The 141674-nt window shown below is 41.8% G+C and overlaps 1 protein-coding gene across 1 annotated transcript; it reads left to right on the top strand.

Annotated features, from left to right (window-relative positions):
• Positions 1-65259: 65259 nt before the first annotated feature.
• Positions 65260-135546, top strand: LOC145338794 (AT-rich interactive domain-containing protein 1B-like). The gene is made up of 6 exons (XM_080183186.1): positions 65260-66586; positions 109217-109423; positions 121894-122007; positions 122818-122931; positions 128858-128864; positions 135299-135546. Exons 1-6 carry the CDS (start codon positions 65588-65590, stop codon positions 135544-135546), a joined length of 1689 nt encoding a protein of 562 aa, XP_080039312.1. The 5' UTR covers positions 65260-65587.
• The last annotated feature ends 6128 nt before the right edge of the window (positions 135547-141674 follow it).

The raw sequence follows: 141674 nt of genomic DNA, 5'->3' as shown, positions 1-141674 counted from the left end.
GGAACTATAGCAAGCTGTGTACAACCAGAAAGGACGCTTTCTATGATGCATCTGTAAAAGTTGGTGAGATTCCGAAATGAAATTTTGCAGGTTCCACCTGTTAGACATACCTCAGCCATGTGTTCCAGAGTCAATTAGACAGATTTAGAGTGATTCAGCAAGACAGATTCAGATTCCTACAAGATGCTGTCTTGAGTTGGACGGGATTGAATGGTGGATGGCTGAGGTCATCTGCAGCCTTAGCATCTTGCAGAAGGAGCTATTTCAGGGACCAGCTCCAGGGGTCCCAGACTTGTGATAACAAGGTGTTGGAAGCTCCTTCATGTGGCGGGATTGATGCAAACTAAATGAATAAATCTGGGGAGAGACGGTGATATTTGTGTCATCTTGCAATTCCCTGTGCATGGCACTGGCTATGTAGGTATAGGTACTGAAAGTGTGATGTTCAGGCAAATCCCCAGGATCACCAGTAAGTGCCACCTGGGAGCCATCAATGTCTTTAGTAGTTGTTATTGGTGTCTTGATATCACAGAGATCTCCTACAATATCACAGGATAATGGACTCCTATTTATTCATCATATTAATTATAGTCCACACAACTTCCACATGAGATTACTGATTATGATGGATGACATACCCTAGTGGTTTAAGTGCTAGATCCATAATCTAGTGTTGTGAGTTCAAATCCCATAATGGGAAATTAGATTTATTAAATCTGAGACTTGGCACTAAATTAATTAAACCTTGGTATCAATATTCCTCAAGGAAGGAATTGGTCCACATTTGCCCAAACATTCAGTTGTATCTTTGGATAGAAGAAGAACAAAATAGTTCATGGTGCTGTTCCACAGACCGCTCACCTCAAAGTACCTGACGAATCCAAGCTTGCAGCTAATATGGATTGAAATATGTGCTTTATTGGTAAACAACTTCTCTTGGGTACCGACTGAATCAGGAACCCTGGCATGTTGTAAACAAATAAGCTGGAATTTTCTGGCCGTTCTCATGGGCAGGATCTCCTGGTCTTGCTGATGATGCACCCCCACCATGGATTTCCCAGTGGGAGAGGTTGGATAGAATTGGAAAGCCAGTTGACAGCCACTGGCCAATGATGGGCTGTCTACATCGCTGTGAAGCATGCCACAGAGGGCGTGTGAAAAATCCTGCCCTTTGATGTAGGATTTTTAAAAAATTTATTCATGGGACATGGGTGTTGTTGGATGGCCAGAATTTATTACCCATCTCTAGTTGCCCTTGAACTTAGTGGCTTGATAGGTCATTTCAAAGGTCAGCTGAGAGTCAACCACATTGCTGTAACATGAAGGCCAGAGCAGGTAAGGACAGCAGATTTCCTTCCCTAAAATACATTAGTGAACCAGACAGGTTTTCCAACAACTGACAGTAGTCAATTGGTCATGGTGTTCAGTAGATTCCTAATTCCAGATATTTTTTATTGAATTCAAATTCCACCATCTGCTGTGGCAGGATTCATAAGAACTAGGAGCAGGAGTAAGTCATCTGGCCCCTCAAGCCTGTTCTACCATTCAAATAAGATCATGGTTGATCTTTTTGTGGACTCAGTTCCACTTCCCCGACTGCTCACTATAACTCTTAATTTCTTTACTGTTCAAAAATTTATCTATTCTTGCCTTAAAAGCATTCAATGAGGCAGCCTCAACTGCTTCGCTGGGCAGGGAATTCCACAAATTTACAACCCTTTGTGCAAAGAAGTTCCTCCTCAAGCCAGTTCCCCAGATCATTAGCTGAGTTTCTGGATTAAAAGTCTAGTGATAATACCACAAGGCCATCGCTTCCCCTAATGATGAATAATAAGTTTTCAAGGTGTGTGCTGCCTCAGTGGGAAAGTTGTCTATCAGGTTTGTCGTGTGAAGCAGAATTGCCTCAGGCTCAAAAGAGGCTTAGAATAGGGGTAATTAAAGTTCCATGAAAATAATTTAAAAAGGTTAATGGAACATTGGCCTTTATATCTAGGCAAATCAAACACAAGAGGGTAGAAGCCATGCTTCAGCTATATGATGCCCAGACTAGACCTCAACTGGAGTAGTATGATCAATTCTGGGCACCACAGCCATCTCACTCTTCTAGACTCCAGAGAATAAAAACCCAGTCAATTTATTCTTTCCTCACTGAACAATCCTTTCATCTCAGCAATTAATTTGGTGAACCTTTGTTGCACTCCCTCAATGGTAAATATATCTTTTCTTTGGTAAGGAGACCAAAACTGCAAACAAAACCCCAGGTACAGCCCCACCAAAGCTCTATATAATTGCAGTAAGACATATTTACTTAAATCCTCACCACTTAAGGAATACTATCAGAGCAATCTTACCGGTTGACTGGTGCGGCAAGCCGGTAAGATTGCGAGTAAGACAAAAAACCGATTCATGCCTGGTTTCTCACCTCTTCGTGATCTTACCGGCCCCTGAATTCCAGCTTAATTTAATATTTAAATCTTTACATTTAAACCTTATTATTAGTGAGCCCAGGCCGGAATCATCTGGGCTCACTTGTCTTAATGACTTCTCACCAGCGAGGATCACATATGGTCCTCAACAACAGGGACTGACATGCTGGCCTCGCCAGTTGGGCCAGAGGCCATTTAGGGCCTCAGGTGATCGGACACAGGAGGGGCAGTGCCCACTGGGCCCCTGGCACTGGTCACTGGGAACTGGGCAGTGCCAAGGGGCAAGGCCATGATAGGGGCAGAGTCTGAGGGGAGGGGTGGGGCTATGACGGGACAGGGCCTAAGGGGAAACAGGCCAATGGGGGAGCAGCACACTCTGCAATCAGCCGGGGTGGGGGACAGCTGCATACTCTGCAACCGGGATCCGCTGGGGCAGTGATCGACTGGGCCAGGGGTGGTGGGGGCGACTGACAGGGACGGTGATCAGCTGTGGGTGGGGGCTATCGGGCGATATCCAAGCGAGTGTGGGGGTGATCAGCTGGAGAGGCCAGCAATCAGGAGGCCAATTCCAGAGGTGTGGGGTACTGACAGATCTCTGTTCTGTTGCACGGAACAGAGAGCTGTGCATGTGCAATAGACCCTCTAGTGTGAGCAGCTGGCCTTCCAGCAAGAATAGACTCTGTCCACTCCCCCTACTGGCATGAATCACACAGTGCAAAAAAAGGAAAAGGTGCCATAAGATTGTGCCTGAAAGCTTGCTGAAAAAATGAGAATGATTTTCTCCCATTTTCACGCTTGTTTAACACTTAGAATTTTTTTGGTAAGATTTATATTTCTGTTTTTCTGACCAAAATGGATAACCTTACATTTCCCCACATTGTATTCCATGGACAAATTTTCCATGGCTTGTGACAACTTTGGACTCACCATCAATATTAAAAAGACCGAAGTCATGCACCAGCCTGCTCCTCATGCACCGCACACAGAGCCCATAATCACAATCAAAGGGCAGAAACTATTGGCAGTGGACCAGTTCACTTATCTTGGCAGCACCATCTCCCATGCAGTGACTATTGATACACAAGTTAACTGCAGAATAGCAAAGGCAAGTTCTGCTTTCGGTAGATTGCGCTCCACTGTATGGGAACATCGAGGAATCAGCCCAGCAGCAAAACTGAAGGTCTACAGCGCCGTGGTACTCACTACCCTCCTGTATGCCTGTGAAATGTGGACTGTGTATTGAAGGCTTGCAAGACAACTCGATCATTTCCACATGACTTGCCTTCGCAGAATATTACGCACCAGTTGGCATGACGAAGTACCGGACACTGAAGTTCTCTCTTGAGCAAGTCTACCATCAGTCCACACACTGCTGATGAGAGTGCAGACCCGGTGGGCAGGTCATCTCATCCATATGTCAGATGAGCGCACACCCAAGCAGCTCTTTTTTGGGGAACTCTCTGCTGGAAGATGCTCACATGGAGAGCAGAAGAAACGTTACAAAGACACACTCAAGGCCTCCCTGAAGTCACTTGACATTGACACGACCACCTGGGAAACGCTGACACAAAACTGCCCTACCTGGCGCTGCCTCATCCACAAGGGCTGTCAAGCTTACGAAGCAAGGTGCATTGTTGAAACACAACTTAAGCGCGAGCTGCGCAAGTCATAAGAACATAAGAACATAAGAAATAGGAGCAGGAGTAGGCCATCTAACCCTTCGAGCCTGCCCCGCCATTCAATAAGATCATGGCTGATCTGTCGTGGCTCAGTTCCACATTCCCACCCTCTCCCCATAACCCTTAATCCCCTCTCTTATCAAAAACCCATCAACCCGTGTCTTAAAAATATTTAGCGAGGTAGCCTCCACCACTTCAACGGGCAGAGAATTCCAGAGATTCACCACCCTTTGAGTGAAGAAGTTCCTCCTCAACTCCGTTCTAAACCGCACCCCCCCCCTTTATCTTGAGGCTGTGCCCCCTCGTCCTACTGTCCTTTCTGAGCGGGAAAAGTCTCTCCACCTCTATCCTATCCATCCCATTCATCATCTTATACATCTCAATGAGATCTCCCCTCATTCTTCTAAACTCTAACGAGTACAAGCCTAGTTTATTCAGCCTCTCCTCATAGTTCAACCCCCTCAACTCCGGAATCAGCCTAGTAAACCTCCTCTGCACTCCCTCCAAGGCCAAAATATCCTTGCGTAAGTGCGGTGACCAAAAGCCACCACGCAACAACTACTGTGCCAGGACATTCCATGCCTGAATTGGCCTGACCAGTCATCTTCGGACATACCGCATCCAGCCTCAAAATGACAAATAGTGTCAAGGTCCCTGTTGACAATAATGGACGAATAACAACAATTCCATCTGGCAAATGTTTGCCCACTCACTTAACTTCTCCAAATCTCCCTAAAACGCCTTTGTTGTGTCCTTCCCATGACTCGTACTTCTACTTAGTTTTGTGTTATCTGCAAACTTGGAAATGTAAAATGATCACAGCAGGACACATGAGAGCAGACATTTTTTAACTCTTTCATTAGTGTTTACCATTTGCATTCCCTGCAGAATATTTCCTTCAATGGTTGGTAATGTTGAAGACAATATATATATATAAATGTAGATATAGATAGAGCCACAATGGACTCTGTTTTTTTGACCAAAATGGATAACTTTACATTTCCCCACATTGTATTCCATGGACAAATTTTCCATGGCTTGTGACAACTTTGGACGTTATTCATAGGCTGATCATGGTATCCTTGTATAAATCTAGTCATGTTTTCGAAGTGAACAAAGCAACAGAAGGAGGTCAATCAGCCCCTCGATTAATTCATTGAAATCGTGATTGATTGGTATTTTCAACTCCATCTACTTGTCTTGGTTCAATGGCTCTCAATGCCTCACAAAAATCCATCGATTTCAGTGTTGAGTTTTCAACTGATGGCACCTTCACCCACCATACATATCACAACCTTTTAGGGGGAAAGAGTTTTTCTGAAGAAGCTCTTGCTGATTTCACCTTGGAACGATCTAATTCTAACTTAATGACTATGTCCTTTTAGAATCATAGAAACCCTACAGTGCAGAAGGAGGCTATTCGGCCCATCAAGTCTGCACCAACCGCAATCACACTCAGGCTCCATCCCCATGGATTTACCCTAGCTAGAAACCTGACACTAAGGGGCATTTAGCATGGCTAATCCACCTAACCCGCACATCTTTGGAGAGTGGGAGGAAACCCATGCAGACATGAGGAGAATGTGCAGACTCCACACAGACAGTGACACAAACCAGGAATCAAACCCAGTCCCTGGCCCTGTGAGGCAGCAGTGCTAATCACTGGGCCACTCTGCTGCCCCTTTGTTCTGAAATCTTTCTCCAACAGTGGAAGTATTTTTTCTAACAACTCCTGTTATCATCTTAAACAGCGCAATTAGATCACTCCTTGATTTTCAATACTCGGGAATATAAAGCCATTGTATGCAGTTGGTCCTCAGAACTTAACCCCGTTGACCCTAGTGTGGTGGTTATGCGCTGCATTCCCTCCAAGGTCAGTACATCCTTGTTGACGTACAGTGCTGAGAACTGAACACAAGTACTCTAAATGGAGAGTAAACAGTGCTTGATGTACTGATCTATAGTTTTCATCCCTCTGTATTGCAACCCTCTTAAGGTAAAGGGTAATATTCCATTAACCTTTTAAATTAATATTTTAAAAAGTTGAGATTTGTTCATTTTGTGCTGGGCAGCTATTAAATAGAATATGTAAATGGTGACATCTACTGGTGGATAACTGCATAACCATTTTAAAAGAATCACTGATATGAAAGATTTGTATCACAATGTCTTATATCTAACACCATTCACATTCTCAGTGAGACAAGACAGAAATATGCCATAAACTGCATTGAGATGAATGGTCAGTTAATCTGTTGGTAACATTAGTCAGGAAAACTCTCCAGTCTTTTTCAAATAGTGCCACTTCTCAGGAGCATTATCAAACAAAGCTTTGTGTTTCTAGGTGTCCAGATCACCAGCCATCTATCCTTGTCCCTACATGCTGACACTATAGTTAAGAAAGCCCACCAACACCTCTATATTCTCAAAAGGCTAAGGAAATCTGACATGTCCACTATGACTCTCACCAATTTTTACAGATGCACCATAGAAAGCATCCTTTCTGGTTATATCACAGCTTGACCAAACCACAAGAAACTAAAAACGGTTGTGAATATAGCCCAGTCCATCACAAAAACCAGCCTCCCATCCATTGACTCTATCTACACTTCCCACTGCCTCAGATAAACAGCCAGCATAATCAAGGACCTCACACACTGGATATACTCTCTTCCACCTTCTTCCATCGGGAGAAAGGTACAAAAGTTTGAAAACACATACCAACTGATTCAGGAACAGCTTCTTCCCTGCTACCATCAGACAATGAATGGTGCTATCACATATTAAGCTGATCTTTCTCCTTATCCTACTGGTAACTGCAACACTACCCTATCCTTTCCTTCTCCCCTATGTATTCTACAAATGATATGTTTTGTCTGTATAACATGCAAGAAACAGTACTTTTCACTGTATACCAATACATGTGACACTAATAAATCAAATCAATTTAAAAACTGACATTGAGCCACTTTCAGGAGACATGAGGACAGATGACCTTTGATGAAAAGGTGGGTTTTAAAGAGTGTTTTAAATGAGGAATGAGATGGAGAAAGGCGGAGAAGTTTAGAAAGGAATTCTAGAGCTTAAAGCTGAGGCAGCTGAAGGCACCATGCAAAAGAAGAGTAATTAAAACAAAGGATGTGCAAGAGGCCAGGAGATTGTGGAGAATCACGGGCTGGGAGAAGTTGTATAAATAGGAAAAAGCAAAGCTATGAAGGGATTTGAAAAGAAGGATGAAGATTTTAAAACTGAACCATTGCAATGGGAGCCAAAGCAAGTGAGGGAGAACAAAGATACCGGATGAATGAGACCCGGTGCAAATTCAGATCCAGGCAACAATGGTTTGGATGATCTCAAGTTTATGGAGAGTAGAAGATAGGAGGCCTTGCAGGACTGCATTGGACTAGTCAGGTTTAGAGATAACAAAAGTAGGGATGAGAGTTTCAGCAGCAGCTGAGCTGAGACAAGAGCAGAATGATGCAAAGTCCTAAAGGTGGAAGAAGTGGCTTTGTGAAGGAGCAGATATATTACAGTTTTTAAATTTATTGTTGTTATTCTTGGTGATATCTGATAAATCTCCTGTAAAGCACTGTGGGATATTTTACTGTCAGGGCTCCATATAGATGCAAGTTATTATTATTATTCTTACCATTGTTGTCATTATTTTTGTTGTTGTTACTGTTTGGAAACATTGCTATTTTAAATTTCTCATTCATGTTTTCAAATTTCACCATAGTCTCGCTCCTCCTCCAGCTCCACTCCTCCAGTTTCAGCCTCTTTCACATCTTTGATCTTCATCCATGACTCCCTAAATTATTCCATCTCCTTATCCCTCTTCTAAGATGTTTCTTAAAACCTGTCTTTCTGTCCTAATACCTCCTATGTGTCTTGACGCAAATTTTATTTGATAATTTTCCTGCGAATCGCAGGTCATTTTACTAAGATAAAGATATTATATAAATGCAAGTGCTTGTTCTGCAGTCATTTTTTTTTCAATTTCTTTCCCTCTCAGAGTCGTGAGTCCTGGAACTCTCTTCCTCAAAAGGCAGTGTAAGCAGAGCCTTTAAATGGCTTTAAGGCAGAGGTACATAGATTCTTGATAAACAAGGGGGTGAAATGTTATCAGAGCAGACAGGAATATGGAGTTGAGGTTACGATCAGATCAGCCATGATCTTGATCTTGAGGGGCCAAAAGGCCTATCCCTGCTCCAAGTTCATATCTTCATTATTATTGTTCCTGTTTTTGACGTTGCTGTTATTGTTAGTTATCGTTCACTGTTTTCAGATATGAGCAGGTATTGTAAGAACTATGAGCAGGCTAAACTAGATCCACAATTCAATTCTCCCTCTCCCCTAAAAAAAATCCTCAGTTTTAAATCTGTAAATTCAGGCAACACTGCAATGTGTAGATAATGGCTGTGAAAAGTTGTGCTTGTGATTTTCTACCTGTGTGTTCGCAAACATCTACAAGAAAATTAGAGAGTTTTGATCCAGTGGGTGTGTAAATCAGTCACCATCTGTCATTTCCCCTCCTGCTGTTAAGTCTTTCTCCTGCTACCTCATTGACATCAGCCTCCAAACTTTCCACCTCCTCCCCCTCCACTCTCAAAAGCTGCAACAGCTGCTGCATGATTGTGTGAACAGATTGTTGCATCCAATGTTCTGACAATGTTGCTTTAAGAAAGCTCTGGGATTGTTTCACAAGGTCTATCAGCAGTCTACGCATTTTCCCCTCCTTTCATTGCACGGTCCTCAAGCTATAACAGATCTATATTTTTTGAAACTTGGCCCTGACCTTCTTCCTCTTTTGCACTCTCTCTATCATCTTCATCCTTACAAAGTTGGAGTTTTCATTTTAGTTTCCTGGCCTTTTTTCTTCATTTCTTTCCCTGTTTTCATATCTTCCTCTTTTTTTTCCCTTTCTAATTCCTTCTTTCCCTCTCTAGCTCTCGTATGCATTCCTTTTCCATTTTGGTGTATTATTGCTATTCTTGCATTACCCTCCAGGTGTCACCACTGAGCCATGTTTCTCGATTCGTCCTTCTCACCAGGTCAGCTCATGTCCTCCACACTCAATATCAGAAAATACAAGAGCAGCAAACACTGCAGCTCACCTAAGCAGATCCGCTAGCAATGTCTCACAAACAGCTAGCCCTCTTACATTTCCCCATTCCCTGCCCTTCCCCTGTGCCCACTCTCCACTTCCTGCCCCATTTATGCCCCACTTTTGCCCTAATCCATGTTGCCACACCTGCCCGCAATACCCAACATTGGACCTTCCATCCAATAAACAATCCCAGGCCCCTCCCCCCCATAAATAATTTCAAGCCTCTTCCCAGTACTCAATCTCAGGCACTACCTCACTCCCCCAGGACAATCGTGGATGTTATACTTGGACCAGAGTTATACTCAAAAGCAGCAGCTGCCCGAGTGCCTGTACAGACACATTTTGCTCTTTCTGTCTGATTGCACTTCTTAAGGCATGGTTTGTTTCCTACCAGCTGTTGGCAGTGTACCATTGGTACTAGTAACTTTTATTAAAAGAATCTGGACTTCACTGGCAAGGCCAAGTTTAACGCCTGTTCCCAGGTCGTCCTGAAAAGCTGATGGGCCTTCTTGAACTGCTTTGATTCAATGGAATTGTTTGCCACTAATGGGCCACTTCTAAGGGCAATTAAAAGCCAATCATGTTGGTGTAGCGCTGAAGTGACATGGAGGCCAACCACGCCATGTAAGGACTGCAATGTCCCCTTCCCTAAAGGACCGTAGGGAACCAGGTGGACTTTTACAACATCACAAAAACTTTATGGTCACCTTAACTAAGACCATCTTTTTACTTATAGATTTTTCTTTTAAACTTCTGACTCCATTTAAATTCCAATCCTCCAATTGCCAGTCTGACAGTCTGAACCTAAAGGGCAGCTTCCTCCTCCAGATCCACTGGGTATTGGACCCTTTCTCCCCCAGGCCCCATTGCTCAGTGCTTTCGATGAGGTTCTGACCAAGTTTTGTACAACTGAAGCATTGCTTCTTTGTGGTCAGGTTCTAGTTCCCTTGAGATGAAGACTGAGACTCCATTACCAGTCTGGTTCTGTCACTTGTTTTTGGTCTGCGGACCTGGATCAGTAAATGCTGCCCTTACATCTCTTGACAATGTTGAACTGCAATTCCAGGGTAATGTAGTTTGAGAGTTTTTCACATACCCATGTTGCTGCCAATGCTTCTTTTTCGATTGACATATCTTTGCTCTGTTTCTGCTTAATATGCTTGAAGCATATTAAACCAGTCCATGCTTGCCATCACTCTGCATTTGAAATAATACTGCCCTCACATTCACAAGGGAAGCTCATGACCACAGAGTCAGATCAGTGCTAAGAGGATGCAGGCCGAACTTAGAATGAAATATATGAATTCACCAAACTTATGATCAAATTTCTAGGTATCAGCTCAGACATATAGGCTGGAATTTTACCACCTTGCCAGTCCCAGAATTGGGGCGGGTGAGACTCACAGAACAGAATTCTCCGTTGGCATCAGGTGGGATTTTACAAATCTCACCCGAGCGAGTTTGGGTACTCACCCTTTAGTTTCCCTAGAGCTGTAAATAATTTTGGAAATTCATTCTTGAGTGTATTACTACAATGCTTATTAGCAACTTCATCCAATTTATAGGTCAGCTTCAATTTTACACATGTCTTTCTGCTTATTAGAAAATATCCTTGATGACATAAAGAAGTTTGAAGATTTCTTAATCTTTATACCGCAGACAAGTTAGCCATTGGCTTTCAATGTAACCCCACCAAGACCCTGTAATTTGATAGATCAGCGTTGCAATGTAATCTGCTTTAGCCATTTGACTTCATCTGATAAAACAGAAACTCCTACTCCTGTGTCTAATTTTTAAAAAACTCTGTGGCGTGTCCATCCATTTCAAGTTTAATGAACATTCACTATATATTTTCTCACTGTCTACTGCCACTTAGTTTTACTGTGTGGTCAGGGTCTAGATGGGGTTCTTTGGGACTTATCTTTCTTAAACCATTATTCTTTTTAATTTACATCTACTATATATTGCACAAAGTTGGAACCTTGGCTCCTTCCAGATTTTTACGTCTAAGTCATTTGAAGTTACATCATCATTACCTCAGCCTCATGTGCTTCCAATGTTGACCTTTTACTCTACAACCTTGAACTCCATTTGCCACAGCTTCTGCAATTTATTTAATCTGTCCATGTTTCTTTGTAACTCCCTGCTCCTAATGATACAAAGCATAAAATAACATAAAAAGTAGGAATAGGCCACATGGGCCTGTAACCTGCTGTACCATTCAGTAAGATCATAGCTGAACTTTAACTTCAGCTCAGTTTTTCCCACCTGATCCTTATATCCGTTAATTACTTTAGAGTCCAAACATCTATTGATCTCAGCATTAAATATATTCGATTACTGAGCTGTAAATTCTCAGATAGAGAATTCCAAAGATTCGCAACCTTCTGAGCAAAGACATTTCTCCTCATCTCAGTCAGGAGTGTAATGGAATATCCTCCATTTGCCCTGCTGAATGCAGCTCCAACAACACTCAGGAATCTCAGCACCATTTTAAAAGTAGCCTGTTAAACATTCACTCCCAGTACATCTTGACCGCACTCTATATCTACCATCTACAGGATGCACGCAGCAACTTGCCAAGCACCTTTCTTGACAGCACCTTCCAAAGCTATGACGTCAAACACCTAGGGGAACATCTAGAAGAGCATCAGGTGCATCACCCTCAAGTACCCTTCCAAGTTGGGCAAATGAGTGCAGCTAAGGAACTGAGTGTATAGCTAAGGGTTTGATGAGTGGATGAGTTAAGAGAGATGGGGAAAGGGATGTTCCTTTCTTTTTATTTTTCTTTCTACCTTTCTCCCTGTTTTTAATTGGTTCTTACCCTACTATAGAGAAAGGAGCCAACTGTTTGGTAAATACCTGGTAAATGGTAAATTGAATAATTCAATTAAGTGATTAATTAAGCGCATTAAGGATGGCAGGACAGTTGATGAACCAAGGTTGCAACACATGGGAACTCCTGGGTGCCAGTGTGATCCAGGGCAAACACAACTGCAGTAGGTGTTTGTGGCTTGAAGAGTTTCAGCTCAGAGTCATTGAGCTGGAGGCTGAACTGCAGACACCGTGACACCTCGGGGATGTATTTGTACTGGGAGGCAGTCATGCCACTTCTGATTTGGTTCTTGGTCAGGGACAGAAGGGTGTGCCTGCGGGTGAGGCAGGTAAGAGGACCAAGTGGGCAGGAGTGCTGGCCTTTGTAATTGCCCAAAGGTCTGAGGTTCTCTGAGCTTGATTGGATGAGAGTGAAATTTACTAGGTGGATGAGAAAACTGACCATGGCACCATTGAAGTGGGAGGAGCAAAAAGGAGTGCAGTGGTATTGCAGCAAAGTGTAAGAGTTCAGACAGCTCTATTGTCGGCCCAGTGCCAGGGTTCAGGAGATCTGCTCAGGACTAGAGTGGGAATGGGAGAGAGAGGATCCTACATGGTCCATGTAGGTCTTATGACATAGGTAGAACTAGGAAAGAGGTTCTGCACAAAGAGAATGAGGAGCTAGGCACCATATTAAGAGGCTTATTAAAGGTTATAATCTCTGGATTATTGCCTGAGCCATGTGCAAATTGGAAGAAGGTATATGAAATTAGAGAGATGAAAATGTGGCTCAAAGACAGATGTGAGAGAAGTGGGTTCCAATTTACGGGGTACAAGTGGTAGGGAAAGTTGGGATTGTACTGTTGGGATGGTCCACACCTGAACTATGCTGGGACCAGTGTTCTTGTGAATCGCATAACTAGGGAAGTAGAAAGGGCTTTAAACAAAATAGTGAGGCCAAGGGACCAAATGTGGGAAGATGTGTTATATCACAGAGTAAAGACAATGGGAGGGAGAAAAATATTAACATGGGAAAGGATATACAGACTGTGATAGGAAGAGACAGAGAGTACAAATCTAAAAGTAAATCAACGCATAAGGCTGGAGGTTACAAAAGTGATAAAAGGACAAAATTTAAGGCTTTGTATCTAAATGCACATAGCATTCAAAACAAAACAGATGAACTTATAGTACAAATAGAGATTAACAAGTACGATCCAATAGCCATTACAGGGACATGGCTGCAGGATGGCATAGACCAGGACCTGAATATTAAAGGGTGTGTGACTTTTAAATAGGATAGGAGTTAGGGAAATATAGAAGGGTGGTTCTGTTAATTAAAGATGATATTAGCACAATGGTGAGGGTTGACCTAAATTCAGGAAACCAGTATATAGAAGCAGTTTGGGTGAAGATGAGGAACAATGAAGGCAAGAGGTCACTTGTGGGAGTGGTTTACAGGCCCCCTAACAGTAATCACATTGGTTGAACAGGGTATCAAAAAGGAAATAGTGGGAATGTGTCAGAAAGGTATGGTGATTATCATGAGGGATTTTAATCTACATATAGACTGGGATAATCAGTTGGACAAAGGTAGCATAGATGACAAAGTCATGGAATGTTTTGGGGATAATTTCTTAGGGCAGCACAGCTCTTTCAATACAGTTATGACATAAGAATCTATTCAACAATGTGGAAAATTGCCCAGGTATGTCCTGTAGACAAAAAGCAGGAGAAACCAACCTGGCCAATTACCACCCCATCAGTCTACTCTTGATCATCGGTAATGTGATGGAAGGGATTATTAACAGTGCTATCAAGTAGCATCTGCTCAACAATAACCTGCTTAGTAATGCCCAGTTTGGGTTTTGCCAGAAGCACTCAGCTCCTGACCTTATTACAGCCTTGGTTCAAACATGGACAAAAGATCTGAAATCCAGAGGTAAGATGAGAATGATTTCCCTTGACATCAAGACAGCATTTGACTGAGTATGGCATCAAGGAGTCCTAGCAAGACTGGAATCAATGGGTATCGGGGGTAAGCTCTCATGGTTGGACTCATGCCTGGCACATAGGAAGATGGTTGTGTTTGCGAGGGGTCAGTCATCTCAGTTCCAGTACCTATCTACAGGAGTCCCTCAGGGTAATGTCCTAGGCCCAACCATCTTCAGTTGGTTTGTCAATGGCCTTCCCATCATAAGGTCAGAAATCTGGATGTTCACCAATGATTGCACAATGTTCAGCACTATTCACAACTCCTTAGATACTGAAGCAGTCCATATTCAAATACAACAAGATCTGGACAATATTCAGGCTTGGGCTGACAAGTGGCAAGTAATATTCACGCCACATAAATACCAGGCAATAATCATCACCAATAAGAGACAATCTAATCACTGGCCCTTGACACTTGATGGTATTACCATTACTGAATCCCCCACTGTCAACATCCTTGGGGTTACAATTGACCAGAAACTCAACTGGATTTGCTACATGAACACAGTGGCTACAACAGCAGTTCAAAGACTAGGAAAACTGCAACAAGTAATTCATCTCCTGACTCCCCAAAGCCTGCGGACCATCTACAAGGCACAAGACAGAAGTGTGATATAATACTCCCACTTGCTGGTTGAATGCATCTCCAACAATACTCAAGAAGCTTTACGTTGTGACGTTACTGTGCCTTTAAGAAATGCATTTTAATCATGTTTCTCTACAGATTTTTCAAGCAGGTCCTAGCATTTTATTGGTGCTGTGATGTCTGTAATCAGTGTCCTCTAATTGTTGCTGAAGCAATATAATGGACATGATTTTAATCTGGACTAATGTAGTGTTCTATGGTTTAATGATCTTTTGCAGATTGCTGAGTTGAGCCTAATTTGGGGATGATGTGGATGTAGGAGACATTCCACCAATAAAACAAAATCTTTACCTGCTCAGCCACAACAAACTGGCTCAGGTCAGACAGGAAATCCAGTACATGCTGGATAATGATATAATTGAGCCTAGCCAGAGTAGCTGAAGCTTTTCCACTGCACAGGTCCCGAAGCTGGATGGATCAAAACTGCTCTGCAGTGACAACTGGAAAGTAAATGCAGTAAACAGGACCAACTTATATCCAATCCAATGCATCGAGGATTGTACAGAGAGGAGGGCCACTCAGCCTTACTCAGCAAAATCAATATTTTAAATGAGTAGTTGCAAGCTCCCATGACTTCCAGAGCAAGAGAAACCTCAGCCTTTGTCACCTGGGATAGTTTACACCAATGTAATATCATGCTTTTTGGCCTTAAAAATGCCCTAGCGATCTTTCAGAAGTTGAAAAATCAGGTTGTATCTGAACTTAGCAATTGCGCAATCTACCTTGATGACTTGGTAATTTATAGTAGGCAGTGTTCCAGGGTCTGAAAAAGGCAAACCTGGTCCTGAATGTGGCAAAAAGTGAGTTTGCAAAGGTCAAAATGACTTAACTGGGGCATGTAGTTTGACAGGGAAATGTGCTACCCACTAGTCATTTTCCCTACTCTGAAAAACCCAAGAGAAATCAAATGGTTTCTAGGGATGTGTGAGTTCTATAGCACCCCACCCCCCCCCCCAACTAACACTAAAAAAACCCAAAGGTGATGCAGAAGAAAGGGGTGCCAAGAGTCTTCTGCAAAAAGCCACTCTGGTAAATGAGCACATAATAGCTGCCCCAGACTTCAGTAAACTTTGTAGAGTGGCCATCACGCCAGCAATCTAGAGGTGGGGTCCATTTTACTCTAGGAAAATAATTTCAGGCTTGACTGTCCATAACATCTATAATTTCTCCTGTCTCAGTCTCTAAAGGGCCCATCGTCATTTTTGCTACTCTCCCTTTTCACATACTTGTAGAAGCTCTTATAGTCTACCTTTATTTTAAATTGGATAGGACTAGTTTATTCCCATGTTTATTTTCCCCCTCTTTATCACTTTTTTTGGTTATCTTTTGCTCGTTTCTAAAACTCTCCCAATCATCAGAATTAATATTCTTGGCAATATTTTAGGCCTCTGCTTTTAATTTAGTACTATCCATAACCTCCTTAGTTAGGCACAGAGAGATTTCTTCCCTGTGGTGCTCTTATTTCTCAGTGGAATATAGATTCATTTTGAACTATAAAATATTTATATGAATATTCACCATGGCTCATCTACCATCGTACTGTTTAATTTAATTTTAAAATCAACCTTAGCCTACTTGTTCCTCATACTTGCGTAATTGGCTTTATTTAAGTTCAATACTGTAATTTCTCTCTATGTACTTCATTCTCAAACTCAATTTGGATGTACAGCTCTTCTATTCCTTCATCCCGGTTACATGGTGAAAGCAGTGAAGCATCAGCACTAATCCCTGGGAAACATCTTTTGCCATATTCTGCCAATCAGAGAACAATCACTTTAGCCTAATTCTCTATCTCCTCTTTCTAACTATCAACCCACGTCACAAGGTTCTCTCCAATTCCACGTGCTCTCATTTTTACTGATAATTCTTTGTGCGGAACATCATTAAATTCCTCTGGACCTCCACATACATGTTGCCTCTTGTCACAAGTATAAAGTATTTAAACCTCCCCCAACAAAAGGCTGGTGTTAGGCCATGTTTTGTACAGCAATTATATACAGAGGGAGGCGCCACTGCAGTTTCACCATGTCAGTTGCTAGGGGGAAGCATGTTGCTAGGCCACCAGCTCACAGACAAACTCGACTTGTCTGCATTGAGTCAGCACACAGAACATGCTGTACTTGCCTTGTTTCTTGTACAGTGTTCCTAGTTATACCTCCTGACAAGCTTTTATTCCTTATTCGTTTTCTCGCAAATACTATCGGTCTCATGCACTGAGGAGGGCGAGAGACAAACAGCATGGCTGAACTGAGAATATTCTAATGCATGCGGCAGAATTAAAAATATCTCCTTATTAGTTAGGGCTCTGAGTATGATAACCACGTTTGCTGCTTGTTCTTAAACCCATTCTACATCTACTATACCAGCACCAAGAAAACAGCACACAGAACCAATCTCTACAAAGATTAACATTATTGCACAGCTCTGGGTCAGCTGAAATTTACAGAGGCAGGATAATAGTCTCTCTCTATACCTGGTGCCACATTCTCTGATTTTGTGGCCTATATCTCTCTTCCTGACTGGTGCCTCGGTTTCTCCAATCCTGTAGTTTCTCTCTCTCTCTCTACTCCTCCTTTCTCCCCCCCTTCTCCTTGTGTGAATCTCTGTATTCATGGTGTCTCCACTCCTGGTGGTGTCTCTACTTCTAGTCTCTCTCTCTTTTACTCCTGTTGTCTGTTTCTTCTCCTGGTGTCTCTTCTGGGGGCTCTGTGTCCTGATATCTCTCTATACTCCCAATATCTCTCTGCATTCCTGGTACCTCTGTTTTCTGTGCTTTAGCCTCACTTTGTTGTTTACTCATTGTTACATTTTTGATCTATGGAAATTGAGACATTTTCTTGTCTGATCTTTTAGGCAACCAAATTAAAATTATAAAATGTGTAAATTCAGTTGCACAAAGTCATGTTTTGGGTCTTAACTTAAAGTTCTAAATATGACCGGCAATAAACTTGTTGTCTGCAATAATGCACATATTAAAGGTTTGGGAAAAGCTAGCAGAGGCACTGCTACATATATACAAAAATTTATTCGGAAAGGGAATAGTTCCAGGTGACTCTTAGCAACTAATGTGAGTCTTACATTTAAAAAAAAGATAAAGCAAATACACTGTTGGAAGGTGTTAGGCATAGTTCAGTATGTCTTAACATATTTGTAATCTTTGGTAGTTCAAAATAAATATTTATTAACTACTAGATACTATAGACATAGGTCCTGTAAAAGGTCCATGATAGGAGGTGTATCCATGCTTGATTCTACATACAGCCCTTTCCAACATTATACTGATACCTAGGTGCAGGTCATGTCTTCTAATACATCACTGGGGGTGGTACTGCTCAGTCCCACACTCACTCTTTATGTGCAAGCCCCTTATACTATACTTCACCAAAGTCTTTATCTAATATCCCAGTTTACCTCATGATGATTTACATTATCATGACTTCCCCCCTCTGGTCTCTGAGTTCAAAGGTTCAGGCCATCTGGAGATTTCATAGCCCTTCCCTATCTTATCCTCACTACTGTCAGAGGAATGGTAGGCTGTTTCGCTGCACTAGAATTTTGTCAAATTGGAGGTAGTTCTGGCATTTGGGTGTCTTTCTATCTTCTTTTTCCATTCCTTGGCACTGAATCAATCTATGTTGATTTCCCATTTTTTTGTTATGGATGGTCATTGGTTTATCTCATTCTTTACAGGGAGAATGAACACTCAGCTCAGCATATTTTCTTTGCCTTCCTTTGTGTGGCTCAGTGCAATGCACATTGAGATTGGCATTTCAAAATTGGGACCTTCACTCCAATTTGTTTCATGATTGCACCCAAACCTTTGATTACTCTCTTGTTTTCCAGTTGTTTTTCGAGCTTACTGGTCTTTTCATTCATTTCTGAAACTATTCTGGTAAGTTTAGTCGTCTTTTTTTTCAGAATTATCAGTGGATCTCTTATATGAGTTTAAGAATTTCACCTGTGTATTCAGTTTCTTTTGGAATCTTTCTTCCATGGTCACTGACTGCTTCTTAGACTCTTTCAATTCATTTATCAAATCTTCAATTTGTTCCCTGGAATTTTCCTTTTCTGCTTTTAATGTCTGGATCTGTTCTTCCATGCAGCTTATCTCATCCTGCATGTTGCTCTGATTGGATCAAAGTTTAAGAATTTCATCAGAGTTGGTTAGTAATTCTGCTTTCAAGCAACTGTTCTGATGCAACAACAATCCTTTCTCCTACTCCAGGCATTTTCCATCATGCTTATTAGAGACTTATTAGAGACCTTGAAGTTCATCAGGTTTTAACTGAAGATCTATCTTTGCTGAATTTGTTTTGACCACTTAGACATTTCAAGTCCTCTTTCAATGTTCTACTTCCTGTGAGTAACATTCCACTATTCGCTTCAGTTCTCATTTTTTATCAAACTCATGTTTTGTACATGTAAGCAATTCTCATATATGTATCAATTTATCCCATCAGAGTATAATTCCTCTACACTACCTTTCAAGTTCACATTCTATAACTGCTCATCTGCCAATTGTTTCTGAGACTTCAAAAGTTCTTTTGAGAGAACATATACTTTCGCTTGCCATTCTAGGTTTTCTTTTCTTCAAAAACCTCTTTGGAAATGTATTGTTTATCTAAGTTTTCTTCCAAATGTCTAACTTTTTTTTCCAGATCTTCCATCTCTTGTACCTCCTGGCTTCCTCCTGAAGCAGAATGTTTTGGCAAAGTTCCATTTCATTTGGGAAAAGTGGAGAGTAGCCCACTGGCAGTGTTGTTGGGTTTTCCCACCATATTTTTAAACTGATTGCCAAAATAATTAAAGATGCAGGTCCCATTAGATCATGTTAGTGGGCCAGACTCTGATTGAGCTTGTTCCATCAGCAACTTCATGAAAGGGATGAAGGGATGTAAAAAAAAATTGAAACACACTCACCGCCCCATGAAACTACCACCCCCTCCTCCCCACCAACATGAAACTCCTTTTCACCCCCACAGAATTCCCTCCATGATATCTCTCTCATGGAATTCCATGCCCTCCCTCCACCACCTTGGAGCCCTCCCCCACGGAAACAGAAGCCACTTCCACACGTGCAACATCATTCCCACAGTAACTCCCCCCGGCACTGTCCAGGCAGTGCCAGGTACTGCCCAGACATAACCCCTGCCCCCTGAGGGCTTTACTCACCTGAGCAGCTCTGATGGGTTCTGCTTGCCAGGAGCACATCGTGGGAGATCTGACATTATTCACATCAATCTGCCCTTATGCCAACGTGAATGGACAATTTAACATGGGGCGGCTATCAGGCACCAAATGTGCTGACATTTTCAAAAAGATTTATCTTAAAAATTTCTGGAAGTTTCCCTGTCTCTCTGGCATCCTCATGTGGTTTGCTTAGGTCATGTATTCCTCTTTTGTAACTTCACTGGAGGTTTTTATCTCTTTTTTATGCTTGGCAAGATTTCCAACTTGAAGATTAAAGTATTTGCCAAAGGCTTTTAATATTTTATCAAAGCTGGCTAAGGTTTCATCAATGCATTGCATTAGAATTACTTCACTAGCCGATTCATCGAATCAGTATAAAATTATATTAATCTGGATTTCTGCTTATTTTCTAATTAGACCTAATGTACTCCAGTAATTTAAATATTTTATTCTGCAGGATATCCAGTTTTGTGTCTAGTTTGGCTTTTGCCTGAGTCCAAAATGACCTGGAAGAGTGAATTTCTGATCCATGGGTAAATTTCTTTAATTGCAGTTTCAGCTTTAACAGGCTTCAAAAAATCCAAGACGGCAGAGCCATTTGCTTTTTTTGCAAAGGGTTTTCATGCTTCCCAGTTTTGATCATGATTACATTGATGGGACAGTAATCTGATAATATTCAAGTTGATGAAAATGGGGATCCTGACTTTTAAAGTCAGGTTCTCGTTATTTCATTGGGTGGGGCAGGAATAATCAATTGCAGAAATTCCACCAGCCTAAAAGCCGGATTGAAACTCCTACATGATTCACCACCATTCCCACCCCCCAAAACAAGAGCAGAAAATCTCCACCTCGAATATATCTGTGTCTACTCTGCCAACCGGTACTTCAGTTCTTTCAATGTGACATTAAATTGATTTTGCTTTTCTTCATAATTTTCCAGAGGAACAAAATTTGGACCTGAGGGATCCTTGTAGCTTGTGAATGTCTTTCAAAAGACTTTCCTTTCTTTTGTGAAGCTCAATTGCTTCAAATTCAGTTTTCTTATAATTCAACAGAGTTTCATTGAGTTCATTCTGCTGTTGGTCTATTCAGCTGTTCAAAGCATTCTTAGTTTCTTCGTGTTGTTTAAGAGTTCGGTATTCCTTTGCATTTCATCTTGGAGGACTTTTGATTCAATGTTCTTTCAACTATTTATTTCCTTGTTGACTTCTTGCCAACTCATGTTCTGCTTCAGTGCATTATTTTCTTCCTACTGTTAGTTCCAATGCAGTTTTTTCTGAAGTTGTTTTTAACTTCATTTTTAACTCCTCATATTTTCCAGGGGCATTGACTCTTCAAAGAATCTTTCAGGGCAATAACTTCCTTGAGTGCATTTTCTGTTTGTGAATCTTACTTATACCTTTCTTTCTCTGCCTGCCACAGAGCTTTATCCTTATCATTCACTTCAGCCTCAGTGTTAGCCAGGTCAGCCCCCAGTGAATACTTAACTTGTTCCAGTTCTGTAATGGTGCTGCATATGATATCATTTTTCCTGGTGGCAGGGAACTATCCACAGCTTACCCCCAACCATAGTCAGCTGGCTCAGTGCTGCCACTTGTTGTTGCAGTTCAGGAAATGTGTTGACATTTTCAAAAAGATTTATCCTGAAAATTTTTGGAAGTTTCCCTGTCTCTCTGGCACCCTCATGTGGTTTGCTTAGATCATGTATTCCTCTTTTGTAACTTCACCGGAGGTTTTTATCTCTTTTTTATGCTCTGCAAGATCTCCAACTTGAAGATTAAAGTATTTGTCAAAGGCTTTTAATATTTTATCAAAGCTGGCTAAGGCTTCATCAATACATTGCATTAGAATTACTTCAAATCAGTATAAAAGTGTATTAATCTGAATTTCTGCTTATTTTCTAATTATACCTAATGTACTCCAGTAACTTAAATATTTATTTTCCAGGAGATCCAATTTTGTGTCTAGTTTGGCTCTTGCCTGAGTCCAAAATGATCTGAAAGAGTGAATTTCTGATCTATGGGTAATTTTTTTAAATTGCAGATTCTACTTTAAGAGGCTTCAAAAAAATCCAAGATGGCAGAGCCATTTGCTTTTTAGCAAAGGGTTTTCCATGCTTGCCAGTTTTGACTAGCTTCCACGGGAATGGCATTCATGTTCTCAACTTTTAAATGTTCCAACAATGGCTATTAACAATGGCTGCCTGAACTGATTTTGGTAGAACCCAAACTGAACATCAATCAGCAGGTTATTGCTGAGCGAGTACTGCTTGATAGCACTGTTGATGACTCCTTCCATCACTTTACTGATGATCAAGATTACATCGATGGGACAGTAATTGGCCAGGTTGGATTTGCCCTTTTTCTTGTGTACGGAACATACCTAGACAATTTTCCACATTGCAAGGTAGATGACAGTATCATAACTGTACTAGAACAGTTTGGCTAGGGGCATGGCAAGTTCTGAAGCACGTCTCCAGTAGTATTGCGGGATATTGTAAAGGCCCATAGACTTTTTAGTATCCAATGCCTGCAGCTGTTTGTTGACATTATGTGGAGTGAATCAAATTGTATCCAGTGCACAAAAAGCAGGATAAATCCAACCCAGCAAATTACTGTCCCATTAATTTGACAGAGGTCATCAGCAAACTGATAGAAAGGGTTATCAACAGGGTTATCAAGCGTCACTTACTCAGGTATGACCTGCTCACTGATACTGTGTTTGGATTCCACCAGAGCCACTCAGCTCCTGACCTCATTACAGCATTGGTCCAAACATGAACAAAAGTGCTGAACTCAAGAGGTGAGGTGAGGGTGACTGCCCTCGACTTTAACACAGCATTTGACCGAGTGTGGCATCAAGCAACCCTAGCAAAAGTGCTGTCTATGGGAATCAGGAGAAGGGTAATACCATCCTGAATCCCCACTGTCAACTTTGCAGAGAGTAACTCACCTCCTGACTCCAGAAAGCCTTTCCACTATCTACAAGGCACATGTCAAAGGAATTCCTTCTACTTGCCTTGATCAGTGTAGCCTCAACAACACTACAGAAGCTTGGCACCATCCAGGACAAAGCAGCCCACTTAAGTGGCACCTCATCCGCCTCTTTCAACATCCATTCACTTCACCACTGACATGCGGCGATAGTGTGTATGATCTACAAGATACACTGCAGGAACTCATCAAGGCTCCTTCAACAATACCTTTTGAATCTGTGACCTCTATTACCTAGAACATGGGTAGCAGATGCATGGGAACACCACTACTTGAAAGTTTCCCTCCAAGCCACACACCATCTTGACTTGGAACTATATCGCCATTCCTTCATGGTAGCGGGGTCAAAATCCCTCCCTAACAGCACTGTGAACTGCAGCAGTTCAAGAGGGCAGCTCATCACCACCTTCTCAAGGGCAGTTAATGAAGGACGATAAAGGCTGGCCTAGCCATCAATGGCCTCATCCTGTGAAAGAATATAAAAGGCAAGTTTCTAGCTCATCCTGAATTTGGTTCTTTACAGGAAACACCAAAGTACCATCCTATCTATTTGTCTGATTTCAACAGAAGCAACGACTTCAATGCCTGGGCTAGGGGAGCAATCAGCCTTGGGTTCTGCTCTCTGGGATTTTTTTTTCTGCCAATTTTACTGAGTGCAGAAATGAGTATACGGGGTTGGAGAGTAAATGCATAGACAACTGATCAGAACAGATTGGGCCTATGATGCCTCCAACAGTCAAATATCCTGAAAACAATCATTGCCCGGTTTCATAGCAGCCACTTGTGAGATCACAGTAAGGAGATGGTGCTGATTTCCAGTGCACACGGATTCGGTGCACACAGGAAAGGAGGAAAAAATTCTGCCATCCCTTGTACCCAAGCAGGTGGTGGTACATTGCCTTCTTGAACTGGTGTTTGTCTATCCCTAGTAGCAGTTTAATAGCATTGAATATCTTCCTGGGCCACTCCAGTGTTAGAAGTCAATCACATTGGAATGAAACTGGTGTCGGATAGAAGCCAGATTGACTAATGACAGCAAGTTTCTTTCTTTAAAGGATGGTAGTGAATTGGTTGAATTTTTACAAAATCTGAAAGCTTCATGATCATTTTTATTGACACAAATTTTTAATAACAAATTTTGTCAAAATAAATTTAAATTCCCAAACTGTGACAATGGGATCTGAATCATTAGTCCAGGCCTCTGATTAAGAAAATCACCCTGTTACCCTATCCTGATAGATGTCTGTGCTCGAGACTGAAATAAATTAAATCAGATTGTAAGTTTACAGCAGTCACTGTGGCAAGAACGTGTTTCTCCGTGGGTCCTTCAATCTTGTTGATGCCATGCTCAGCTAGTGGGCTAGCTAGCTAGCAGGAAGACTTTTTAAAATGTGAATCAAGTGTTTTCAAACAATTATAAGCATTTCCCTAACTCCTTTAAGACTTCTAGGGCAGCATTGCTCAGATCCAATGTTACTCCTGAGTTGAAAAGAGAAGCAGATTTCACACTCTGGCAATGTTATCAAATAAGTAACTGCACCCCCCACCTTCCCATCAGATCAGTGCATGTTTAGAAGTATGGTCAATGACCAGTTCAAAGAGCTGCCTTGAGGACTGTGCAGCATCGTTGCAGGCAGGTTGTTCCACATATTCCACGAAATGTTTCCATAGTGATGTCCTTGGTTGCTCCCAACTGTTCTGACAACAACATTGACCCCCACAAGAACCAGTATTTAACTCAGCTTCTACTAAACAGATTGTTGATGTCATAGCCCATTCTCAAACCTAGGATGGCTTATTAATGATATCAAAACACCAAACAGCTTTTTGTGACAAATGCTCACTTCTTGTATTCTGTATGTAGAACAATAATTGACCTCAACTGTGGGTTCACTGGACCTGGGGACCCAGAGCTGCCTGACAGCTCATATTGACAAACTATTGCCCAGCAGAGAGTATCATAGGGCAATTCCATTCTGTCCTCAATTACAATCTATAGATGTACATGATGGTCATACTTATGTACTGTGAATTTACATTCTATGTACAGTATATTTACACACTGTGTATAGTATATTTACACTGGATATAATATACATGTGTATATAATATATTTACACTGTACAGTGTATCTGTTTTTAAAGTTTATTTATTAGTGTCACAAGTAGGTTTACAATGAAGATACTGTGAAAATCCCTAATCATCACACTGAATATAGAAGATTATGAGGTGATCCAATTGAGGTGTTTAATATAATGAGGATGATAAATAACTCACATAACTCTAAAATTAGAACAAGGCTATTCAGGGGATGACCTGAAGAAACCCTTCTTCATATAAATGATAATGAAAATCTGGAACTCTCTCCCACAAATGGTTGTTGAGGCTGGGAGGGGGAGTCAACTGAAAATTTTGAAACTGAGATTGACAGATTTTTGTGATCAAGAATAAACATATTAAGGGTCAAAGGTTATGGAACAAAGGCAGGTACAGACCTACCATGGGATAATTGATAAACCTTCTCCTGCTCCTACTGGACCCTCAATACATATACTGCATCCACACGGATATTTTAGCAGATTCTCAATGTCTGATAGTCAAAGTCTTCTAGGCCAACTAGAGAGCAGGCTATTCTAGGCCTGGTAATGTGCAAAGAGACAGGATTAATTAATTTTGTCTTAATGACCTCATGGTGAAGGCGACAGTGATCTAGGTAGCAGTAATTATAACATGATTGAATTTCACATTTGGTTTGAGGATGAGAAGAGTGAGTCTATGACTAGTGTTTTAAACTTAAATAAAGGCTATTTCAAGAGTATGAAGACAAAGCTGGCTAAAGTAAACTGTGAAATTAGATTAAAGAACAAGGCACTAGAAATGTAGTGGCACACATTTCAGGAGATATTTCATAACACTCAGCAAAGACTCATGCCATTGAGAAAGAAAGACTTGAGGAGCAAGATGCACGATCTGTGGCTAACTAAGGAAGTTAGTGTCAAAATGAAAGAGAAAGCATACAATTTGGTGAAGGTTAGTAGTAGTTCAGAAGATTGGACAGAATTTAAAATCAAGTAAGGAATGAGTGGAAGAAATGAGGATGAAATTAGAGAATGAGGGAAAGCCAGCTAGAAATAGAAAGTCAAGCAAGAGCTTCTACAAGTATTTAAAAAGAAATAGAATAACAAAAGAGAGCATTGGTCCACTGGAGAGTGAGAATAATGAATTAATAATAGGAAATGAGGAAGTAGCAGAAACATTGAACAGATATTTTGTATTTTCACTGTAGAGAACACATGTAACATCCCAGAAATGCTTGTAAATCAATAGCTTAAAGAGAGGGAGGAACCTAAAACAATTACAATCACTAATAAAAGGGTATTGAGAAAGCCATTAGAATTAAAGTCTGATGAATCCTAAGGACCTGATGGTCTTTACCCAAGGGCCTTTAAAAGAAGTGGCTGCCAAGAAAGTAGCTGCATTGATTGTAATTTTCCAAAATTCCATATATTCCAGAAAGGTCCCATCAGATTGAAAAATCACAAATGTAACTCTTCTATTCAAGAAAGGAGGGAATAGAATGTAGGAAACTATAGGCCAGTTAACCTAACATCGATCATAGAGGAAGTGCTAGACTCTATTGTTAAGAAGGTTATAGCAGGTCACTGAGAAAATCTTAATGAAATCAGGCAGAATCAACATGATTTTGTGAAAGGGAAATCATATTTGGCTAATTTATTAGCGCCTTTTGAGAAATTTTGGATTTGACCTGCCACCTTCCCCTGCATCCCATGAAATCTCAATTTTATGACCAGTCTGCCATGTGGGATTTTATCAAATGCCTTACCATGTAGACAACATGCACTGCGTTACCTTCTTCAATCCTTGTTGTTACTTCCTCAAAAAATTCTACTAGGTTAGTAAGACCTAGCCCTAATAAACCCTTTCTAAGTGATAGTTTATTCAGAAATGTTTCCAAAAATTTGCCCACCATCCAAATCAGACTAACCAGCCTATGATTTTCAGGCATATCCCTAGCACTCTTTTAAATATTGGTAGCCTGTATCTGGTGAGCATTGGAAAATCATCCTCAGAGCATCCAGTATTTCTTCCCTGGTCTGCTTCAATAGCATGGGATACAATCCACCTGGCCCTGGTGATTTATCCACCTTCAAGTCCTTCCACTCTCACTATGCTTATTGTATTTAATATTTCACTCTCGCCCTCTTTAACTAGAATGTCTGCATCATCCCTCTTCTCAGTGAAAACAGAGTTGGAATCCTCATTGAAAACCAACCCCCATCTTCTGCATCAACCCACAAATTACCACGTACATTTCTAATAAGCCCAACCTTTTCCTTAGTTATTCTCTTGCTCTTAATGTATTCATTAAACATCTTAGGATTTTCTTTGATTTTCCCTGCCAATACTTTTTCACATTCTCTTTTATTTTTCTAATTTCCATTTTTACTTGACATAGAATCCCTACAGTACAGAAGGAGGTCACACTCCACTTAAGATAATTTTTTGTTTAAAGCTTGGCACCAAGAATTTGAAATTGAGTTCAGTTGGAGGACTGCACTGGAAGCTCTGTGAAACTGGTCTTGGTATTGTGGCCAGTTTATATAGTGTTGAACTGACCTAATCCCATGAGGTTTAGGTTGCAGTGGTATTTGTCAACTCTTGTTTTGCATGGGTACCGAGACTTCAGTATTTTATAGATCTGGTAATTAGGTCCCTTGATGAGACGTTAAACTGGGCCTCTCTTGTATTCTTTGTTGGTGTTTGTTATTTCAAGCGCTTCAAACATTGAGTGACTCATGGAATAGATACCAAGATGTCCTGTACTTGATGGGTTTCCATAAACTGCAGACCTGCACCTATACAGTCTATGAACTCTGGCATTGTGACCCAAAGACCTAGATGGTTCTTTGTGCTTCCATTTGTTGGCTTGTCTATTTCATTCCAACACTAAATGTTCAGAAATAACTTAATATCTCATAGGTGGATAAATCCACGATAGAAATGTCAGGATCTTTTTAGTGTTGGCAATATGAGCTGCATGCAAAGTAATAGAAAGTCATTTTTAACATTTTCAGCTTGCCAGTCTTCGTGGACCAGGATGGTGCACATTGGGTAAAATGTTCTTTCGGAGAGTCGGTGCAGATTTGGTGGACCGAATGACCTCTCATCCCTGTACTTTCGATGCTCTTCTAATCTTTCTATAGTGTGATAGTTACGTCTGTCATAAATTTTCTTTTTTTACTTTATCATGGTCTCTATGCTTCTAGATAACCTTCAAGATTTGGTAGCACCATCCTTTTTCTTTGTGAGGACGTTTACATTTGTGTCTATAGATTCTTGCCATTGAATGTCTCCTACTATTTGACATAATATTTGCTTCTAATAGCTATATTCAGTTCACTGTCACCAGCTCATGTCTCAGCTTTGTAAAATATGTCTCCCCACCAATTTAGCACTGTTATGGCAAATACCAGAATGGCCCCAAGGAGGGAGAATCCCATAGCTCTGAAGTTTACAAACACTGGTGACACTCCTCCAGGCAATGACAGACCAGCGGGAAATGCTTTTCTATTAGAAGCAAATACTGTGTCAAATAGTAGGAGACATTCAATGGCAAGAATCTATAGACACAAATGTAAACCTGTCCCCACAAAGAAGAAGGATGGTGCTACCAAATCTTGAAGGTTATCCAGGAGCATAGAGACTAAGATAAAGTAAAAAAAAACTTATGACAGTTTAGGAAGAAGATGAATGATCTCATCCATTCCATTAGAGTAAGATGACCTTTTTTTCACTCTCAACTCACACTCTCACAAGGTCATCAGGCATTTGGAGGATTATAGTCCACAGGAGTCACACACACGACCAGCACAAGGGACATCACCATTGATTCTCTCAAATACACTTATACATCTTCATCTCTTTTCATATTTTGCACAAGTAAGTCATTAGCCCTGACACAAGTCCATTCATAAAGCTGGTGTGCATATCATCTGTTTCGGCATCCATCCTGCTCACAGTATATCCATCTGTTTTTATGCAAGAAAAGATTGCCCACAATGGGGAGAAATCCAGACAGGTTGGGGGATGCTGGAACCCAGGCCACTCAGCCCCTTTGAGAAGCAGGGTGCAGACAAGGTGAGGACAAGGACCATGCCCAGGTCTGCCAACAAGCCAAAGAAGCCCTATCAACACTAATTGTCCATGGCCAAAACTGAGCTTGCTGTTTAATGTTGATGACTATGCAGCCAGTCACTAATTGTCTCTTCTCTCTATAACAAGCACCAGCAAAAGGAAGGTGCCCATCAGCAGCCTGCTCTGCCAGCCTATCCTGGATCACCTCGGATGAGGATCCTGAGGACCCACTAGACACAGACTCTTCACAGCATTCTTCAAATCTTGCACCAGTACAGAGGCACAGACTTTGTTGAAATCTAGTTTTATCACAGGCTTGAGGTCACCATCTGATGAGCACAGCAGAAGTAGTGACAGTCAAGGTTACCAGTATTCAAAGAGCTGCTGGAGGCTAGGCTGCTGCTGAATTGAGTCCATGATGAACCTCTGGACACAGCCCTTCAAGAGATGTTGGAGATTCAAAGACAGAAAGGGGCACATCAGGCACCGTTGTAAGAGGCAGTCACCAGGTTAGAACGGAGGATGGATGAGTCGATCCATGTTCAACTTAATATTCTAGCACTAACATGCCAGCGCATCAAGGTCACCGATGAAAGGGTTGCACCTGCTCTACCCAGCAGGTTGTGCTCAATATACATGAGATTCAGCACACATTACTTCAGCAATGAGAACGTTCCAGCAGTAGTTGTGTGAGAGGGAACAGTGCACCTCAATCTCTGTCTAGGAGTCCCTTCTCCTTAGGACTTCAGAGGGGTTCACGGACATGCAGAGTAATGTGGCAGCTGGACACCCTAAATCCATTCATCCAGAACTTTCCTGGCCTAATCATTACTCCAAGTCCTTTCCACCTGTAACGGTCTGTAGCTCCTCAGGTTAAGGAAGATGTACCTGCCCCCAGCAGGAGATCCAATGCCAGCCAGGTCTCTCCAGGCCTTAGCCCTCCAGGGGCCCACATAAAGTCAACCAGGATTGGCAGTCAGCAAGCTGCCTCCACCCCTGCTGCGGATGTCAGGAATGCAGTTAGATATAATGATAAATTAGGAAAAACTAATAAATTTTGAGAGCAGAAAGATGACACAGGTGCTTACACAATTTATATACTTTGCACATGCATAAATATACCTTGTTTCTGTGAACTTTTCATTGAATGAATGGTTCTTCTATCTGATACAATGTTCCGAGATCATGCAAGTTTAGCAGATGACCCCCTCCTCACATATCCCCGTTGTATGCTTCCCGTCAATGGTGTCTTGCACCATCCTTTTTAAAATTCATTTATGGGATGTGGGCATTGCTGGCTAGGCCAGCATTTATTGTCTATCTCTGTCTGCCCTTGATAAGCTGGTGGTACGCTGCTTTCTTGGAACATTGCCATCCCTGGGATGTAGTTATATTACAGTTCATTGCCTTTTTTTTGTGTACAGCAGGGACATGAGCAAGGTCTCTACCTCAGGAAAATGGTTGTTTGACAATGCATACCTGAGACCTGCATCAGAGGATCATGTTGTGTGGTCTGAGTATAGATGTTACAGTCTGGGTTTGAGTATAGATATTGCATTCTGCACTGAAGAATGGTCAATGTGGACCTTAATGGCGAGCACATTGGAGTCAATCTCACTTAGTGCATCTTTTAATGGGCTCCGTGTGGCTGTCATGCTTGAACATGGATTACCTATCCATCAATATTTGGGGATGTTAGGCACTCATATCCCTATAGTTGCCCCCAGTTTTCTATTAGCATAATGCAAAGCCATGGACCTAGCTAACACTCAATGACTCATGAAATGCCTCCTAGAGGGCAACAACAATGAGATCAGAGGTGTGTGTCAAGGCCTCAAATGCCAGACTATTCCGTGGGAGGATGATCCACTGGACCTTGGACTGGCTAGCATGACTTGCCCAAATCCCTGAGGCTATTCTCTGAAGGACAACCATGGTTTTCTGATCATGAGAATGTTGTCAGTGTGCCTGCTTTCCTTATGAGTGTCTATCACTTCTGAAATGGAAATGTGGAGGCCTCAAATGGGATTAAAGCTAAGTTCTACTAGATGATATGTGTTCTTTATTATCAGCAAATTAACTAATTGATGACTAAATATAGTGTCGACATTCTCAGACCCACAAATGCAAAAGCAAGCTGCATGGAAATTGGGATACTTCAAACTTGGGCATAGTCAGGAGCAATTGTTTGTGATCAGACATTGCTGCTGTTGAAACTCTCACATTGCACACAAAGCTAATCTGACTCACTGGTTCACATCCATGACTGAGAGTGACATTGTTTCCTGAAGAATTATCTAATTTTGTGGACTCAGTATGATGACGAGGCCTGAACAGTAATCTTGCATGAGGAATTGCCTGTGGAGAAATACCACAGCCTAGGTTCATATCAGACCTCAGACATCAAAGCAAGAACCAATGAATGATGATTGTCCTTCCTGAGGCACCTTGCAACACTCCAGATATGTTGCCAAGTGCCTCAAGAAGGCATAACAGCCATGAATACCTGTCATGGGAGTTCCCAGGGTATCTTGCATAGATCTGCATCATCTGTTTCTGGTGCAGCTCCAATAATCGAGAAGCTTGACACCTTCCAAGACAGATAACCTGTTGGATGCATTGATGGGCTTGGGATATGCCATAGAAGTCCCCATTGGAGTCCTGGAACAAACCACTCACAAAAAAGTTCATTGCAGTGTCACCTTTAGAACTACTGGTAATGGATGGTATTCCAGCCTCAGCGGAGTCATCTCCTCTTGAAGAACGTTTCAGATGTGAGCCACCACGTCTTGACAAGCAAAGGCATCTATAGGATTGTCTTTCACGCATCCATAGGTATGAGAAACGTGTTCAGCACAACCTTGGTCATGCTATATGCCTCCGTGGAATGGGTCTGTCAGCCTCAGCTTTGGGTCTTCATGGTCACCCATGTTCATCAAAGCGAGCGAGGATCTCCCCTTTGCCTTGCCTGATGGTGATAGGTCCTTCTCCTTGTCAGTTGTCTGATTGCGAGGAAAAAGGCAGCATTGCTTGCTGCATTCATTCTCCACTCTGCCTCCTCTCCGCGGAAAAACTGAACGAATACATGATTGAACATAAACCTGTAATGATCACCTTCTGCTCACAAACTTGGGAGTCATTGTGAATCCCTTGTTCTCATTCCAGGCATTCCATCTTCAGATTATCCTTTGCAGCTGTAACACAGCATTGAGTATCAATGGAAGGGTCCCCCTCCCCCAAAGGCCCCAGGCATCTCAGCATTTTAAGAATGGGGGTGGATCTGGATGACTGCAGCCAGGTGCTAATGGTCTAAGTTCAGGACTCTGTCAGGCTGGCTCCTTTGGATTACACTTGAGCCCAACCTTGCACTGATGCAATAACACTAATCGGGGAGGCATGAAAAGCTTGGACCTGTCATCTCCCAGGTGTGATGGTCTTTGGGGCATTAGGCATACACACTTTACAACTGAATCCTTCCGAGGATTGGGCATTTCTGGAAGTGACAAATGGTCATTGGAACACAATCAAAATATGGCCCCAGGGCAAGGGTTTCTTGCAAGGATGCACACCATCAGTTAAAGAGCCCAAATCCTTCAACTAGTATGAGCTTTCCTAACATGTCTTAGCTGTTCAGTGATCTCCATTTGGTAAAGTGCAAATTAGTAGGATGTCCCTTCACCTGGTCCAAAAATGCACTATTTGATTTTTCCCACAGCTCTTCGACCTCTACACTGGCGATTATTTTTGTACTACACCAGTGGGTTGGCTTGCAAAACTGCATTATTATGAGACCAACCCTCCTACCTCCATCAACATTGAAGTTGCTCTATCATACCAGAAGATCATTTGTACAGGTTTCTCTCCTTTGATCGCTCTCCTTCCTCCCCCTCTAATCCTGGGTACTATCATGATTGTTGTTGATATCCTTGTCCTCTCCCCAAAATGTTTGATGTTGATGCACCAAAACCCCATTTTGACCTGGTCCCTCCCCATCTTGAGGCTACTTTGCACAATGTCTACTGACACCCCTCTTCTTGCCAGGACATTATCAAGTGCCCCCAACTGTCCTATGTGGTCCCCATCTATAGGCTGCTGATGCCTCCCTGACTGTGACAGTGTCATGTGCGGCCCACTACCAACTGCCAGGACCATATGTGTGAGAGATTGACCATGCCGGAACACCAATCTCGCATGTCTGACACAGGAAGGCTAGGCCTTTCCCTCTCTGGACTGGTCCCAGGACTATCTACACTTTCTATCCCAGACTACTTATTGTATTGCTACCCAGGACAATCTGCTTTGTGGTCACGATTAACTTTCCCTGCCCCCTCCCCCAGGTTATGTGTTTCCATCCACCCCCTTTCCGGGGTTCAGTCACTGCCAAGCCTTTGCCTTCCGGCCCTTTCCCTTCCTCTGTCAGGTCTCATGTCCCCCGCCACCAAGTCACTGCTTTGCCTTTGAGCCTCTCTCACTTGGCCTCCCTGCTGGTCTTGCCTGAGCAAATTTAGCATGCAGTCAGAGCAGCACTGAGTGCAGGATGGTGAAAAGTAGGTGAGTGCTGCACACTCAAACCTCGAGGCTGTGAGTGGTCATGATTCATGCCGGTCTAATTTGCTCCTGGAAAGTGGGTGTGATTCAGCCAAGCTGAGTTTTTAATGAGTATTCATGATATTCAAATGCATGCAAACACATTTCCTGAGAGTGGGCTACAGGAACAGAAAATTTCCAACTATTTTCACACTGGCGGGAAATTCACTTTTGGTTGTACTCGTAAATTTTTCCATACTGCCTGCCATGTCTGTCACTGGCATGACTGGAAAGTACTGCTCGTTAACATGGGTAGATGACTGGTTAGCTAACAGGAAGAGTAGGGGTGAGTAGCTCATTTCTGAATTTGCAAGTTGTGACTAGTGGATGCCAAAGGGCTGTGCTGGGCTTCAACTATTTACAATCTCTGTCAAAAACTTGGATGAAGTTTTTTTTTTAGTTTATTTATTAGTGTCACAGCTAGGCTGACATTAACACTACAATGAAGTTACCGTGAAAATCCCCCAGTCACCACACTCCGGCGCCTGTTCGGGTACACTGAAGGAGAATTTAGCATGGCCAATGCACCTAACCAGCACGTCTTTCAGACTGTGGGAGGAAAACGGAGCACCCAGAGGAAACCCACGCAGACATGGGGAAAGCACGATAACACAGTAGTTAGCACTGCTGCCTCACAGTGCCAGGGAACCGGGTTCAGTCCCAGCTTGGGTCACTGTCTTTGTGGAATTTGCACATTCTCCTCATGTCTGCATGGATTTTCTCCAGGTGCTCTGGTTTCCTCCCATAGTCTGAGAGATGAACTAGTTAGATGCACCGGAGTATGGCGACTAGGGGAATTTCACAGTAGCTTCATTGCAGTGTTAATTACAAATGCCTTACTTGTGACTAATAAATATAAATAAATAAATAAAAACATGCAGACCCAAGCTGGGAATTGAACCTGGGTCCCTGACACTGTGAGGCAGCAGGGCTAACCACTGTGCCACCATGCTACTCACTGATTCCCTGATGAAGGGAATGAAGGAGATGATTGTTAAGTGTGCTGATGACACAAAGATAGGTTGAAGAGTAAGTTTTAAAGAGAAATAAGGAACCTGCAAAGGGATAGAGATAGGTTAATTGAATGGGCAAAAATTTGGCAGATGGAGTTTAATGTGGAAAATGTGAACTTATTCGTTTTGTCAGGAAAAACAGAAAAGCAGTATACTATTTAAATGGAAAGAGATTGCAGAACTCCATGGTACAGTGGGATCTGGAAGCCCTGATACATGAATCAAAAAACAGTGGCATGCAGGTACAGGAAATGATTAGGAAAGCAACTAGAATGTTTGTGTTTATTGCAAGGGGAATTGATAATAATGTAGGGGAGTTTTGTTACAGTTGTACAGAGCTTTGGTGAGACCATAAATGGAGTACTTTTGATTGTTTCCGTCTCCTTACTTAAGAAAGGATATAATTGCATTAGAAACAGTTCAGAGAAGGTTCTCTCGATTGATTCTTGAGATGAAGGGGTTATCCTATGAGGAAAGCCGTATCTATTAGAGTTTAGGAAAATGAGAGATGACATTATTAAAATATAAGATCCTGGGGGAATTTGACAGGGTGGATGCCAGGAGGATGTTTCCCTGTGTGGGAGAGTAGAACAAGGAGACACAGTTTAGAACTAAGAGGTCTCCCGTTTAAAACAGAGATGACTGGAATTGTTCTTCTCTCAGAGTTGTGAGTGTGTGGAATTACCTTCCCCAGAGAGAAGTGGAGGCAGGGTCATTGAATATTTTTAAGGCTGAATAAAACAGATTATTGATTAACAAGAAAATCAAAGATTACAGGGGGTAGACAGGAAAATAAAGTGGCCGCAATCAGATCAGCTGTGATCTTATCAAACAGTGGAGTAAGCTTGAGGGGCTGAATGGCCTACTCTTGTTCCTAATTTGTAGGTTTGTAAGTATGTTTGTAAAAGTTTTGCTCTTCACATGTCATTCTTTTTTCTCCAGTCTTTCCTTTTGAGTTGAAAATTTTAGAATAACTGTTGTTGAAGTGCAGTTTGCTAAGTGCATCTGAATGGAAGGAGGTCCCACACATTGGCGGCTGAAATACAAAAGTACTAGGCTGAATTTTACACCTCTCCGCTGGGCATGTTTTTGGTGGGGAAGGGGTATGTAAAATATATCGGGGCTAACTCAACAACATCCTGCCCACACCCGACCTAACCCCTATAATATACCTGGAGGGTGGGCACTGACAGTGGCAGCCCATCTGCCACAGTTAAATAAATAATTCATGGTCAATTAGGCTTATTAGCAAACCTATTGACCAAGATAATACCTGCTTATGCCATAACATGGTTGCTATGGGCAGGTCGCTTTTTTATGGCCTAAATGAAAACATCCCCCTTGCCTTGTACACAGTGAGTGTATACCTCCCAGGATTTCACTCCCCTTCCTTCTACATGCCAAAAACCCAACCTCTTTCCCTCACTGGGCTCTCAGCTGTCTTCGCCCTAAAAGCCCAGGATTTACCGTTCTGCAGCAGCCATCACTCTCCTTCCTGCAGCTCCGGCAAACCCCACTACCTTGCTGCCAGCAGCTCTCGAGGTGGGACTTCCTCCTACTGAGAGATAGAATTAAGCTCTCGAGGTGGGACTTCCTCCTACTGAGAGATAGAATTAAGTGGGGTTTAAGTCCCACTCTCAGCTAGTTAAGCTCACCCCCCAGCATGTTAAGGCTGTGATGTAGACTTCTTTCTGGTGTGCTGACTCTCCTTTCATTTTCTAAACCTGATGGACTCACTGTCACTGCTCAGTTACTGCTACTGAGGAAGGATCATCTGCAACAGTGCTGGAAACCTAATTTGAGTGGCCTGTCATTCATACGCCTTTCAATTCTCCACATAGGCTGTTGACTCAGTACTAGTCTTATCCCTGACGTTATCCCTTCATGGTAATTTACAGGGTCTGTCAGCACCAGAACTCAACTAAATCATTGCCCTCCCTTCCTGGTTGGAAAACAATCATTTAACAAGCAGTGTGAGAGTAGAAATATTGACTTCAATTTACAACAGTAAAGAAGCAGTCATGCAGTCTCCCAACACAATGTCACCCGTCACTCAGGTGAGGTCAGTTCCCACATTCAGCTGTCAACACTCCATACATAATAACCGATTGGCTCAATAACTCATCCAAGCACCTTCAGGTGACCATGGAAACTATTTAATTCCAGGTGAAAACTGTTGCTTTGCATGGTCCCTAAGTAAATCTGATGAGCGTGAAACTGGAAGACACAATGATGGATGAATCGGATCTGAAAATTAAGTACAAAGCAGAAATCTGTTGTATTAAACCACAAATTAGAGAGCTTTGTGAAAAGAGCAGGGAGAGTGGGACTAATTAGATAGTACTTTCAAAGAACTGGCACAGACATCATGGGCAGAAAGCCCTCCTTCTGTACTGTATGATTATGTGATACAAACTGAGAAGTTGAAACAGTAATATTAAGCATCAGATCAGGTAGTCATGGCTTTACATGTTCTTATAACTGAGCCCCATCTCACCCTCCTAGTTTGCGATGCCTACCAATCAATCTTCACCAATACTCTATAAGTCAAGACAACGGATCAAGTCAACTTATCAGAGCAGACTCTGCTCTTCCCTACCACTCAGATTGGTAGACATTGGGGGTGAAATTGAAGGACGTTGCAAAGGCAGCAGGCTGCAGTGCTGTCTGCCTCGGTAACATTATGCAAGTCTGTGTAGTGTACTTAAACAAGCTCCCCCCATTATGTTTCTGAATCCATACATGTAAACAGTCAGTACTCACCACTGTTCCCTGAGACATCCTACTCAGCACATCACCGAGCAAAATCTTTTCACACCCACTCAGTATTTCTCCCAGCATTGACTGCTGAGACACCCTTTTCAGTACATTTCTCCCGCTGGTATTAATCCCTGAGACACTACGCTCAGTCTCCCAGAAGGTCAAAAGATAAAAGCAAATTACTGCAGATGTTGGAATCTGAAACCAAAAGAGAAAATGCTGGAAAATCTCAGCAGGTCTGGCAGCACCCGTAAGGAGAGAAAAGAGCTGATGTAACAAGTCCAGACGACCCATTGTCAAAGCTTTAATTCCAGGTGAAAACTGTTGCTTTGCGTGGTCCCTAAGTTTTGACAAAGGGTCATGTAAACTCAAAACGTCAACTCTTTTCTTTCCTTCCAGATGCTGCCAGACCTGCTGAGATTTTCCAGCATTTTCACTTTTGGTCCCTGGGACACACCACTCAGTAAATCACCCAGCACCAATCCCTTTGTACCTGCTCAGCACATCTCCCCCAGCATCAATCCAAAATCATTACAAAAGTGACTTTGTGATGCTCATGTTGTACAGAGTCCTGGTCAGACTCCATCTGGACTTTTGCATTTAGTTCTGATCACATCACAGGAAAGATATACTGACCTTGGGAGGGACACGTTACATATTCACCATGATACAGGGGTTGAAAGGATTGAATAATGAACATATTTTCAAGAAGTGGTTTCAATTCTTCTGAATGCTGATAGTTAAGTAAAGTTTATTTATTAGTCACAAGTAGATTTACATTTACTGTGAAAATCCTCTAGTCGCCACACTCTGGCACCTGTTTGTGTACACTGAGGGAGAGTTTAGCATGGCCAATGCACTTAACCAGCACATCTTCTGGACTGTGGGAGGAAACTGGAGCACCTGGAGGAAACCCGCACAGACATGGGGAGAATGTGCAAACTCTGCACAGACAATGACCCAAGCCAGGAATCGAACCTGGGTCCCTGGTGTTGTGAGGCAGCAATGCTAATCACTCTGTCATCGTGCCTGTTAAGGGTTGTCAGATTTCAGCAAGGTTTTTAAAATGATACAAGTACTTTGATAAGCTAGATAAAGAGAAACTACTTTGTTTGTGGAATCTAGAAAAGGGGAGCATAACCTTAAAATTAGAGCCAGTCTGTTGTAGAGTGAAATCAGGACACACGAAGGGTAGAGGAAATCTGGAACTTTCTTCCTGCAAAAGTCTGTGGATGCTGAAGGTCAATTGAGATGTTCAAGAGTGAGACTGATTGATTTGTGATGGGAAAGGGATTAAGAAATATGGTGGGTGGGTTAAAATACAGATAGAATCCTGTTGCTATTGTCCCCAATGTGTCAAGCTTCTATTAACAGCCTATGAGTTTTACAAAAGGTGTTTTGGAAATTTATGTCCATTACATTATTGGGCATCTCAAAATTCACACAGGATGTCACTTCCCCAAAGAAAGCTGAAGGAAATGTCTTCGCCTTCTAACAGCATATTGTCCACCTGTCCAAAATAAACAGCTGAAGCATTTTGAGCAGCTTATATGCAATTAGCAAAGTCTAATTAACTTCATCCCCTAGTTTCTTCTTGTCTACCAAAAATCACTTTTTATCTGGTCTAACTCTTACCTTTAATCCACCACCTACTCTTTCTTCATCTCTTTCCTTCCATGAACTCACTATTTCCTCTGACCTTCAGTACAACTTCTGTGTCTCCTTGCTCTTGTTCTAATCTAATTTACTTTGTATTTCCTGTATGGTTTGTGCTGTGGTTTTCTGGTTACTCTGCATATTTACTCTGTGCTGTCTCTGTAATTTATCTTTATTCTCTAGTTTTGTTTCTCCAATTTTCTCTGTGTCGGACTGTTGCGTTTTCTGATTTCTCAACTCTTCATGGTTTTTGTTCTTCCATTTGTTTATTTCCTATTCTCTTTGCAATTGATATTCTTTCCCTGCTTCTTCTGCACTAGTTTTCTCATGTTCACAATTCAGTTTGAATTCATTCTTCTGTTTTTAGTATTAGCTTGCTGTGTTCTCTGTTTCTGTTCTTTCTCTGTTATTCCACTTTATTTAACTGTTTGTTCATTCTTCAGTTTGTGTTCATCCTCCATGTAATTTCTCTGCTATCGCTTCTTCTGTGTCCTCATTTTGTTATTTATCTGTTCTGCTTTGTTATTTGTACAATTGTGTTAATTCTATTGTTTCTCTGCATTTATTTTCTCTATATTTCTTCTGCCATCTGTTTTCTTTGTCAGCTCTAACTTCCAGTAGATTCTCCATAGTTTGTATTCTTTTTGTGCTCTCTCTTCAGTTTGTGTACTGGGTCTTTTGCAGTTTGCTCTGTTTTCTCTAGAATATTATGTTTATTGCTATTGTGTGTTCTCTCTATTGTTCATATTCCTTCTCTGTCCTAGTTTGCTCTGTATCCTATTTGTTTGTAATCTGCCCTGGTTTGCTCTGCAGCTTCCCTACAGACCTTGGTTGCAAAATTTGGCTCTGTAGTGCCATTCATCTCAGTGTTATCGAAGCTTGCGCCATTGTCATACTAGGGGCAATAAAGCAGGCATCCCATGTGTGTGCAAGGAGCACACAGGAAGGGAAGAAAATGACCTCAGTCAACCTTTAATACTGATTTGACTCACAGGTCCTCACACACCAGTCTCGTGTACACCTTCAGTAAATACACAAACAAAATATTTAAAGGCATCAGTATTTAACTTCCAAGTGAAGGATTTTAACTTTTTTTTATGAATGCAAAGTTTGTGGAAGTAATGTGCTGCTGGAGGGGTTGACAGAAATTATTCTGGTCAGAAGGGTCTGGTGCTGGAACCTTTGGAAAGGGTGTTGTGAATTTGAAAGATCTCTGAGCATAACACTTGCTCTCACTCATAGGTGCTGTGGTTGCAGTTCCTCTTGAGCTGCAGCATGACAGACAGCAGGTGAAGCTGTTAGCAGAGGGAGGAGGATAGAACTGTAAGTAGGTGACCTTACCATCTAGGATTCTCTCTCCACCCCCTCAAACTGGGGCTGCAGCCACAGAGACAGCACTGCCAAGGTTACTATGGACATCAATTTCTACGTCAGCAGATCCTTCCAGCCAGAAGCTGATAAGATTGCCAACATTTCTCAATTTACTGTGCATAACTGTATCTGGGAGGTCGCTGGGGCCTTGTATGCACGGAGAGGGAATATCATTGTTATCTCTCTTAACAGAGAGAAGGAGGAGTCGTCCATGGCTTTGTAGTTGTAGTTGGCTTCCCAATGGTGCAGAGAGCCATCAATTACATGCAAGCAGCTCTGCAAGTGTCGAACAAGAAGAGATATCACAACCACAAAGAGTCCCAATCCCTGTACTTGGTGTTCAACCACACACACATCATCATGTTGCTGAATTCCCACTATTGTAGCAGATGTCACAACGCTTCCATCCTGCACCATCTGGGGAGGGGATGGGGGAGGAAGGGTGCAATGGCAAAATGGTAATGCTACTGGATTAATATTAAAGGCCCTGACTAATATTTCAAAGGCATTAATAATAAAATCTGATATAAAATACTAGTCTCACTAAAAATAGTTATAAACCTCCAAGATTCAGCAAGGCATTCGATAAGGTCCCCCATGCAAGACTTCTTGAGGAAGTGAGAGGGCATGGGATCCAAGGGGCTGATGCCTTGTGGATCCAGAACTAGCTTGCCCGTAGAAGGCAGAGAGTGATTGTAGATGAGTCTTTTTCTGCATGGAGGTCGGTCACTAGTGGAGTGCCCCAGAGATCTGTTCTGGGACTCTTGCTGTTTGTAATTTTTATAAATGACCTGGATGAGGAAGTGGGGGGATGGGTTAGTAAGTTTGCTGATGACACGAAGGTTGGTGGTATTGTGGATAGTCTGGAGGGATGTCAGAAGTTGCAGCGTGACATAGATAGGATGCAAGACTGGGCGGAGAATTGGCAAATGGACTTCAACCCGGATAAATGTGTAGTGGTCCATTTTGGCAGGTCAAATGGGATGAAGGAGTATAATATCAAGGGTAAGACTCTTAGCAGTGTGGAGGATCAGAAGGGCCTTGGGGTCGGGTCCATAGGAGTCTTAAATCGGCTTTGCAGATAGAGGATATGGGCAAGAAGGCGTATGGTGTACTGGCCTTCATCAATCGAGGGATTGAGTTTAGGAGTCAGGAGATAATGCTGCAGCTTTACAAGACCCAAGTCAGACCCCACTTGGAGTACTGTGCTCAGTTCTGGTCGCCTCATTACAGGAGGGATGTGGAAGCTATTGAAAGGCTGCAGAGGAGATTTACAAGGATGTTGCCTAGATTGGGTGGCATGCCTTATGAGGATAGGTTGAGGGAGCTCGGTCTTTTCTCCCTGGAGAGACGAAGGATGAGAGGTGACCTGATAGAGGTTTATAAGATGTTGAGAGGTATAGATGGGGTGAATTCTCAGAGGCTATTTCCCAGGGCTGAAATGGTCGCTACGAGAGGACACAGGTTTAAGGTGCTGGGGAGTAGGTACAGAGGAGATGTCAGGGGTAAGATTTTCATTCAGAAGGTGGTGGGTGAGTGGAATCAGCTGCCGTCGGTGGTGGTGGAGGCAAATTCGATAGGGTCTTTTAAGATACTTCTGGATGAGTACATGAGACTTAATAGGATTGAGGGTTATAGGTAGGCCTAGTACGGAGAGATATGATCAGTGCAACTTGTGGGCCAAAGGGCCTGTTTGTGCTGTAGTTTTTCTATGTTCTATGTTCTAAGATTATCATAAAAATCCATTGATTTACTAATGTCCACAGGGGAACTGCTGTCCTATCCCAGTCTAGGCTACATGTGACTCCAGACCCACGGCTGGTTCACACTTAATTGCCCCGACTAATCCATCAGATGTACTGCTACAAAAAAGTTAAATAAGAATAAAACCAGATGGACCATCCAGCATCAACATAGTCAATGGAACTGACAAGGACACACCCTGTCCACTCAACCCTAAAAAGTAATCCTCATTAGCATCTGGGGACTTCTGCCAAATTTAGATAGTTGTTTCTCAGACTAGACAAGCTACAGCCTAACACAGTCATATTCATATAACCATACCTTACATATTTAATGTCCTAGACTACTCCATACTATCCCTAGGAATATCCTGCCTCATTGGAGATGGTGCCACAGTGGTGTACAATGAGGAGGGAGCGGTTGTGGAAGTCCTCAAAATTGATTCTATTCCCCATTAAGTCTCAATTAAGTTTCATGGCATCAGGTCAAACATGTCAAGGAAACCTCCCACTGATTACCACCTACTGCCCTTCCTCAGCTGATGAATCAGACACACTACTGAACCCATGTCTAGGAGCAAGTGATTTGTGAAGAATCAGGACAAAGTTCTGCAGCATGTGCCACACCACATCAGTAAACTTAATCAGCTCTGGAAACAACCAAACACTTCTAAAATCATACTAAAAGACATTAGAACTCAATCAAAAACTAAACTGAAAGTAGTTGATGACCCCTTAAAATAACACAAGTGTGGATCCTTCTTACCACTAAACATGTATTCAGCTATATAATGTTAAGAGAGGGCATTAGCTGGAGTGTTAAGCTCCACAATAGCAATGCTGGCATCAAATCTATGTTACATGATGATTAACTTCATGATCTGCCTAATCCACATTCTTGCAGTGGACACTCCCTGAACACTCACTTAACACCCTCACCAAATGGTGTTGAATGACTACCACCTAATAGAGCACTCGCACTGCAGGTGCCATTTTGGACATAAAACAGCACTCAATAGTGTCAAAAAAGTAGGTGCTCCGCAGACAAATTTCAAGGCCCTTGTTATTTTCCTGATTTAGTTGGCTTAGCTATGATTACATAGGATATATGGCAAAGGAACAGGCCATTTGACCCAACCTGTTCAATTGGCATTTATGCTCGACCCAAGCCTCCTCCAATCTTTTTAATCATCTAAATCTATTATTGTAACCCTTTATCCATTTCTCCCACATTTGTTTGTCTAGCTTCCTCTTAAATGCATTACATTATTCACTCCAACCACTCTCTGTGGTTGCAATTTTCACATTCTCACTATTCTTAGGTTAAAGATATTTCTTCTGAACTCCCTATTGGCTAATTGGTGATTATCTTGCATTGATGGCCTCTAGTTAAGCTCTTCTTCCTATGTGGAAACATTCTCTCTATATCCACTCTATCAAAACCATTCATAATTTTAAATACCTCAACACCCCCAGCCTTTGTTTCTCATGAGAAAAGAGATCCAGTCTATCCATTCTTTCCTGATATGTATACTCATCCATTTCTGATATTATCCTTGAAATCTCCTTCGCACCCTCACCATTGCAACTATATTAATTTTATGATATGGCAATCAGAACTGCATGCAGTATTCGAAGTGTGGTCTAACCAAGGTTTGATATAGGTTTAGAATCATTTCCCTGCTTTACAATCCCATCCCTACATAAACAAAACCTAGATCAAAATTCACCATTGTTCATGCCAGCAGGATTTTCCCACCCCGCTGCAGTGAACAGAGTGGGTGGGTGCCAAATTCACCCACCTTGCTGCAGCGGCAGCGTAGTGTGAACGGCCAGTAAGATCGCGTCCCCAGTGTTTAAACTGCTCTTTTTACAGCCTTGCTAACCTGTGATGCACTTCTAATGATTTTGTATTTGTAGTTTGAGATCTCTTTTTTCCTCTACCCAACCTAGACATACACCTTCCAAGTAACAAGCCATTCCCTATTCTTTCTACCAAAATGTACGACTTTATTAATCTTTTTTAACTTTATTTGCTGATTATTTGCCTATTGTGAAACTGTATGAGTATAATTTGTTTAAGTCCTCTTTAGTACTGAATATCTCTACATTTTGGTGTCATCTACAAATTTAGAAAATGTGGTTTTGATTCCAAGACCAAATCATTAATGTAAATTGTGAACATCAGTGGTCCCAGCAAGGTTGCTGATGGAATACACATCCCACCCTTTACCACTCTGAATAATAACTCTTTGCTCCCACTCTCTGCTTTCCGTCTTAAAGCCAACTAGTAAACCACACTGGCCCTTGTCCCCTGATTCTGATTTTATTCATTAGTCTATTCTTTTAAATCTATATTTCTTCCTTCACCTCTATATTTCTTCCTTCACATTAATACATGGATTACACGTATTAATGTGACAGATCCTTAAAAATCTTTTACCTCTATCCATATAGATTCTATTTCTGTCTTGCTAATAGCTGTGTTATTTTTCTACTGCCATTATTGTATCCCTAATACACAGGGCTACTCTACCTCCCTTTTTTCCCCGTTTTTTAAATGTTATGCTCGGCAATGTTTTGTTCCCTTTTTTTGTCATCTCAGAAATCCCTACGACGTCTGGTTCCTCCCACTGCATAGTGGCCTTGAGTTCTTCTATTTTATTACAAACACTGCATTTTTGTATTTTTAAATTATTTTTAATAATCAAGCATAATAATCAGCATAATCAAGAACGACCCCCCCCTTGTCATTTTCTCTTCCATCTTAATCCATCGGTTCGAGAACACATACCAACTAATTTAAGAACAGCTTCTTATTTGCTGCCATCAAATTTTTGAATGGATCTATTATATATTAGGCTGATCTTCCTCTTCACCCTATCTGTAACTGCAACACTATACTGTGCACCCTCTCCTTTCCTTCTCCCCTATATACTCTATGAACCTATGCACTCACCTGGGGAAGGAGCAGCGCTCTGAAAGTTCATTATTCCAAATAAATCTGTTGGATTGACTTTAATCTGGTGATGTGAGACTTCTTACTGTACTCTATGAACGGTATGTTTTGTCTGTGTCGTGTACGAGAAACATTACTTTTCACGGCATCCTAATACATGTGATAATAATAAATCAAATCAAATAATAAATCAAATGGGATATCCTCTCACTTTATGCTTAGACATCTTCTCAGACATATTCTATAATTCTATTCATTCCCTTGCCAATAAACACCTTCCTTTATCTTATTCGTTCCTGTGTGCTACTTCCCCGTTTTGTTCAGACTGCTTACATTTCTTGTTGATTCCTCATACCATCTTACTAGTGTATAGCCTTGCCACTTCCATACATACCATTTCCACTAGAATACGGAGCCCATCCCTCTTCTGATGGAGCCTGGCCCATCAGTATAACTCCTTCCAGTCCCAGGACTGGTATCAGTCCCTTGAAAAGGAATGAACAGGAACACCTCTTTCTCCCACCAGCCTTTTAGCCTCATGTTCATTCTCTTTATCTGTCTGCTCCCATGCCAATTTGCATGTGGTTTAGGCAATGATCCAGAGATCTCTCCCCTTGAGGTTCTGCTTTTTAATTTTGAACCTCTTTCTGCATGTCCTCCTCCCTGTCCCTATCTATTTTTGTTCCAATATGACAAGTGAATTTGCCCATCCCTTTCCAAGTTCCTCTCCAGCTATCATGAGTTAGTCCAGACCCTGACACTGAGTAGGCAACACACCCTTTCAGATTCTTGTTCTTGGCTGCAGGGAATGCAATCTATCTCCCTTTACAGAGTGCCCTGTTACTACCATGGATGAATTTTACAGCTCCTACCACCAGTGAGATCCTCTAGTCCTGAAAAGTCAATGGAGTTTCTAATAGCTCACTGCATTTTTCTGGACCCTTCATCTTGCACTTCTATTCTACTCTTTTCCCCCCACCCCACCCTCACCTCAACTTTAGACAGCTTTCTGGTCATGGTGCCTTGGTCTGCATTGTGGCAGTCCTTTCTTTTATCTTTCTCCTTGTCTTCACACTGAGTACATTGGACCTGTTGGATAGAACAAGTGTCTATAGGGCTTCCTTCTCGAACATTCCTAAACTGCTACTGTCTTACTCTCTATCAGTCACCGCCCCACTTTCCTGGACCAGTGCTTTTTCCTAGGGTGTGACTATATTCTGGATAAAAAAAATTCCAGAAATTGTTCCCCCCCCCTCTTGTGTTGGAGTCTTTCCAACTTGCACACCAGCCAGGGGGATTTGAGATAAAGACATATCCTGCAGACGTGTTTGCTCAGGAAAGTCCCACCATTCAAATATTCTCAATTCTTCAGTGCAAGACACAGAACCTGTTCTGCCATATCTGAGACTAACATTATTTTATTTATTTATTGGCTAAAGATTTTATTCAACAATTATTTGCAGCTATATTAAGTAGTTTAACTAGTTAAGTTATAAATTTAGCACAGTATTTATATTTTCCCAATACTACTTTAAAATACTGCCCTTTTTGAAAATAAGCCTTAAAGCTCAGCAACCAATCACCTACCTAGCCACCTATTGCCCCTAGACTTCAGGTCTCGCTGTCTCTTCATTCTTCTCTCAGACCATTCCTTGATTTGTAGAAACCAGATCTGCACTTCTTTGCTCACTGCACCGAATTCTCTCATTCACCAAATTTCCCAAGTACTCGATCAAAACCGTACCACATCAAGCTGGAGCTCTTGCTTCTTACTTTGTACATAGCAAAAGCCTTCCACCTTTGTGTTTCTTTGTATTATGCACTTTCTATCAAACTGGTTTTTCTGCTCTAGTTTGCTCTATGTCCTCTCCATAGTTCTGATTTTTTTCTCCACTTTAGTTTGCACTGTGTTCTCACAGCAATTTTGGGTTATTTTGCTGCATTATTTTTCTAGGTCTACCACGGAGCTTGTGTTCCTTTCTTGCTCTAATTTCCTGTGTCCTCTCTACAGTGCATCCATTTTTTTCTACTCTAGTTTACTGTTTTGTATCCAGAGTGTGTTCTTTCCTGCAGATGTTTTCTTTGTGTTCCCCCTATAGATCCCGCTTTTTCTCTGTTCTAGTTTTCTGTATCCTCGCTACAATTTATATTGTTTCTTTGCTCTAGTTTGCTGTGTCCTCTCCACAAATTTGTGTTCTTTCTCTGCCCCAGTTTGTTGTGTTCTCTCTACAGGTCTTGTTGTTTCTCTACTCTAATTTAATCAGTGCAATTTGTAATCATACTTTGCTTATGTGCTTGATATCTTCTTTGCAATTTTCATTCATTACTGTAGTTTGCTTTGTGTCCTCTATACAGTTCTTGTTGTCTCTCTGTTCTATATGTGTATTCTATTCAGATCTTGTTCTTTACCATTCCAGTTTTCTGTGTAACCTCTCTTACCATTTTGTTGTTCTCTGCTTTAGTTTGCTCGGTCTCTCTCTACATTTTGTGTTCTTTCACTGCTCTAATTTCTTCTGTCACCTCTACAGATCTTGTTATTCTTCTACTCCAATTTGATCGGTGTTCCCTCTGCAATCTGTGTTCTTTATCTGCACCCTCTCAAAAGATTGTGTTCCTTTGCTCCTCTAGTTTACTCTGTGTCCTCTCTACACTTCTGGATGTCACCTTTTCTCTACTTTACTCTGTGTCCTCTACAGATCTTATTTCTCTGTTCCAGTTATGTGTGTTCACTCAACGCATCTTGTTTCTCTACTTCAATTTGCTTTGCATTCTCTTTAAAGGTCTTCTTGTTTATTTGCTCTAATTTGGTCTGTATCCTGTGGTTTGTATTCTTCCTTGGCTTTAGTTTTCTTTCTGTGTCCTCTCTACAGTTTGTGTTCCTTCGTTGCTCTAGTGCATTCATCCTTTCTCCAATCCTTAATCTTTCTCTTGCTGTGGGTTGTCCATACAGACCTTGTTCTTTCAGTTTTAGTTGGGTGTGTTCTCTTTACACATATGGACATTTCACTCTTCAGAGCAGGTTTGCTGTCTTCCCTCCAATTTCTGTTATATCTCTGCTCGAATTTGCTCTATGTTTTTCTTCAGGTCTTGTTGTTTCTCTTCTCTAATTTGGTCTGTGTCCTATCCCCACTTTCTGTTCTTTCTCTGCTTTAGTTATCTACGTCTTCTCCACAGTTTGTGTCCCATTGCTGCTCTAGTGCAGTGTCTTCTATGTGGTTCTTGTTGTTTCTATGCTGCAGTTTGCTGTGACCTCTCTGCAGTACTTCACTTTTTCTTCTGTAGATTGATGTGGGCCTTCTACAAATCTTGTTTTCTGTTCTCCAGACATGTCCTGACTACTTTTTGTTGTTACTCTGCTCTAGTTTGCTATGTAACCTATACAGATTTTGTTTTATCCACAGTTTGCTGTTAACTTTCTATCGTGTTGTAGCTTCCTTGATTTGTGTCCTCTCTACGTATCTTGTTGATTTTCTGTCTAGTTTGCTCTAATTTATCTCTACCAATCATGCTGTTGGTCCTCTCTGGTTTGCTCTGTATGTGTATTGTTCTTTCTCCACTATAGTTTTGTGTTCTCTCCAGTTATATTATTTCTCTGATCTAGTTTGTCTGTGATTTTTCTGAATTGTTACTTTTTTCTGCTCTAATTTGCTGTGTTCTCTCCACAGCTTCTATTCTTTATGCCCTGTGACTTTCCTAACAGATCTTGTTGTTTTCCTATTCTAGTTTTCTTTTTATATCCTCTCTACATTCTCTGCTCTCTCTCCTCTACAGATCTTGTTGCTTCTCTGCTCCCTTTCCCCTCCAGAGATGTTTTTCTGCTCTGGTTTATTCTGTGTCCTCTGTACAGTTTATGTGTTTCCACTCTGCTGAGACTTAGTTTTATTTTACTATTCTTGTTGTTTCTTTGCTCCCTTTCCCCTCTACAGATTTTGTTGCTTTTCAGCTCCCTTTCTCCTCTAAAGATCTTGTTTCTCTGCCTCCGTTCCCTTCTACGGTTCATGTTGTTTCTCTGCTCTCTCTCCCCGCTACAGATCTTATGTTTTGACAAAGGGTCACCTGGATTTGAAATGTCAGCTCTTTTCTCTCCTTACAGATGCTGTCAGACATGCTGAGATTTTCCAACATTTTCGCTTTTGGTTGTTGTTTTTCTGCTCTTTTTTATCCTCTCCACAATTCTTGTTGTTTCTCTGCTCTCTCCCCATTACAGATCACGTTGTTTCTCTGCTGTTTTCTTTATACCTGCTACAGTTCTTGTTGTTTCTCTGCTCTTTTTTAACTTCTCTATGGTTTTTGTTATCTGCTCTTTTTTATCCTCTACAGTTCTTGTTCTCTGCTTTATCCCCTCTACAGTTCTTGTTATTTCTGTTTTTTATCCCCTCTACGGCTCTTGTTGTTTCTCTGCTCTCTCGCTCCTCTCTACAGTTCTCGTTCTCTTCTTTTTTCTATCCCCGCTACAGATCTTGTTTTTTCTGCCTTTTTTATCCCGTCTACAGATCTTATTGTTTCTTTACTCTCTCCTCCTATCTCCCCTCGACGGATCTTGTTGTTTCTTTGCTCTCTCCTCCTACAGATCTTGTTATTTGCTGTATTTTAATCCCCTCTACAGATCTTATTGTTTCTTTGCTCTCGCCTCCTCTCTCCCCTCTACACATCTTGTTGTTTCTCTGCTGTTTTTTTTATCCCCTCTACAGATCTTGTTTCTTTTCTCTCTCCTCCTCTCTCCCTCTAAAGATCTTGTTGTTTCTCTGCTTCTTTTTTAATCCCCTCTACAGATTTTGTTGTTTCTTTGCTCTCGCCTCCTCTCTCCCCTCTACAGACCTTGTTGTTTCTCTGCTTCTTTTTTAATCCCCTCTACAGATTTTGTTGTTTCTTTGCTCTCTCCTCCTCTCTCCCCTCTACAGATCTTGTTGTTTCTCTGCTTTTTTTTTAATTCCCCTCTACAGATCTTGTTGTCTCTTTTCTCTCTCCACTACAGATCATGTTGGTTCTCTGCTCTGGTCTGTTCTGTGTCCCCTGTGCAGTCTGTGTGTTTCCAGTCTGCTGTGACTTAGTTCTCTTTTGCTGCTCTTGTTGTTTCTCTGGTTTCTCTGCTTTGGGCGGGAGTTTCCAGGAAGAGCGAGAGACAGGGCGCTGCGCAGTAACACAGGAATGTGCCAAAAGGACAGCTTGACAAAAGAGTGCGCCGCTGTCCCACAGGCCGAGGCCGGCGAGCAGCCGCCGGGAGCAGTGGGGGCTGGGCGGGTTGCGGGGTGCCGGCAGGCGGGCGGCGGGCCAGCCGGGGCCGGGCGGGGCGGCGGGGCTGTTTGCGGGGGCTGGGTGGGAGCCAGGGGAGGGTGGAAGGAGCGGCGGCTGCCAGTGAGTGCTGCAGCCCTGAGTACACTGAAGAGGGGAAACCGGCTTAAAACCCGGACTGGATTCCGAGAGGCTGCGGCTGCAAAAGCTGCAAAAAAACAAGCTAACCGCACTCGGTGCGGGGCAGAAACGGCGGCAGGCTGCTCCCCGGGGTGTGCTGCCTCCCTGTGCACCCGGCAGCAGTGGGTGTCGGTGCGGGAATGGGGATTGTGGAGGGTTTGGAGTAAATGGAATCCATCTCCCAGGGGAGCTGCAAGCCTGCTCTCTCTGACCTGCACACAGCCTGCATTAAAACAGGAGCATTTCACACAACTCGCAGCCTACTCCACTGAAACAAAAGAAACTGCGCAGCAAACCAGCATTTTAATCAATAAAACATTTAATGGACTTCTTATTGTGCAATGGGATCCATTAGTAGAAAGTTGGGCTGGTTTTAAATGCAAACGAGGGGGGGGGGGGGGGTTGGTGTAGAGAGTGAGAGAGCCCAGCCCGATAGTCAGTCACACAAAATAATCAGCCTCCATGAGCAGCAGTGTTTAAAAATAGAGCCTTGCCTGCAACACACAGTCCCAGGATTGCAATGGAGTTGTGGTGAGACTCACTCACTGCTGGCAATGTGATCATGCTGACAGCTGGGAGAGAAACAGCAACACACAACACTGGGGCCGCAATGCCAAGTGTACTCAATTCTCGAGGAATAAAATACTGGATGTTATTATTTTTTTAAGTGACCTACTTTACAAAAAAATGCACACAAAAAAAAATTGGGACGATTAAAGGGATTCAAAGTGTGTGGTTTGTGTACATGTTCTGCAGGCGAATGTTGGAGTTTAAAATGATTGTAGTTTACATTTACATTTCTTTTACATCCAGTATGAAGACTGTGAACGTTACAAATTTATTTTTTTTTAAGATTTAATTGTGGTAAATCTGATAGAATCAGTCAGAAATGGAAAATTCCACTCGGGTAAAATGGCCTTAAGCAGAAAAGCCTTGCTTCAGAAGTGGTGACAATGATTAGTTTTGGGACAGAGACAGAAGAAAACTGTCTTAATTTTGAATCCCAGAAATTCAATGTGAACTAAATTATATCAAGACATTTTCTGTATATTCTGTACAATATTTCTGCCTTGTTTCTCTCTTCCTGCTCCTCCCTTCTTTCTCATTCTCTCTCCCTTGCTTCCTTTCTCTCGCTCATCCCCCTCTCGTGTTTTTATCAAGATCCTGCACGTCTCTTCTCATGGTTAAGGACACATTAAAGCTTTATCACACTCAGTCAGCAGAGAATTTCATAGAGCAGAAACAGGCCATTCAACCCATCAAATCTACACCAGCACTTTTCCCTGTCTTTCAGCTGAGATATAAAATGGAGGCCCCACATTCTCAGATCTCATAAAGGATTTCATGGTACTATTTCAAAGAAGGTAGGGGAATTATCCCCAGCATCCTGGCCAATATTTATCCTTCAATCAACATCACAAAAACATAATCTGTCACATTGCTGTTTTGTGGGAGCTTACTATGTGCAATTTGGCTACTGTGTATCCTACAGTACAACACTGACTACACTTGAGTAAGCTTTTAATTGGTAGTAATATGTTTTGAGACATCTGGTGATCATGAAAAATGCTGCACTCATGCTGCCCAGAAGAAAAAAACAGTTCGGACCAGTATTCTTATTTCCCCGTTTTACTGGTGTTCCATTTTAAAATATAAGACCAGTTCAGACCAGTACTTTTATTTCCCCATTTTGTTTTTTTTCCTTCTGGGAAGACTTCCTTTCTAGTCTACTCTGTTCTCTTACTTCTTATATTCTTTAAGATTTATCTTTTACAAGCAGCTATATTGAATTTTCTTCTGAAAGAATTAATTGGCTCTGTTCCAGCAAAGATTTGTGGCAGAGAATTCTACACTCTAACCATTCATTGTGTAAATAATTTTTTCTAACCTCCGCTTTAATTCTTTCTTCATTAACTTTTGCTATCTTGTTACCATCTCACTGACTAGTAGAAACTATCTGCCACTGTTCATTTTATCATAATCTTGAGGACTACCTTCAGGCTACCCGTTAATTTTATCATCTTCAGTTAAAAGATGCCTAGCTTCCTTGTCTGTCTTTGTAACTGGGACCCCTTATTTCTGGTAACATCCCAGTAAATCTACACCTGTCCCATATTTTTATGTATATATAATAATGGGGTTCCCAAAATTCACAACACTCCACTTGTGGCTAAAATAAAGCCTTGCACAAATCCAACATTACCTTATTGCTTTGTGATCTGTCCTCTACTCCTTTTAAAATCTGAACATTTTTATTCCCCTGTTCTTATTTCATAGAAATCATAGAAACTCTACAGTACGGAAAGAGGCCATTTGGCCATTGAGTCTGCACCGACCACAATCCCACCCAGGCCCCTCCCCCCATATCGCTACATATTTACCCACTAATCCATGCGTCTCAGGACACTAAGGGCAATTTTAGCATGGCCAATGAACCTAACCCACACATCTTTGGATTGTGGGAGGAAACCAGAGCACTTGGAGGAAATCCACGCAGACATGAGGAGAATGTGCAAACTCCAAATAGACAGTGAGCCAAGCTGGGATTCAAACCCAGATCCCTGGAGCTGTGAAGCAGCAGTGCTAACCACTGCGCTACCATGCCACCCATTTCTACAATGTACCACTTCGCTTTTTCTAACATTGAACTGCAACTATTTCCAAACTGCCCATCTTGCTCATCTAGTCTGTCCATCTTACCCTGCTGCCCATCCCTCTCATCCAATCTAAATCCTCCTGAGACTTCACAGCCATCATAGCAATTTGCCATTTGGTGTTATTAACATACTTTAATGTTGTTCCTCCAGTTCCTGTACTGATCATTTGTATATACGTAAACAGTAGCAGTCTAATGCAGAGACTATGGAACATCACTCGCCACCAAGAAGTGTGAAAATAATCAATAAAATCCATGCTCAGAGGACCAGCTCAGTTTTTGAAACATGTGAGTTTAAAGTGGGAATTTTTGGCAGTGTGCTTGTTATCTACCTTTTTGTTCTATTTATTTAACTCCATTTTTGTTTCATTTTCCTTCCTAAAATATCTTTTGCTTCCCATGCATCTTAGACATTCTTCCATCTCACATTTCATGTTAGTTTTCTCTCTTTGTTGCAATTTGTTTCTGGCTATTTGTTTATTTGGGTTTCTGCTTTGTTCTTCTCTCACACACTTTCTCTCTCTCTCTCTTTGTATCTCAGTACCACTCATTCAGCACTTCCATGTCCTTTGTTCTCTATTTCCCTCTATATTCTTTTCTTTCCCTATTACACTCACTCCCTCTGTCTGTCTCGCTCTCTCTATTCGTGTCACCTCTGAATTTTCTGCTGGCTTAGCGCTCCCTCACTCACTTTTCCCAATGTTTAAAAATGTATCCTGCGACATTTTCCTATGCCATTAATTAAATATTGTTTCCAACTCCCTTCCCACCCCAATATTTTCACCTAAGTTAAGGCAATTGACAATTAAAAATAACAGAGGCAAAATTAGGGATTGGAAAGCACTAACTGATGGTAGATAAAAAAATTAATGATATCCATCAAAAGGGAATTAGATAAGTATTTGAAAGACAAAAAGTTGAAGTAATAAGGGTAAACAGTGGAGAATGTGACAAACTGCATTATCCTTTATGGCCACTGGAAACTTGGTGAAACCAATGGACCAGTGACTGTACTATTCTATGATTCAGTGTTGTTTGCTCCCCTTCCCAGTCTTTTCTATATGCTCCTATATTGTTTTCCTCTACCTTAATCTCTGCCAAGTCTATCCTCCACTATTCACTACTTTTCTGCTTTTATCCCTTCTCTTGTTCCTTTTTTCCTCATTCCATTCTTTCTCTCTCAACTGTTCCTTCTTTTTCTTTCTTGTCCTCATCCTTTCTTCCTTGTTTCCTTTCTGCCTTAATTTTAGGATTCTCGTTCCTGTTTTATGGTTTTGCCCCTACCTGCCTGTAATCTTCTCAAGTCCCACAGGTCACAAATATCTACCCTCCTTCAATTCTGGCCTATTCAGCATCCAAGAATTTGAAGGCTGTGTCTTCAATTGCCTAGATCCAAAGGTCTGGAAGCTTTTGACGATCTACACTAAATCTCCTTGTATGGTTCAGTGTAAATTTTTGTTTTCTACCACACCTATGAATTACCTTTGGATGTTATTTAATTAAAAGTGCTGTATAATTTCAAGTAGTTTTACCTCCACTCTCATCTTCACTTTTTTCCTTCATGTTCTTATTCTTGATTTTCTTTTTTTGACCCTCTCTATTTTGGGATGATATGAGAAAGCAGGTTTTGTAGTGAAAGTCTGGAAATATCTCCCCCAAAAATCTACGAATACTGGGGGACAATTGGAGCTTTCATAACCAAAATCAGGAGATTTTTGTTGGGTAAGAATATTAAGGGATATGGATATTTTTTAAGAAAGCGCATAAATGCTGATGAGGTACAGATTAGCCATAACTATTGGAACTCAATCATTTCAGTCTCAGGATATCACTATAGGAGTTCCATAGGGTAGTGTCCTAGGCTGAACCATCTTGAGCTGCTTCATCAACAACCTTCCTTCCATCATAAGGTCAGAAGTGGGGATGTTCGCTGATGATTGCACAACATTCTGCACCATTCCCGATATCTCAGATACTGTAGCAATCAGTCTGTATCCATTTGCAGGCTTTGATAAGTGGCAAATAGAGTTTGTGCCAGGCAATGACCATCTCCAACAAGAGAGAATCCAACCATATCACCTTGACATTCAGTGGCATTACCACAGCTGAATCCCTCACTATCAACACCGTAAGGGTTGCCATTGACCAGAAACTGAACTAGACTAGCCATGTAAATTCTGTGGCTATAAGAGCAGGTAATTCTGAATGGGTAACTCAGTTTCTGACACAAGGCAGGACTATGATGGAATACTCTCCACTTATCTGGATAAATGCAGCTCCAACAACACAATGGAAGCTCAACACCATCCAGGACAAAGCAGCCTACTTGATTGGCACCCAATCCACCACCTTCAACATTCATTGTCTCCACCACTAATGCACAATGGCAGCAGTGTGTACCATCTATCAGATTCACTGGAGCAATTCACTAAGGCTCTTTTGAAAACACTTTCAAAACCTGCAATCTCTACCACTTAGAAGCACAAGGGCAGCAGATACATGGAAACTACACCACCTGGTAGTTCCCTAAGTCACTCATCATCCATTCCTTCACTGTCACTCAGTCAAAAGCCGGGAGTTCTGTTTATAACAGCACTATTGATGTACCTACACCACAAGGACTGCAGCAGTTCAAAAAGCTGGCTCACCACCATCTTCTCAAGGACAATTAAGAATGGGTAATAAATGCTGGCTGAGCCAGTAATTCCCACCCACATCCTGATAAGGAGTTAAAAAAAATCTATGGAATGGTGGAGCAGTTTCAAGAGACAGAATGGCGTATCCTTGTTCATACATTATTTTTTCCCTTGTTTTCTATCTCTCCCATATCACTTATCCTCCTTGTTTTTTCATATATCTCTGGTATTGGTTAAGTTTGAGAGGTCCTTGCCGTTGTTGCTAGGTTCTTTAGCTGGTTCTAGCATACCTGGCATCTCCCTGCATTCTGTAAATATTGAGCTAATGGAGTACAAAAGCAACAAAATTTTGCAAAACCTTTAGAAATCACTGGTAAGGCCTCAGGCCTTACCAGTGATTGTATCCAGTTGTGGGCAGTGCACTTCAGGAAGGACTTAGAGAGGGTGCAGAAGAGGATTGTCAGGATGGTATCAACGATGAGGAATTATAGTTACATTGAGAGACGAGAGAAACTGGGATTACTTTGTTCAGAACAGAGAAGGCTAAGAGAAAATTTGATTCAAAATCTTGAAAGGTTTTGATAGAGAAATTTGTTGGAGAAAGTGTTTCCACGGGCAATATTTTTGGTAGTCATTTGACTCAGATCAAAGATAATTGGCAAAAGAAGGAGGGCATATGCAGAGATTTCTTTTTACGCAATGACTTGGAATGATCTGTAATGTAGTGCCGGAAAGGCTGATAGAAGCAGATTCAATAATAACTTTCAAAAGGGAATTGGATAATGACATACAAATGCATCACCATGACAGACTGAAAAAGACCCTCATGGTTCAACCAGTCTGATCCACGCAGTTGTGGTACCTTGTAAATCACAATATATACAGTCCACCATGCAATCTACTGGGAGAGGTGAAAAAACAGATAAAAACCAACATGAGGTAAAAAATTGGGGAATCCCTTTCTGACCTGCTCTTGGTGATCAAAATGAGTCCAGGAGAACACTTTGGCCCTGATAATTCTAAGTAGTAACTACTCTTTAGTACAAGGGAATATTTGCTGCAAATGGAAACAGGTTCAGCTCTGACAGCAATGGGCATTTAATGAACAAAGGCTCAACCTGTTCCAGAGGCCTACAGTTCTCTGAGAATAGAACCATCTCCTGGAATCAAACCTGGATTTGTCTTCATACAACATAAAATTGTGATCCCTCATCCCCACAATACAATTAATTGGATAAAACTATCAAAGTGAACACAATCATCTCATGAATCTCTATCAGATCACAAATCTACGCATCTCCGAAGTGTAGAGTCCTGACTCTTTTCACTATCTTGATAAATGTTTTAAAGGTGGAATTAGACTTGTGGACTGCCTCTGCACTTTTTCCAATGCCTCAACATCATTCATTCTGTAGGGAGGCCAAAAAGCCCATGGTATTCCAAATGAGGCTTGACTCACAAGGGCAAAATATAATTCCTTGCGTTATAGTCAATTGTCCAATAAATGCACCCCAACTCCTGCTAAAATTTCATGTTGTTGGTCATGTACCTTTGAAGATAGATGGATCAGAACTTGAAAAGGAAAGAATATCACAGGGCCATGGAAAACAACTGGAGGCTGGGACTAATTGGATAACTGTTTCAAATGCCATCACCGTTAAATGACCTATATGGCCTCATTCTGTGCTGTTAGGTTCTATGAGTTTGTGATCTCTCTCTCAACTCTCCCTCTTTTTCCTATCTCTGCATCGCTCCTTCTCTCCCCACCTGCTGACTGCAATCATTCAGGTCAACATAATGGATCCTGGGCTAACAGCAGTGAAATGTGGGGGAAATTGCTTATGAGCTGCTTCACTGTCTTTCTGCCTTTTCCCAGAACTCAGATTGGAAGTGACAAGATATCAAATATGTCAGTCCAAATATTAGCTGGGGTATTTCAGCACTATGCAAATGACAATGTACCATCCAATATATCCATTTAGTCCAACATTTGTATCAAGATAATCTTGGTTGCAGGACATGCCTATTTGTCTATGGTATACGGTCACCATGGGAACTGGGGAGGTCTGTTAAAAAGTTAAATTAAAAAAAAACTACAAGGAAGTTTGACTAGAAAATCACTGTGACCCTCAGCTCAAAGTATTTGCTGGATTCAGGGGCACACCCCTGGAGTGAGCAAATATTCTCGTGTGAATGCAATATCCAAGCACCCGTGACAAATTTCAGCTTAGCTTTGTAATGTTCTTACATTTGGGTCAGACATGGCCAGTTCAAGTCCCACTGAAAGCCTTAGAATATGATCCAGGTTGACAACTCAGTGCAGTGATACGTGAATGTGGCACTTTAGCAGAAGATGTCTCTTCAAATGGGGCCTTAGGCCCAGACCCTGCCTGCTCAGTTTAAAGTTAAAGTTTATTTATTAGTATCACAATAGACTTACATTAACACTGCAATGAAGTTAGCGTGAAAAACCCTAGTCACCACACTCTGGCACATGAGGGAAAATTTAGCATGACCAATGCACATAACTAGCATGTCTTTTGGTCTGTGGGAGGAAACCGGAGCACGCCCACACGCTGACACATGGAGAACTTGCAGGCTCTGCACCAACAATGACCCAAACTGGGAATTGAACCCGGGTCCCTGATGTTGTGAGGCGGTAGTGCTGACCATTGTGCCACTGTGCTGCTCAGATGAATACCACAGATTTTGTAGCACCATTTGAAACTGTACAGGGTTTTCTCCTGGAACGAAGCTCAGTGCCAAAAAAATGCAGACTAACCAGTCATTATCTAATTGCCTTTTGTGGCTTCAATTTCATTGAATTTCAAAAGCCTAGAAATTGCATGGTGCTAGAATTGGACACAATTCTGGTGCAGTGCTTGCTACATATGCCAATGAAACTGGTGCTAGAATGATGGAGATTGGTTCACTTGTTCATTAGCAGTGAGACCAAGAACCAACTCACTGAATGGGGTGAAAAGCATGTTGGGTCACTCAAACACTAGCTGAGGGGGCTGAGCAGATGTAGAAAGGGAAAGGGGTGAGCAACCCTTGGATTTAATTAAGTTTATTTATTAGTGTCGCAAGTAGGCTTACAGTAACACTGCAATGAAGTTACTGTGAAAACTGTGGAGATGGGGGGGGTACTCATACTCATCCCAGTTTCATAGAAAAGGTGAGTAAAATAGTTCAAGCATATGTTTCAGGTAGCAACTTTCAGGGGTGCTTTTGGGCAATGTTGTTTGACTGCCAAGTTTTCAGATAGGTATTAGATTCTCTGTTTGAATATGAAAATTACCAATAACAACTTACATTTCTACAATAGTAAAACTTTCTGAGGTGTCTCACTGCAATGTCAAACAAATTTGACACCAAGTCACATAAGGATATATTAGGACATATGATGAAACACTTGGTCAAACAAACAGATTTTAAGGATCATCATAATGGAGGAGAGGTTGAGAGGCAGAGAGATTTAAGAAGGGAATTCCAGAGCTTAGGACCTAAACAACAAAAAGCTGTCAATGATGGGGTGTTGGAAACTGGGGGCCATTGTAAGTCAGCAAGCATAGGGCTGATGAGTGAATGAGACTTAGTACAATAGGGGTGAAGCTCAAGTCAAGATCAAATAGGATTAAAAAGGATTACATAAGATTTACAGTGTGGCAGAGAAACAGGCCATTCAGTCCACATTGGTGTTTATGTTCCACTCGAGACACTCCCATCTTTTCCCATTCAAATCCATCATCGTAACCATCTATTCCCTTCTCTCTCATATGTTCTAGTTTCCCCTCAAATGCATTTACACCATTCTCTTCAAACACTCTCCATGGTAGTGAGTTCCATTTTCTTGATACTTTTTAGGTGAAGAAATTTCTTCTTATTCCCAATTAGATTTCTTTGTGGCTATCATATATTAATGACCTCTATTTTGTTCTTCCTCACAAGAGGAAATGTTCTCTTTGTATCCACTATACCCCCTCATATATTTAAAGACCTCTGTTAGGTCACCTCTCAGCCTTCTTGTTTTACGAAAGAAAAGATCCAGACTATCAATCCTTTTCTGATATGTATACAAATGTATTTCTGGTATCATCCATGTAAATCTTCTTTGCAGCCTCTCCAATACCTCTATAACCCTTTTTATATAAGATAGTACTCTAGATAGTACATAGTATTCTAAATGCTGTCGAACAATGTTCAATACAGGTTTAATGTGACTTCCTTACTTTTCAATTCTATCAAGGTTTGATACAGATTTAACATGACTTCCTGACTTTCCAATTTAATAGGATGCTAAAGTAACAAAAGGTTTTGTTCAACCTCAGACAGTGACCACAGGAATGAATTATTGTCAGATTCCAAAGGTAATGGCTTCAGCTTGCCCAATATTTGATTGTAGGACATTTAAAACATAGCCACTAGAATTGCAGAGGATCCTTTACCAAAATGGCAGATGGCATGCTTCCAATATGGAACATGCCACTTGCCATATTAAGTGCTTAGGCATCTGTTTTAAGCCTGACAAATGGCATAGCTCCAATTGTATATAAAGCATTTTGAACTATTTCTGATAAAAGAGGACAGCAGGTTTCTTTCTTTCATGATTTTTTTCTTGTTCATATTCTCTTTCTCTAACGCAGCACAGTGGCACAGTGATTAGCATTGCTGCCTCACAGTGCCAGAGACTTGGATTCGACTCGCGGCTTGGGTCACTGTCTGAGTGAAGTTTGCACATTTTTACCGTGTCTGCCTGGGTTTCCTCCGGGTGGTCCAGTTTCCTCCCACAGTCTGAAAGATGTGCTGGGTAGGATGACTGGCCCTGCTAAATTCTCCCTCAGTGACCAAATAGGCGCCTGAGTGTGGCGACTAGGGGATTTTCACAGTAACTTCATTGCAGTGTGAATGTAAGCTATTCTATTTGTGACTATTAAATAAACTTTACTCTTTCAGCTTGTTTTTATACACCCTTCTTCCTATTTATTCTGTCCCCTCCCTTTATTTTCTCTCCCACATTCTTACTCTGTTCCCTATCATTCTCTTATTTTCTCATTCACCTTTTCCTTTGTCTTCTTTCTTGCTTCTAATTTCCTACTGTTTCTTTTGTCATGTTCCCTTCTTGTCTTCTTATTTTCTCTTCTCCCTCTTTGCTTGTTTTTTTCTGACATTTCTTGTTTTCTTACTCGCTTTCTCTCATTATGTTCCTCACTTTTCTCCCTACATTCTCTACCTTTCATCTCTCTTTATTTTTGTCATTTTCCCAACTCCTTTTCTCACTCTGTTTTTCTATCCGAGTCTCTATTTTCCCTCTCCCCTGTTATTTTGTCTCCTTTCCCACATTTGTCCCTCACCCCCTCCATTCTCTCTTCCGTTTCATTTCTCCTTCTCTATTTTTCCCAATCCATCTTTTTTACCAATGCCTCTCTCTTCCTATCTCATCAAATCTTTCTTTTCTTTGCTGAATGTCCTCTTCTTTGTTCTTGCTCTACTTGCTTTTCTCTTCTGTAGCTATTCTCCAACGTCTGCTCTTTATCGCTCTTCCTCACAATTCCACCTTCTTTTATGTTTCTCCCATCTTTTTTCAGTCATTCCCCTCCCCTCCGCACATTCCTCTGTTTATTTCCTTACACTCCCTCTTCCCCATCACATCCCTTCCCACCCCTTCATCTTTTGTTTTCTCTCCTCTGAACATTCAGATGATATTACAAGTTATTACAAGCTTCTTTCCATCAAAAGATTTCACAATGTTCAGTACCATTTGCAACTCCTCAAATAGTAAAGCATTTCATATCGAAATGCAGCAAGACCTGGACAATTTCCATGCTTGGGCTGACAAGTGGCAAGTAACAATCAGTCATATAAGTGCCAGGCAATGACCATCTCCAACAAGAGAGGATCTAACCATTGCCCCATGACATTCAATGGCATTACCATTGCTAAATCCCCCACTATCAACATTCTGGGGGTTACCATTTACCAGAAACTGAACTGGACTAGCCATGTAAATATTATGACTATCAGAGCAGGTCAAAGGCTAAGAATCCTGCAGTGAGTGACTCACCTCCTGACCTCTCAAAGCCTGTCCACCACCTACAAAGCACAAGTCAGGAATGTAATGGACTACTATCCACTTAACTGGAGGAGGGCAGCTCCAGCAACACTCAAGAAGCTCAATTCTATCCAGGACAAAGCAGCCGCTTAATTGCTACCCCTTCCACAGACATTAATTTACTCCATCACTGACGAACAGTGGCAGCAGTGTGAACCATCTACAAAATACACTGCAGGGACTCATCAAGATTCTTTAAGCAGCACCTCCCAACTCACAACCATTACATTTAGAAGGACAAGAGCAGCAAATACCTGGGGACGTCACCATCTGGAGGTTCCTCCAAGTCACTAACCATTCTGACTTGGAAATATATTGTTCTCCCTTCACTGTCACTAGGTCAAAATGCTAGAAATAACTGTGCTGTGGGTGTACCTACCCCTCAGGGGCTACAGCAGTTCAAGATGGCAGCTCAAGGCCAACATTTTGAAGGGCAGCTAGGGATGGGCAATAAATGCAGTCTTAGCCAGCTAAGCCTACATCCAGTAAATGATTAAAAAATGTTTTAATAAGTAGGATGGTTCCATACCAACAAGGTATAGGAAGTTTTTATTAAATGCCTAATGCGATTGAAAATTAGTTGACTTTAGAGGATCTACTACATGAATCCATTTTTTATACATTCTTCTCACTTCTGGTAGTAGAATGTGCAGGTAAGTGTCTAATTAATTTAAACAGATAAAGAATAAAGAAGCCACATATCCCTTAGAAAACAAAGGTCTGAATGAGACAGATGAACAAAGTGAATATAAGGGTAAAGATATGCAAATCATTAAAGATGTGATTGCCTTTTAATAAGACAATGAAAATACAGTAAATCAAGCACTGGGGTTAATTTCTTGGGTGGGGGGTAGGGGATAGATCTGAAAAACAGAGGAGTTATGTGGAACTTGATTAGAACTTGTGGTTCGTCCATGCTTGAAGCACTTTGAATAGTTCTGGTTGCCATATTACATCAAGGATATTGAAGCATAGGAAAAGGGACACAGAAAATAGACAAGAATAATACTGGAACTGAGAAGTTATACTAAGCAGAAGAGACCAAGCAAACTGGGGCTCTCTTCTCTGGAATAGAGAAAACTGTGGAGTGACTAATAGGAATTGGTAAGACTATTACAGGGTTTGATGGGATACATGTAGAGAAAATTAATCCAGAAACTCAACTAATGTTCTAGGGATCCAGGTTTGAATGCACCGTGGCAGATGGTGGAATTTGAATTTGATAAAAAATATTTGGAATGAAGAGTCTACTTATGATCATGAAACCATTGACAATTGTTGGAAAAGCCCATCTGGTTCACTAGTGTCCTTTAGGGAAGGAAATCTGCCGTCTTTACCTGATCTGATCTACATGTGACTCCAGAGCTGCAACAATGTGGTCGACTCTCAACTGCCCTCTGAAATGGCCTAGCAAGCCATTCAGTTCAAGGACACTAGGGATGGGCAATAAATGCTGGCCAGCCAATGATGTCTATGTCCCACAAATGAATAAAAGAAACATAAGATAATCGTTAAAAAATTCAATAGGGAATTCAGGAAGAGCTATTTTCCTAGAGGGTGATTAGATTATGCTGATTGGTGTTTCTGTGCTTTAAATACTTTATACATTTCAGTTCTAAAGAAGGGTTCACGCCTAAAGCACCCAGAGGACAGTTGCTGACATAGGAAAGAGTAGGCCATTCAGTTTTTTTGAGAGGGTGGGACAGTGGCGAAGTTCCAGACTTCCACAACATTTGCTTCTTGAAATCACATCTATTCCAGTTCTATTTTAGACCTATTACCTTCTTCTGGATTCTCATAGTGGAGATGTTGTTTTTATGTGTTAAATTCCAGAAATAGTCACTTATTGTGGAGGTATGGGTTGACACACTGGCTTGAGGCATGATCCCCTTCACCCAAGTTTTTCATCTGCTGTGTGTATGTAAGGTCCCTTTAGGAAAGGGAAGAAGGCTGGGCTAGCGGTTGGAGAGGAGGAGTGACGCTCAATATTTAGGGAAGGGAGGACTTGATTTTGGGGGTGAGTGAAAGTGGTTCAGAGTTGGGGGCAGGGGAGAATAGGGCTCAATGTCAGGAGAAGGAAGAGCAAGGCCTGGTTTTGGGGGCAGGGATTAGCATTGGAGAAGGGGTCTTGGCATTGGGAGAGGGGGACTGGAGCTCTGCATTGGGGAAGGAATTTTCAATATCAGGGAAGGCGAGAATGGGGCTTTATGTGGGTCCAGGTATCTGGAATGGGAGAGCAGGTTCATGCTGGGGACAAGATCTTGTTGTCAGGGAGAGTAAGTGAGACTCTACATTGAAGTCTCAGTAGCAGGGTAGTGTGACTCCATGTGTAGTCAGTACCAGTATAGTGGGATTCGCTTTTAGGGTCCCAGTGTTTGGGAGTAGGGCTATGCGTTGGGGGAGCAAGAGTTAGTGGATGAGAAGTTTCAGAGTGAGGAAGAGTGGCGCTCCATGTGGGAAGGTTGATGTTAGAGAGAGAAGAGTTAATTTGTGTTGGAGGAGGAACTCTTGGTGTCAGGAGAAGGGGAAGTGGGTTATGTTTTGGGATGATAGGGTATGGCAATGGCACTTGGTGTTAGGGGAGGATGTCGGTACTGGTAGAGTGGGACTTTGTGTTGAGGTCTCAGTGTTGGGAGAGAAAGGCTTGGTGTTGGGGGATAGAGAGTGTAGTAGAACTTGCAGTTGCATCTCAGTGTTGGGGAGTAGGGCTAGGTGTTGGGGGAGAGAGTCAATACAAGTGGAGTAAGACTTGCTGTTGGGGTCTCGGTATTAGGGAATGGGGCTATGTGTTGGGGAGAGAGTACGTACCAGTAGAGCGGGATGTGCTGTTGGGGTCTTAGTGTTGAGGATTAGGGTTATGTGTTGGGGATGAGTTTGCATAGCAGTGGGACACGCTGTTGGGGTCTCTGTGTTGGGGAGTTGGGCTATGTGTTGAAGGAGCAAGAGTCAGTACCAGTAGAGTAAGATTCGCTGTTGGTGCCTCAGTGTTGGGGAGTAGGGCTACGTGTTGGAGGAGAGGGTCTGTACCAGTCGACTTGGTCTCACTGTTGGGGTCTCAGCGTTGGGAAACAGGATATGTGTCGGAGGAGAGGGTCTGTACTAGTAGAGAGGGACTGGTTGGGGGGAGAAGGGTTCCATCTTGAAGAGGGTCTATTGGTGGAGTGGGGCTAAGTGTTGGGGACTCAATGTCAGGGGAGTGGGTCTTGGTGCTGGGGTGGGGGTAGAAACCCCCAGTCTGATTGATAGGAAATGAAACTCCACCCTGGCCCCTCCCCCAGGTTGGGCTCCGCTCCCCTCCCCTCCCCCTCCCGCTCCGCTCCGGGTTTTGCCGCCGCCCCCCACACAACATGGCTAGTAGTTCTGTCAGACCGCGTGTTGCGCTGGGCCCGAGGCTCCGTTAGACGGGCTCGGGCTGCCGTGCTCACCCACACCCAGCCATGCGGAGCGGCAGCGCCACCGACAACGGCACCGGCAGTGCGGCCGTCTGAGCGTCACCGCCCAAGGCAAGCCAGGGAGCTGAGAGACAGCGAGCTGAACGGCCGGGCGGGGACAGAGAGCCAGCCGAGCGGCCGAGAGCGGGAGCGGGGATCGGGGCCGCCGAGCCGAGCCGGGCACGGGAGGGAACGAGCCACCGAAAGCGAGCGAGGCGGGGGGATCGCGCGGGGCGGCGGGCAGTGATGGCCGCTCCGGTCAGCGCCCTCAGAGACACCGACATGAGCCAGGCCAAGGCCGGCGAGTTGGCGGCGTTGAAGCCAGGGACTGGGCCGGGCCCCACCGCCGAGCAGGAGCATCACTTGCCGGGCAATGGCTCGGAACCGGGCGCTGCTGCCAGGGAGACCTTCAGTAACCACCGGCTGAGCGCAGGTCCGGGCGAGCACAGCGACGAGGACAGCGGCCACCAGCCGCACGGCGACCCGGACGGGGCCTCCTCCTCGGAACAGAGTAACGGCGGAGCGGGCTCCGGGGAGCCAGAACCCGGCCGGGCCACCGCCACCAGCTTGGCCCTCCTGAGCGGCGACCAGAGATTCGACCATTCCAGCAACAGCGGCGGCGGCACCGGGCCCATGGCCAACGCGAACCCAGGGCCCAGCCCCGGGCCGGGCGCCGTGCCGCCCACCGGCTACGGTTACAACCATTACCGGGGCCCGTTCCACCAACATGGCGGACAACAAAGCCCCGGCATGGGGGCAGCGCTACAACCCGGCGGCCTCGACACCTTCCAGCCCAACTCTCACGAGGCCTTCGCGGGCCACTACAATAACTACACGGCTTATCCAGCGGCCCGCAGCGGCTACATCAACCAAGGCTACGGCCTTAACTCGCCGCGGGCCGGGGCGGTTGGGCCTAAAGCCCCGGCCTCGGGTATGGTCGCTACTTTCCAGCGCTTCGGTGGGCAACAGCAGCAGTCGACACCGGGCCCCGGTCTCCAGCAGCATCAACAGCCGCAGACGGCGTCTAGTACCCCGACCCTCAACCAGCTGCTCACCTCCCCGAGCGGGGCCCGGGCCTTCACCACCTATAACCAGGCCCACCAGGACTACAATAGCCAGGAGTTGGCCAAGGGAGGCGAGCTGGGAGCTCAATATCCCAGCCCGGGCTGGGCAGCAGCTCAACAAAGGAGCCACCATCCGCCCATCAGTCCCGGCAGCAGCGGACAGCCCTTGCCCAGGACTCAGGTAAAAAAAAATACTAACTACTAGTTAACTAGTATAACCAGGGGCGGAGAGTGGTAGTTGTAGTGTTAGTTAGTGGTTTGTGATGTGTATGATATATATGAGGGGGACCGGGCCGTGCTTATGCTTCTCTCTCAATACAAAGAATCCGCTCTAAAATGGCCGGCTTTGTGCGAGAAGAGCAGCAGCTCTCGGTATAAATTATGTAAAGTGAGGCCCGAACCCGAGCAGGAACAGTTCTTCTCCTCCCTTCCCCCCCTCTCTCTTCCCTTCCCCCCCTCTCTCCTTCCCCCCTCACTCTCCTCTCTACCCTTCCCCCTCCTTCCATTCCCTTCCCCCACCCCACTCCTCCCCTCCCCCACTCATCCTTTGCCCCCTTTCATCCTCCTGCCCCCATCGTCACCCAGTATTTAAGATTTTCACTTAATGTATCTCCTTGTTTTAAAAAAAAGAGAAATATCTGTAAAGGATTTGGGTAAGTTCAGTGGAGCAAAACAGGCTGAATGAGCGTTGGGGTTTTGCTGCATGTTGTGGAGCTGGGGGACTGACTGATTTCTTTGTTTTAGGATTCTGATCCCAGTGAGTTCCCCCCTCCTTTATTTATTATGTGTTCAGTTAGTGTCTGCTTTTGTCTTATTGTTTTAACGCTGTGTGTGTACCTTTACTGCCTTTCTCACCTTGTTTATTTCCCTGCCCCCCCACACCAGCCACCCCCCTCCCCCCAATCCACACCCAATGTTGTTTTTCTCCTCTCCACTGCCTTGTGTGCAACCTTGAGCTGGCTCACTTTGCTAGTACTCGCCGGTACTAATGCACAGGCTGGTGATTTGAGTAAGTGCAGATTGCACGGGTTTGGGATTTGAATTATGGAGGTAAAATCCTTCTGTCAAAGCCAGGAGACAGTTGGTCTTAGGGTGACATGCTATCTGTAATCTGATTGGTTCCTCAGCTGCTGCTTCTGGCCATTTATAATTGCCTCTGATGTAATGGCAAAACAACCTGATTAGCTCATAAACTGGAATATGGTTCATGTTACACCAGTGTGTGCAAGGGAGGGGGAAAATAAATACAGGTAATGGCCATTGTTTCAGAGGCTTAGCTTGGGGTGGGCAAGAGATGCTGTGGAAACAGCTCCTGACCTTGAAATGCTGAGCAGCTGACTGCACAGGGACAGCACCACAAACAATACCGGCCGTGTCAATGTGCACAGTCCCATTGTGTGATGGTAGGGAGCTTATGGGGGTTCTACAATCTTAGCACTGACCTTGGACTGCAATTTTATAAAATATATCCCACAAGAAAACAAAACCCAGTTTCTTTTTAAAAGCAGGTTCATCACATTAGATATTATGCACTGTTTCAAATCATTTACCCGATGGCTCAAATCAGCCTAGGCTTCGGATGATCAGCAGTAAAGCATTCTGCCTGGTTACTTATTTCTCTAAGTGCTGTGTGTGTATTGTAAATAAGGGATTGATGATGTACGAATTGATGCAGAGCTCTGCCTAATGAATCTTCTCTTGGTTAGCATAGGTCACAGTAATAATCTCACATTTCAGGTCACAAGTTGCATCTTCAGAATCTGTTTTAAAAGTTAAAGTGGTGTCTTTAAATTTAGAGTTTTACTTTAAACTCTAGCTTTTAATGACCCTGAAAACTCTTCTGTAAACTGGATTCTGATTTAAAAATAATTGTAGGAGTCTTTGTTGTAGAACCTTGTTTGCTTGTTGAATCCTGGATCACGATTTGGTGCCTGTTGCTGGCAGGGGAGGAGGCTTGCTGTTTAATTTGGAAGACTTGGTACTATTGTTTAAGGTACAGTAGTTTATTATCTCCAACTCCCTTTTTTTATATGTGATCTGGTACCAAAATTCATTTGCTTTTTCTAATATGTAGGTGCTCTGATTGCATTGGAATTGACTACCTATTATGTTGGAATATTTGGTTGTGCTGAGACTGATGCTCAGAAAACAATCTTTAGTTGATGTAATATTTGAAGATTCAGATGTAGCACATGTATGTTTTGCTGAGCCTTGTATAACAGTCATATACACTATGATATATCAGAACTGGTATCAGATCCAGTCTATTAGAAACACAGCCAGATCTGGTATATTAGAGCTGGAGTGAGGTCCAGCATCAACCTCTATCAGAAACATGGTAACATTTGGGACTAGACCTGGTACAGTTTTAGAGCTGGGGTCATACTCGGGGCTAAGTCTGAAATTAGAATTAGGGTTACACAAAATGCCTGACCTGGTACACCTACGAAAAATAAATTGTTTTACCAATTAGACTCCAGTAGTTTAACCAGCCTTCCGGGCGAGTGAGCCAACATTCTAATGTTCCTTTGGATGACACACAGATTGGGTTATTGGGGACCATCATATAGTTGAGGTTTTTTGTCTCATTTTGTGTGGCAGCTGAGGGTGAATTTTGTTATTTCAGTGTTATGGAGAGGAAGGCTGTTTCATTGGTGAATCAAATGAAATTTTGATAAAATGTTAGTCCTATTGTCATTGCTGAGAATGCATTGCAAACAGCACTGCTGAACTAACATTTGATATTCTATAGTATATATTTGTACTTGATGTAAATATTGCACCTGCAATGGGAAATGTTGATATTTTAAAGAGATTGAAAGGTTGTTGGAGATTATGATACTTCAATTTGGAATAAGGAATTTTTTTTTCAAGAATTCTTACTCAGTTAATGCAGAACATGGATAGAACCTGAGACTTTCTGGGTTCCTGGCTACATAGGGCACTTGGGGATAGTTAACATAATATATCAACCTGGACCATCACTATTATTCCCATGATGAGGTCAGACTGGCAAGACCAATTTATGGAAGAGTGAAGCGATCATGTGAAATATGATCTGAAAGAGTAAGGATGGGTGAGGGTGTTATTAGTGGTGTAGGAAAAATTGTAATAACTGGTTAGGGGTGAGGGAACAGTTGGACTTGAGGGCACCTTTTTAAAGCAGTTTAAAATTGGTTGAGTTCTGTTCTTGGATTGCTTCTATTCACTGTATATACCAGTTATTTGGGTTTGGAGAGAGTAGTTTTAAAATTTGCTGGAATAACTGGAAGTACAAGAAATAATTTTGAGGAGCAAAGGAAACTAAGGGTGTATTAATAAAATGATGGAATTTGTAAAATATCAGAATTCAATAGTGAAATGTAAATTTTATTTGAATATAGCTTGCATAGTAGAAAGCTGGATGATATATGGAAGAGGAGGTGAATTTCGTGAAACACAAATAGCAGGGGCTCAAGCTTGTAAGGCCATTAAACAAGTAAATGGAACACTGGGTTTTGTGGCAGCAGGCGTGGAATATGGAAATTAAGTTATGATGCGGGATTCTATATGGAATCTTGGGCCACAGTTGGAGCACCGTGTGCAGCTGTGGACTCCATACTCCAGGAGAAATGTTGAGGCATTACTGAATTTAGAACTGATTCACCAGGATTCTGCCTGGTGAGAGAAAATGCACATTTGAAAAGTTGGGACTATTTTCATTAGGATAGAGAAAATTACAAGACTGTTTGAAGAAGACATTTAAAATTGACTGATAAGATGGAATAGATGGAAGCAAAGTATTCCCAGCGGTTAGGATTCTAGAACATTGAATAGGAGTGACTTCTTTACAAGTGAGGCTGTGACATGCTTAGAATTGGCAATTGCAACAACATGTCAATGTTTAAGAGCGAATTAGATTGGTGGTTGGAAAGAAAAGATGAATGAAGGGATGGGGAACATCTTGGATCGGGATACCTGCTGCTCATGAAAAGAATAAACACATGCTAGTTGGGCCAAAAGACCTGTTTCCCTGATGTAATATCTAACTGAGAAGCTTTCTAATTCACTTCAGAGATAATTAAGTGTTGACCAGGCTGGGATGATACGTTAGTTACCCTTCGGTGAAGCATATTTGTGACCATGTTGACTTTTTGCAACAGTTTGTTAATTTTACTACAGTTAACCAGATGACTAGGATTTAATTTCACTGTACACTCATGTAATTATAACTTTGAGCACTGGAAGTCAGAGCTTTTATTCAAATATACTGAGATTTGATCCATGTCATTGACATACACCCAGGTTTCTTGTATTCTTTGATTTAAGTTTCCAAAATAGAAAAATCTTCTTGACCCACCTGTCAAATTATCATTGTTGCTCAATCAGACAACCTTGGGAAGGTCCCACCATACATAGCATTAAAAGCTATTGACATACTGGAGTGTGAGGTGTTTTGGCGTATACATTAATCTTGAGTTCCAATCTAATTGTTTGGAAATGAATGATTTGGGAAGAATTTCAGCACTAGATTTGCGGAGGTGTGCTTCACTGGAGATAATTTTCCATTAAAAGCTTGAGACCAAGATTTTGATATTGAATTCAGTTGGCGAACTGCACTGGAGCTATGTGAAGCTGGTCTTGGTATTGTGCTCAGATTATATAGTGTTGAAGTGAACTTATCCCATTGTTTTGCATGGGTACCGAGACTTCAGTATTTTATAGATCTGATCATTTGGTCCCTGGTGATGAACTGAGTCCTTCTATTCCTTGTCAGTGTTGGTTATTTCAAGCACTTCAGTTATTGAATGGCTGATGGAATAGATAACCAAAATACCCTGTACTCGATAGGTTTCCATTATCTGCAGACCTTGATTTTGTACAGTCTGTGAACTCTGGCATTGTGACCCACAGATCTAGGTGTGCCTTTACGCTTCCGTTTGCTGGCTTGTCAATTTCACTCCTATGCTAGATGTTCAGAAAGGGCTTGAAGCCTCATTGTTGGATAGATCCACAATGGAAATGTAAGGATCTTTTAGTGTTCTCAAAAAGAACTGTATACAAAGCAATAGAAAGTTGGTTTTGATGTTTTCAGCCTGCAACTTTGCATGGGCTGGGATGGTGGCACATTGGGTAAAATGCTTTTTTGGAGAGTCAGTGTAGACTTGATAGGCTGAATGGGGCCTCATCACAGTACTTTCAATGCTCCTCTAGGCTTTCTATAGTATGACAGTTATAAGCTTTCTTTTTCTGCTTTATCAGGGTTTGTATGCTTCTGGATAACCTTCAAGAATTGATAGTATCACCCTTTATTTATAGGGACATGTTTACATTTGTGCTTCTAGATTCTCGGTATTGAATGTCTCCTACTGATTTGACAGCTTGGACTGGCATGGTAGCACTGCTGCGTCAGAGCACCAAGGATCCAAGTTTGATTCCTGTCTTGGGGCCAGTATGGTGCTTGCATGTTTTCCCTGTCTGTGTGGGTTTCCTCTGGTGCTCTGGTTTCCTCCCACAGTCCAAAGATGTGCAGATTAGATGGAGTGGCCATGCTAAATTACTCCCTTTTGTGTCCAAGGTTAGGTGCATTAGCCATGTAAATAGGGGTGAGGGTAACACCTGACTAAGATGTACTTTTGGAAACTTGGTGCAGGCACAAGGGTTTGAATGGCCTTCTTTTGCATTGTAGGGATTCTATGTCAAGCAGTTAACAGAACCCACTGAAAGAAAAACTTGGATATTTTTCTCTAAACTTTAAAACTGAGACAGTTTCACTGCTGCACCTCAGTGCCAGGTAAAGCTTGGCAGAGTGAACATGGATTTATTGTTTCATATCCTGCAATCCAATCCTAAACTGACTGAAGGGGCCCAGTCAAGTGTATGGCTTAGTTGGTGGAGAGGTGCAGGACAGTTCACAAAGAAACACTTTTCTTGTTATCCAGCAGTGAGAACAATTCTAAATATTTCAGGTCATTGGGTGCATTACATGAAGAAGAACTATTAGAGGGGAGTGGAAATGAAGGAATGGACATGATGGATGAAATGTGCAGGTCTGTCACTCATGATCTCTTTGTTTTACTCTATCTCCTTTAGTGGAGAATGATCTTTGGTATGATTGTCTTTTTGTTTCTCTCCTTTTCCTGTAGAGGAGAACATTATTTGGCACTGTTCCTCAAGTTTTCTCTCAAGTTGGTGCAGAGCCTCTGGTATGGGTACTGATGTTTCTTGGGTATCTCATCTAAGTGACCATTGTAGGAACTTGGTTGGTGTGTCTCAATGGGTTGCTCACCTTTAAGAGTGTGGTTACTGCTGTTAGCCCTCCCCATCCTAATTAAAGAACAGGTGGTCTGCCATTATTGTTGTGCTTGTAATGTGCAGGTAGCTGGGAATAGACAATCCCAAGTTCTTGTTGCTGGAAAGTGTATTTGTAATTGACTATCAATTCAATATTTTGATGTGCTTGAATGAAAAATATGATCCTACAATCTCATTTTACATGATATTGACTTAAATTAATAAGGTAATTGTAAATGCATATGTATGTTGGTAAAGACAGTATCAGATTTGAGTCCTGAATCCCCTGATTGTGTGCCCACACTTGGCATGCACAAGTGAATGTCTATTTGCCTGGCATTGGAGGAGATCACTGCTCCTATCCTTCTATATCTTATTTGGTAGCACACAGGATGATGGGGTGAGAAAGTTGCTGATGATTGAAAGGAACCCAACAAGTCTTGGAAGAAATACTTTGATTTAGATAGCTACTTTCACAACCTCAGTGTCCCAAAGCACTTTACAAATAATGGTGTACTTTTGAATGGTAGCCGTAGTTGTATGAAAGGAAATGCAACTCTCACCAATATCAAAGTGATAACCAGGTAATCTGTTTTTGAGATGTTGATTGAAAAATAAATATTGGCGAGGGATAATTCCTCTGTTTTTAAAAATAGCACCATAGGATATTGTGCATATATTGGAGAGTGCAGAAAAAGGTTTTGATTTAATGTCTCATCTGAAAAGTAGCAAAATCGACAAGTGTAGTACAGATGCTGTTGATTCAGAAGTTCCCTTTTTATGCAAACTTCATTATAAACTGTATGGCCATGGATCATGGATTTTCAACATGTGGCTGGAGACTAAGGCTTGTACAGATATGGTTAGAAAGTGAGTTGTGTGCTCTCAGTCTTTAGTTGTTAATTCTGAGAAGGTGCTGGGACTGAGAATTCCTAAATTTGTATCAAGGCCCCTTCTGACCAGTAAGAGTCTGAAGCTGTAATGTTGTTCTCAGTTTTGACATTGAGCAGCTTAGTATTCTTCTGCGGTTTGTACTGAAGTCTGAATGTTTCTGAGAAGTTTGGGTCCTGAGAAACAATGCTGCTCCTTGAGTGAAGTGGCGTGCTTCAAGCATTTAAAAACTCTTCTTTCTGTAAGCGCCAGTTCCAGAGCTCATATCCCTTCACTTTGCTGACTTTGAAACTAGCTGACCTGGAAGGTGAAAGGAGGAAATAATTTTATCTGTGGTGGCTACACTAGTCAGATGGTTTGTGGAAACTCTAAGTCAAATTGCGATATTATTATATGTACTCTGGCCCTACTGTTCCTCTGTCTCAGTTCATCTGCTGAGATTCATATATGAATTTGTTGCCTCCAGACTTGCCTACTTCCAATTTTCTCTTGGTTGGCTTTAAACCTTCTACCCTCTCCAAGCTTTCTTACCCAAAGTTCTGTGACATGTTTTGCCAGGGCAGCATGGTGGCACAGTGGTTAGCACTGCTGTCTGAGTGCCAGGACCCTGTTTCCATTCTGGTTTCGGGTCACTGTTAATGTCAAGTTTATACATTCTCACCGTGTCTTTGTGGGTTTCCTTTGGGTGCTCCAATTTAGTCCCACAGTCCAAGGATGTGCAGATTAGCCATGATAAATTGACCCTAACCAATGGGTTAGCAGGGTAAATGGGGTTACCGGAATAGGGCCTGGGTGGGATAATGGTCAGTGCAGACTTGATGGACCAAATGGCCTCCTTCTGCACTGTAGGGATTCGATGGATTCTGACTTGCAATCTGTTTGTCCATTATCCTTTTCTAGCTGACGTACTTGGCTCACAGCTGGCAAAACTGAATTTTAAGCTTCTACCTGGTTTTCAAATCTCACCATGGCCTTGGCCCCCTCAATCTCAAACCATGTTCAGCCCAACAACCCCAAGATCTCTGCACTCCTCCAATTCAGGCCTCTTGCCCATTGTTAATCATGCTGTAATTGGCAGATATGCCTTCTGTTATCTGGGCCACAAAGAACAGCACTGGAACAGGCCCTTCGGCCCTTCAAACTATGCTGATCATGATGCCCTAATCAAACTTTTAAAAAAACACCTTTTGCCCTTACTTGGATCATATTCTATTCATGTACCCATCCAGATGCCTCTTAAATGTTATTAATATGCCTGCTTCCACCACCACCTCTGGCAGCGCGTTCCAAGCACCATCACTGTGTGTGGAAAAACGTCCCTAGCACATCTCCCTTAATTTCACTCCATTAAAACCCCAAGCTCTGGAATTCTCTCCTGAAATTCTTTCCCACTCTCCTATCCCACACCCTTCTCCCTAAAGATGCTGCTTTGTTCAAATATGTGGTCTGGCGACAAGTTTTTGTATGGTAGTGCTTCTATAGAGTACATTGGGGGTGTCTATATGAATGCAAGTTGTTAAGGAACTTGGAAACTTTTGCTGATGTTTTAGAGATCGTAATCTAATTTTACCTTCTTTTTCACAAACCCCATGGTCCTGTATCTGGCCAAGAACCCCCAACAGAAATTGACAGATGGGATTTTGGACTGATTTCCATCAATACTTGTTATTTCATTGATTATCCTTGTGCAATGCTTCCAGATGGATGTGAGAATGCAACACAGTCTTGGGTCAAGCCTGGTCCTATTCTGCACTTGCAGTACTTGTAATTAGCCAGAAAATTAGATAAACTCCCTTGCCATCTTCCTTAGGAATACAATGAGATGTTGGCTATTACTTAGCAAGTCATAGAATCATAGATCGATATGACAGCGAAGGTAGCCATTTAGCCTATTAGGTTTGTGCTTGCTCCCTGCAAAAGTAATTTAGCTAATCCCAATCATTGTCTTTTTCTCATAGCCCTATAGATTCTTCAGGTGTTCATCCAATTCCCTTTTGAGAGTCAGGGTTCAGTCTGCTTCCACGCAACTCTTAGGCATTACATTCCAAATCTTAACCACTCACTGCTTTAACAAAAGACTTTCCCATGTAACCAATCACCTTAAATCTGTGTCCTCTTGTTTCTGGCTTACCAGTGTGAACATATTTTGTCCATCCACTCTGTCCAGATAGAGCATGAGGTTTGAAAATCTATCAAATTTCCTTTCAGCCTCCTTGTTCTATGAGGAATCTTCCCAGCTTCCCCAAGTTCTCCACATAACTGAAGGTCCTCATGCCTTGAAACAGTTCTTGTATATCTTTAAAACCTTCATGTTTTACCCCAGAATTCTGCACCTCTCCAGTTGAGGTTCAACCAATGTTTTATAAAAGTTTCACCGTAACTTATACTTTTTATTATAAAGCCCAGACCCTTTTATGCTTTTTAACACTTTCTCAGTGTGTTCTTCCATTGTCAATGATTTGTGCCTGATTCCAGGTGTCTGATTTTGTATAACCTTTGGGATGGTATCCTTTAGTTTATATTATCTCCTCTTGTACTTCTGCTCATTTTCATTGCATACCTGATGTAATCCTTCTGGATTGTTTGACTCATTATTAAAGTTGAACTGCTGGCTCTGCCTTTAAAACAACTTCTTCAAATGCTACTTTCAATTTTTACACTTGGACTAGATTATGCATTAGTTGTGAGGAATTACTAGAGAAACTGAGTCTCATTTCAATGGAACAAAGAGTGTTAAAGAGATTCAATAGCAGGGTTCAAAATGATTCGATAAAAATAAATTGTGGCAGAACTATTTCCATTAGTTGGCAAGTTGGTGACAAGAGGACATAAATTTAATAGCACCAGAAGAATGAGGGAATTTATAAGAGGAATTGGGCATATGGAATAGTCCAGTGTATCTGAAACTTTGAAGCAAAATCTAGAATAGATTGCATGAAATGATTGGCAAAGCCCTCTGTTTTGAAATAATCAAAGTGTCCCCCCCCCCCCCAATCTCTCAATACATTTGGTTAGCACAGGTCTATCAATCTCGTACTTAAAATTTACAATTAATTTAACATTGCCATTTGCAAGAGAGTTCCAAAGATTTACTGACCTTAATACAAAGTGCTTCCTACTTTCATTCTTCAAAGGAGGTCTGGCTCTAATTTTTAGATTTTTCCCTCAGTGTCCCTAACAAGCAGAAATAGTTTTTCTCTCTTTACCCTATCTGTTCACCTTAATATCTTGAAAATTTTGATCGGTGCATTCCTGCCCTTCTGCATTTATGGGAATAAAGCCCTTAGTTTGAATAATCTCTCCTTGTAATTTAAACCTTAGAGGTCAGATGCTTTCATGTAAACCTATGCTGCAGTTCCTTCAAGTCCTCCACATCCGTATTAAGATGTGGTGTCCAGAACTGCTCTTGGTGCTCCAGGTGTGGACCAGGTTTGTGTAGCTGAAGCATGACTTCTGTTAATCATACAATCATAATATTTTACAGTGCAGAAGGAGGCCATTTGTCCATTGAATCCAATGACTGCAACCCCCCCCACCCCATCCCCATCCCCAGAACCCCATGCATTTCCCCCTGACACTAAGGGGCAATTTAGCATGGCCAGCCCACCTAACCCGCACATCTTTGGACTGTGGGAGGAGACGTATGCAGACACGGGGAGAATGTGCAAACTTCATACAGTGACCCAAGCTAGGATTCAAACCTGGGGCCCCGGTGCTGAGTCAGCTAGGAATGGAGTCACATATAGACTAAACCAGGTAAGGACTGCAGAGTGCCTTCACGAAAGGATATTAGTGAGCCCGATGGGTTTTTAATGAGAATTGATAATTTCACGCTCATCATTGCTAAGAGTAGCTTTATATTCCAGATTTATTAATTGGTTTGAAACTTAACCAGTGGTGGGATTTGACCCCATGTTCCTGGTGATGTGTAGATCTGAGGAAAGTCTGGTTTGTTTCACCAGTAGCACTGTAATATTTCCTCACTGAGTGAGTCACTGGAATGAGGATGGCAAGTGGATGTTATTGACACGATGAGCCCTTGCTTATCAGAGTAGGATTTGGGCAATGCAACACTTTCCATTTCTGGCTTCTTGTGTTAGTACTATATATACACTGTTGAGAACAGAACTCCCTCAACAGTGCCCCAATAATGTGCCTCACCCCCACTGTCTGGTGTAATACTTCTCCATTTTGCACACAGCTATTCTGTGACTGCTGAGTGAGATTATCAAACTGCAAGCATTTTTAGAATGTGTCTACCAAGGTACAAGTTGAAACTGCAAACTCTTTATGCGGGACTTGTTTTGCCAGCAGACAGTACACGTTCTCACCCTGCTAACTAGATTTGGACCCATTAGCTGAGTTCATTATCATCTAGACCTCATTTGTAATAAGTGCAATGATGCTTCAGAGTTCAATCATTCTAATAATTTTCAAAAATATTTTTTACATCCGGTTGCACGTTTCTTGTAAAATAACATAAAACAGGAAAGAAGTATAGGCCAGGATCGACTTTGTGGACTTGGGTAGTTTATAAGTGAATGAATACTTGAGTGTGAGTTATAGGCTGGAATCTAATTGAAGGATTTAGATGGCATAGACAAATTGGAAAGATTTTCCATCTACATGTGAAGCTAGGTGGGAATATAGCTTTGCAGGCATGGCATGATTTTCTAAAAAAAATGGCAATCTTATTTTGCTTTTGGGAGTTCAGATGTTTGCTGAGGTGCTTTGTTCAGAATCAGCAACAAGGTTTGAGTGAAAGTCAAGTAAACTGGTGAAATGTATAAAACAATTTTTGGAACCATTATGCAGCTTTTACTTTAAATGGGGCTGCTCTGTTAGTAGTTGCATCAGAAAAGGGACTGTGGAAAGCAGGGTGCCATTGTCACCTCTGAGGTAAGTTTAAGTGTAAACTTGGGAAGACTATGTTCCACAGCTTGCAGGTTGAAGCGAATTTGAGGGCAGTCTGACTGGACATCAGTAAAGCAGGGTGGTGTGTGAGCTTGTGTACAGGGCTCCATCTTGTGACTCCACCAGCTTCTGCTAGTCCGTCCCAATCTAGATATCTTAGTATATAGAAAACTCTCTGCAAATGGAAGCTTTGCTTTTGCCATCAAATGTTGACCCTTTCCATATTAAACTGCTTCTGCACTTTGTATAAAAATCATTTACTTTACAGGATCTGTGGCCGCCAATGTTGTCATCTGCATTGCAACGTGGCAAACCTAAGTAGTACTTTGGAGTAATGGGAAAAGAATATGACTTAAATGGCAAGATTTTTGTTGGGATGATATACTCAGGTTATACAGACCATTAAAGGGAGAAGTAGCCATAGAAAAACAATTGGAGTCCTTGAATTTTATATTTGGGTGAACAGGACAGAAACACAGCAAAGATGCAATGTTTAATTTGAACTAAGATTGCACATTGTTCTTCGAAAGAATTATCCAGTTATTCCCATTTGAGATTCTTTCTTCACAATGCTGTAGATTTTTTTCTTTTGAAATATACATCCGGTTCGCTTTTGAAAGTTATCTACTTCCACTATTCTTTCAGGTCATATATTCCAGGTCATTATTAGCTTGCTGCATAGAAAAAGATTTTCTAACCCCTTGTTTGCCAATTACCTTGCATCTATGCCCTTACCTGCAGTTATGGACCTTTCTATGTTGTGATTAACTTGAGTGAATCTTTTCATGTATTTTTGCTCTGAGGAGAGCTGCCTCATTTTTGCTGGGGGTCTTCACGTAGCTGAAATTCCCCCCTGCTTGGGTGCCATTCAAGTATATCCCTGCACTCTGTCCAAGGCCTTGACATCCATCCTAAAGTCTAATGCTCAGAATTGGATACAGTACTCCTACTGAAGGGTAACAAGTATTTTATATAGGTTGAGCATAGCTTCCTAGCTCTTATACTGTATTTATAATTCTATATACTTTATGAACAGCCATCTCAACTTTTCTGCTGCAGCCAAAGATTTCTGTGCGTGCCTTGAGGTCTTTCTATTCCTGCACCACCTTTAAAATTGGATTACTTGTTTAAAATGCATTACTCTTTCACCTTCCGAAGTGCATCACTTCACACTTCTCTGCATTAAACTTGCATAAAATTCTGTTTGCCATGTGCCTGTCCATTCCACCAGTTTGTTTTCTTAAAGTTTCTTCCTCATTGTTCACTGCATTTGAGTTTCTTCGCATTTGCAGCTTTGAGAGTATGCTCTGTATACCCAAGTCTATGTTATTAATAATGTCTCTCTCGGCTGGGGGAAAAAACATACGTTGCATTATTGGAATAAAGTCCATAAATTCTGTTGAAAAAGTATAAATCTTCCTTGATAAAGAGGAATATGAAAAAGTATGGTGAGTGAATAGGGTAGATCGTGTAACTAAAATATCTGGAAGATTTGATGAGCTGAGTGACCTGTTTTAGTCCCGAGAGGGTTGAATGTGTTCAGAACTAAACAGTGTCAATATTTGAATGTTTTACAGGGCTGATCATAGTTCATTCAATCTCCCTATGGACCACATTCTCATTCCTTTCACGCCACTTTCGGAGGATATGTTTTCAACCACTTGGGTCTAATGCTCTGGAGTTTCATGTCTCAAGCCATGCTGCTTTTCACCTTTTTTCTTCTTTAAGACTCTCCTTAAGACCTATCTTTTATGGTCAGGCTGGGCCACCAGGTCCCAATTGAATTTCTTGGTGTCCAATTCTGCTTTAATTCTGTTTTTTATCAAACCTGGTATGTTTTTGTATCCGAACTGAATTCTGTAGTCCACTGATATCCAAAAACACACGAGCATTTGTGAGCAGGTGTCACTGGACAGTGATAAGGCCTAGGAGGCCTTGCTGACTACTTCATGGGTTTATAATTTTACTAGGCTTTTGCTCAGGATGAATCATAAAATGGCCAAAGCAATAAGAAGGCTGTTTGCCTGTGCTGGGGCACTGCAAGAGCAACTCAGTTAGTCCCACTGATTCCCTTTCCCTGCAAATCTTTTCTGTTCGGATAATTATTCAGTTCCCTTTAGAAAGCCAAGATTGAGTCTTGACTCTCATCAATTTCATGTGGCTGTCTTCCAGATCCTAATGATTTGTTGCATAACATTTTTTTTCCCCTTTAGTTCTTCTGTTATTCAGCTTAAAGCTGTGTCCTCTGGCTCGTGATTCTTCCACCAGTGAGAACAGTTTTGACCCATTGCAAAATTGTCCTTTGTTAATTGGTCTTGAGATGTGCATGATACCAGCAGGGTAGTGTTTATCCTTCCTGAGTCACAGCAAGAGTATTAGAAGTTAGCCACATTGTATAGGATTGGAATTGTGTGTTGACCAGACCAGTGAGATGGCTGAAAGGTATTAGTTAATTAGTTTTTTTCTCATTTGACAAAGATTAGTGCTCAGCCACAGTATTTTGTCCAATTTGGGGCCACTTGAAGGATGTTATGATATTGGAGAGATTGCAGAAGAGATCTCTTAGAATAGTACCATGGATGAGGAACTTCAGTTAGAGAGAGGAAAACAACTAAAGTGGGTCTTCTTGGAGGAGAGAAGGTTAAAGGGAAATTTAAGCAAGGTATTTGAAATTGTGGGATTTTAATTAAGTTGGTGAGGAGAAACTGTTTCCACTGACATGAGGCAACCATACGACGCTTGAAACACGATTTGAGAACTTTTCCATGTGGCAAGTTATGTGGAATGCATTAAAGGGGTGCTGGAAGCAGATTCAATAATAACTTACAAAAGGGAACTGGATAGTACTTGAAAAGTATGTGAAAAAAGCAGGGCAATGGGACTTCGGGAAGTGTAATGGAGGACATACCCCTGTCTACATCAACGGGAATGAAGTGGAAATGATCACGAGCTTTAATTTTCTAGGTGTTCAGATCACCAACAACCTGTCCTAGTTCTTCCATGCCAATGCTGTAGTTAAGAAAGCCCACCAATGTCTTTCTCAGGAGGCTAAAGAAATCGGCGTGTATGCTACAACTTTCACCAACTTTTACAGATGCATCACAGAAAGCATCCTTTCTGGTTGTAAAACAGCCTGATGTGGTCCTGGCTCCCATCTGTTGACTGCTCGTTGCCTCGGAAAAGCAGCCAACATAATGAAGGACCTCACGCACCCTGGATGTGCTCACTTCCGCCGCCTTCCTTTGGGGAAAAAGGTACAAAAGTCCGAGGTCACGTACCAACCGACTCAAGAGCAGCTTCTTCTATGCTGCTGTTAGACTTTTGAATGGATGTACCTTATGTTAAGTTGATCTTTTGCTACACCCTTGCTATGAATGTAACACTTCTCTTCTCCATGAATGGTATGCCTTTTCAGTATAGCGCAAGAAACAGTACTTTTCACTGTATACTAATACATGTGACGATATTAAATCAAAGACTGTCAGATAGATGTTTCAAAGAATCTGTACTGATATGGGTCAGTTAGCGGCCTCCTGTGCTGTTTCTATGACCATTTTTGTGTCAGCCCATAAAGCACCAGGTTCATTGAATTCTGTGTCACAGCCTTCATTGGTGTTATCTAAACTCTAGTCCAGAACCATAACCACAGTTCTTTATGCCCTAACCTCCTCTCTTTGTCCATCCCATTGTATTTGAGAATTCTGTGCATTTGCAATTATTTTGACTTGCAATTATGAATATCTTTGAAATGGTGTGACGAGGAAGTTTCTTAATGTAGAAGAGCTGGCTATACCTTTTTTTTGTAGCTATGGATGGCTGGTGCCTACGACGAATAATAAAAGATTTGGTGTCCCTATTGTGAAAGAACTTTGCTCAATGTTATTTTTGGCCATTTTCATTTTCACATGTAGCCAGTGAATCATTTTCTGCAATGACTAGTCCTGGGGGCTGGGTTGGTCGTCTAATATTTAGAATCTAGATGAATGAATGGTGAAGCAGCTCTGGGACTGCGTGTAATTTTCCTGGTTAGCAACCGCAAATCTGCCGCTAAGCGTGCAACATTACTTCACACACTTAACAATACGAAAAGTGAGATTTGTGAACCTAGTGAAAATGCTTTTTTTAGAACAATGAACAGTAAAGTGCAAGAGCAAGCCCTTTGGCCCACCAAACCTGTGCCAATCACATAGTCCTACCTAGGCCAATCGCCTGCATCCCTCTATACCCCACCTGTTTGTGTGCCTATCCAGGTAAGTCTTAAATGTTGCTAATGTATCAGCCTCAACCACCTTGCTTGGCCAGTGCATTCCAGGCCCCCACTACCCTTTTGTAAAAAAAAATCCCCACACGTCTTTACTGAACCTTTCCATCCTTACCTTGAACTTGTACCCCCTTGTGATTGTCATTTCTGCCCTGAGAAAATACGTCCAGTTGTTCACCTTATCTACGCCCCTCACAACTTTATAAAGTTATATCAGGTTGCACCTCAGCCTCTGTCTTTTCGGTGAGACCAACCCCAATTCATTCAATCTCTCCTCATAGCTAATACCCTCCATACCAGGCAACATCCTGGTAAATCTTTTCTGTACTCCCTCCAAAGCATCATTGTTATTGATAAGCTGTTTTGTTTGATAATCATGTTGAGATTAAAAAGATTGTAGTTGATCACCTGTTGTATAATTCCCTACATCTTTATTCTTATCCGTACAATGGCACATCAGCTCCAATCCATCACACTCCGTGTTTTGTGAGCATTTGATGCAGTTCATCCTTCATGATGAACTCCAAAACGTGAAATATTATTGAACGTAGGTACATCATAGGAGCAATGTATTATCCACAAACTGAAGTAGTCCTCAGAACAGTCATGGTAGTGGGCCCTTTCATTTTCAGAAAGCCCTGGGGTGCTTAGGCAAAGAATGTACCAGCCTTTTGGGCTTCGACTAAAATGGTTTCTAGGTCCTTTTACCTGGTAGCTTTGTGCCAAGAAAATGTAATTCTCCCTAACTTGTAAGGCTAATGTTTTATTAGAGTGATAGAGTAAGAATTTTATTTTGGAAGGGGCTACTTAACCACCACCTCTCATGACTACTTCACTGTCGCTAAACTATCAAACTGCACATCCGATATCTGGTACTAATGAGCAGAAATTTCTAGTTAAATATTGGAAAGACCTTCAGTCCCTTCTTTAAGCTCTGTTCCCTAGCCACTGACACCATCCCTTTATCTCACAACAGTCTTGAGATTAAACTAGACTGTTGCAAACTTGGTGCTATATTTCACTCCACGCTGAACCTTTGACTGCACATCTACGCATCACTGAAAAGGCCTATTTCCATCTATGTAATGATGTCCAATTTTGTCTCAGCCCCAACTCATCTGCTGCTGAAACTCTGATTCTTGCCTTTTATCTCCAGACGTAGCTATTCTAATGCACTGCTGGCTGGCCTTCCACAGAATCCCCACACTGCAGAAGGAGGCCATTCAGTGCTGCACTGACAAGAATACCATCTAGGCTTTATCTCGGTAATCCCATGTATTTATGCAGCTAGTCAGTCCCCCTGACACTAAGGGGCAGTTTTGCACGGTCAGTCAACCTAATCTGCATCTTCTACACTCTGCAAATTTGAGGTCATTCGTAACTGTCTCCTTCCAGTGTTTTCACTCAGACCAAGTCCCATTCACCTATGACAGATGCGCCCACTGACTTACATTGGCTGCTGGTCAAGCAATTCGTCCATTTTAAAATTTTCATTATTTTCGTTTTCTCCATGGCCTCACCTCTCCCTACCTCTACAATTTTCTCCAGCCCCACAGCTTTCCAAGAGATTTAATTTGGCCTTTTGACTTTTTGATTTTAATTGGTCTGCCTTTGGTCGTCATGCCTTTAACTGCCCGAGCTTTAGAATTCCCTCAGTAAACTTTTATACTGTCTACACCTTTATTCCTACAAGATGCCTCTTGAAACCTGTCTCTTGAAACTTGCCTCTTGACCAAGCTTTTGGCCTCCTTCCCATATCACCTCAGGTGGTTCAGTGTTTAACTATTTTGCTTTACAATGCACACATAAAGCACTTGGGATGTTTATTGGAAGTTGAAAGTGCCATATAAATCAATTGTACGCTTGTTTTGTGTAAGTTTAAACTTCAATCACTGACTAAAGAACTCCTAGGGAAATTGAAAAAAAAGTACTTATATTGCTACGCTTGTATGTGTTGCTTTGTTCCTTCTTGCATGGTAGCTGCCATCTTGAAAATGCTTTCTGGATGTTATGTACCTGAAAGCTGTTCTGATGAGTGTTAATGTTTTGATGTAATCAATTTTGTTGGGCAGCTGGCTTTATGAAGGGTGGAAGGCCACAGAGGAGGCAGGGATTTGTTAATAATATACCAGCGATCAGAAGCTTTAGTTACAAGGTGATGCTAGAGAAAGTGGGGGAAAAAAAGGTTAAGCAATCCATTAGAGTGAAATTAGGAAAGGTTTGGTTGAGGTAAATTTGGGAAAAATGTTTTTGCTTGTGTGTGAATTGGTAACCAGAAGCCTTTAGATCAGCACCAAATTAACAAAATGCAAGATTGATTCTTTTTTTTATGGAGGAAGTTGTTGAGATATGGATCTCCTGACTGGAAACTGAAGCGGAAGCAGAATCCATAATCCTTTTCGAGAGGGATGGGGATAATATTTGAAAAAATCTAAACAGTTATGGAATTAAGTGAATTGCAGAGATCAAGCTGAATGCATTCTGTGCTGTAAAACTCCATTGTCCTTTTGTTTAAATGACGAAAAGCAACTGGATGCGCGTCATAGTGAGAACATAGCTGGTTGTGTTTTTATATTGGGAAGAAAGTTGTGAAAGCCTGTAGGTTACCTCTTGAGGTTACAGTGCTAAAAATCTCCAAATTCTTAACCATGATTCTAGTTTTTACACTGTCGTCTTATGAATTATGAATGAGTTGGAGAATCCTGGTGTCTGGTAAAAGTGTGAATTAAATAATTTTTCTTTTGGCTAGTCCATTGTTCCCTGAGAAATCTTCCAGTCTACCACGACCCTTTGTTTTAAGGAGTTAGTTCTTAATTCAACAAGTTGACATTGAGGAGGAAGTAATCCAGTAATGATTCACACTTCGATGAGATCAGTGTGCTACATTGCTAGAACCCAGTGTATTTACAGAATGTACTTCTGGCAGAACGTGATGCTGTACAGCTTTCAGTATCACACTCCTCTGTCCATTTCCTCATTTGGACTTCTCATTTACATACAGCAACATGTGCAATGCTGATTTCAGATTGAACAATGTACTGAGCATTAGTAGAGTACTGCATGCCAGTGTGTACAGACGATCTGATATGAGTTTATTAGTTTGAGCAGGGTGCAGCAATTTAATTTTACTTTTGTGAATTTTCTCTTTGTTTGATGAGAGTGTCTTCCAAAAAGTTTGTTTTTCTACTCCAATTATCCTTCCCTGTCATTTTGGTATCTGGACGTGTTCTTTTGTGATATGATTCTTGAAATGTTGGGGTTCAGCAAACTAGTTTGAGACATTTTTGACTTGATCATCGCATAATCTGAAGCTGACAGTTCTTAATTGAGACTTTATTTGTATTTCCTTAATAAGAGCAAATTGGAAATCAAGGAAGAAAGTTGTATTCATGCTTTTGTGATTACTTCAGTTTCTGGCCTCCCATCCTTTATCCTCCATGAACTTATGCTCACCCAATGCCGCACCAGATGTGGTTCACCATTAAGTGACAGGATTGCTACCCCTCCCCATGCCCTTGGGTTAAAGAAGGGAAGTCAGCCAGAGGTCCAACTGTTGAGCATTGCCCACTTGAGTTTTCACTTGAATTGGCCACTAGCTGTTTCTAATCAATGAGTGGTGTGCTCTCAACCAAGATGTATTTCAGTACTTTAATCAATCAAACAATTAGGCCAGAATTGGATTCTGACCATTGATGACTTTTGTGTGAGTTTTTTTAGAAGGTGACTGATAGCTGTACAAAGAATCCCAATGTGAGTCATCACTGTCCAAAGACATGGGGAGGTGCTGGGGAGAGGACAGAATGGAATGTTTATGATTTGCAGAAATTTTGTGCATCCAGTTAGGTGTGTTTAAAGTAAGATTGACTTGACTGATTGAAAAGAAGCTAAAGGTGTGGGGTGAGGGGCATGATGTATGGATGGGAGGTGGCTGCGTTTATGATGGATGTAATAGTTGTTGGATGTGCGTTTGGACAACGTTGTTTTGGTTGTTGGATGTCTATGTTGTATAGATACAATAGTTCTTGACGACATATGTGACTTTGGGATAGGAATATGACCATTAAACCTCATTCTGCCATACAGTGTGACCATGGCTGGTCTCATTCTAAATCCAGCATCCCATTATGGATCCCTTTATATCCTTGGCTAACAAAAGTCTATCAATCTCAGATTTAAGGTTATTAATTGAACTTGCACCAGCTACGTTTTGTGAGCGGGTTCTATCCACCTTTGTGAAAAGTATTTCTTAACTTCACTCCTGAATCACCTGGCTCTGATGTTTAAATTGTTTGTCCTTATTCTATATATTCTGTCAGAAGAGAAGGGTTCTCTATGTAGATTTCTTTTTTGTTTCAGAAATTCTAAACCCTCCATCAGATCTATATTCCAGATGAGCCTAATTTGTCATCTGTTATAATTTACACTTAGTTTCCTAGTGACATTGTGATGAATCCGGTGTGCTCCAAGGCCAGTATACTTTTGTATGATGTAGTAATCAATGGTACACAGCACTGGTCTAATTAGACTTTGTATAGCTGTAGCAAAACCTCTTGTTTTTTATTTTGGCCCCAAAATTAATGCTGTTTTTGTTTTTGCATTTGCCTATTATTTTTGTGTTTGGTCTTTTTAGAACTCCACTATAGCTTTCTGCCATTGAAAAATTGCTTTCATTTGTCATTTTTGGCCCAAAGTAAATTAATTTTACTTAACCATGTTGAAACATATCTGAATATGTATTGCTGTCTCAATGTTTCTTGAAATTTAAACTCCCATCCACACTATTTACTATGTTACTGATCTTGGTGTCCTCAACAAAATTGAATATGTGACACTTTACTGTGTTATCATAGTCGGTTGTTCCTAACCTTTTATATGTCATGGCGCACCTCTGTTACATAAAAAAAAGACTTTTCTTCTGTCTTCTTCCTTGGGAACTTCATTTTTAACTTCTATCTTTTTTAAAATCTCTCCTTGTCTCTCTCAGGGCCCAGGATTTTTATGCCGTTTTTGAGTTTTTGCTTTTGTGCGGGTGAATGGGACCTTTGTCTTCAGCTTCAAGTACCATTAGTCATATGCATAGACCTGACCAACAGAAAAAATTTAAACTATGTCTTGTGTGGCTTTTCACCCAGTGGGCTCATGTGTGAGACCCCAAGATTTCTGGGTCTTGGAGATGCCAACCACAGAGCTGAAGATGGAAATTAGTTTTATTTAATTACATGAAATTTGACTTTTTTTCACGAGATTCGTGTGTGCCGTAGCACATTGGTTGGGAACTACTGATCTAAGTAATTATTAAATATAGTTAAAAGGCCCAAAACAGATCCTTGTGGGGCACTGTTAGTCATTTCTTTGCAGGCCATGTGTATGGGAGAGCTCTAGTAGATTTTTGATGTGTGAGGGGATGATGAGTGTAATCATTTTTGTTTTTGAGGGGTATAATCTAGGCACAGTAATGAGGGTGGATTGCATGTCTGAGAAAGGCGTTCTGTGGTGCGCACAGATTTTGGGCAAGTAGACTCGGTGCAGTTTTTCGGATCTGACCCACATCCTTGGTATGGTAGCTGGCAGAGGAGTACTGAGACCAGGTTTGAGGAGTATATCCAGTTTATTTGGCATGATTTTATCAATATTTAGGTAGATAATTTGGATTGTGGATGATTCAATTATGGTGTACAGCTCGATTGTTGGAGCCTTCAAACTTGCTCCAAGAATGGGGGTCGACTTTCATGTTGAGTATAAAATGCAAACTGCCAGTGTGATTTGGTGTTATTTTGAAATGTGGAAAAAAAACACTGATAATTCGTGATTAAATTAATGTGGCATGATTTATTGAATAAATTAATTGCATAAAATTCCATTCATTGCAACTAAACTGTTTTAAAACTGTCAAATTCTGCTTAGTTGTGTTGAAACATATCTGAATATGTATTGCTCTCTCAATCTATCAATTGATGGAATTCATCAATTTGTTTGAGTTGCTTTAGCTAAGACATTGCAGCAAAGATCCTACTCTGGATCAGATGTGGTGCTTTTGTTTTCAGAGACACCCACCATACCAAATCATCATCATCCCTCCACAACAAATCATCATCCTCTCCGTCCATTGAATTGGAGGGTCCACACTTTTTGAACGATCTGATGACACTAATAACATCACAATTTGATAATGAAACCACATAAACATTAAGTGGGTCAGCATGTGTATTTCCATTGTGAAGGGGTTTGATTTAATTTAGCTCACTTAAGTACATATTTATGTATTGCATTTCTAGTAACAATACAACATTTTTGCAGTTTTGTAGGACACATTCTGGTACATGTATATTGAGATCAGGCCAGTGGCTGGTGTGTGTTTTGAGGACACACTTGGTCTAGGGCATTCGCTTTAGGGTGGATTCTTCTTTCCATTCTCTCACCAGTTTTTTCCACTAACACCTAATTCCCTTGCTTCAGCAGTTATTTGATTAATTAGCAAATGGTAAGGCTTTTAGTTTGAAAGTTGTTTGGTATTTTATTTATTTTGTTGGGGGACACCTTTCCATTCATCACTTGCCAGGTATATGTAAATACATGAAAAACTAGGGTCGTGTTACGTGCTGGCTCATCTTGTATACTACGATCTGCGGTATTCAATCTGCCCAGTTTAGGGCTATGAGCTTTTGGTTTCTGGTGTATTGTCATACATGTTGCATGAATATCTGGTTTAAAATTAAGTAGCATGTGTACCAATGCAGGTGTCAAACAGCTTTATTTTAAGTGGATGCCAGTCTGCTTTGTATGCAGCTTTATGGTTTGTCTATACAGCCTAGTTAGCAGCCATGGATAGTAGGCAGTGTTGATTTAATAGAAGCTGGTGTCTTTTAACAATCGGCTTGGCTTCCTTTGCCATGTGGCAAATCACATGACTGCCGTTGTTTATTAGCAACCCCAAGCCATCTGTTGACTCGTCATTATCAGTCATCAGGCAGGAATCCAAGTCCTCCTAGGCAGGCAGGCAGCCCCTGATGCTAACCCTTCAGACAAGAAGTGGTATGGCCTTGGTGTATGCAGATTAGCCATGTGCTGTTAAATGGAAAATGCCATAAGAAAGAGAGAAAGGGATTTCTTCCTAGCATTCATGAGAGGCAGGCAGCATAGGGGTGTGAGTGAACCAGAGACTCCACTTGGAGCCAGTCTGCAGTGTGCTTCCCCACCCCCGCCTTGACGTCACACCATCACAAACCCTCCTGTCTTTTACTAAGTGTCATTCATTCATTGCCAAGACTGATGAAAAATTTACTTGGCAACAATTCAAGCAGTGCACAGCTGTGAGGTTTTAGTTTTTAGGCAGAGTGCCCTCAATTTAAAATGATTTATAAATAGTGTGTTGGAGCCTTCCTTCCCACAGTTGGACCCAGCTCACATAAGGTACAGCAAATTGGATGTGCGAGCTTTACAAGAACACTTCATGGTATAGTGCGTTTTTTGACTAAATTCCTGAAAATCTGTTTGATCTGTCAAAGTGGATGTGAAGTTTCAATGCACATTGTATCTGATGTAATGGTGTCTATATAATCCTCTCTTAGGAGAAAAGGCAACGGCTTAATCCACTGGAGGGCAAAGGTGATTCCCCTTGTTGGTCTAAGAAAGCTGATTTAAAACTCCACAAAGAATTGAATTTCCTGTAGATTTGCTGATGCTTATCTAGTTGCAGTGTGTCAAAGTTAGTGGTATCTTTAGGAGATGAGCAGTGCCACAGAAAGGAAGCAATGTTAATTTGCAGACTAGATAATGGACCTGTGGAAGTTCTTTATCCACTATACAACAGGTTTACTGGCAGACACAGGGTGTTTGAATGTACACAGTGTTGCTAGGATTTCAGTAAAGTGTGATGGGGGTGTGTGCAACTTTGACTTGGAAGCGGTTATTAACACCGGCAGTACATTTACAAATTGATGTCCTCACAAGTTTGGGTTGTCTGGAGGCAACATATTGAGTAATGTAGGGTGAAATTTTGGTGGTTTCACACTTAATCCATTGCTCAACACTGCAGTAATGATACAAGTGTAATAATTTTCCCTTTTGTGTTGATAAATTAAATTAGTCCATATGAGGGCTATCGACTGCCTTAAATTTGTGTTAGCCAAGAACTGGGAAGTGAATTTGGAACTTGTTGCCTTGAGTTCTGCAGAATTTCTTTTGTGATTGTTAAACTTTTGATCGTTCTAGCCATGAGAATCAAGAAGAACGAGTAGTGCAAAGCACCAGAGTTTTGAAAAGTCTACTGCGAACAATTTAAGAATATCAAAAATAAATAAGTTTTAGGAAAAGACAAATGGACCCAAATACTGTATAACTATCTGGCATTTTTCCTTGCAATAGAAGGCTGAATCTTCTGCTTTCTAGCCCAACTTTCTGAAAAACCCTCTGCTGTCCCATCACATTTTATTTCTTTATGGCCCTCTTTAAAATCCAACTTTTATCCAATTTCATGGTCTTCCCCTTGCAATTTCTCTTCCCTTGTGTACAGGTCCATCTTTGTCTGATGAAACCTCTTGGGACTGGTTTTTACATTAAAGGCATTTTGTTAATGGAAATTGTAGTGTTTTGATCACTGGAGAGTAAAACCAATGCTTCCTGATTTATATTATGACTCATTCTAAATAAAAACCAGTTCATTAAAAGCACCTACATAGTAAGGCCATGTCTTATCGGCCCAAATTACTGCTGTCCGTGTGAAATGGGTGACAGGTAATGTTTCCCCTACCAGTAAAAGGGGAGATAGAGCAAGTCCCTGGAATTATAGATCAGTTAATTAATGTCAGAGTTAGGATAGATAATGGAATTCATATCTGATGTAAATAGAAAAACATCCAGAAACCAAAAATCATCAAATCGTAGAATCCCTATTGTGCAGTATTGAGGTCATTTGGCCCATCGAGTCTGCACTGACTTTCCGATAGAGTATCTTATTCCGGCTGTATCCCCATAACTCCTGCTAGTTCTCCTAACCTACACATCCTGGGATACTAAGGGGCGATTTAGCATGGCCAATCAACCTAACCAGTGCAATCCAACCAGAGCACCCTGAGGAAATCCATGCAGACATGGGGAGAACATGCAAACTTCAGATGCAGTCACCCAAGGCTGGCAGCACACTAGGGTCCCTGACACTATGAGGCAGCAGCGCTAACCACTGTGCTGCCCTAACATACTAAGAATAGTCATCATGTTGACGTGCTGATTTTGATGATTGTGTAGTAGCAATGTTACTAGCAATCCAAACACTGCTTTGTATTCCACTATGGCTGATGGTGGAATTTGAATTTGTTTAATACACCTGGAAGTAAAAGCTAGTATCAGTAATAATCACCGTGGAATCATTGCTGATTGTCAGAAAAAATCCATCTGGTTCAACAGTGTCATTTTGGGAAGGAAATCTGCTGCTGTTACCTGATCTAGCTCCAGACCCACAGCAATATAGTTGACTCTTAAATGCCCTAGAAAGCCACTCAATTGTATCAAACTGCTAAAAAGTCTGAAAGAAATGAAATGAAAAAATGAAACCCATGGGCCATGATTATGCAATCCCTATTACCGAGACTTGCTTTTAAGCCCAGATTTATTAATTGAAGTTAAATTCCACCCAACGTCGTCGAGGTACTGGATCAACAACGGCACACCTCATCTTAAAGTCCTCCTTACTGATAAAGTCTTCCTTACTAACATCTTGATTGTTGATCCAAATTTGGGAGCATTGTCTCAGAATAGTAAGGCAACAGCCATGACATAGTCACATCTCTGGAGTCATGACATCAAGATGTGTTACGCCACCACTAAAATCTCTCAGACAGGACAGACCCACCAAAGGATTGCAGCACTGTGCTATACATTTGGCAGGAAATTGCTGTGGGAGTCCTCAACATCATCTCTGGACCCCATGAACTCTCATGCATCATGTCAAACATGGATAAGGAAAGCACTAGTTTGCTACCGCTGGCTAGCTCAGTTGTCTGGATGGCTGTTTCATGATGCAGAGCGACTCAACAGCGTGGATTCAATACCTGTATCGGCTGAGGTTATTCATGAAGGTGCCCCTTCTCAACCTTGTCCCTTGCCTGAGGTATGATGATCCTCGGGTTAAAATCACCACCAGTCTGCTCTCTGTCTTAAAGGGGAGAGCAGCCTCTGGTCATCCAGGACTATGGCGACTTTGAACACTTGGAGGAAGCACTGAGGGTGGAAAGGGCGCACAATGTATTTTGGCTGGAGGTGTCCATTGTCCATCATTGAGAGTGACACAATAGCGGCCTTGTTTGGTTGAATCCTAAAGGGCGTAACTGCCAGATTAGGTCTGCGGCAGGAGGTGAGGAAGCCAAAAAAAGGGATAAACCTACTTGACCTTGTCCTCACCAATTTGCCAGTCACAGATGCATCTGTCCATGACAGTATTGAAGAAGGGACCAATGCACAGTTCTTGTGGAGACAAAGTCCTGTCTTCACATATCCTCTATCGTGTTATATGTACTACTACCATTTTAAATAGGATAGATTTCGAGCATAGCTAGCAGGCCAAAACTGGGACTCCATGAAATCAGGAAATGCCTGAAGTCACTGCATACTGGGCCCTGACAATATTCTGGCGATAGTAGTTGAAGACCTTTGTTCCTGAACTGGCTGTGCTACGAGCCAGTTTGTTCCAGTACTGCTACAATACTGGCATCTATCAGGCAATGTGCAAAATTGCCCAGGTTTGTCTTGTCTGTAAAAGTAGGCCAAATTCAATCTGGCCAGTCACCATGCATCAGTCTACTCTCGATCATCAGCAAAGTGATGGAAGATGTTGTTGATGAGGAGATCAGAGGCTGGCAATTCTGTGGCAAGTAACTCAACTCACTGCCCGACTCCTCAAGCTTTTCCACCATCTACAAGCCACAAGTCAGGAATGTGATGGAATATTCCTCACTTGCCTGGATGAGTGCAGTTCCAACAACTTTTAAGCTCCACAACATCCAGGACAAAGCAGCTCACTTGATTTGCCCCCCATTCAACATCTTAAACATTCACTCCCTGCACCACAGTATGCACCAACTACAAGATGCACTGCAGCAGCAATTCATCATGGTTGCTTTGATTGTCCCTTCTAAACCCATGATCTCTACCACCTAGAAAGGCAATGGCAACAGATGGATGGAAACACCACTCCTGCAAATTTCCTCCAAGCCATATGCCTTCCTGACTTGAAACTATACCATATGCTTTGTTTGTGATCAGAACTCCCACTCGCCTGATGAAGGGGCAGACCCTGAAAGCTAGTGGCATTTACTACCAAATAAACCTGTTGGACTTTAACTTGGTGTTGTGAGACTTCTTACTGTTGAAACTATATCCCCATTCCTTCATTGTTGCTGACTGTCACTAACAAATCCTGGAACTTCCTAACACCACTTATGACCAGGTGCATAGGCCAGTCAGCCCTTCAACCCTGCTCCATCATTTGCTAAGATCATAGCTTATCAGATTGTCATCTTAAATCTGCACCCTGCCAATCCCCGATAATCGATCACTCCCTTGTTTACTAAGAATCTATCCACCTCTGCCTTAAAAATGTTTAAAGACTCTGCTTGCATCACCTTTTCAGGTAGAGAATTCCATAGACTCTGTTCAGAGAAAAATCTTTCCCTCATCTGTTTCAAATGGGTGACCCTTTAGTTTTAAACAGTGACCCTTAGTTCTAGCTCCTCCCATAAGAGGAGGAGACCCCAAATAATCGTGTTTCAATTAAGTCATCTCTTACTCTACTAACTGCAGCTGAGCATGTCCAACCTTTCCAGATATTAGTCTGGTGAATCTTCTTTGAACTGCTTCCAATGCATTTACATCTTTCCTTAACTAAAATGACCAATATTGTACACTACTCCAGATGTGGTCTCACTAGTGATCTGTATAACAGAAACATAACTTCCCTACTTTTGTATTCCATTCCTCTGGACAATTAACATTATCTTTTCTAATTATTTGTTGGGCCTGCATATCAACCTTGTGCAATTCGTGCACTGAGACATCCAGATCCCTCTATTTTAGCTTTGTATCTCTCACCATTTAGATAATATGCTTCCTTTTTATTTTTCCTGCGAAAATGGACAATTTCACATTTTCCCATATTACACTCCATCTGTCAAATCTTTACGCACCATCATGTGTTAAAAGTAAAGTTCAAATTTATTTATTAGTCACCAAGTAGTCTTACACTGCAATGAAGTCACAGTGAAAATCCCCTACTTGACACTCTGGCGCCTGCTTGGGTATGCTGAGAGAGAATTTAGCATAACCAATCCAGGTGATCAGCATGTTTTTGGGTATGCTGAGAGAGAATTTAGCATAACCAATCCAGCTGATCAGCATGTATGTGGGATAACTGAAGCACCCAGAGGAAACCCACAAAGATGCAGAACGTGCAAACTCCACACAGACCGTGACCCAAGCTGGGAATCGAACCTGGATCCTTGGAACTGCGAGGCAGCAGTACTAACCACTGTGTCCTCTATGCAACTTACTTTCATATCTATCTTGGTTTCATCAGCAAATTTGGCAACCATCCCACCCACTCCTTCATCAAGTCATTTATTTAAATTGTGAACAGTTGAGGTCCAAGCATTGATCCTTGAGATACACCACTCATGGCATCTTGCCAACCTGAAAAAGACCCATTTATTAGTGCTCTCTGCTTCCTGTTAGCCAGCCGAACCTCTATCCATGCCATATGTTACTCGCTATACGTGGACTGCAGCAGTTCAAGAAGGTAGTTCACCAGCTTCTCAAGGACAGTTGAGCAATTTCTCAAGGCAGAAATGCTGGCCTAGTCAGCATTGCTGACATCACATGCAGTAATAAAATGTAGTGTATTTGGGACTGAAGGCCTTTGATAAGGAACCATGTAGATTTATTATTCACGTCAGAACTTGTAGATTCAGTGCATAGGTGGCAGAATAAATAGCAAACTCACTACAAAACAGGAAACCATAAGTAGTAGCTGCGTGTAATTGCTCAGATGTAAAAGATGGGAAGTGATGACGCATATGGATTGGTACTGGCACAATTGATTATAATGTTAATGATTTGGACTTGGAGATCCAAAATAAAATTTCCAAAATTTCTGGACAGCATGGAAGTGTGTGTAATTAATAAAGCAGAAGACTGGCAACAAAATACAAGACGACACAAAATACAGAATGGATGTATAATTGGCAATTATGTGGTGGTGCATTTTGGTAGGGAGAATAAGTAGGTCAAAAAGTACTTGGAAAATATGATTCCAAATGGGATAAAGGAATGGAAGGATCTGTGGTTACAAATCATTGAAATTAGTGAAGCATGTTAATAAAGTTATACATAAGGAAGCGACCAGGCATGTGGGTGTGTTTTTCCAGAGGGATGGGTTGAAAAGCAAAGAAGTTAAAGTTAAGCTTGTGAGCCACACTTGACTCTTGGAGTACAATGCACAGTTCTATTCATATTATACAAATGGTTATATTTGGTAGGAAGGATTATTACTTACGTGGAGAAAAACTGCAGCAGGCGACGGTGCAGAGGGACCTCGGGGTCCTTGTGCATGATTCGCAAAAACCCAGCTTGCAGGTGCAGCAGGTGGTCAGGAAGGCGAATGGGATGCTGGCCTTCATCGCGAGGGGGATTGAATATAAAAGTAGGGAGGTCTTGCTGCGGCTGTATAGGGCATTGGTGAGGCCGCAGCTGGAGTACTGTGTGCAGTTTTGGGCGCCGTACTTACGCAAGGATATTTTGGCCTTGGAGGGAGTGCAGAGGAGGTTTACTAGGCTGATTCCGGAGTTGAGGGGGTTGAGCTATGAGGAGAGGCTGAATAAATTAGGCTTGTACTCATTAGAGTTTAGAAGAATGAGGGGAGATCTCATTGAGACGTATAAGATGATGAATGGGATGGATAGGATAGAGGTGGAGAGACTCTTCCCGTTCAGAAAGGATAGCAGGACTAGGGGGCACAGCCTCAAGATAAAGGGGGGGCAGTTTAGAACGGAGTTGAGGAGGAACTTCTTCACTCAAAGGGTGGTGAATCTCTGGAATTCTCTGCCCGTTGAAGTGGTGGAGGCTACCTCGCTCAATATTTTTAAGACACGGGTTGATGGGTTTTTGATAAGAGAGGGGATTAAGGGTTATGGGGAGAGGGCGGGAATGTGGAACTGAGCCACGACAGATCAGCCATGATCTTATTGAATGGCGGGGCAGGCTCGAAGGGCTAGTTGGCCTACTCCTGCTCCTATTTCTTATGTTCTTATGTTATAGCGATATTAAAGAAGGTAGTGTAAGGATGATATCAGAACTGAGAGGCTATAACTGTCTTGAATGTCTGAACTGATGAGGGTTCAATTCTGTAGAAACAAGAATGCTGAGTGAGTGACCTGATGGAAGTCTTTAAGATGATGAAAGGGTTTCATAGAGTAGATATGGTTAAAATGTTTTTACAAAAGCTATGGTCATTAAAATCATCTTTAATAAATCCAATAAGAAATTCAGGAGAAACATGTTTTAAATAGAGAATGCACTACCACAAGGAATAGTTGATAGGAATAGCATACATGTATTTAAGGATAAACTAGATTAATGTTAGAGAAGATGGATGTGTTGATAGGGTTATTTGAAGTTGGGTGTGAGGGCACCGTGTTGACTGCAAGCATTATCATAGATAGTTGGGCTGCATGGCCTATTTCTGTTCTGCAGACTCAATTTCACTTTGTACTTTAAACTAACTTTGTTGCTGTAAGCATTGTCTGGCTAATGCCAAGCACCTCGCTATGCAGTCTGGGACAGTTAGTGGCGCTATTTCTGAAGTATGTAAATGATGCCTTTTGAAACAGCCTTTTCTCTCCTTGTTAAACATCGCCAAGTTTGATCAGCTTCAGTTTTTCTAATTACTTTCCTGACAAAATACCAAAGTCTTCTGATTTTTAATTTCTATTCTGGTTTGCAAATATTTTAAAATTTTAATTAACTTCATCAAGCTGCCTCGTAACTAGTTTTCCCATTTACATGGCTGGTATTTAAAGTGTCGTCCTTTAAGTACAGGCAAATCATTTCATGTGGTATCCGTGATTTTCAGAAGGCATTAGATAATTAAGAATTTTTAAATCTTGTGACTTGCAGTTTCAATTGAATACAAATTGATATACTATTTGTAAAGTCCCCACGCTATTAAAACTGACAAGGAGCTAATTCTGTGCATATTGTTTAATGGCAAGTGGGGGTCAGTAAATGGATTCTCGCAGCTTGATGCATAAATTTGCACAGCAGCTTCTGATAAACTATTTCTTAATTTGCACAGTTAATAGTTGCATGTTTTATATACTTCTCATTTACTAGGTATTAGGTGCATGAACAAGTTAAAATGACATGACATGACTAAATAAATGCTCAGATTGAGATCACTCAGATTTGTGTTCCATTGTGTAAATTGTACTTGAGCAATTTATGGATCTGAAAATCAGCTTTCTGAATTATATTCAATATTCTCCTTACTACTAAATAAGAGGTCAGCATAAATATTTCTGTGCCACAGAAGTGTAACAGTTTCAATAATTGACAGTGCTCTAACAAATAATTGGCATGGATATGATGAGCTGCATGGTTTCATTCTGTGTTGAAAGCCTCCATGGTTTTCTAACCTGGCATTCATTTCAATTTACAAACCCAGGACATGGGGCTTAACTGGTAATTGGTGTGAACTCTTTTCTTTATGCTTATGTTATGATAAGTAACACCATGACATGGTTACAACCTGTTTGCTAATAATTCCCATATAAATCTGGGTCTGTTATATTGGGAAGTCCAGAGGTTGTTTCTGTCAACAGTGTATGCCCATACTTGTAGGTGAATGTCTTTCAATGGATCAAACCAACCGTCCCATCTTTCAACATGCCGTCTTTTCACAAACCTGTTTAATTAACTTGTGAACCTGTTTATATTATCTGACGCATGACGCCACAAAACATCAAGCAAAATAGGTGTACCTCTTCTTCCCAATTTCGGAATTTTAAATGGTTGCTGATAATTGAAAATTTCACCTTAACAAATATTTGCTTGGATCAGATTATTATTATTCAAGTCAAAATTTAGGTGACTGACTAACATAAGAACATAAGAAATAGGAGCAGGAGTAGGCCATCTGGCCCTTCGAGCCTGCCCCGCCATTCAATAAGATCATGGCTGATCTGTCGTGGCTCATTTCCACTTTCCGGCCCTCTCCCCATAACCCTTAATCCCCTCTCTTATCAAAAACCCATCAACCCGCTTCTTGAAAATATTTAGCGAGGCAGCCTCCACCACTTCAATGGGTAGAGAATTCCAGAGATTCACCACCCTTTGAGTGAAGAAGTTCCTCCTCAACTCCGTTCTAAAACGCCCCCCCTTTATCTTGAGGCTGTGCCCCCTAGTCCTACTGTCTTTTTTTCAGTGGGAAGAGTCTCTCCACCTCTATCCTATCCATCCCATTCATCATCTTATACGTCTCAATGAGATCTCCCCTCATTCTTCTAAACTCCAACGAGTACAAGCCTAGTTTATTCAGCCTCTCCTCATAGTTCAACCCCCTCAACTCCAGTATCAGCCTAGTAAACCTCCTCTGCACTCCCTCCAAGGCCAAAATATCTTTGCGCAGGTGCGGCGCCCAAAACTGCACACAGTACTCCAGCTGCGGCCTCACCAATGCCCTATACAGCTGCAGCAAGACCTCCCTACTTTTATATTCAATCCCCTTCGCTATGAAGGCCAGCATCCCATTCGCCTTCCTGACCACCTGCTGCACCTGCAAGCTGGGTTTTTGCGACTCATGCACAAGGACCCCGAGGTCCCTCTGCACCGTCGCCTGCTGCAGTTTTTCGCCCCGTAAGTAATAGTCCTTCCTACCATTCTTCCTACCAAAGTGGACCACCTCACACTTGCCAACATTAAATTCCATTTGCCATTTCCTGGCCCATTCGCCCAGCCTATCTAGATCCTTCTGCAGACTCTCCACACCCTCCGCACAATTTGCCGTTCCCCCAATCTTGGTGTCATCCGCAAATTTCGACACCCTACACTTGGTTCCCTCCTCCAGATCATCTATATAAATGGTAAAAAGCTGAGGCCCCAGCACCGACCCCTGGGGCACTCCACTAGTCACCATCCGCCAATCCGAATAGCACCCATTGACCCCCACTCTCTGCCTCCTATTTGACAACCAATCCTCTATCCACGCTAACACTCTACCCCCAACTCCAAGTCCCCTGACCTTCTGCAATAACCTCTTATGAGGTACTTTGTCAAACGCCTTCTGAAAATCTAGAAAGACCCATGGAGTTTGCATGGTCTCCCTGCATCCGCATGGGTTTTCTCCCACAGTCCAAAGATATGTAGATTAAGTGGATTAGCCATGCCAGATTGCCCCTTAGTCTCTCAAGTTATGTAGGTTAGGGAGGGGGTTTAGCTGGGTAAATGTGTGGGGCTACAGGCTCAGGGCAGGAGTTGGACCTGACAATGATGCTCTGGCCAAGAAAAACAACCGACCTGAGGGTTGGGAGCAGGTTAGAATTCAGCAAAGGAGGATCAAGGGACTGATTAAGAAGGGCGAAATAGAGTACAAGAGTAAGCTTGCTGCAAAAATCTGGCTGCACAAGTTTCTATAGGTATGTGAGGAGAAACAGATTGGTGAAGACAAATGGAGGTCCCCTACAATTAGAGACAGGAATTTATAATGGGGAACAAAGAAATGGCTGGCCAACTGAGTACATACTTTGGTTCCGTCTTCACAAAGGAGGGCACAAGTACGATACCAGAAATGTTGGGGAACGCAGTGTTTAGTGAGAGGGAGACCTGAAGGAGATCTGTATCAGCAGAGAAATGGTGTTGGTGAAACTGATGGAATTGAAGGCCAATAAATCTATGGGGCCTGATAATTTACACCCAGAGTACTTAAGGATGTGGCCCAAGAAATAATGGATGCATTGGTGGTCATCTTTGGTCTTTTGGAGTGCCCCAGGGATTGGTGCTGGGGCCTCAGCTATTTACCATCTATGTAGATGATCTGGATGAGGGAACCGAGTGTAAGGTGTCCAAATTTGCTGATGACACAAAGATTGGTGGAACAGCAAATTGTGCGGAGGGTGTGGAAAGTCTGCAGAGGGATCTAGATAGGCTGGGCGAATGGGCGAGGAACTGGCAAATGGAATTTAATGTTGGCAAGTGTGAAGTTGTCCACTTTGGTAGGAAGGACTACTACTTACATGGCGAAAGGCTGCAGCATGCTACAGTGCAGAGGGACCTCGGGGTCATTGTGCATGAGTCGCAAAAACCCAGCCTGCAGGTGCAGCAGGTGGTCAGGAAGGCTAATGGGATGCTGGCCTTCATAGCGAGGGGGATTGAATATAAAAGTAGGGAGGCCTTGCTGCAACTGTACAGGGCACTGGTGAGGCCGCAGCTGGAGTACTGTGTGCAGTTTTGGTTGCCGCACTTACGCAAGGATATTTTGGCCTTGGAGGGAGTGCAGAGGAGGTTTACTAGGCTGATACCGGAGTTGAGGGGGTTGAGCTATGAGGAGAGGCTGAATAAACTAGGCTTGTACTAGTTAGAGTTTAGAAGAATGAGGGGAGATCTCATTGAGACGTACAACATGATGAATGGGATGGATAGGATAGAGGTGGAGAGTCTTCCAGTAGGACTAGAGGGCACAGCCTCAAGATGGGGGGGGGGGGGGGGGGGAAGCAGTTTAGAACGGAGTTGAGGAGGAACTTCACTCAAAGGTTGGTGAATCTCTGGAATTCTCTGCCCATTGAAGTGGTGGAGGCTGCCTCACTAAATATATTTAAGATGCGGGTAGATAGGTTTTTGATAGGCAAGGGGATTAGGGGTTATGGGGAGAAGGCGGGAAAGTGGAACTGAGCCACTTCAGATCAGCCATGATCTTATTGAATGGTGGGGCAGGCTCGAAGGGCTAGATGGCCTACTCCTGCTCCTATTTCTTATGTTCTTAATTATATACCAGTAAGCCTGACGTTGGTAGTGGGGAAAATTCTAGAAAGGATTAGATTTTATTCTAGAATCCAAAGACTTTATCCAAAGACTGATTTCGAGGATGGGAGAGATCGAGTTGCTTAGGATTGTATTCACTGGAGTTCAGAAGAATGAGAGAGATCTCATAGAAACCTATAAAATTGTAACAGGAGTAGACAGGGTAGATTCTAGGAGGATTTTTCTTGATGGTCGGTGAGTCCAGAACCAGGAGTCACAAGGTAGACTGTTTAGGACACGGCAGAGGGGAAATTTCTTCACCCAGAGAGTGGTCAGCCTATGGAATTTGCTTCCACAAAGTAGTTAAGGCCAAAACATGAGTATTTTCAAGAAGCAGTTTGATATAGCACTTAAGTCAAAGGAGATCAAAGGCTGTGGGGAAAAGATGGGATTGGGCTATTGAGCTGAATGATTAACCATAGTAATGAATGGCGGTGTAGGTTTGAAGGACTGAATGGCTGCCTCTTGCTCCTATTTTCTATGGTATAGGAATTGAACCTGCATTTTTGGCATTGTTTTGAATTGTGAACCAGCCAACTGAGCTGAACTGACCCCTTAAAATTTTGGTTCAGAATAAATGGACTGTTTCCAGTGACTGGGAGGTCTTAAGTGCAAGTTAAATGCAGGAAAATCTTTTTTTTAACACATGGTAGTAAGGCTGTGAAATTAACTGAAGTTAATTGATAGATGCAGAGACATTTAAGGAAAAATACATGAAGGAAAGGGAATTGAGGGGGATCTGAGAAGATTGAATGAGGATACCATCTGTGTGGAGGATAAACACTTCTCTGGGCCTCATTCCTGTTTCATATTGTACTTTCTCTAAATTGTTTGAGTGGCTTCATCCTTGATCTGTGTTGAATGAGCTAATCTCAGCAATAGTAGGGGTGCAATAATTAGGTTCAAGATGCCACATTTACTGTGGAAAATTAGTCTGGCATTCCCACTCCTAATTGTTATCCGACGACCCTTGCTGAAAAGTGTGTTTATTGAACAACTTGTTTGGACAGGATAATTTTGGGCTAGTGTAGGATGTCATCCATATTCAGCCGGCTTGTTGAAGCACCACCATTTCGTACTCGAGTGGCCACTTGAGCAGTGAACAAAGTGTTTGCCATTCCATTCTAGAATACAAATTTGTCTTTCGGTATGACAAAGCTGGGGCTTTACCCAGATGGTAACTTTTTTTGAACTTGTGCCTCTCAGTAAAATACTTACTTCCAATTGCTGAAGTCTTGGGAATTGCAGGAGATGAGTGGGTACTTGCTGCACTATGTGTCCTACACCCTTTTAAACAATGGCATCTGCCAGAGGTAGTATTGAAATTTTGCATTTGGGTTATTGAGTAACAGTATCACTGAGTTGCAACATGCTTGTGCGGGGGATTTTGATTCAGTTGGCAGGAGCCTCCAGCTCTGTTTCATATTGTATCTTTCTGAAACACTGGATGTTCTGATCAGTCATACTGTAAATTTTCTACCTGTTAGGCTGATTTATTCACTTCATTTCTGTCCTGCTCCCACCCCAAAAAGCAGAATTTGCCATTTGATGCCCTTGAGCAGAGCGGAAACTACTTCATCCAATAGGCTGTTCATGGAGCTGGTTAGAAACTTTATCTCAACAAATGCCACAAACTCTTCCGTTACCCACCAAATACATTCCTGTCCCCCTAGTGACTGCCTCAGCTAAACTAGACCATTTATCCTGAGCTGAGCTTCAGACCTGAGACCCTATCCATCAATCAGTATACATATATCTACCTCTGTAACATTGCCAATTTCAGTCATCTTCCTCACACCTACTGCTGAAAACATTCTCTTCAGCATCTTTTTTACCTATGGATTTAATGACCCTGGCCAGCCTGTTACTTTTCATGAACAAGCTCGTGCAATTTCCTACATCCTACATCCCACCTCCGACCTTGCATCAAACACTGTTCAACCATCACTTCTGCACTCACTGTCCTATATTGGCTCCAGGTCCAGCAATGTGTCAATTTTAAACTTGCTCATCTGTTTTCTAATCTGTCCTTGTCATTGCTCTCCATATCTTGTAATTACCTACACTCCTATGGTCATCACAGAATGGAATTCCTACAGTGCAGAAGGAGGCCATTTGGCCCATTCAATCTGCCCTGACTCCTAACAAAGCATCTTACCCAGGCCCACCTCCCTGTCCTATCCCCGTAACTGCACACGTTTACTCTGCTAATCCCCTAGCCTACGCACCTAGGGACACTAGATCTAAGGGCTTGACCAGTCCACCTAACCTGCACATCTTTGGACTGTGGAAGGAAACTGGAGCACCCAGAGGAAATCCAAGCAGACATGGAGAGAAAGTCATCCAAGGCTAGAATCAAACCTGGGTCCCTGACTCTGAGGCAGCAGTGCTAACCACTGTGGCACCGTGGTGCTCCAATCTTCTGAGGTCCTTGCACCCTGCCAATTCTGGCTCTCGTGCTTCCCCAGTTTTAATTCCTCCACTGCTTGAGGCTGCAACTTCAGCAGCCTAGGTGTCAATCGTTGCAACTCCATGCTTAAAGTGTCTCTGCCTCACTACATCTTTCCTCCTTAAAGCTTACCTCTTTCATCAAGATTTAGCCACCAATCGAAATATGGCTTGGTATCAAATTTTGTTTGATAATTCTGCAGTGAAGCAACTTGAGATGTTTTACTGTGTTAAAGGCACTGTATAGATGCTAGTTATTGCTGTTAGTCTGTTTGCATGTTCCTGAGCTAGAAGAGTGAAAAGCTGAAAGTGATTGCAGCCATTTCTGCTGACCATGGTTACTGGAGCCACATTGTAGAATAGTCCAACAGCTACCTTTCCAACATCTGTATGAAAAGAGGCTGATTGGATGAAATACTGAATGGGGCATTGAGGGAAATGAGCACTTACTAATTGTATCTGTGTCATGATCAGTATTAATTATATGTGATATTCTGTTGTAATTGCGGAATAAATGGGAGAGACCTGAGCACAGAAACCTTATGTTTACCCCTGTGCAGTTCTGTTCTACTCGTAATCAGCATGTGTAATCCTTTATAAGTGAAGCATTTTGGAAGTTTTAACTGTTTCTTTTTGCATAATGTTGTGTTTCTAATGCCAAGTGATATCTGGCTAATTTTAATTCTTATGAGTTGTGCTGGACTACTGGCAACTTCACTTCTGTTTGTAATCTGTTCTGTGCATGATATCCTCCCAAAAAGGCCCGCTCAGTTTTTCTTAATGTTGCCTTTTGTTCCGTGCCTCCTTCCACCCACTGTCTGTGTACGCGCGAGAGAGATCTGTATTTGGAAAAGTCCTATAATTTGCTCCCATACAATGTTTATGATTTTTGCTTTGCCAGAGAGCATAAGGATTTTATTTTAAAAGCTAAATAGAATAGTTTTCAAACTGCAATGGGTGGATTTTAACTTGATCTCTCAATTATTAGTCTGGATTTCTATCTTGCTAGTGAAACCCCAAATTTTCATTTAATTTGTTTAAATTTCATAGTAGCGGAATAATTATATTCTAATTTATTGATCATCGAAAGTAATGATTTGTGTTTATTTCCTTCAAGTGCCAGTACTCTGAAGGGGCCAGTGACATGAGTTGTAATTCTGCACAAGAAATAATAAACAGTAGATGTACATCATTGTGTGCTGTTGATTGGAGATACACAGATTCAAGCAGTTAATATAAATGGCTAGACCTCCAGGGACCTGACACGTTGGAGGCCAATGTTTTCATGGGTCTCTTAAACTGCTGTCGGATCTTGAAGCTAAAAACATAAGTGAGAGTTGAGCTCTTGGATTGATGCCAGGCAGGAAGGTAAAAGAGGCAGTGCACGGATGTTGGGGGTCTCTGACACTTGCACACAGCAACTTTGTGTGATGTAAAAGACACCTTCATGATATTTTGCTATTTGGCATTAAATATTCAGACTTGCATTTGGTGGAACTGCACTGTTCTTTCTTGGTTTGAGTTGGAGAAACAGAAGTGCTTGACATAGAGTTAGGCTCAGGACTAGGCACTCAGCCCTTTGAGCCTGCTCCACCAGTCAATTAGATGATGACTGATCTGACTGTAATCTCTGGTCTACCTGTGATAACCTTTCACCTCCCTTGTTTATTAAGAATCCACCTAACTCTGCCCTGAACACATTCAAAGACTACTTCCACTACCTTTTGAGGGAGTTCCAAAGATACTCCACCTCTGAGAGAAAAAACATTTCTCCTCATCTCTGTCTTAAATGGGTGACCTCTTAAACAGTAACCCATAGTTCTAGATTGTCCCTCAAGAGGAAGCACCCGCTCCATATTCACCCTATCAGGACCTGCTAAGACCTTGTATGTTTTAATCAAGATTGCAGTTATTCCACACTTAATTTAATTGAAACAAAGATAGTTAAGGAGACCAAGCCCATTTTGAATGGAACACCACCATGTAGAAAATTGAAGGCTCATTGTGGAGGTGTAAGAAGGATTGAGACACAGAACTGGAAGTTGTCGGTACCTATCTAGAACCTGACCTCTTTATTTGATGATGCCATCAAGGGACGGTGCATAGATGAATAGAAAGCAGCCAAGGAAAGATCCTGTGGGACTCCAGAGATAATGATGTAGGAGTGGGAAGAAAGATCATTGTCAGAAATGTGTTGGCCATTGTTTGGTAACCAAATATGTATTTAAGGCAATCCCACTGAGCTAAACACTGGAGGAGCGCTTATGTAAAGGATTGCCTGGTCAAAAGTGTTAAAGGCTATAAGCAAAATACTAAATTACTGTCACTAGACAATATCATTTGTGAACTTGGGGGCATTTCAGTACTGCCAGAAGGCATGTAACAGATTGGAGAAATGTAAACATGGATTAAAGGAAATGTGGTCATATATTGATGGCTGTTTTGAAGAGGGGGACAATGATGGCTAACAGACCCAAAGAGGAGAAAGTATTTAAAATTTTGGGCAATATTGGAAGGAAGGAAGGGCATAGGGTTGTCAGGTCAGAGGAAGGGTCAAAGAAGCATTAAGTGGACCTTGTACAAGATAAGCTTGGAGATGATATGGAGATGAGGATGAAGAAGGTGGGATTCAATGCAGAATACCCAGTCTCAGCTCCACTTTGGTAGCCAGGTTTTTATTATGGCTTGCTCGGTCTGGCTTCTGCTCAATGGTGGTGATCCCTGAATGTCTATAGTCCCGGCAGTTTGTGTGTTGATAGTAGTCATGATATGGAGATGTATACAGTGACAGACTAGTTGTGGTGGTGCTACTGGAAGGGGACAATGGTTTCAGTGATTTTGTTTTGGAGTTGGTAGTTTCCTGGTGTTTACATGACACAAATGTTACACCCACCTATCAGCTCAGGGATTTTAACTTTCCACAGATATAATTGGTTGTTTTTACAAATTTGATTTGTACAATTTCTAAACTTTTCGCATGCAAACTGAGCATCAGTGAGCAGTTCCCAGAATTGTCACTCATAGTTTTTATATTGCCCAATAAATTTTAAAAATGACTGTTTGTACCATCATAGGATGCTTTTATGTAAAGACCACCACATAACTGTTGTTTCTGTTCTGAAGCTGGAATGTCACAGTCTGAATAGCTGCAGTTATGGTAAGTGTGCAGTGCCTGCAATAGTGCACTCCACAAAATGTCCACAGTAGTTCACAAAATGGCAGCCAACAGTGTAACATTGCATCCTGTCGAAAGCTGCTATTCTTCCCTCGTGCATTAAAAGCCTGGGTCTAAAATCTAATCGCTGCACGTAAATGTTGTTTATGTGAGTAGTTGAACTTCTTATAAAATATTTGAGGGATGGCAAAATGCTAGACCAATGTCTTTAGTGACAATTTCTCTTCTAGGAAGAACAATAGATTTTGATTCTTGAGCAAAATAAAAGTTTCTGTTGCTGTTTTCTGATTAACTTGAGGGAAAATGGCACTGAGGTCAGTGGCAGAGGAGTTATATTCATGTGTTAGCTCTGATTTATTTTTAAACCAGTAAACCAATAGGTGATCTGTTTAACTAGGAGCCAACAGGAGCAATGCTGCCCCCTTTGGTGGGGTCTCTTAAAGGTATCTTGGAAAGAGAGTATATCTGAGTTTGTCAGAAAATATAATATCTGACATGAAAATTATCCAGTACAGGTGTTGGAAGGATAGCTGTCATCAAGTCCCTGATCTTGGGTTGTATGTTGGCTTCTCCTCTTGATAACATATGACCCGAAAGGAGTGATAGCCATATGGAGGAGCATCTGTCCCCTGCCAACAGTGAACACTGCCTACCTCAGTTTGTGGAGCTGTGCTATTATGCTGAAACCATGTGTTACAGTACATCAAATATATTTTATAGAATCACGGAAGGAGACTATTCAGCCCATTGTGTCCACACTGGTGAAGAAGTAACTATCCAGCCTAATTCTATTAATACTTTGAAAACCCAGCAACTGTTCTAAGAAATTCTCCTTGTAGATTTTTGAGTTGGGAACATGTTGTAAAGATTGGGAGTATGATGGAAACTGCTAGGAATCTATCAAAGGCGGCATTAGTTTCCACAAACTGGTAGATTTTGAATCTTGTTTTATTGCTTAATTGAGATCAACTTTTGTAGAACACTTCCTGAGTTGACTTCCCAATTATGGACATTTTCAGTCATTGGCTTGGGTGCTAAACATTGATGTCAGTAGCAGCCTTGTTCTTTCTACAGTGGCTATCTTCACAATCTTTTAGGCATCTTGCTCTTTATATCAACTCCTGCTTAAGATGTTCCAGTAACATGAGCTGATGATGGTTGTGATGCATCATGGGAGTATGTTCTAAGTCCTGCCCAGTTGACTTCTGGCAAATTAGGACCTGATCCTGTACTCTTGTGATGTGCACTGTGCAACAATTCAGTCTATTCCTGCATTCTCTACATTAATATCAATCACTCATTTTTGATCCTTTGTTGGGTTCATATTAGAGATTTTAGCTCAAAGAATGCATTGCTCCCTTAATACAGTGACTGCTGTTACAAGGTGTTGGCTTGTAATGTGATGGTCACTTTGAGCATAGTTTCGATAAGACAGGCTTAACGGCAGTAATGAATGTCAGTAACTATTTTAAACAGTGGCTGCTTTGAGTGAGTGAACACCATGGAACATCTATTTTATTTTACTGACTGGATCTTATTTTAAAATACCTCTGTGCTGATAACATGTATTATATTCAACAGAGAGAAAATGTATTTTTTAAGAGGGAAAGAGGTCTCATTTCATTGTGTATTTCCAGGCTTGTAAACATGTTGGCTCGTTTTCTTTTCCCTTATATACATTTTGGAAAACTTATGCAATTGCCTGAATTGTGTAAACAACTTTAGCTGTTAGAATTTGGTGATGGAATTATATTTTCATCATTAACTAATCTCTGGTAAATTTTGTTTATCAGCCAACTAGCCCTATGGACCAGATGGGGATGAAGCGACCTCAGCTGTATGGCAGCAGCAATAATCCATATGCACAGCAGGCACCACCGCAACAGAGTGGACCTTACCCAGGACAACCGTATGGACCTCCAGCGCCTCAGCGCTATCCCGTGGGTGTGCAGGGCAGGGCCCAAGGCACCATGGGGGGCGGGCTGCAGTACCCACAACAGGTGAGAAATTACTGCAGTGCCAATCATCGGTGTACATAAGTATCATTTGTGCTTTACTTGTCAAACTGAGTCTTGTTTAAATTGTGTTGCTGTGTTTGTACTACCTGTAATATTTATAAAAGTGGTTTATTTTTCTGTCATCAAGACATTCTCAGTATGCCACTAATGGTTGTGTGAGGTTATGTATCTCCAAATCCTATAGTAAAGTCCAATTGCTCATGGCTTATTCATTCAGCTATGTCCTGGTACTGTTCCATGCTCACCTCTAAGAAAATTTATTCTCTTTCATACAGTTCAGAGAAGTTGCTGTAATTATGGAGTGCTTGACAGGTCAGCTGTATCTCTCACTGGATTACCAATTCATACATTGAGTTGCTAATTGCAGCCAAGCTGCGAGAAAGTTTGTAAGGAAAGGCTAGATGCTGATGATGTTATCATCCCTTCCAACAAGGTTTTGGAGCATGTGGACCGGGTCATGGACTGTCCTGATTTCTTCTTTAATTCTCCTACACAGTTGCCAAGATTTCTGTTGTGGCTAATGATACTGCCATGATTTGCGATTGGGCGGGCATGAGAAGCAGTTGTGTTGAAGGTTTTGGTTTAACCTATCCTTATATACAGTTCGTAGCTGTTCACTTCCCAATGTGAATGGAAACTAAATTTTAGAAAATTTGTGCCCATAAGAGTTTACTTTTTCTCCATCCCTTAGTTACACTTGGGGATCTTGGAATGAAGTAAAACTCCATTGCGATTTATTATGGAAGAGATTTAACTCAATTTTCGATCTAGTTTCTGGACTTCCCTATGATCATCTGGAACTTCCCATTTTTGTCTGTTTCTCAAGCTGCTATTTGCTTATATTTTGGTTCCTTATTCTTTTAGTAGTGGAGTGTTCTTCTGGGCTGCTTGGGATTGAAGATGTGCTCTGTGGAAGCTTGCTGTCGCTCTGCATCATTTCAAATGCACTAATAAAATGTTGTCACCAGTGTATTTGTAAACAAGTAGATAAAAGAATGGAAATAGGGAGAAGTCCCAGAATTAAAAGCAAGAAGTCAGGCATCAGACTAAACATCAGTGAGTAGCCTGCAGTTTCTTAGTGTATTTGGGCAATGTCCTGAAATCTGTTACCATAGAATCAGTCATTGATGTTGACCATCTTAGAATAATAGTTTTGTTGGTATCACACAATCCATATCAAAAACTGACATGATAAATAGTTGATGCCCTAACCCTTCCCTAACTGTGGCATGCCCTGCATGACTGCATAGCATAGTCAGTAGAAAGTGCTGGTGGGTATTTACATATTTACAACTGTTAATCTTTGAAAGACTGGTTCAAAACTGCTTGAGACTGTGACAGATAATTAACTTGCTCCTACCTCTGGAGGATTTTCTGAGAATAACTTGCACAGGTACCCATTTTGTCCTTGAGTGTAGGTTGAAGATCATAGAATCTGAATTTTATAGCACAGGTAAGATGGGTGCAACCATGGTCAGGCAAAGGATGAGGCAAGCCCATTGCACTTGGTATGCTGATGTCTGTGATTGTGGTCTGCCCTGGCTAGGGTAGAGTTAAGGATCAAGGTAGCCAATGAGGCTTTACCTGATGCAATTTTTCAAAGTTACCTTTGCCTTTTGGCTAAGATGACTCATAGAATCCATACAATGCAGAGGGAAGCCATTCGGCTCATTGAGTCTGCACCGTCCATGATCCCTTCCATCCAGCCCCTATCCCCACCCCACTAAATGGCAATTTAGCACAGCCAATCAACCTAACCTGCACATCTTTGGACTGTGGGAGGAAACTGGAGCACCCGGAGGAAACTCACGCAGACACGAGAATGTGCAAACTCTGTACAGACAGTGACATAAGCTGGGAATCGAACTAGATCCCTGATGAGAAGCAGCAGTGCTAACCGCTGCATCACGGTGCTGCCCATAGTCCAAACTTTAGGTCAACCCTAGGTGGACTGCAATGTCTCATCTTTCCAGGTTGGATTTTGTTTGACTGAGCCCAAGATGGGGTGCAGTATCCTTGTCTTGTGAGCTTGGATCTGGTTTGTCCCTCTATGTGGGTGACCATGATCGGATTTAATTTGAATTATTTGAAATAAATTACCAAAAAGGGGAGAAGGCCTTTTCACATGTCATCTTTGTACTACCTCTCAGAACTTTCCATTCAGCTCGGGCATTTTATAAAATATTTACAGCACAGAAACAGCTTTTTAGTCCATGGTCCAAGCTGATGTTTATGCTCCGTGCAAGCCTACTCGTAGCCTTCTTAATCTAACCTCATCATAAACCTCATCAATTAGGGACCTTGCGGTGAAGGATCCTCTTGAAGAGAGTGATCATTGTATGGTGGAGTTTCTGGTGCAGATGGAGGAGGAGAAAGTGGGTTCCCGGACACGCGTCCTTTGTTTGAATAGAGGGGAGTATGGTAGGATGAGAGAAGAATTGGCGAATGTGGACTGGGGGAGTGCGTTGGAAGGTAGGTCTGCTGAGGAGCAGTGGAGGATCTTTAAGGAGATCTTTCTTGGTGCTCAGCAGAAATTTATTCCGATGGTTAAAAAGGACAGTAGGAAGAGAGGTAATAAGCCGTGGATAACGAAGGAGGTGAAGGAAAGTGTTAAATTAAAAGCGGAGGAATTTAGAGTAGCTAAGAGCAGTGGGCGAGAAGAGGATTGGGAAAGGTTTAAATGTCAACAAAGATTGACAAAGAAGTTGATAAAGGAGGGTAGGAGAAGCTATGAGGCTGGGCTAGCACTTAATATAAAAAAGGATGGCAAGAGTTTTTATAAATATATAAAAAGGAAGAGGCTGGCTAGGGTGAACGTTGGTCCTTTAGAGGATGAGAAAGGGGAGCTAGTGGTAGGGGATGGGGATATGGCTAAGGTCTTGAATAACTTTTTTGTTTCTGTCTTCACGGAGGAGGACGTGAATAATTTGCCGGGTGTTAGCGATGGAAAGGTGGTAGGAATGGAGGGTCTTAATGACATTACTGTTACTAGAGGGGTGGTGCTCGACAGACTGGAGGGGCTGATTGTGGACAAGTCCCCAGGACCGGATGGAATGCATCCGAGGGTTCTGAAAGAAATGGCGGAGGTTATAGTGGATGCCTTGGTGGTTATTTTCCAGACGTCGCTGGATTCCGGGGAAGTGCCGGAAGATTGGAAAACGGCTAATGTTACGCCGTTGTTTAAGAAGGGTGCCAGGCAAAAGGCGGGGAATTATAGGCCGGTTAGTTTAACGTCTGTGGTAGGTAAAATGTTAGAATCCGTCATTAAGGAGGAACTTGCGAGGCATCTTGAAGGGAATTGCTTGATAGGGCGGACGCAACACGGTTTCATTAAAGGGAAGTCGTGTCTGACAAATTTACTGGAGTTCTATGAGGATGTGTCTAGGGCAGTGGATAGAGGAGAGCCGGTGGATGTGGTCTTTCTGGATTTCCAGAAGGCGTTTGACAAGGTACCTCACAAGAGGTTATTGCAGAAGGTCAGGGGACATGGAGTTGGGGGTAGGGTGTTAGCGTGGATAGAGGATTGGTTGTCAAATAGGAGGCAGAGAGTGGGGGTCAATGGGTGCTATTTGGATTGGCGGTTGGTGACTAGTGGGGTGCCCCAGGGGTCGGTGCTGGGGCCTCAGCTATTTACCATTTATATAGATGATCTGGAGGAGGGAACCGAGTGCAGGGTGTCGAAATTTGCTGATGACACCAAGATTGGGGGAAAGGCAAATTGTGCGGAGGGTGTGGAGAGTCTGCAGAAGGATCTAGATAGGCTGGGCGAATGGGCCAGGAAATGGCAAATGGAATTTAATGTTGGCAAGTGTGAGGTGGTCCACTTTGGTAGGAAGAATGGTAGGAAGGACTATTACTTACGTGGCGAAAAACTGCAGCAGGCGACGGTGCAGAGGGACCTCGGGGTCCTTGTGCATGAGTCACAAAAACCCAGCTTGCAGGTGCAGCAGGTGGTCAGGAAGGCGAATGGGATGCTGGCCTTCATAGCGAGGGGGATTGAATATAAAAGTAGGGAGGTCTTGCTGCAGCTGTATAGGGCATTGGTGAGGCCGCAGCTGGAGTACTGTGTGCAGTTTTGGGCGCCGCACCTGCGCAAGGATATTTTGGCCCTGGAGGGAGTGCAGAGGAGGTTTACTAGGCTGATACCGGAGTTGAGGGGATTGAGCTATGAGGAGAGGCTGAATAAACTAGGCTTGTACTCGTTAGAGTTTAGAAGAATGAGGGGAGATCTCATTGAGACGTATAAGATGATGAATGGGATGGATAGGATAGAGGTGGAGAGACTCTTCCCGCTCAAAAAAGACAGTAGGACTAGGGGGCACAGCCTCAAGATAAAGGGGAGGCGGTTTAGAACGGAGTTGAGGAGGAACTTCTTCACTCAAAGGGTGGTGAATCTCTGGAATTCTCTGCCCGTTGAAGTGGTGGAGGCTGCCTCGCTAAATATTTTTAAGAAGCGGGTTGATGGGTTCTTGATAAGAGAGGGGATTAAGGGTTATGGGGAGAGGGCGGGAAAGTGGAACTGAGCCACAACAGATCAGCCATGATCTTATTGAATGGCGGGGCAGGCTCGAAGGGCTAGATGGCCTACTCCTGCTCCTATTATGTTCTTATAAACCTATCACTTTGTCCTGTTATGTTTTATCTGTCTTTAAATGCATCAATGATAGTGGCTGAAGAAACTCCTTATGGTAGCAAGTTCTACATTCTAACCTGCCTATATAAAGAAGTTCTACTGAGTTTCCTATTGGATATTTTGGTGACAATGTTACATTTATGGCCTGTAGTTCTTGCCTTGCCGTCTGGTGAAACATCTCTACATCTATCATTTACTTTAGGTCATGCCTCAATGTTCCCATTTCTAGAGAGAGCAGCTCCAGCTAGTTCAAACTTTCTTGGTGACTATATCCCCTCAGTGCTAGTATCACTCTAGTAAATCTTTTTTAAACCCTCTCTGGTGTCTCTGTACCTTTTCTGTATTATTGAAACCAGAACTGTTCGCCACACTCAGTATCACGTCACCAAGGATCTGTACAAGTTGAACATAACCTCCCTTTCAATTCTGTTCCCCGGAAATGAATCCAGTTATGTTTTTTCAAGTTCTTATTACACTGCATCACTTCTTTCCCTAAAGCTTTCTACTTTTTTATATTTCAAATATTTATCCACTTTAAAAATTGAGAGGATTCTGCTCCTAGCATCCTTTCTAGTAGAATTTTAATACAAAAATAAAACTCAGCAACTTGGACAGCATCTGTGAAGAGAGAACAAAGTTAAATATTTCAGATAAATGGTCTACCTTCAGCATTTATTGATAGGTCATTGACATAAAATGTTTTTTTTGTTCTTTTTAAATGAGATTTTCTCTTTCCTTCATCCCTTTTCTCAGTTTTCTCTGAACTTGGAATTTGATTGATGTTCCCTAGATGTTTCCCCTGTCTTCCATTACCTAGTTCCCCATCTCATTTCCAAGAACTAGATCTTCTGTCTTTCACTAAAATCAGGCTGAACTCCATTGATCTTCCAATACATTTTGTGTTGTGAAGCTGCTTGTCTGTTATTCATTATTGAGTGGACTTCAATTTCCTTCAGTTAAGCATCAGGAAGACTAAAGCCTCAATCCTTACCACAGGCACTTGATGGGTACATTGTAGGATGTGAATAAATAGAAAGACCTCCAATACATAGTTCTTCAAAAGCAGGTAGTTAATTTGGGATTTCTAAATTGGGATTTCTAAATTGAGGTATTGAATGTGTGTAAAGGAATACATTTGTTGAAAACAATGGTTAGCAAATAGTTTTGATTCACCAGGATGATTTCACAGTTGGGAAATGATAGGATGAAAGATTTGAAATGCCAAAGAGATTTAATAGATGTTTTAATGAAATGAATAAAGACTTGGTTGTTAGAAATTAGTGACAATCACTAAATTTGAAATAAGAGATTAGGAGAACTTATTTCTCGGAGTGTGAAATAATTTGCCACAAAGTGTTAGGCAGAGGCCATTCCATTTTTTTCATAGGAAAATTGGATAAATGTTTGATGCAAAGGAAGGTACAGGGGTCTGGAGGGTGCGTGCAGAGATACTAGATTATTTTGGTTTGCACAAGAGGCGAAGCAGTCATGGTGGCCCCCTGTTGTATTGTAAACTTCTATGGTTGCATTAAAAATGTTTGGACTTGATGAACTAACATTCAGCCCTGAACCACCCATGTGATGAATCCCTTGAGACTGAATGTGTGTGTAAAAAAAAACATATAAGTGGTAGACTGAAGCTGTATTCACTAGTGGAAGAACATTGGATTTACATCCATTATCAGCAACAATACTGGGAACCCATTTGTCACTTGCACTCAGCAACTGCAAGTATGCCCTATTTGAGGTTCAGCTTTATTGAACGTGTTTCAGATATATATTCTTTCAGAAAACTTAACTGTTGGGAGATAGTCCCTTGGACCCCATTGCTGTGACAATTCTCTCCCCAGTTTAAAGGCCTCCTTAAAACCTGTATTTTATAACGTTTGCTTTACATAGGATATATTGCACAGAAACATGGCATTTGATCCATGTCAGCCACTGTTGATTGCACTCGAACCTCCTACCGTTTTTCCTAATCTAAGTTCTACATTGTGACCATTGTAAACATCTACTTCCTTCTCCATCACACTTCCCTAACGTTCCTTTAAGTGCATTTGTTGCTCCTTGTGGTAGTGAATTCAATGTTCTCACCACTCATTGGATGAAGACGTTTCTTTTGAATTCCCTATTAGTCCCCAAAAAATCTATCTTGTGTTAATTCCTCCCCACAAACGGGAACATTCTCTCTATGTCCATTCTTATCAAAACCTTTTGAAATTTTAAATAACTGCATTAGATCATACCCCAGCCTTTTATTATATGTATACCCATCCATTTCTGGTGTCTTCTCTGCACTCTCTCCATTGCATCTAATTTCTTCTTGTAATGTGGAGTCAGAAGCGCATGCAGTACTTTGTCATATAAGCAAGGTTTGATACAGGTTTAGTATAACTTTCCTACCTTTTAATTCAGTCCCTCTATGAATACTGTCCAGGACCTGGTTTGCTTTTTGTATGATCTTGTTAATCTGTGGTACAGCTTCTAGTGATTTAAATTTAAGATTCCTTTTGTTCCTCTAGCCCCGTAGACTTCCAAGTGATAAGTAACCTCCCTATTCTTACTTACAAAACCATGATACATTTACCCGCATTGAATTTTATTTGACCATTCTGCAAGATTTTAAATGTTTACCTGTAATTTGCGACAGTCCTCAGTATTTCATAGCTTCTCCCTTGTCCCTGCTGCCTGATTTTCTTTTTGTCATTTGTAAATTTAGAAAAATTTGCATGTGCTTCCGAAGTCCAAATCACTAATGTAAATTATGAACATCAGCGGTCCCTGCAATGATTCTTTTAGAATATCACATTCCATCTCCTACCATTCTGACTAACTAACCTTTCGACCCCACACTATTTTCTGTCACAAAGCCAGCTTGTGATCCATCCTGTCACTCGTCCCTTGACTCCACGTTCTCTGCCCTTATGGTCTTTGGAAAATCCGGATTTACTGCATTACCATTCTCTACTCCCCCGTTACCTTTTTCAAAATATTCAATAACGTTGCTCAATCAGATTTTGTTTGAAATTTTTGGGTGGTATGATGGCATAGTGCTGCCCCACAGAGCCAGGAACCCGGGTTCAATTCCAGCCTCGGGTGATTGTCTGCATGGAGGTTGCATGTTCTCACCATGTCTGCATTGGTTTCCTCTAGGTGCTCTGGTTTCCCATTCAGTCCAAAAACATGCAAATTAGGTGAATTGGCCAAGGTAGATGTGCTGGGTTAGGGTGGAGGAGTGGATTTGGTAACACGCTCTTTTGAAGAGTGGGTGCTGACTTGATGGGTCAAAATGGCCTCCTGCACTGTAGTGATTCTATGAAATCCATGTTGATTATTCATTATATTTTTCTGTTGATGTCCTTCTGTTCCATGCATTGGAAGGGCTTCCATTATTTTTATTTGATGCTGATAAGCTGACGAGTGCATAATTTCCTGGATATATTCTGTCCCCTTAAATGTCAGAATATTTCAGCTGTTAATTCTTTGGTACTACACCTTTTTATAACAAATTATTCAATATTTAGTGAAAATGCCTCCCCTGTCTCTTGCCTAGATTTGGTTAACATTCAGTCTGTCCTGACCAAGGGTTTTATCCTTTTGAGTTTGTTTATTCATTGCATTTGTTTTTTTAACACTAATTGCAGATATTGCTCATCTCATTATTCAACGACATATCTACCTTTCTGTCTCACCGGTACATATTCAATAATTGATTAATATTTCTGCCATATCTTTATCATTAGCTAAGGTATTATCCTGTATATCCACTAATGATTCTTTTCTCATCAGAGGCTTCCTTTTTTCAATCGTGTCTGTAATTTTACTGTTCCTTGATAATTTCATAGCTCCTTTTTGCCTTTCTAATTTTTGGCTTCTTTCCTAATATCTTTATATTATCCCTTACAATGCATGCCTCCGCTGCCTATGTAGTTCTTGTATGCCTCTTTCCTAACCCTCAGTTGTTCTCTTGCATCTTTATTCACTCGTGGAATCATACTAGTGTTTCGTTTGCTCTTTCCTTTAAGTGGAATTTTTTTTTGCACTCTCTGAACACAGTGTTTTGAATTATTGTTCTATGCCATCGTTTGCCAATACTCATTCTATTTTCCCAAATTCTCTTCTGAACCCCTTAAAAACTATCTTTTCTCCAATTTGTTAACTTGGTTTTCATTGAACTTCTACTTTATGATAGAGAAGTATACATATAATGTTATGGTCACAATGACCTTGATGTTTCCTTTTTCTTCTGTCTGCTCTGGTTCATTCCCCGTTACTAAATTCAGTAATGAATCTTGTCTCATGCACTTTTTACATATTGGGTTACAAAGGAGTCCTGTATACATTGTAGGAACTCTGTTCCATTATCCTCTTCGCCTGCTCGGTTTCCGAATTTGTTTACACGTTTCTTCCTCTGCCTCCCTTCCACTGTTGCACATTTAGTGCGATATATATCCCTTTTAATCTTTAATCGCTATCCTTATGAATTCTACATTGTCTTGTCTATATCTGCATCTCTTTTTCTACTTTAATTGTTATCCCCAGTAAGTCCATCTCCTTTTTCCTACTCCCTGTTTCTTCTAAATATGTTATGCTCTACAATATTGAATTCCCAGTTCTGATTTTTCTGTAGCCATGCCCCAGTAATCCCTAGGTCTGGTTCCCTCCAGCTCCCCTGTTTTACTATGGACACTGCTTTGCTCAACAGGCATTTCAATTCATCTTTAATAGGATTTCCCTATACTTTGTGGTTTAAGACTCTTTTAAGACTTCTCTAACACTATTTAATTTCTTGCCATCTGTGTCCTCTGTAACTTTATTATTTCCACTAACTTCATTATTTTCTCTGTTATTTCCTAAATTCTCCTATTTTTTTCTTTACGTTTTAGGTAGTTATGTTTCTTGTAGTTTAAAGTCTTGCCACCTCATTGTTTACCCTTTTTGCTAGGACACTGGTCCCATCCCAGTTCGAGTAGAGCCCAGGCCATCAGTACAACTCCTTCTGGCACCAGAATTGCTTCTAGTGTCCCATGGAAAGGAACTTTCCCACATCAGCCCTTTATCCACATCTTAATTCTTCTGATCTGTACTATTGTGCCAATTTGTGAACAATTTAGGCAATAATCTATAGATTATTACACCTGAGGCCCTGCTTTTTAATTTGGAGCCTAGTTCTTGATCCTCTTTCTGCAGCCCTCCTCCCAGTTCCTGCCTTTGTTGATTGTTCCAACATGACAATGGAATTTACCCCCTCCATAATTGCTTTGGAATATCCCAAACCCTGGGTAGGCAATACAGCCTTTACGTTTCTTGTTCGTAGCTGCTGAGGATGCTACCTGTCCCTCTAATTAGTGGTGGCACAGTGACAGTGGTTAGCATTGTCGCCTTACAGCGCCAGGGACCCAGGTTTGATTCCCGGCTTGGGTCACTGTCTGTGCGGAGTCTGCATATTCACCCATGTCTGTGTGAGTTTCCTCCGAATGCTCCGGTTTCCTCCCACAGTGCAAAAGTCTTGCTGGTTAGGCGCGTTGGCCATGCCACATTCTCCTTCAATGTACCCAAACAAGTGCCGGAGGATGGAGACTAGGGGATTTTCATGGTAACTTCATTGTAGTGTTGATGTAAGCCTACTTGTGACATGAATAAATAAACTTTAAACTTTTTGGGTGTCCTATTACTACCACATTTCTAATCTGCTCTTGCATCTCCTGGACACCCTTCTGAGCCACTCTGCCTTGGTCTGCATTGTGGCTGCCCTTCCTGCCGTCTTTGTTTGACCTGATGGGTCAAATACATGGGGGCTGTTGGACAGGATTAGTGTTTGCAGCACATCTCCTCAGCCTCTCCTAAATCCCTGTTACCTGACTCCATATCAGTTACATTATCCCTTTCCTGACTTGTATTTTCCCGTGGTTGTGACTATATTCTGGATAAAACAGTCTGAACATTCTTCTCCCTCCCATGTGTATTGGAGTGTCTCCAACTTTGGCCCAGTCATTGAGCTGGAGTACAAGAGATTCGAAACGGACATGTAGGTAAATATGCTCAGGACAGCATCTCTTTCCACAACTTATTCTGCAGTCCAGACGCACAGCTTCCTCTGAAATATTTTAGACTAGCTTTTATTTATTTAGCTTTTATTAATTAGTAGTTTTATTTATTAATTTAACCAGTTATGTTGTATAGTTTCCTGGCCCTAGTTTAAACCACTGTTTTAGTTTAGAAAGAAAATGCTTTAATACTCACTGACCACTCACCTACCTGTTGACTTGTGTCATCACTCTTTATTGATTTGCTCTGGCAGTTCGGCCTCTCTCTTCTCTCCTCTCTCTCTCTCTCTCTCTCTCTCTCTCTCTCTCTCTCTCTCTCTCTCTCTCTCTCTCTCTCCCCACACACACACACCTCCCGACTTCCTTTCTCCTTAGAGGCACAGGATACTGTTTTACTGTATTGAAGTCATAGAGGTTTACAGCATGGAAACAGGCCCTTCAGCCCAACTTGTCCATGCCACCCTTTTTAAAAAATCCCAAAGCTAATCCCAATCGCCCACATTTGACCCATATCCCTCTATATCCATCATACCCATGTAACTGTCTAAATGCTTTTTAAAAGATAAAATTGTATCTGCCTCTACTACTATCCATGCTTTTCTCAACAGTAAATACTGATGAGAAGTATTCATTTAGGATCTTGCCCATCTCTTGTGGATCCACACATGACCTTGTTGATCCTTAAGAGGCCCTACTCTCTCCCATGTTAATCTTTTGCCCTTTATGTATTTATAGAAGCTCTTTGGATTCTCCTTTGCCTTGTCTGCCAAAACAATTTTGTATCCCCTTTTTGCCCTCCTGATTTTTCTCTTAACTTCTGCACCCCCATACTCCAAGAGATTCACTTGACCCCAGCTGCCTATGCACGCCTCTTTCTTCTTCTTGACCAGGGCCTCAATATCCCAAGTCATCCAGGATTCCTGACTTCTGTCAGCCTTGCCCATCACTAAGAGGAATGTGTTTACCCTGATCACTGGTTAACACACTTCTGAAAGCATGCCACTTAACAGACGTCCCTTTGCCTTCCCCAATTAACTTTTGAAAGTTCCTGCCTAATACCATCAAAATTGGCCTTGCCCCAATTTAGAATTTAGAATTTTAACTGCCAAAAATGTAAATTCAAGGTTGTTAACACAAATACTGTAAATGAAAAGTTTCTGAAAATTGGTAAATGCCACATCAACAACCGTGGCAAATATTCAATGGGAAAAATAAATGAAAACTGACAAGTGCCATCATAAGAGGCTCTTGGTCTGCTATCTGTCTTGATTGTTCTAGTTTCCAGAGACTGATTTTGCAACAAGAAAGTCTATAATATCCTAAAATTAGCTGTTCTTTATTCAAAGCCATGAGTGTCCTGTTGTGCCTAATGAGTGGCGCTTTGTAACATTGGATGTGTATCGAGCAGTTTCCGGCATTGAAAGTGAATCCTGATCTGCTCGACTGCAGGTTCCCAACACTACGTGCTGCTTACAGCTGCATACTTTCCAGCGACACTCCTCTGTGCCCAGCTGGGAGCAATGCTTTGCCACACGATGCCTGTAACTCTGAAGGAAAATGTTTCCAGTACTATTCAGCCGATAACAGAATTGGAATAATGTGGTGTCTTTCTGCTCCTTGAAGTGAAATCCAGTTAGATTTTTCTTCAGTAGATTTCTGGATCACGTTTTTGCATTTTGTTGTTTCCGTTTCCTTTCAGTGAGTGAACTTGAGGAATATTTGAATTATTTTGGAGATCACGTTTTTAAAGTGTGTTCCTTCCCTCTGAGCAGATGCCTCCATACAACCAGCAGGGTGCAGCCAGTTACTGTCAGCAGGGCCAGACACCATATTACAACCAGCAGCAGCCTTCCTACCCTCAACAGCAACGGTTCCCAGTACAGCAGGTATGTTTTATACTAGGCCTTAAAGAAAAACGCTTTTTCATCGCCCCATTTTTCAGCAAGCACTGTTATTGTGATGCTTTCAACACCCATCTCATCTGCTATGCTGCATTGTGATGTGCAGGAGATGGACACTAACTTGGGCTGGACTTTGCATTTTTAAAATTTAAATTGCAGTCATTTGGATTGGTAGTCGTCGTAACTTGGTGACGTGTTCTTCCACAGTTAATGCATGCTACCTGTTGGATATGCTGAGTGGAAGAAACAGCAGTTAATCACCATGTTTCAGATAGCATATGTCCATTTGTATCTTTATGTAGCTGGTGCTGCAAAAGGTTAAGTAGTTGAAAGGTTGATGTAATATGCTTCCACAATTAATAAGATCGTTGGTTCTCACTGGAACAGTGTTGACTAATGTTTGCAGGGAGGTCCCAGTCTAACACGTTCCTGCCTGCTCCTGCTCTTCATACTTGTGTGCTTTTGAGATGGGTATTCATATCTGGAGCCCTGGCTTTTTATCGCCCATAGAGGCCATTTATAATGGCTCCACTGTTGCCTTTGTTCGACCATACAGTTGAAGATTTCAACCAGCTTTCATTTGCCAACATAACCAGAGATCAGTTTTTTGACTAGGTGTTAATCAAGAAAGCAGTAAAGTTTTCTGCTGTTTGACACTTCCCCATCTCTCACTCCTGAAAGTCACGCACTTAACTGATTTGTTAATAGGATCAAATTGGGCCAGTCCTGATCATTGGCAGTTTCTTGTATGATCCAGAATGCATATGAATGCTAGTTTTTCTATCTATTTTGTAGCAGGATTTGTCTCAGGAAGCATTTGCCACTCAGGCTCCGCAGGGGTTGACTTCCAACAAACCCAACCAGGAGGAGCTGACTCTCATGCAGCAGGGACGTCCATCTAGCCTGCCGGTGAGTGACTACCTAGTAGCTGTTCCACACCTGCTTAGACATCCGATAGATGCTGATGATTTAATAGATCACTGCTAGAACAAGTATTCAAGGTATTTTTATGAGGGATGGAGAAATAGCGACACTGCCACAATAAACAAGATTGGAAGCTCCTGTTTTCTACCTCAAAAATTGCTGTTGAAATTTGTTGCAAGGTTTGGGATAAGGCAGGTAGCTGAGATCCAATGTAAGTTTTCAGTAGAGGTAGAGGGTGGAGTAGGTTGGACTGAAATGCACATAGGATTTGGTTCCTTTTTCAAAGTCGTACTTTTTTTTATATTTCCATTACAAGTTGCTCTGGTTACATTTGTAATGGAAAATGTCTTCGGAAACTGGTCATGATGTAATTATGATCACCCTGCTAATGTTGATATTGCAGCCTTTCCACTGGCTGGAAGGCATCATTACAATGTGATAAGTTTATATTGGCAGATTCCATTCTGAATGTGGCCGTAGGAAGTTATAATGGCTGAAATTGACAGTTTTACAACAATGAATGCTCCATTTATCTTCTGTCATTACTCGATAATAGGCAGAACTCGGGAACAAATGGCCAGTTCTGCCATTTTCTTAAGGGTTGGGCTAGTCTTTCACCAGAATTGGCAGGAGACTGCTCATAATTTCTACCCCAAGACTTTTAATTGACGGGAATAGTCAATTATTGCAAATTTGTTCCATATCCCATGTGCAATATGAATTATTGCGTAACTATGTTGCAGTTCACTATTTGTGTTTGTAACATTTCATCGTGAATAATTTTGTTGTAATTTCTAATGGAAGTGTTTGGTTGGTTGACAGCGCTGTAGTGAATTCTTGTCTTCCATTTTTTGAAAACCGCAGTACTGCGTGGAGTCTATTACTGTGAGTGCTGTAACAAGTGTGAGGTGTGACTATTTTGTGCACAGTTTCAACCTAATGGTTATTATTTAGTTTTGCTTTCCAATGTATGAGATCAAACATTTTTACCAAAGTAAACTTTGAAAGGAATGGAAGAGCAGAGAGATTTGTGGCTCAGGTACTCGAATCTTTAAGAACAGTAGGACCACTTCATTAAGTGCTTTAAAATGTATATATTAGGATGTTGAGTTCCATAAAGGAGCAAGAATACAGAATTAGAGGTAATTCTAGCCTTGTTTAAACCATTAGTCAGACTGTAGTTGCAATTACTTTCAAACTTTTGAGGAGTTTTGAGGTAAATCAGAAAAATCTTCCCAGTGGATCTGGGGAAAGGCTAGTGGAATGAAATTAAATGGTGATCCTTTTCACAGAAGACACAGGTGTCACGTGCCTCGTGGCCTCCTGTATAAAATCTTTTGATCAAACAAGATAAGCTTGCACTTAGCTTTAATGTGACCAAATGTCCGAAAGTAACTGCACAATCAGACAAAAATTGCCACCTGGTCAGTGGAGGAGAAATCAGGGCAATTGATCAAAATCTTCTGTGACAATGTGGGCTTGAAGGAGAGGTAGAGCTGATTAGAAGTTCAAAGAGGGATTTGGAGCCTAAGTAGCTAAAGGCAGAGCCAACAGTGTGGCAGAAGAAGCAGGGAAAGAGGTCAGAACTGGAGGAATACAGACTTCAGTCTTGTGGGACTGGAGATTAGAGATGAGGCAAGGAATTTTATACTGTGTGAAAATTTTTAAATCAAAGCAATGTGAACTGGAAGTCTATGTAGCTCATCGAGCACAGGGATAATGGATGGCAGGACTTTGCATGAATTAAGATACAGGCAAGAAGATTTTGATGAGATTAAATTTATGGAGGATAGAAGATGGAAGCCAGCCAAGAGTTTCTTGGAACAGTCATGTCTGGAGATAACACAAGCTCGAATGAGGGTTACAGACAAACTGAGATGTGGAATGTTTGATGGATAATGTTATGGAAGTGGAAGCTTAATAAAAGGCTAACATTTTTATAGAGTTTTAAATGTCCACCAGAAATCTCAGTGCCTTGCATCTAGTGAAGCACACTTGAAGTGCAGTGACTATTGTAATAATGGAGGCCTGCCAGCCAAAATACCCATTGCAAACTCCCACAAGCAGCATTGTGATAAATGACTGGCTATTCTGGTTTTGGTGTTGACGGAGGGTTAGATATTGGCCAGACACTGGCGATAATTCCCCTGTTCTTCAAAATAGTGGAAGCTTTGTAATGGAGAGGAAATAAGGTTGGAAGTTCAGATCATAGCCAGATAGGAAGCTGAGACTGCAAAATGGTCTGGTTCAGCTTCATATAATGGCTAGGTAGAGAGATGAAGTTGGAGACCAGAGAGCATGCTGTGCCTATCATGTCTGGCCTATATGTGATCCATACCCACAGCAAAGTGATTGGCTTTTAACTGTCCCATTAAATGGCCTTGGATCAAAATATTGTTGCATCAAACCAATAAGTTTGACCACTTTGTATTAACCTACGCATTGAACTCAGGCAAAAAAAAAGATATACCATACAAAGTTCTCCTCAGTAATGTCTGAGGGCTAGTGCCAAAATTGGAATAGCTACATCATAGTAGCTGCATAGAAAGCATCATTTCTGGATGTATCACAGTTTGATATGACTCGTGCTGTGACCAAGAGTATAAGAAGCCCAAAAGATTGGGAATACAGCCCAGTCCATCATGCAAATCAGCCTCCTATCCATTGACTCCACATACACTTCCTGCTGTCTCGGAAAAGCAGCAAGCATGATCAAGGACCCCATGCATCCCGGGCATAACTTTCACCTTCTTCGTCGGGAAAAAGGTACCAAAGTCTGAGAACAGATACCAACCGACTCAAGAACAGCTTCTTCCCTGCTGCCGTCAGACTTTTTGAATGGACCTACCTTATATTAAGTTGATTTTTCTCTATGCCCTCCATATGACTGTGACATTATATTCTGCACCTTCTCCCTTCCTTCTCTACATACTCAGTGAACGGTATAGTGCATGAGAAGAATAGTTTTTGCTGTATACCAATACATGTGACAAACAAAATCAAGTTGAGCAGTAAATTGACATGTCTATCAAGCACAGTCACAGACTTTTCTATCACCAATCCTGGTGTCTCCTGTCCCATTTGACACGACAATTGTATTTGAGTGGGGGACATCAATCTGGTAAAGAGTGGTTGGCTAGCACCATGACTGACTGAGTTGGGGCATGCTGGAGGACATGGCTGCAATAATGGGCTATGGCTGGTGATGAAATAGAGGGATGAGATAGAGATGGGCAATAAACGCTGGCCTTCCCAATAATGCGGAAATCCAAATGAAGAAATTAATAAATAAAAATGGAGCCTGATGTGTTTTCAGGTGATGTTGGATAAAAAGAACTGTGTAGATGCAATATAGGAGAGGGATTGATCTTTAAATGGGCTCTAGAGTTAACGTTGTAAATGCACAAAGAAAAGCCATTGCAGAAGGTTCTCTGACTGTGATTGGATAGGTAGGAATGGAACCAGGTGTAATTCTGTTCAGATGGGCAAAGGAGAGAAGATGGAGGAGGGTGGAATGACCAACCATGTGAAAGGTGAAAGTTGAAAGTTCAGGAGGGACTGTGGATGAAGGATGTGTACCAGCTCTTTTAATTAAAACTCAATCAGAACAAAGCTCTGATTTTATTTACATAGGTTGATTTGCTTTGAGTATATTTACAGAGGCTTGCATTCCCCATAGCTCCAACCCTGAATACACCACTGTGGCCCTTAGAGGCCAACCCTGAATACACCACTGGCAGATTTTTGTGCTGAATGAAACTGGTATTATACTGTGTTCATGATGTAGAGATGCTGGCGTTGGACTGTAAGAAGAACACAGTAAGAAGTCTCACAATACCAAGTTAAAGTCAACCAGTTTATTTGATAGTAATCCCACAAGCTTTTGGACACGGTGTTCCTTTGTCAGGTATATGGAAGGTTCTGATCAGAGAAGGGCATATAAAGTCACACACAGTTTACAGAATACTGATTTAGAATGCAAGTCTTTACAGCTAACCTGCTATTCAAGTCTTAAAGATGCAGACAGTATGAGTGGAGATAGCATTAGCATAGGTTAAAGAGATGTGTATTGTCTCCAGACAGGACAGTAAGTGAGATTTTACCAGTCTAGGCAAGTCATGGGGGTTACAGATTGTGCGACATGAACCCAAGATCCCGGTTGAGGCCATCCTTGTGTGCAGAACTTGGCTATCAGTCTGAATGACCGTGACTGCTGAAGTGTTTGCCAACAGGAAGGGAACAGTCTTGCCTGGTGATTGTCGAACGACGTTCATTCATCCGTTGTGTTGACACTACGACAACGGTTGAATGAACATCGCTCGACAATCACCAGGCAAGACTGTTCCCTTCCTGTTGGCGAGCACTTCAGCAGTCATGGGCATTCGGTCTCTGCTCTTCGGGTAAGTGTTCTCTAAGGCGGCCTTCACGACACACGGCAGTGCAGAGTCACTGAGCAGAGACTGATAGCCAGGTTCCGCACATGAGGATATCCTCAACCGAGATCTTGGGTTCATGTTGCACTATCTGTAACCCCCATGACTTGCCTGGGCTTGTAAAATCTCACTTACTGCCCTGTCTGGAGACAATACACATCTCTAACTTATGCTAATACTACCTCCACTCACATTGTCTTCATCTTTAAGACTTGAATAGCAGGTTAGCTGTAAAGACTTGCATTCTAATCAGTATTCTGTAAACTGTGTGAGACTTCATATGCCCTTCTCTGATCAGAACCTTCCACACACCTGACGAAGGAACATATTAATGCTGCAACTTTATAGGACCCTTGTCAAACCCCACTTGGAGTATTGTGCGCAGTTCTGGTCGCCTCACTACAGGAAGGATGTGGAAGCTATTGAGAGGGTACAGAGGAGATTTACAAGGATGTTGCCTGGATTGGGAGGCATGCCTTATGAAGATAGGTTGAGGAGCCTAGGTCTCTTCTCCCTGGAGAGACAAAGGTTGAGAGGCGACCTGATAGAGGTTTATAAAATGTTGGGAGGAATAGATAGGGTGGATTCTCGGAGGCTATTTCCCAGGGCTGAAATGGTCGCTATGAGAGGACACAGGTTTAAGGTGCTGGGAAGCAAGTACAGAGGAGATGTTAGGGATAAGTTTTTCACTCAGAGGATGGTGAGTGAGTGGAATCAGCTGCCGTTGGTGGTGGTAGAGGTGAACTCGCTGAAGTCTTTTAAAAGGCTTCTGGATGAGTACATGGGATCTAATGGGATTGGGAGTTACAGATAGTTCTATGGCTTGGTAGGTATAGATGTGATTGGCGCAACTTGTGGGTCGAAGGGCCTGTTTGTGCTGTAGTGCTATATGTTCTATGAACACCATTTCCGAAAGCTTGTGGGATTATTATCAAATAAACTGGTTGGACTTTAACCTGGTGTTGTGAGACTTCTTACTCTGACTATACTGTTTTTCACAGAGGGAGCATAGCAAATGCCAGTTCTCCTCCCTCAGCTTCCTATTTGACCCATGATATTAGCTTCCAGCCCCAATTATGTCATGTTCTCTATTTGATAGGGTTTGTGTCTGTAACTGTGATAGCAGCATTCTTAATTGAGCTTTTCTTAATCAATTAGAAAACAATTGACCCAAATGGCTTTTGGTTTGAGTTGCTTGATGCAGTGGTTCTCAGCTGGCTCTCTGCATTTTGTAATCTCAGGATCCAGATTCAGTAACCTTCTGTCCCATATCAGTGCTCATTGCTGTCAGGCATAGGCCTGCAATTTGTTGTTTTTGAAGACATTCGCTCTCCCGTTGCTGTTTATTTTGTTACTGGTTATGTGAAGAAACTGACTAAAGTGATTTGCCTCGTTGTAAAACTGTTTCTTGAATTTTCACTCCACATCCTGCTGATTTCCCTATGTTTTCTAACTCTCAAACTGTCCTTCCTCTTTAGGAATCGGGTAATGAGTTGGTGGTACTGACTACTTTTCTCAATTCTAAATGACTCAGCATAAGTTTCCAAACACTCGGTACTTGAATCGTCCAGTGCATGTGGAGAATTGCATCACTGGACAGTGTTTGCATTTTTAAACTTATGCTTGGCCGTAATTACACGAACAGAGGGTTTTTTCCTATATTACAAGCCAAACCTCCCAATCAAAATGGATTGTTACTGCTTGTGGGTGGTATGCTTCAGTTCAGTCATCTCTCAGATACAACTGTACAATAGGTGAAGGGAATTTAGAGTTTGTTTGTATTGTGCTGAAGGGCATTTCATGCACTTAATCTTGGTGTTCTTGAGGTATCCACTACTGCGTTTGCTGAGCTAATATGACACTTGTGCAAAGATTTTATTGTCTTTCATCTTATGACCCATTCTTAAATTTGAATATTTTTCGAGGAGGGGTTATTAGTTTTTTTAATCATGCTTCAGTAAGTGTTGCTGAATTTGCAAGTGAAGAAAAATTTCTATCCATGGAAAAGGTGGTTTGGTATGATTGGTGAGATGAAAACTATTTGCTGACTAGTGATTTGCAGGTACAGCACTAGTTGGGATGTGTAAACTGTAGGTGTGAGATAACTAAAGCTGAGATCTTTCACGTATTTTGCTAAATGTTGGAGACATACATTTTTCACCATTGCATGGCCCTGGTATGTAAATATGTTAACTTGTAGATTTTATTTAAGGATTTGTGTCCTATTATTATGTTGCTGTTCTGCAAATGTCTGCTGTATGGAGAAATGTGACATTGGTAATGCTGAATTGACTATATGATGTGTCAGTCCCTTGTGCATATCCGGTTTGTATGTTTCTTGTATCTCAGCAGGGCAGTGAGTGCTGCTGTTTTTGGGCAGATACTTGAATAAATGGACATGAACCTGAGGCTGATTATGCGGGGAATTCACTAGGCCTGGGAATATTTCAAGGGATGCAACCTCTGTCTAACTAGATGGAACAAGTTAACCAAATTTTGCTTTGTTGCTGGCCTATATATACACATGCATTGTGTGGTTTCACACTGCTCTATCGTCTATCTTCTGAGCTGGGTGTTCGCTTGTAATTGCTTGTGCATTGATATTCAGTGTTGGGGGCCTGCTTCCTGTTACTATTCTGGTGACTCCCTTCAGGGCCTTGCTTCCTGTTTGCATGAATTATGCTGCATCAGGGCCCTGGCATCCTGTTTATGTGTTATGCTTTGTTGGGGCCCAGGTATCCTGTTGCACTGAATTTGCTATTTATTTTCTCAGTTCTACTGTTTGGGGAAAAGTCTCGGTGCATTAATCTGTGAAGTGCACATTATTTTTCTGTCACTTTTTCTCCCAGAAAACAGTTTCCTTATCAAAAAGATATTGAGCATTTTGTGTTGTATCAAAGACTCTTTTAGCAATTCTGCGTGTATGTAAGTATTTTTGCGGACCAGTGACCTGTGGGCAATTACTGTTCTGTCCCATGACATTTTTGAACCAATAATTCAAGCTAACACCAATAATTCAAGGTAGCAGACGATTGAGGCAATAGGCCCTTGCTTGGGGATTTTGAGGTTCAGTGCCTGAGGTCCCTTCAGATCTTGAGACAAGTGATGTTTTTACAATTGAACTTCAAAGAGTGAACAATCTGATTTTTGAATAGGAGGAGAGAAAGTCAATCTTGAGCCACATCACAATAGAATACAGCTTTAGTATCGGAATGGTGACTGAAGCGTTTCCTGTCACCCAATTTTTATGTCTCTTGTCAAGGCATCAACTCCATGGTCCCCAGTAGTTCCTCAACAAATGACAATTCTTTGTGTATTGTCTAGCTGTATAATTATGGAGAGCAGACTTGGTTTTGGTTTAGGCCAACTACACAAATAGGACTGCCTTTATTAATATTAATCTAAGTGGAGCTGTGGTCATTCTGCCTATATGGTAACCTGGTGTTTTCATTCTGTATAGTTTGAACATTGAAAGTGGTATTTGGCTCAGTACTGCACCATGTGATGTAGTCATCCACTGACTTATGGAAGTGCGGTCAGGTTTGATCTTATTTGTGAACAATGACAATTTTTTAAAAACTTGCTTCGCTAGATAATGGATGAAAGTGTAGGTTTTACTCGGCAAAAGTTAAGCTCCCCCAACAGGTGGTGGGTTATCTTGTCAGTGCCTGTGGCGTAATTGATCAGTGTGTTAGTGAAAGGTTGGTGGTTTGAGACCATCCAGGGATGAAGCTTTTACTATTTTCTCACCAGTGGCATTCATAGGTAAGCAATTGCGGGTTGGCAAGTTAAAAATAGCTCATCATACCTGTTGAAATAGTTCAATGTCTTGATGAATTCTTACATCTGTGATAACGTTTCAAGCTGATTACAGAGGCCCTTGGGCAGTAGAAGAATCAGTGTGCCACAATGAGATGAATATTGAACCAATTTTCCCACTCTTGTATCCAAATACTGCCTATTGTAAATTTTCTATTATTTCAATGTTTTAAATTGTTGAATGAAAGCTAAGGTCAAAACTTCAACCATTTCCATTGAATAACAATTATTTTATACTCTGGTATCATTTTGACTTGGATATAGGTCATGGGGCCAGTAGGAAGGTATTGATAAAATGCCTAGGGTTAGAACTAAAAATCAACGTGGGAAAACCTGGCTGTTTATGGACTGACGTGTCCAATGGAGAGAAACCTATAGTTAAACACACAAATTGGGGGACATTAAAGATGTGGGCTTGTGTATGAGTGAGAGAGAGGTTTTAAAGAACCATTCACTCGTAGTGGGACGAGATTGCCAAACGTGGTGAGGAAGGAAGTCGGTGTTAAAGGATGTTTTTGGGCTTCCTGCAGCGTTAATGATCTCCTTTTGCAGTAATTGACTCTGTTGCTGACCTTTGACCTCCCATGAACAGCAAGGCGTGTGCCACTGTCGACTGGTGCAATAAGTACTGTTGCCGTGGCAATTTGCTCAGACAAATCAATGTATTCAGCTTTGAAAATGCAGGATGCACAGTACATCAGTGTTTGGGTTAGTGAGAGCACTGGCATTGTGTGCAAATCTCAAATTGCAGCTAATAATGGAAATTAAAAGTGTAACTCGTGCTGATGTTTTATTGCCCTTCATTGGGGATGGGGGGAGTCCAATTTATGGATTGAATATTTGTGTGGGCAATTCACTCTCCCAGCAAGCTAGTTGTTTCCCTCACTTTTCTGCATGGATGAGAAACGTAATTCAACGTCAGCAGTGATCTTAGTTGTGTAAAGTTAGCAATGGCAATTTTAAAAAGCAGATCCACTAATTTTTTTTAGTAATGGCAATTTAGAAATATGGATCCATTCCATTTGAAGTGGAAGCAACCTTTCCCAGGTTGTATGGGTGTTGATCTCGTTTAAGCAATTATGATATTTATATTTACCAAATCTGTCTTTATTCCCTGTAATGTTAAAAGTATAACATTAAGTTACACATGGTCCTCACTGAATCAGACTCTTCTGATTAAGGCTGAAGATTGTTGCATCTATTGTTAACCGCTGCTCCTGAAGGGTCATCCTGATTTTTGGGTTATTATTTTAAATTTAATTGTAAATATTCTTTGCAGCTGTAATCAACAGTTGAGGTGGAAAAATGATAGATTTTTGTTTTATCAATCCTGCACAGACTTCAGCTGCACAAAATGTTGGTACTCCTGTATTGGATGATAGGAGAATTTCATTTTAGGAACTACTATTGATTGTTTTTAGCTGTTTGTGTGGTTTCAAATGTATCTGAACCCGTTCCTTAAGTTGAGTGAATAGTAAAAGCAGTTCTGAGCTGGGAGATAGTGGGGTTGTGATAAGTATGCAGCATATAACAAATTCTTGACAATTCACATCCACTCAACTGATAGTTTTAAATAAGAGGATTAGCTTGTGTTATTATTTATTGGAGAGCTTGATTTCCATTAGGCTATTCTGTAACTGCTATCCCTGTTTTTGAGAATTTATGCCACAGACCAGATTAATCAAACACAAGTCGCGTAACTCATCTGCAGTTAATTTTATGTTGTGATATAAACTTGTTGGCTTGTGGAGAAGCAAAAGGAAATAAGAAATTTACATTCTTAAATGAATCTTGCAATAGTGGTTGCAAATGAAACCTGTTCTGGTCTATCTTGAAATTGTCACAGTTAACACTATTAAACAGGATGATGCCTTACAGTTGAGTATGTGAGATGTCCAGTTTGGAAGCTATTTCTATTCTTGCTTTATCTGCATGCGAGCTGCAACACATGAGTCTCCCCATTGAATCTTGAGATCAATATGTGCATGGGCTGATCTGATCTATGCATTTATTCAGTAAGGTGAAGGCAAAAGAGGCAGATGCTGGAATCTGAAATAAAAACTAAAAATGCTGGAAAATCTCAGCAGGTCTGACAGCATCTGTGCACTGAGAATAAAGCTAATGTTTCAAGACAGGGTGATTCTTCATCAGCTCCTGAAGGTTCACCCTGACTCAAAGTTGGATCTGTTCTCTCTACACAGATGCTGTCAGACCTGCTGAAATTTTCCAGCATTTTCTGCTTTTGCTCCATTTATTCATTGTTGATCCATATCCCTTAATTCCCTTGCACAAGAAAACTTTCAATTCCAGTCTTGAAAATTTGCTTCCACAGTGTTTTGGGGAAGAGCATTTCAAATTTTTGTTGTTGTTCCTATACGGCTCACTCTTAATTTTAAGATTGTGCTCTTGTTCTGGATTCTTCTGCTTCAGAAAATTGTTTCTGTTTACTAGAATTGTGTTTTAAAATATAATTTGATCTTTTATTGTCATGTATTAATATGCAGTGAGAAGTATTGTTTCTTGCGCACTATACAAAGTATACCCTTCATAGAGAAGGAGTGAGTGAGTGCAGAATGTAGTGTTAGTCTTTTTTCATTCATTCATGGAACATGGCTGTCGCTGGCTGGCTGTCATTTATTGCCCATCCCTAGTTGCCCTTGAGAAGGTTGTGAGCTGCTGCCTTGAACAGTTGCAGTCTGTGTCTGTAGATTGACCCACAATGCTATTAGGGAGGGACTTCCTGGATTTTAACCCAGCGATTGTGAAGGAATGGCAGTATATTTCCAAGTCAGGTTGGTGAGTGGCTTCGAGGGGAACTTGCAAATGGTGGGGTGTTCCCATTTATCTGCTGCCCTATCCTTCTGGATGGAAATGGCCATGGTTTGGAAGGTGCTGTCTGAGGATTTTTGGTGTATAGTCATAACTAGGGTGCAGAGAAAGATCATCTTAGTGCGAGATAGGTTCATTCAACAGTCTGATGGCAGCAGATGTTTTCTTGAGTCGGTTTGTATGTGACCTCAAACTTTAACATCTTTTTCCCAATGGAAGAAGGTGGAAGATAGTATGTCCGGGGTACGTGGGGTCCTTAATTATGCTAGCTGCTTGACAGAGTCAATGGATAGGAGGCTGGTTTGCATGATGATTGGGCTACATTTGTAACCTTTTGTAGTTTCTGCAGTCTTGGTCAGAGCAGAAGCCATACCAATTTGTGATACAACCAAAAAGAATGCTTTCTATGGTTAATCTGAAAAGTTGCTGAGAGTCATAGGTGATGTGCCAAATGTCCTTAGTTTCCTGAGAAAGTAAAGACATTGATGGGCCTTCTTAACTATAGCGTTGGCATTGTGTGTGTGTGTGTGTGTGTGTGTGTGTGTGTGTGTGTGTGTGTGTGTGTGTGGGGTGGAGGGGGCAGTTCATGACCATTTCTACTCTGTCCCTGTTGATGTAGATGGGCACGTTTTCACTACGCTTCCTGAAACCAATAATAATCTCCATTTTGTTGACATTAAGAGAGAAATTATTGTCGTCGCACCAGTTCACCAGATTTTCTATCTTATTCCTGTACTCTGTCTTGTCTTTGTTTGAGATCCAACTCACTATGGTGGTGTCATCAGCAAACTTGAAAACTGAGTTGGAGGGGAATTTGGCCCCACAGTCATAGATGTCTAAGGAGTTGATAACATAGCCTTGTAGGGCAGTGGTGTTGAAGATGATCGTGGCGGAGGTGTTATTGCCTATCCTTACTGATTGCAGTCTGTGGATTAGGCAGTTCAGGATCCAGTTTGAGTGAGGAGCTGAGGCCCAGGCCACTGAGTTTGGAGATGAGTTTCGTAGCAGTAATGGAATTGAAGGCTGAGCTGCAGTCAATAAATTGCAAAGACATAGGTGTCTTTGTTATCTAGGTGTTCCAGGATTAAGTGCTGGGCCAGAGAGATGGCGTCTGCAGTGGACCTGTTGCAGTGGTAGGTGAGCTGTAATTGGGCAGTCTTGGAGGCTGGAATTGATTCGTGCCATGACTAATCTTTCGAAGCACTTCATAATGATGGATGTCTGAGCCGCTGTACGATAGTCATTAAAGTGTGATGCTTGGCTCTCCTTAGGTACCGGGGTGCTGGTTGTCATCTTGAAGCAGGTAGGGACCTCAGGTTGTTGTAGAGTGGTTGAAGATGACTGCAAATACTCCAGCCAGCTGATCTATGCAGGATTTGAGTACTCGTCCGGATACCCGACCTGGGCCAGTTGCTTTTTGTGGATTGACGTTCGAGAAGGCTGCTCTGACATCTGCAATGTGGTGACCTCAGATATAAGTTCATCAGAGGCTTCCTGGGTGGAGGGCAGCTCTCGCTGATCTCTTGCTCAAAACGGGCATAGAATGCATTGAGTACATCAAGGAGGGGTGCACTGGAGTTGGCGGGGGTGTGCATGGCCAGCCTGGGACTCTAGTTGGGTCCAGTACTGTCTTTTTGGCAGCTTTGATGGGTCTCCCTAGATCATATCTGGCTTCCTTGTATAGGTCCGGGTGGCCTGACTTGAATGCCTTAGACCTAGACTTCAGCAAGCAGTGGATGTCCCTATTCATCCATGATTTGCTTCTTAGGCACACAGTTTTCTACATACTTATTAATGAAGTCAGTTAATGTAGTGTCCTACTCGTTCAGGCTGGTCGCAGAGATTTAAGTACTGACCAGTCCACTGACTGAGCAGCCCCATAGGAGATCATTGATTCCTGAGACCAACATGGCACGACTTTCTTTGACGGGTTCTCTGGCGGCTTCAGTTTTTGCTTGTAAACTGGGAGCCTTGTGATCTGATTTGCCAAAGTGTGGACAGGCAATAGAGCAGTAGGCATATTTGTTATTTGTGCACCAGTGGTCTAGGATGTTTGGGCCTCTGGTGGAACAGGAGGCGTGTTGGCGGTAACTTGGTAGTACACTCTTGAGCTTTGCCTGATTGAAGTCCCTGGCCATGATGAACAAGGCCTCGGGTATTTCGTCTCGAGACTATTTATGGTGGTGCATGTTTCATGTACTCATGGGATGGGATGTAAACTGCCGTCAGGATAATGGAGGTGACCTCCTGCAGAAGGTAGTAGGGCGGCATTTTAGCGTCAGGTATCCTAGGTCCAGTGAAAAGAAACTTGCCAGTTCTGCTGCGTCTAGACATCACGAGGTGTTGATTAGGAAGCAGATCTAAGTTTTTAATTTTCAATGAATTTTAAAGTTTTTAAGTGCCATGATTAAATCACCCCATGCCATCTAAACTGTAAGGAATACAAGCCAATTTATGTTTAAAATTTAATCCTTTCACTGCTGGTACCATTCTGACAAATCTATGCTGCGTCTCCTCCAAGGCCTATAATTGTTCCTCAGGTGGGGGCGTCCTCTCATCCCAAAGGTGTCTGTGCAACTGAAACATTAGTTCCTTGAGATAAATGCCCAGTGATCTTTTTGATTACAGTTTTGAACTTTGTCACTGATTTTTGTATGTTGCTAACCCGTTGCTTCCCTGCAGTGCTCATGTAAGCAAAGTGGAAGACCTCATGTTGAATTCCACCTGCCATAATTTTGCCCAGATACTTAACCTGTCCCTTGTCCTTTAGTGACTTCCTCCTCACATCCACACAAATTGCATCGTTTCCCAACTTGGTGTCATCTGCAGACTTGGATGTGCTATATGCTAATCTTTCTTCTGAGTCAAGTAAACTCCTGAGACCCCAGTGGAGATCTCTGTGACCACAACTTTGCACATCCTGCCAATCAGAATAAATCTTTATTCCTTACTGCCTGATTCCCAACTGCCAATCAGTTACCAATTCGTGTCACCAGGTTACTTCCAATTTCATGCTCATTCCTTACCTCAGTGTGGGACCTTGCCACATGCCTTATGAAAGTCCATATACATGGCTTCCATCCTAATTTGCATTCTATTGATTTCAACAAATCCAACTAGCTTAGTCAGACCTAACCTGTCATTCACAAATTCTTGCAGACGCTGTTTGATCAACTGGTACTTATCCAAGTTCTCAGTCACTCATAGAATTATGGAAACCCTACAGTGCAGGAAGAGGCTATTCAGCCCATCAAGTCTGCACTGACCACAATCCCACCCAAGCCTATCTCTGTATCTCTACATATTCACCTGCTAATCCTCTAACGTACACATCTCAGGAGACTACGGGACAATCAACCTAACCTGCACATCTTTGGACTGTGGGAGGAAACCGGAGCACCCGGAGGAAATCCATGCAGAGATGGGGAGAATGTCTTGTGGAGTTTGCACAATGACCCAGGCTGAGAATCAAACCCAGGTCCCTGGAGCTGTGAACGGCAGTGCTAACCACTCTGCTGCCTTGTCTCTGATTTCTTCTCCTCCACAGTTTGTAAACTGGCAGACTTGTGACTATCTGATTTCCTGCTGCTTCTCTAAATGGAGGGATGTTTGCAATTTTCCAATCAAAAAATACAATTTCTGAACCTAGAAAGGTTTTGGAAAATTGTGACCAATGCATATGTAATTTCCTTAGTATTTTAGTCCCTGGGCTGGAAGCTATGACATCTGGGCATTTATCTGTCTTTAGTCCCATTATTTTCTCAATTACCATTTCAAAATTACCACTAAGTTCCTCCTGCTGATTTATATTTAGGTTCCTTTGTGTTGTTTGTATTTTGTCCTCTTTCTCCTTTGTGAGGATGGATACAAATCAGTAATTGAACAAGTGTGCCATTTTCTTATTATCAATTATAATCTCTTCATGGTTGAAAATTGACTGACCTTTGTCCGATACTGCAAGGGGATAACCCTGCAGTGTTTGTTTGGATCTTAAACCATTAATCGGAAGTTATATGAATTACTTCAATTAATCTTGGTTTGATGTGTTGTGATTGATTAAATACACAAAGCCACAAAGAATATTTTTAACCTTAAAACAAAAACTCTTTCTCCTGAAACCCCAGAAACACTCATTATTGAGATGCTTTGAAAAATGTGGCATCTAATTCAGAAATGTTGTCTTTTGGCCAATTGCAGTACTGGCTTTAGGAAGATGTGATAAATTGGAGTTTACCAAATCCTTTGACACTGGTGTGTATGGTTTAAATTAATGATAAATTCATGTAATTGTTCTGACGAACATTGGTGTTAAATCATTAAACAATTAGAAGTTATTTGAAGTGTTTTCATTTTCAGTAATTGCTTCATGTATTGTCCTGGGAGAAATTGATTTCTAACTGAACAGGCTTTGTGTAAAATGAATGTACTGCTGCCTTAGAAGGAGCATGGATATCAAGTGGAATCTGCAAGTTGAAAGAATTGAACTAGTGCATGGGAAAATGTGCTGTGACTGCTTGGCTGCAGGTTTATACCAATATCATGTGCTGCAAATGCCAGAGTGTATCTGCTTGGGGCTGTGATTAACTGCAGAAGTTGAATGCCCTGGTGTGTTCTTTTTAAACTATCCAACCACAACTTTCCTTGTGGTCATGTTGATTCTCGGTTGCAGCTAGCATCTCACCGTGGTGCTTATTGTTGAAGTATAGGCAGCCGATTGTACTGGTGTCAGAGTGAGAACAGTGATTAGGAAATCCTGACTTTCCCTCACCCAAGAGCACCTAGCTGATAATCATGCCTCTACTTGTCACTGATGAAGGGGGCATTTTTTAAAATCAAATTGGATTGTGTAGAACATGTGTTCCATCCTGATGAACGAGTGCAAAACTTGAGAATGTTGCTTATATGAACTGTTGCTTTGACTTGAGCAAAAATAGGGAGGAGCTTATAGGGTTAGTGCAGAAAGTCCCTCAGCCTTTTCTCTCTCTCCAGGAAAGAAACCCAGCATGCTTAACCTTTCCTGATAAGTTTAACCTCACATTCAGATATCCTTGTGAATTGTTTTTACATTTTCTCTAGTGTCTCTGTCCTTAACTCAGGACGCAATACGCCAGTACACAAAGTTCAATGCAAGTTTAACACAATCTACCTGCTTTTCAATTCTATCCCATTGGAAATAAAAATTTAGTGTTATAAATAGACAGTAGAAAGTTCAGGCTTGCTCTACACAGCCCCGTAAGACATCACCGCTCAAGCTAAAATTGGCTTCTCTGGTGTAACACTTCAGTGCTAGCCTTATAAGCTCCTGTTTCCTTGCTGTAATAATTATGAAAATCTTTGATAAGGAACAATAGTGATGTGTATTTATATGTTGCTTTTAATGGAATAAAACCGTTCAAGGCACTTCACGGGCATGAGAAGGGCAATATTAGAGCCAATGAGCAAAAGCTTGGTCAGAGGAGCAACTTTTGAAGGATAAAAGTGAGGTGAAGAGCTTTGGGGAGGAGATTTCAGAGCTTAAAATCTAAGCAACTTAAGGAATGCCACCAAAAGTGGTGCATTTAAAATCGGGTTCTTGAATGTTCAGAATTGGAGCAGAGATCTTGGAGCATTGCAGAGCTGAAGGAGGTTATAGAAATAGGGAGGGGTGAAGCTATGGAGGGGTTTGAAAACAAAGATGAGAGTTGTAAAGTGTAGGTGTTGCTTAACCACGAGCCAGCGTAGGTCAGTATGCACTTCGCCAATTGGGATGTAGACCGAGTTTTCAATTATATTTTACATTACATTTCGAATATGGACAGTTGACCTGGGTAAATTGGAATAGCCAATGCTAGAGGTAACAAAGGCATGGATGAGGGTTTCAGAAGCAGATGAGATGCAGCTGGGGAGAAGTTGAGTGATGTTACTGAAATGGAAATAGACTATCTTAGTTTGTCGCTAATATAAGGTTGGAAATTCATCTTGGTCAGATATAACATCAAGGTTGTGAATGATTTGGTTCAGCCTCAGGCATTTGACAGGGAGGGATGCAGTTAGTGGCTAAGGAGTGGAGTTTGTGATGGCAAATGAAGGCAATGGCTACAGGTCCCATGCTGAAACTATAGTTAAGAAAGCCCACCAATGCCTCTACTTTCTTGAGGACTAAAGAAATTTGGCATGTCAGCTACGACTCTTTCCAACTTTTACAGATGCATCATAGAAAGCATTCTTTCTGGTTGTATCACAGCTTGGTGTGGCTCCTGCTCTACCCAAGACCGCAAGAAACTACAAAAGATCACGAATGTAGCCCAATCTATCACGCAAACTAGCCTCCCATCCATTGACTCTGCCTATACTTCCCGCTATCTCGGCAAAGCAGCCAGCATAATTAAGGATCCCACGCACTCCAGAAGTTCTCTCTTCCACCTCCTTCATTGGGAAAAAGATACAAAAGTCTGAGGTCACGTACCAGCTGACTCAAGAACAGCTTCTTTCTTGCTGCTGTCAGACTTTTGAATGGACTTACCTTGCGTTAAGCTGATCTTTGCCTACACACTAGCTATGACAGTAACACTACATTCTGCACCCTCTCCTCTAAGAACGGTATGCTTTGTCTGTATAACGCACAAGAAACAATACTTTTCACTGTTAATACATGTGACAGTAATAAATCAAATCAAACAAGCTTCCTCGTATTTAGTTGGAGGAATTTCTGCTTTTCTAGTACAGGATGTTGGATAAGCAGTCTGACACTTTAGGGACGGTAGAGGAGTCGTGATTGGGTGTTGTTGCTTGACATGTGGAAACTGATATCCTGAGAAGCAACATAAAAGTGAAAAATAGTAGGAAATAGTAGAGGGGTGCCAAGTATAAATCCTTGGATATCAGAATACATATATTGTTTCCACTTGTAGGAAGAGCAAAATGAATAGCTACAATAAGTCTAATCAAATGAGAAATTCAAAAGAAGCTGTTTCTGTGTGGCACGGTGACAGTGGTTAGTGCTGCTGCCTCACAGCGCCAGGGACCCAGGTTAATTTCTGGCTTGGGTGATGTCTGTGTGGAGTTTGCATATTCTCACTGTGTCTGTTGATTTCCTTCAGGTGCTTCAGTTTCCTTCCACAGTCCAAAGAGGTGTGGGTTAGGTGGATTAGCCATGGTAAATTGCCCCTTAGTGTCAGGGGGATTAGCAGGGTAAATACGTGAGGTTACAAGGATAGGGCCTGGTGGGATTGTTGCCGATGCAGGTTCAGTGGGTTGAATGGTCTCCTTTTGCACTGTAGGAATCCTATGATTCTTCACCCAGAAAATACTGAACGTGGAATTTAATATGGCATGGGGCAGTTGGCACATTTACGTGGAAGCTTGATAACATCAGTGAGAAAGGAACTGAGGGCTGTACTGCTGGTTAGATGAGGGTGCTGCGAATGGTTAGGTGCGGAAGGATTGACAAAGGCTCCGTGAAACACATACTCCAGCATGGACTATTCAGATCAACTATTTCTATGCTGTAAATACTAGGTAAACATGTGAAGCCACACAAATGGCAACCCCTCAGTGCAGAGTTCAGTGTGCCGATATGGGGCAGAGTGAGTTGTGGGGGTGTGAGAAGCTTCAGTGATTTGATGTGCTTTCGTTGCCACAATCACGACTAATGATTAAATGTCCTTG

The sequence above is a fragment of the Carcharhinus amblyrhynchos genome, unplaced genomic scaffold (assembly GCF_965287045.1).
Source record: "Carcharhinus amblyrhynchos unplaced genomic scaffold, sCarAmb.v2.hapA chromosome_178, whole genome shotgun sequence".
NCBI classification, from domain to species: Eukaryota; Metazoa; Chordata; class Chondrichthyes; order Carcharhiniformes; family Carcharhinidae; genus Carcharhinus; species Carcharhinus amblyrhynchos.
Note: the sequence above shows the minus strand (reverse complement) of the source record. Positions and strands in the feature narration are given on the sequence as shown.

Coding starts and splice junctions, on each gene's coding strand:
- LOC145338794 (XM_080183186.1), top strand. CDS start 65,588: ATGGCCGCTCCGGTCAGCGCCCTCAGAGACACCGACATGAGCCAGGCC. Junction 109,424..121,893: donor GGCTGCAGTACCCACAACAG/GTGAGAAATTAC, acceptor CCCTCTGAGCAG/ATGCCTCCATACAACCAGCA. Junction 122,008..122,817: donor AACGGTTCCCAGTACAGCAG/GTATGTTTTATA, acceptor TCTATTTTGTAG/CAGGATTTGTCTCAGGAAGC.